This window comes from Homarus americanus, unplaced genomic scaffold (genome assembly GCF_018991925.1).
Source record: "Homarus americanus isolate GMGI-L3 unplaced genomic scaffold, GMGI_Hamer_2.0 scaffold24694, whole genome shotgun sequence".
In the NCBI taxonomy this organism is placed as follows: domain Eukaryota; kingdom Metazoa; phylum Arthropoda; class Malacostraca; order Decapoda; family Nephropidae; genus Homarus; species Homarus americanus.
In genome coordinates, this window is record NW_024732780.1 from 5,868,461 (window position 1) to 6,012,639 (window position 144,179).

Genomic DNA, 144,179 nt, shown 5'->3' on the forward strand with positions numbered 1-144,179 from the left:
GAGGTGTGTGATGGTGGTTTGGAGGTATGTGATGGTGTTCGAGGTGTGTGATGGTGGTGTTGGAGGTGTGTGTTGGTGGTGTTGGAGGGTGTGTGGTGGTGTTGGAGGGTGTGTGATGGTGGTGTTGGAGGGTGTGTGTGATGGTGGTGTTGGAGGGTGTGTGTTTGGTGGTGTTGGAGGTGTGTGAGTGGTGGTGGTGGGGTGTGTGATGGGGTGTTGGAGGGTGTGTGTTGGGTGGTGTTGGAGGGTGTGTGGTGTTGGTGTGTGATGGTGGTGTTGGAGGGTGTGTGTTGGTGGTGTTGGAGGGTGTGTGATGGTGGTGGTGGAGGGTGTGTGATGGTGGTGTTGGAGGTGTGTGTTGGTGGTGTTGGAGGTGTGTGATGGTGGTGTTGGAGGTGTGTGGTGGGTGGTGTTGGAGGGTGTGTGATGGTGGTGGTGGAGGGTGTGTGATGGTGGTGTTGGAGGGTGTGTGGTGGTGGGAGGGTTGTGTGGTGGTGTTGGAGGGTGTGTGTGATGGTGGTGTTGGAGGGTGTGTGTTGTGGTGCTGGAGGTGTGTGATGGTGGTGTTGGAGGTGTGTGATGGTGGTGTTGGAGGTGTGTGTTGTGGTGCTTGAGGGTGTGTGATGGTGGTGTTGGAGGGTGTGTGATGGTGGTGTTGGAGGGTGTGTGTTGGTGGTGTTGAGGTGTGTGTTGGTGGTGTGGAGGGGTGTGTGATGGTGGTGTTGAGGGGTGTGATGGTGGTGTTGGAGGGTGTGTGTTGGTGGTGTTGGAGGGTGTGTGATGGTGGTGTTGGAGGTGTTGGTGGTGTTGGAGGTGTTGGGGGTGTGTGATGGTGGTTTTGGAGGGTATGTGATGGTGTTCGAGGGTGTGTGATGGTGGTGTTGGAGGGTGTGTTGGTGGTGTTGGAGGGTGTGTGATGGTGTGTTGGAGGTGTGATGGTGGTGTTGGAGGGTGTGTGATGGTGGTGTGTTGAGGGGTGTGTGTGATGGTGGTGTTGGAGGTGGTGTTGGTGGTGTTGGAGGTGTGTGATGGTGGTGTTGGAGGGGTGTGATGGTGGTGTTGGAGGGTGTGTGTGTTGGTGGTGTTGAGGGTGTGTGATGGTGGTGGTGGTAGGTTGGAGGGTGTGATGTTGGTGTTGGGTTGAGGGTGTGATGGTGGTGTTGGAGGGTGTGTTGGTGGTGTTGAGGGTGTGATGTTGGTGTTGGTCGTGTTGGAGGGTGTGGATGGTGGTGTTGGAGGGTGTGTGTTGGTGGTGTTGGAGGGTGTGTGATGGTGGTGGTGGTAGTGTTGGAGGGTGTGATGTTGGTGTTGGTCGTGTTGGAGGGTGTGTGTGGTGGTGTTGAGGGTGTGTGTTGGTGGTGTTGGAGGGGTGTGTGATGGTGGTGGTGGTAGTGTTGGAGGGTGTGATGTTGGTGTTGGTCGGTTGGAGGGTGTGTGATGGTGGTGTTGGAGGGTGTGTGATGGTGGTGTTGGAGGGTGCGTGATGGTGGTGTTGGAGGGTGTGTGATGGTGGTGTTGGAGGGTGCGTGATGGTGGTGTTGGAGGTAGCAGTGAACAACACACGCAGCGGCGGTAGGACACAGACTGAGCAGATATATACAAACCAGATACGCCAAGCCTCGCGTGGCATGTTTGGCGTGGGATTTAGCAGAATCACGCTCGATTTAGTGAAATAGTTTAGTAAATCAAGCGAACATAACGGAAAGCTTGATTTAGCAGAAATTTTTATTTAACGAAGAGGGATGGCTCGAACTATTCTGTTAAATCGAGAAAATACTGTACTCATACGTGTCTCTTGTTGTTTTCTTTAAAGTTTATAATTTTCCAATTGTCAAAACAACCTTTGCAATGAGTCAGTGAGTTCAAATCAAATTACCTTATTTACCGGCGTATAAGACGCATTTTTTTTTTTTTTTTTTAAATGTATCCCAAATTACCCTGCATCTAATGTGCCCGTGTTACGGATGGGAGGCCAAGCGCCATAGGCAGAGGTGCCTAGCTAGGTAGCCTGGGACGAGCATTAGTCCACTGAGCACAAAATTGTGTTACTAATAATAAAATACTGAAAAACAAGCCAAATTATCACATTCTATTATCACAAACTTACGACAAATTTGCAGAAGACATAAATAATGGCTTACATTGGCCTAACGACAGAGGGAAGCTCACAACATCTCACTGTAGGTCCTTCCCCAGCATACGTAACCCACACCAGATACATGTCTTACATTATTTAATGATTGTATTACCTTTAAGAAACATTTGTATATTATAATATGAAAAATGTGCCCCTAGAAAGATTAAAGAAATTTTAGCAGATCGTTCAGCCGCCAGTCAGCCTTTTGCAATGAGTCGATGATGCCAAAACAATAGTGATGGTGTTACACCCTGGTGGCCGATCGCGGCAACACAAAACATCACAGCTAAATACACGCGTTTCGCATCCTGTCGGTAATTCTTATGACAAAAATATAAACAAGCCACACAACTGCTCTAATCAGAGGTAAAGTTGGGTTAGTGCGTATAATGTTACTACAGGTTGTACCTCTCTAGTCCGGCATTCTGTGGTCCGGTACGATTTTAGTTTGTCCAATAGGTAGATAGGCAGCTTTTTTTTTTTTACTTATCTGAATTATTATTATTATTTTTATTTTTATTATTATTATTATTATTATTATTATTATTATTATTATTATTATTACAGGAGTATTACATTTTCGCCCCTCAGGCTCCAATTTGGGTCAGTGACCTGTGCCCGGGTGGGCTAATCCCCGTAAAAAAGAAACGACAAAGCCTCGGGAAATTAAGGTTTGTTTACATCCGGCAGTTCGGCTCTGTCTCTCTGTTTGTCTATACAGTACAGAGTACAACATTAACCATTCAATATATATTAACAGTAAATAAGTGTTGCTTTCATATTCTTATGTAGAGTAATGGCGATATGCTTTCACATGTGCGCACTTACATACGCGCAGTCTCACTTTTTTCTTTAACATTAATGGTTAGCTACTTATATTGTTCCATTTATTAACATTAAATAACATTACTTCAAACAACCATATTAATTTTTACATTAATTTTACTACAGCTACAACCAGGGTCTTATTTTCTTCAGTTTTATATGTAGAACCAGTCAGTCACTGGTTTTGTAATCAATGAAAACAATGCTGTCTCATTTCCTCGTGTGTTTTAATATTCTACGTATTATTAATGAATTGTATTGCTCATTTTGCACACATAAACATTAATTCAATAAAAAAGACATTCAGTGATAAACAATAATGAATCTTTTGTACATAAGAGATATGACGCTGTTTACACGATTGTGCACGTCGTCTGAACATTGGCGGGCAGTTCAAACCTGTCAAAATTCGAGTTTCCGCTGTCAAAACTTTAAATTGTGTATTTTTTTTTCCAAATAAAAAAACATTGAATTAAAAACTCACAAAATTTGAGAAGCTACTGTACGACATTTAACCCTTCAATATGTCTTCAAAGAGACCACGAAGCAGTGAAAGTGGTGCTAACGTAAGCGCAAGTCATTATCTGTCCAGGAAAAGGGTGAATTTCCATGGTCTGGAAATTTCCATAGTCTGGCACCAGTCAGGTCCCGAGGTTGCTGGACTAGAGAGGTACAACCTGTACAAGTACAGTATATATGATTTCCTACTTGATTCCAGTATATATTGTATTTACATGCACAAAATTATATGTTTTCCCCTACAAAACCACTTTAAAATCACTTTCAATAATTGTATGACAAAACATACAGTCGGCCCTTAACATACGCGGGGGTTACGTAACAGAGATACCCGTGGATGTTAAAAATCCGCGTATATGTGCTGCCCCCCCCCCCCAAAAACAAACCTGGCCCCCCCCATGTCCTTATTTACCGTATATACCTGTGTGTAGTTCAAGTTTTTAAGACCAAATTATTTGGCAAAAAATTGGGGGTCGACCTCTAAACGGGTAATAGTTTCGTTAGGTTGAAAAATATTTACCAGTAATTACCAGTAAACAATGGAAACGATGCACCAACGCACCACCAGCTGTGAGTGTCGGTACAGTTGCCAGGGCAGATCTCTTGCATCATCATAGCAAGCCTAAAGTAGTCAAATCCATGGTATGGTAGCACAGGACGATGTAAAACAAAGTATTCATTTTTTAAAGTCTGTTTATAGATACTGTACATAAATTTTTTTTCATTACATTTGAAACATCAATCTTTGTTAATTAAATTTGAAACAAAAGAAAACTACGATACCGTATTTTCATTAAAATATTACATCACAAGTACAGTAATACCCCGCTTAACACGGTTTCGCTTAGCGCGATTTCACGTATACGCGGTGCCTCGCCAGAGCTGAACTTTCACTTAACGCGGGTTTTTTCCACGTATACGCGCAGAGTGTCCGGCTCAGAGCTATTTTTAGATTCGCCCCACCTGCCACCCTGCCTGACTGCCTGCCTGCCTGTTTTAGCTCATAAAATTCATACAAATTACCCGGCCAGAATATAATTTACATTGCTGGAATTCTTACAATATGATGATCATTTTGAATATAAACATCATAGATTTTGCATTAGACATACAAATTTTAGATATAATGTTTACTCTGAGTAAATATGTTATTATTTGTGCAAAATATATGACATTTGTATTCAAAATATTCCTGGTCTTACAAGGAATCCAGCAATGTCAATTATATTATCCTAACTTTAGTTTGAGGTATTATTTATTACTAAAAAGGTAAATATTCTGGTTTTCCCACATCTGGTAGGGAGGGTTGGTGGGGGGAGGGAGGGACCGACCGACCGTCTGTTACCGTGTGAAGAATATTTTTTATTTTTTTTTATTTACTGAAGATATTTGTTTTAGCTCATAAAATTCATACAAATTACCCGGTCAGAATATAATTTACATTGCTGGAATTCTTATAATTTGATGATCATTTTGAATATAAACATCATAGATTTTGCATTAGACATACAAAATATATGACATTTATATTCAAAATATTCCTGGTCTTACAAGGAATCCAGCAATGTCAATTATATTATCCTAACTTTAATCTGAGGTATTATTTAATACTAAATGTTAACATTTAGTTTTTTCACCCAACATCTCTTGAAGGGAGGATTGGTGGGGGGTCGGGGGGAGGGTTGGGACAGACTCATGCGGTTGGAAGAGGGGGGGAGGCAAGGTGGGGTACTTTGATTGACAGATAGTGTCGTGAAAAATATTTTTTTTTTATTAACTGAAGATATTTGTTTTAGCTCATAAAATTCATACAAATTACCTGGCCAGAATATAATTTACATTGCTGGAATTCTTACAATTTGGTGATCATTTTGAATATAAACATCATAGATTTTGCATTAGACATACAAATTTTATATATAATGTTTACTCTGAGTAAATATGTTATCTTTTGTGCAAAATATATGACATTTATATTCAAAATATTCCTGGTCTTACAAGGAATCCAGCAATGTCAATTGTATTATCCTAACTTTAGTTTGAGGTATTATTTATTAAAATTTAGTGGTTTTCCCCCAAAAATTTCTCAGAGAGGGAAGAGCCAGCAGTGTAGTGTGAGAAGAGGGGGAGGGACTTGAGTCCATTATTTGAATGGACATTAACTTGGCGACTGTATTTCTCTATTTCTCTTAAGTATTAATTGTGTGCATGTACCATCATAAAATTAAGATGTTATTTTTACTAGAACATAGGTATTGTGTCGGAAAAAGTGGAGTTTGGGGGTTGGGCTAGTTTCTATTGGAATTAATCCCATATGTTCTGTTGTTCACTTAGCGCGGTTTTCACTAAACACGGTACCCTGTGGGTTTTATTGACCGCGTTAAGCGGGGTACTACTGTATATTTTACCTTAACTGTGACTGAGTGAATATACGTATTCTCAGAAATAAATATGGAAATATAATATTTTTGCTGGAATGACGTACATATTACAGTGGAAAGAGGGATAAAATCATGATGAAAACAATGACTTTCGCTTTCTTTCGTTGTTCAAAAGATTTTACTGTAATCGCTTTTCGAATGGTTTTCAGTTAAAAAACTATTTTACTTGTACTGTATTACAATAATATTCTACCCTATTATAAGCCTTATAATCCCACAGCTGAAAACCATTCAAAAAGCGATTACGGCAACATCTTTTGAACGAAAGAAAGAGAGTCATTGCTTTCGTCACAATTTTATCCTACTTTCCACTGTAATACGTACACCATTTCAGCAAAAATATTACATTTCCATGTTCTCAGAAATAAATGGTAGCTTTGTTGAAACGTAATGTACAGTATTTAATAGTAAAATGCAAAAATAGCTATAAAAACAATTAATACACCCGAAATGTACTGGCTGGCATCTCCACTCGTCCCTGCTCCCGCGTCCAAGGTCACCACTCCTCCCAACTCGCTCCCTCCGCTCCCTCCTCCGCCTCCTCCACCTCCTCACCGTCACTACTGCCGACAACAAACACAAATGTTTTGTGAATAACTGCACCTCCACTTCCTATGTACAGTACAGTGACCCCTCGTTTAACGAACTCAATCCGTTCCAGAAGGTCGTTCGTTAACCGAAAAGTTCGTTAACCGAAACCATTGTTTCAATGGGTTTTTGGGTAATTGGTTCCAGCTCACCGAAAATTTCTTAAATTCAACAAAAATGGTAGAAAAGTTCACTTACTTTGAGGTGTGTATGTAGAAGGCTCCTGGATAATGATGATGATGATGATGATGATGGGAATTAGAATGGTGGTGGAGGAGATGGGAGAAGAGAAGGCATTGGGGTGGAAGAGAAGTCACCCCATGGCGCCATTTCACCCATAAAATTTTAGTTCTCTTTGTGTAATTCAAGATTATTTTCTTTAAATCAACACTGCACTGCATTATATATTGTCAATATGTAAAATAAATTTCAAAATGACCAATAATTTGCTTGGAAACACAGAAAAAAAGCATTTAGTTGAAGAGAGCCTCAAGCAAGATGTTACCTCCAGTGAAAACAGAGATACTAACGCCTGTTTGCTGTGTTAAGAGGCTGGATGCCGCACATTAAACTAGTCACTTTACCTTCAATTATGTTCAATAATTGTTAAAATGACTAAAAAATTGAATATTAAACTTAAAATTATTGAATATTATAAACTTCTTGATATTTACTAAAATAGTAAGGAAGTTAAGCCCTAAAACCGATTAATGTATTGGCTGACTGATACTAAAGCTGGTTGCCCGGTCAGTGCAAGCGAAAACATGTTGAGGTCGGTTCGTAAGAAATTCGTTAACCGAATTGAAGATCCTTATGGAAGGCAGTTCGTTAACCGAAATTTCGTTAACCGAGGCGTTCGTTAAACGAGGGGTCACTGTACTGAACTGGACTGTGCTGTGCATTTTTACAAACAATAAACATGTTAAGAAAAGCTATTAAAAAAAAAGAGATAAAAATTTCACTTTACTGTACAGTACCTATCCTCGGCAACAGGACGGGGGTCATCGGGCTCATCGTCACTGAATTCCATAACGGGTGGTGAAGTGGGGGCGACGGTGGATTCAGCTGCTTCCTCACTGCCGCCAGTGATTGATGGTGTTAAATCTCTCCTTCGGTGATCAAAGAACATGGTGATGGGGAGTTGTTGTCTCTTTCTTTCATTTCTTCCATGATGTTTTTGTATGGAGCAAAAACGTCATCCATCCCTCGCATGAATTTCAGGGCACGCACCATGGAGGGGTCCATACTATAGGCCAGGTTTTTCAGTGCCTCAATATTCCAGGTCATCTCCCCCAACTTCTCCAACGTTATTTCTTGGTGCTCTTCCTCTTCCTCATCCTCTTTCCCTTTTGCTTCCTCTTCCTTGCCTGAGTCTACTAACTCCTGTAGATCCTCCTCGGTCAGCTCAGTGTCGTGCTCTTCAATTAGCTCCCTAATCTCGTCCTCTGCCATGTCCTGGAAGCCTTTAGCAGCCACTTCCATCAAAATCATTTTCCTTGTCATCGTCTTAAGCACCAAACAGCTCCTCCCAGTCTTCTCCTTGAACAGGGCTAGAGGGTACGTGTTTTTCGAATCGTTTTCAATTAAAAAAATGTTACATCACATGTATATTTTACCTAAACTGTGCCTGAATGAATATATTCTCAGAAATAAATAGTAGTTTTGCTGAAACGTGATGTATTTCAATGTAAAATAGGATAAAATACATGACGAAAACAAAAGACTTTACCTAACCTTCGAATGTTCAAGAGATGTTACTCGTTTTTTTAATAGTTTTCGGTTAAAATACTGATATACAGACAGACCCCGACTTACGACTGCTTCGACTTACGACCGTCGGGACTTACGACCGCCTCGGATTTTTTATTATTATTATTTTTTATTTTATTTTATTTTATTTTTATTTTTTTTCAAATGACACGCATTTTCTATACCGAAACGTTTCCGGTTAATGTAGTCTCCATGTATAATAAGAAAATTATGGGGGCCCCATGTGCATTCAGCTGACTACATTAAAGGTAAGTGCTCAGTCACACTGTAACCATTCCTTATTATTTATTACTTTCACTGTACTGTATCCATTCCTCATTATTCATTACTTTTTCTGTATTGTATTTCATTGTAGATTATTTATTTAAAAAAAAAAAATTTTTTTTTTTTTTTATCTATGTCGGACTTACGACCATGTCAGACTTATGACCTGGATTTGGGTCCCTAACCCCGCCGTAAGTCGGGGTCTATCTGTATTACAATGATATTCTATTCATACTGTGCTTGATATACTACATTCACGGAAATGTAATATTTTTGCTGAACTGATGTACGTATTACAGTGGAAAGTGGGATAAAATCGTGACGAAAACAATGACTTTCGCTTTCTTTCGTTCAAAAGATGTTACCGTAATCGGTTTTCGAATGGTTTTCAGTTAAAAAAACTGTTGCATCACAAGTGAATTAGGATAGAATATTATTGTAATACAACAGTTTTTTAACTGAAAACCATTCGAAAAGCGATTACGGTAACATCTTTTGAACGAAAGAAAGCGAGTCATTGCTTTCGTCACTTTCCACTGTAATACGTACGTCATTTCAGCAAAATATTACATTTCCATATTCTCAGAAATAAATAGTAGTTTTGCTGAAACGTAATGCATTTCAATGTAAATTAGGATAAACTACATGAAAACAAATGACTTTACCTAACCTTCCGATGTTCAAGATATGTTACTCGTTTTTTTTAGTAGTTTTCGGTTAAAATTCTCTTATATTAGTGATATTCTACTCATACTGTGCTTGATATAATACAGTCACAGAAATGTAATATTTTTGCAACTACAATGCTGATGTCAACACAAGCGTGGTTACAGCGAGACTGACTGAGTGAGGGAGAGCTATGTGTGTGTGTGAGGTTGCAGGAGCGGGCGGTGTCCCGTGTGAGGTGCCGCGCGCGAGTTGAATGGCGCGCGATTTGAATGTACTTCAGTGTACAGAATATTCCTCCGGCGGGGCAATCCGCGTATTTGCAAATCCGTGTATTATAAACCCGCGTACATTAAGGGCCGACTGTACTAAAAAAAAATATTCCCTCAAAATATCCTTGTTAAACAGGGGTGCTTCTTATGCGGCGGTGCATCTTATATGCCTGCAAGTGCTGTATGTTCTTTAATTTGAAGTGGGAAGTTTTCACATAACAATATATTAAGAACCTTAATTAATACTTATGTTACAGGAAGACTTATGCTGTTAAGTAATGTTTCTTAAGTTTAATCTGAAACTTTGCTCATTCAGTTTGCCTCTTGGCATTGTACACTTTGTGTAACTTCTGCTAAAAAAATTATATTATGTTTCCCTTCACAAACATATCTGTGTCAATCTGTAATTATTATTTTTTTTTATTTACTAAATTCCAGTTGAAAGGTGGAAATTTTTGTTCAGTTTTAATTTGAAGTGAAAAAGTAGAGACTATTGACTTTGATGTGAATTCTTCCAAGTACCTTTGTGTATATTTTTTTTTATTTCTTGTTGATATGTGAAGTAATTTCTTCTTTGCAGAAGACCAAGCTGGAAAAAGACGAGCATCAAATATTTACAAGGATGACGAAGATTGTGTTGTCCGCCAGAGGGTGCAGACTGTTGAGTAGATGGATTGATAACTGCTAAGAATACGTATTTAGGTTTGAAAGTCAGAAACATACCAAAGTCTAGTACTGTACAGTATTGAATAATAGACATTCCATAAATTATCTTTATAGGAAGGTGCTTTTATCTTATCTGTTAAATTGACATGTTTACTATAAATGTATTTATATAAGTTAAAATACTTTAAGCATCTTCAGTAAATATAAAACAAACTATGGCATCAGGGTTAAGGAAGTGTGGATATAGTACTGTATATTATAATAGTGTTTGTTCAAGAGGTTCACTGTGTATGTTTGTATCATAGTACAGTACTACAAGTAGCCAATGTATCAGTCTGTTGATGTGCTTAGTTTGGATGTGAAATTGTGATGAATTTGAGAACGTGTTTATAGTATGCATGTACAGCTTTAACATGTTGCATACTGTGTTTATTTTCACATCACTGTAAGTTTGACCAGTCAAGTGATGATACTGTGTGGATATTGGTCTGGAAGATAATGTTTAAGAGCTCATATCTAAACAGGTAACCAGTGCAGTGATTATATTTTATCAATGTCTTTTCTCTGTTTTAATGGAATGTGAATGGAAGTAACAGTTTAAGTCAGCAAATATGAGCACTTTATATAACTCTTGATTGTTTAAACCAAAATTTTTTACAGTAAAATCTTGTTACAATTTGCTCAGGTTGAATGTGTGGTGCTAGTTCGTCTTGGCCATAATTTTGTTGGCTGTCATTTTAATGTACTGTACATTACCCACTGGACCTATTTTTAAACTTTTAACTGTGTTCAAAATTCTTTTAAACAGTTATATTTTGTAAACAACCAAAATATATTGACTAATAGGTGAGATAAGAGTAAGGAAAATACAGTATAGACTGAAGTATAATAAGTATGAGTGGTAATGGCAGTAGAATTAAGAATAAATAAAACTTCTTTTTTTATTTAGTTCTACTTTTCTTTGACACTGATTGGCCTGTTGTAGATACACTACCAATGATGAGAAGAGCAAGATCATTCAAGTATTGGGTTAAAGGAATTTCAGGAACATTCCCTCATGGGTACTGTATGTGTTATGAATACAGAAATGGCCTTTGCCCTTTACAGGAAGCCACCAAGTTGTTTGATCTCTACAGAACCTCTTTAGATACTAAAGGTATGGTGAATCTATTTCTATTTATCGAAATTAGTGGTACTGTAATGGTTGGTTTCTGTAAATTAATTATTTTCTCGTACAAGAAAATTTAGTTTCTGTAAACTATACATTTGCATATACTGGCATATACTGTACAGTACTGTATAAGTAATAGCAGTACAGTATTTAGTTGCTATAAACCTATATAATTATTCATACTCGCATGGTACAGAGGCAGTGGATATTTGTACATTCATTTAGTACAAACAACCTTTCCAAGTAAACGTATGCTAAGATAGTTTGGGCACATGGAGAGAATGGAGAAAATAAATTGGGTCAAGAGGTGCATCAACCTAACTGTGGAGGGGAAGAGAGCCTGGGGTAGGCCATGAATGTCATGGGGAGAGGTTGTAAGAAATGACCTCAATATAAGAGTTTGAAAGAGAGGTTGCAAAAGACACCTGCAGCATGGAGAGCTGCCATCAAGTAATCATGCTAACCATCACAAGAGTGAAATATGGGTGTAAAACAATGATCATGAGAATTGTAAAATGATGATTTACAAAGTAGTTATGAAGAAAATTACAGGCTTGTTATTCAGGAATATTTTAGAGATGTTGAGAATATGATCAAGTGAGTGAATGAGAAAAAATAAAGGTAAATTAAAAAGACAGAGACTGTAATGCATTTACACATAAGGAGCAGTATTTTTCTCCCAGTTTAAATCTACTGCATGATAGAATGTGTTGGGTTGTCTGTTTTTAGGCAAATCGTGTTTGTTTGGTCATCTTCTTTTATTAATATTTTAATGAAATTTGATAAGTATATGCTCTTTTAGGTAACAATTCTGGTTGGACTTTATTTGAATAACCAGTGGTATATGGCTTGTGTCTGGTGACTATAACATTGAAAATATTATGATAGTTATGAGGGCCACTACTGCCACCATTTATGAGGGCCTCCGTGTGCTAGTAACAATTCCTTTTACTCTCATACTTATTACCATTGGTAGCGTGACGAGAGGAGGCTCATGGGTAGATGTAATGATAGTATCAAGCAATAGGGAAGAAATAACGGTAGATACTGTAGGTAAATAATAGACACAATATACAAATACAAAATTTATTTAAACATTAATATGAAATTAGGAGAAAGAATTTATTTGTACCAACAGACGAAATCTAGTACTAGGCCCTCAGGCTCAACATACTCACACCACTACTGGGTGGACATACTCAATAACACTTCCAACCCTACTGGGTGGACATACTCAATAACACTTCCAACGCTACTGGGTGGACATACTCAATAACACACAACTCTTATAGTCACTTAGCACCATAAAGACCAGGGACAACTGCCACTACCACCTTCAGTCGTCAGGAGTGATACTCAAGCAACAGCCATGGGGTCCAGCCACCATGGAGTACTTTCCGACGAACTCTGAAGATCCCAGTGGATTAATTCCACCACACAAATAGCCCTACTGAGTTAGACACTCATCCACCAATGATGGGGGCTGGTAGTGGTGTGTGGCTTGGTGATCCGGGGTCACCTCGCAGGCCGAGCGTTAGGGCCAGACGAGCCAGCTATGGGGGCTATAGGTAGTCTGAAGTGTCTGACGGCCGGGTCTCACGAAGGTAACTGATCCTACTGGACCTCGGACATCTCCCCAGACATAGTGGATACAACATCCACGCCACAGACACGGCCTAGGCTGCGTTAGGGACCTGTATGGATGAAGGGACGGGCACTCACTAACTGTGACAACAACATCACGTTTCAGGGGACGTTAAAGACATAAATATGACTTCACTCAGAGCATATCAACTACGTTACTGTAACACTTGCACAATCAACTATTAATTGGGTCAAATCACTTAAAGAAGGGTGAATTACAACACAGAGTGGAATGGCATACCTGTATGGGTGAAGGGACGGGCACTCACTAACAGTAGAAATGCCCGCGGTGCCCTCACCCAAAATAGGCCAGGGAGTCCACCTACTTCTATTCCGATGAATTAATTTACTGTACACTCTGACGTTGAAACTGAGACTATAAACTCAGTTTCATTCCCTACTATTATCTTCACTAACAATGCTCTGACTCAGCTATCAAAAGCAAAATTAAATTGATTACAAAGGGTTGGATGGCAACAGGTCCCAACATACAGCGTCTGCTACGAAATCCGTGGATTATGTTCAAAGTTCCCTACAAACAAAGACGGGGAAACAGAGAAAACGGGGGACGTTTCCACTGTGGGACTCGGAAGGTTTTGTGGACGTTTGAGCGGAATATGAATCCTTAAGGTTTTCAGGTTAGCCGTTATCACGATCATGACATAGTAACATTAAAATGATAAAATTATTTCTTTTGGTGTTTGTAACAAGTTTATAAGTGAAGCTAATGAGCTGATCGTTGGTGAAGAGGATAAAAGAGATGGACACCCAGAAAGATGAAGAGTAAATGAATGATCGGAGAGCATAACATATGGTTGATGGGGCTGTTGCTGTGAATGGATGAGATGGAATGAAAGGAGATTCCATGTTTGGTCTTGGTTCTGGCTGTGTGGAAAGGCTCACAAATAAAGGGGGGGGGGAGGGGAAGGAAGAAATGTTTTACCCTTAACTAGTGGCTAGTGATTCCCTACTCAACCCTCTTATGCACAATAATGGAATGCTAGGAACATGAAATGTCCTCTGATGATACTCCAATAGCTATCTTCCACTGATGATGGCTGGCATTTAAAGGTTGAAGATGTGTTGAGACTTGTTTGAAAGATTTTTCATATCATAGTCCATGTCATTGATTGATGAAAACTGTATGGGTTAAGAGATGACTTATTAACTGTAGTCTAGAGATAAATGTACTCAACTGTACTGCCCTGCATTGTATGTTGAGGTTTGCAGTTTTGCACATAATATTCTATTTCAGATGTAAATTGTGAATTGTTCTTCTATGTCATGACTTAATAAGAAATCTCTTCATTTTATTGACCTGATGAATGAGATAAGGAAGTTCCTCGATTGTCTACCATTACAAGATAAGTTTTTTATCTCACTTGACCAGATGCTGTAGAGTATAGTACAGGTTGACAACCCTTTATCCGAAATTCCAAAAACCGAAAAGCTCTAAAAACCTTAATTTCTATTTTGTGGGCATTTTTTTTTTTTTTTTTAAACAGGGATTAGCCCACCCAGGCATAGATCACTGACCCACATTGGGGCCTGGGGAGCAAAAATGTAATAGTAATAATAATTATAATAATTATTCATAGTAAATAAAAATTTTACTAAAAAATACACCAAAATAATAATAATAATAATAATAATAATAATAATAATAAAGAAATACAAGAATGAAAAAAAGATCAAAAGTGACACACATGACCTAGACCAATGAATTATTATTATTATTTTTATTATATTTCCGCCACCCAGGCCCCAATGTGGGTCAGTAATTTGTGCCCGGGTAGGCTAAAAAAAAAAAAATTCTGAAAACCGAAAAATTCCGAAATGCCTCTGGCCCCAAGGATTTCGGACAATGGATTGTCAACCTGTATACTGTATAAGTTGTTAATAAAAGTGGAATAACTTAATTTTCTTTACTGACCATAAAAGTTACAAATACTGCTTAAGAACACATTTTCAATAAAACCTTCAGTACTGTATAACAAAAGTATTTTCAGTAACATTCAAAGACTTGTGACATTAATTTTAATTATGCACATGTTGGCATTGACTTAAATGTCAGAAAACTAGCAAGAGACCTCTAGGGACAGTGATAAGGAGAGCTAAATGTTCGTCACATTCTTTTACAAGCAGTGAGGACAGTGATGAATGATGTTAGACTTCTTTTAGACAACATTAATGAGTCACCATCTTGTAGACCACAGGTGACATCCATCATCTTGTAGACCACAGGAGACATTCATCATCTTGTAGACCACAGGAGACATTCATCATCTTGTAGACCACAGGAGACATCCATCATCTTGTAGACCACAGGAGACATTCATCATCTTGTAGACCACAGGAGACATTCATCATCTTGTAGACCACAGGAGACATCCATCATCTTGTAGACCACAGGAGACATTCATCATCTTGTAGACCACAGGAGACATCCATCATCTTGTAGACCACAGGAGACATTCATTATCTTGTAGATCACAAAGGAAGGTAATAGGTGGGAACATAAAGCAAACCGGTTCAGGATCACCGAAGATAAAGATAGATGGATGGAATGTGAACTTCTTGGGGCGTACGGAAGAATGTGATGGAGGAGTTTAGGCGGCTGGAATAAGAGCAAGACTATGTCAGACATTTTAGTGACTTAATATATTTATATAATAATTTTTTTTGCTTTACATGTAGAATCTCCAGCACTCTTCAACATTTTAGTGACTGTCTCTTTATGGTTATATAGATGGTTTTGTACCCTTGTGAGCAAGTACAATATAAAATATCATTTCTAAGATTGCCTCAGCTCTGTAACACACACGTTAGCACAAAAGATTATTTCAATATTACACACGTTAGAATGGACTTGTATCATTCACACCGAATTTAAATGATGCAGGAGCTGGAGCACCTGGTGGAGGGGCAGCAGTGGTGTGTAGGGCAGCCAAGGCTTTAATGTCCTCAGGTGAAGGTATGAATGCCTTTGCAGCTGCTGGGATGAAGGCATTCACAGCTGTGTTAGGATGAAACACTGTCAGAAACACGAATAAAAGAGGATACCGACCAGATCTATCTATAAAGCAGTCCATCAGGACAAAAGAAGACAAACTTGAAGAGGAATACCTACCTGAAGAAAGTTACCTTATAACTGAGATAAAGAAGGACTTACCCAGAGGAAGAGGCCGAAGTAAGATGTAAAACCCGATTTGAATGAAGATAGAAGTAAAGGATGAGGACCTACTGAGAGACAGATTTTATGTAGGATTAAAACAATGTGATTCATTGAAGGGGAAAGACTAGTAAGGAGAAATAGGCTTGTTAATATAGGAATGAAGGACCTCCTTAAGGAATAGAAGAGAAGGTAACCCATAATGGAACATCTCCAAGGAACAAAATCCTGTGCTAAGTTTTACCTGGAGGAATGCCCCCAGCAGCTCCTGGGGCAGCAGGGGCAGCAGCAGCAACAGCCACAACCAGCAAAAATACCAGCATAGAGGAATGCATCTTGGATTGCTGTAAGTGTAAGAAGAGCTTTTGTGTTATTAAGATCTTGTCACAATCAGGGTTTTTTACACTCACATTTCCATATCCCCAAAAAAAATAATAATAAATTCCGGGACAAGATAAGAAATCTTAAAGGTGAAAGATGAAAATAAAGGTTTGAAATTCTACTTCATATGTACACCAGCCTGTGACTGATCACAGCCTACCTACCTGTTTACAGTGGCAAGAGAGGACTCCAACTGAAGTACACCTGTTCTGTCCCAGCCTTTTATACTGTGTGTTTGGGAGCTGCTGCTCTCAAACCCTCGTGATGATGAAACCCTCGTGATAATGACAAACATAAGTGGTGGGGATTACAATATTCTAGTCATCACTATAATCCCAACCACCCTTTTGTTTCCCATGATCTACGTATCATTGCTGATGCTTCAGGACACCAGACACATGATATTTCTGCTGAGTGTGGGATGAGTGGTGAACCTGGCTGGTGTTATGTCAAGGCACAGTTCAGTGGTTCTTAAGTAAAACTGTATATGTTAGTGGTTTAGCTTGGTGTGGCCCCACTCGAACCACCAAACCACTCACCGATGCAACTGATCCTTACACTGGGCATTTACCTCGAATAGGTTTCATTCTTTCCTTCAATGTTTCATTTAGTACATTCCGTAGATTTTATTACAATCCTACTAAATGTTTATGGGCTGCAACTCCAAATTATTGGGAATTGCTAATTTATTCACTAGTAAATTATCTTTATTTACGTTTCAGAAATTCACTCTTTGATTTATGAAAAGTGTTTCTGGAATACCCTGTATATATATATATATACAGTACAGTATGTATATTAGGCAGCCTGATGATCTGTTAATTTTTCCTGATGCTACATGCAACGTTGAACATTGACTCAGTGAGAGGGTTAAAACTCGCAGTCTTCTTACAAAAATATAATATTGGTGAACTAGTAGCAACAACAAATTACAGAAATTAGAATTAATAATGTCATATATTGCAGAGCTGATAATAAAAAAACTTGCACCTCTAGGCCGGTCAACTGCCCCTCCTAGGCTATGAACCTGACAACGGACCTGGTTGTGATGTGTTGATTAGACTGTGTTCAGTCAGGTGTGGGATGATGGTGTCCCTCAGTATTTTCTCAGAAAGTTTATATGTATGGGATGTAAGACTGATCTGCCTGTAGTTTTATGCTGCACTTTTCCTACCCTTCTTGTCTACTGCAGTAACGGCTCATTTCCAGGTTGTTGACACTTTTCCTTGATCTAATGATTTCCTGAATAAGAGTCTTACGCCCGTAGTATTAAACAACATCTTCCCTTGAAGAGGGTCGTCGTGTTTCAACCCGAGTTTTAAACTAAATGAGTCATGAGGAACGCCGCAGTAAAGTACTTAACGGGGTGGTGTGGCGGTAAAATTAACTAATTCCAATATTATAAATGAATTGGATTGGAATTAGTTAATTTTACCTCCACACCACCCCGTTAAGTACAGTACTGCAGTGTCCCTCAGGACTCATTTAGTTTAAAACTCGAGTTAAAACACGACGACCCTCTTCAAAGGAAGATGTTGTTTAATAATACGGGCGTTAGTGGGGTTCAAATCTCATTTGCCACCTCCTTTATCACTTTGGTCTGTGCTTCGTCCACTCCAAGGGCTTTGAATTCTTTCAAGCTGGCTACTTTCCTTTTGATGATTTGTCTGTAATTGCTCTCTTAATTAATTTACCACCCCTGGGGAATCCATTCTCCATGGTTCTGGCATGTTATCCATCATCTCGTGTAAATACTGATGTACAGTCATCCTTTAGGGCATTTGCTATTTGTCTGTCATTCTCCAAGGCCAATTTAATTTCATTCTTTAAATAGCCAGCAGTATCCTTGGTTTTTATTGTGCTCCTGTTATATGCATAAAAAGACTTGGGATCTTTCTAAATATTATAACTAATTTCATCTCAAAGGGCTTTTTGGCTGATATACCAGGTAATTTTGTAGTTGGCCACATTTAAGGGTCTTTTGCTTACAGTACTACATAATTTGCATCATTTCTTATGCTCCAATATTTCCTCCACAGCTAGCATTTAGTTTAGCAACCTTTCCTAGATCTGTCATTCAACCAGTCTTATTCCCTTTCTTCCTTGTTTTTGGGGGTATACATTTCTCAACTGTTATTTCAATGATTTCCATAAAGTCTTGCAATGATTCTTCTTTGTCTGTCTCCTCTTTAACTATATCTTCCCAGTTATTTTCTGTTGTTTGTTTCATGAGCTGATAACCTCCATACCTCCATGGTTGAAGTCATAGTATTCCTCCTCAACACTTGCCCAACTTTCAGAGATTGTATTCCATCTTAGTATGTAGTGGTTGCTGGCCGGAGTTAGGTTTCCCAGTGTGAACCTCGTCCACCATAGCCTCCTCAGTCATCAAGACCAAATCTAGAATGATGTCTCCCCTCGTGGGTTCCGACATGTGTTGTGTGAGGAATAAATCTTGAATGAGATAAAGAAATTCTTCTCCCTTGGCATGAGTGGTAAGATTCACCCAGTCTAATGTCTCCTGATTAAAGTCACCCATGATGAGGGCATGTGCTCTGGATGCTACCTAGATGATTCTTTGAAGGTCTACTATTTCCTTCCCCGAGTTGAGTCTTCCCGATAGCAAACACACACTGCCAGCTTCCTTTTGTTTTGAGCTATTAAATCACACCAAATTGATTCGGATGATCCTATTTCATTTAGCTCATGATTAATGGTTGCTGTCAGGTGCTCCTTGACATACAGGAGTACATGTACACCACCACTTGTATCCCTGTCCTTTCTGAATGATAGGTGATGTATTGATCACAATCATACAAATCAGTTAACTTAATGTCATATAGCCCATAAACCAAGTAGCAATAACATGTTATTACAGATCTAAATAAGGTTGGGAGAATACTGATCAGTAATAAAATTACTTTAATGCATTTATTATTAAAAGAGCTCTAGATAGGCTTCAAAATGTCAATTGTTGTTTATTGTGAAGGAGAAAACCCAGAGTGAAAAAGACACTTAAAACAAATCAATATAGTATTTACAAGGAAACTCTCATTACGAACATTACGAGGCAAAACAGAATGGTAACTTAATTTAAATTCCTATTAAACATCCTAAATATTATACCTACAATAATAACAAGAATAACTTATCTGTCGAGTTGAATACAAACCAGCCACATAAGTAAAGAAAATAAATACCCAGACAACACCATGAGAATTGGGGAAGCAACTCCGACACACAGCAGTCAGTATCAGGAGAAAAAACGACTCAACTGGCTTTTTCCAACCTGACAGGTGGACAGCAGGAATTAAAGGACCTCTCGAGAAGAAATGGGAGGTTATTCGGCATGCAAAAAACTTAGCAAGGAGCGAGGCATTTCGGAATGTATACATTCACCGAGATCGCACGGTAATGCAGAGGGAACAGCACAACAAGCTCCTGCAGGCCTTGAAGCAGAGGAGTCAAGGAGGAACGAGGACGGGTGTACCTGGGTTATATCCACGGGGAGGGTAGTGGAAGCAAGAGCGCCAACACAGAGCCAGGGGGCAGCGGCACCCGCTCTACCTGCTATCCAGGAGGACGCACCAGCTCTACCTCCCACCCAGGAGGAGGGCACCAGCTCTACCTCCCACCCAAGAGGAGGCAAGCGCCGTGTAAACAGTGACATTTCTAACCACACCCTGCAAAATACAGTGTACTAAGCAAATGCTTAGTACCAAGAACAAACTCCGGCTTGAATGTCATGTACACTAATACTGACACGTTCCTTGATAAGAGAGAGGAGTTTGAAAAACTACTGAAGGTACACCAACCCGATATAGTAGGAGTTGTAGAACTGTTGTACAAGAACAGGAGAATTGACCCATAGGAATGTGAGTTCAGTATTGCTGGATATGACTCATTTATGAACCTTTCTCAAGAAACTTGCAACAGGGGTGTGGTTATCTATGCTAGGCAAGACCTTAGAGCCAGCCAAGCGAGGGTACAGGGAGAGGATGTTTTTGAAGAATCCAAGTGGTGTACGATTAAATCAAAGGGAGGAGTCTCACTTATTGTCGGGTGTATCTACAGAGCCCCAAACTGTAGCTTACTAAATCAAAGGAACTTAAGAGCCTTAATAGACAATGCAGCGATGCTCAACCCTAGCCACCTCCTTATCATGGAGGACTTTAATTATGATGACATTGACTGGAAAAACGAGTTAACGCCAAATGACTAAAATAACCCAGCTACTCTTTTTAAAAACCCGACACATTCAAGAGGGGAGCAAATACCCAAGCCACTGGACCTCATCACAATAAACGAGGAGGGTATGGTGGCCAAACTGGAACAACTAGCCCCAGTTAGCACCAGCCACCATGTAATGTTGTCATTCAGATTTAACTGTTACCTAGTTCATGACAAAGCGAGGCCAAGGTGCAAATATTACATGGGATTTTACGACGGGATGAGTGAGGAGATGAGGGGTATCCACTGGCCTGACTCACTAAGGTATAAGAACACAGACACAATGCTGAATATCATAGCTAGTAAAGTGAACCATTTGATCGATAAATACACACCTAAGACCAAACCTAGTGCCTCTAGGAATAAGAGGGGATCCCCTACACATGAACCATGCGGCGGTCGACCAAGTTAAGAAAAAAAACGAGAAATTCAAGGTGTGGATTAGATCAAATGATGAGCAGGACAAGAGGTTGTATGCAAGAGCCAGGAACCAAGCAAAGTCAGATTGTAGAATGGCTGAAAAGGCATTCCAGAGGCTGGTTGCAAGCTAGGTCAAACCCAAAGGCGTTTTACCGCTATGCAAAGTCAAAATTACAAACGTGAATAGGATTATCAGACCTGAAGTTTGAAGATGGTAGTTATGCATATTCTGACCAGGACAAAGCTGAGGCAGTGAACAGCTTCTTTTCTTCATTGTTCACAAGAGAGGATGCGATTAACCTTCCTGCATTTGAGGACAGATGGTTTGATACAGCACTGACCCACATTGTGTTCACAGAAGAAGTTATAAGAAATAAAGTGTCAAAGTTAAAGGTTCATCAGAGACCCGGCCCTGACATGGTGCATCTCGGAGTGCTAAGAGAGTTGTGCAACAAGCTTGCTGAGCCCCTGAAGATCCTGTTTTGTAAATACCTGGATGAACAAAAGGTCCCCAGTGATTGGAAAATGGCTTATGTGAGACCTATCTTCAAAAAGGGCGATCGTCACTCCATGAACAACTATAGAACGGTGAGCCTGACCAACATAGTATGTAAAGTACTTGAGAGCATAATAAGAGATGCCAAGATGGAACATCTAGCACGAAACAACCTTGTAAAGCATTGCCAACATGGTTTTATGCCGAGGCACTCCTGCTTAACACAATTATTCAAGGTTCTGGATATTTGGACCCATATTCTGGAACGTGGTGGTAATATCGACAATCCAGTATAGTCTCGATTTACGCGGATTTGGTTTACACGTTTGGTCACTTACGCAGCACCTTGCCAGACCAACAATTTTTATTTACACGGTTCATTCCATCATTTACGCAGGAAGCGGCGTGGGCAGGGTGCCCACAAGGTCGCCCAGTCATCAAAACATTACCGAGTTCTTCACCCACCACCCACCACAGCCGGCCCAAGTCAGTGATAGTGAGGATATGGACTTTGAGGGGTTTGACAAAGAGGCCCTGCAAGCCTCTGTGGTGGATAGTGATACAATTGATGCAAGTGATACAGGTGAGGGTCAATTATCTGCCCTCTGCCTTGGAACCAACCCCCCTATCCCCATGTGCCCAGCCATCTTTTCTACTAACGTAAGTGTTAAAAACCTAATATTATTGATATTTCTCTTAAATATTAATTGTTGTGCATACCATCATAAAATTAAGATGTTATTTTTACTACAACGTAGGTATTGTGTCGGAAAAAGTGTATTTTGGGGGTCGGCCCAGTCTCTATTTCAATTAATCCCATATGTTCTGTTATTTCAGTTACACGTTTCTCGTTTTACGCGGACCTCCATGGGTTCAATTGACTGCGTAAATGAAGACTATACTGTATATACAGTTAACCCTCACTTTACGCGGTTAATGTAACCCGGAGGGTACCGCGGAAAGTGAGGAACGCGTAAAGTGAATAACATAACATATGGGATTAATTGAAATGGAGTCCGGGCCGATCCCCAAACTCCACTTTTTGACGACACACAACTATGTTGTAGTAAAAATTTTATCTTAACTTTATGATGGTATGAAAAAACAAGTAATATAGAAGAGGTTAGGTTAGGAAAGATAAAGGTTAACATAGGAAAAATAAAGGTAAGGTTAGAAAACTAAAAATTAGGTGTAACACTTACGGTAGTAGAAGAGATGGGTCGGCATACGGGGATGGAGGCTGGTTCCGAGGCAGAGGGCAGATTACTGGCCCTCAGGTGAATCACCATTACTAGGTGAATCATCATCACTGTCACTTACAGTTGTCAGGGCTTCCCTGACAAATCCCTCAAAGTCACCTTCACTGTCACTATCACTGGCTTGGGCTGGCTGTGGTGGGTTGCGGGTGAAGAAATCTGTTATGCTTTGCTGACGGCTGGCGTTGATGTTGTCGTGATACACCTTGATGTACGGCTCCATAGCCTGCACCAGCCGGGTATGGAAGACTTCATAGCGGTCATCGTCATTGTCGCGGGAAAGGAAGGACTTCATCTTCTCTGCACACTCCATGGCACCCTTAATATCACTATGACTTAAATTGTGTTCTTCGGAGACTGACGCACCTTCTTCCTCCTCTTCACTGACGTGTTCTTCTTCCAACATCTCGTCGGCAGTCACTTCAGGATCTCTGATCACCTCCAGGATGTCGTCGTTGGTGGTCTCGGAGAAGCCTGGAACTGTAACAGTCTGCGCAGCTTCTCTGGCAAGGTCCACTGCTACTGCAACATTCTGAACCTCACCAGTCACAGATTGACTCCTCCTCTCACCTGGTATTCCATGCAACACATGTCTCCATGCGTGACGAATTGTAGCAATAGACAGCTGATCCCATGACTCCACCAAGAAGTCCACAGCTTTCTTGATGTTAAATACTCTCCAGAATTGTTTGAAGAGTATTTTTTGCTGTTCTAACTGTTGATCCTCATCTTCTTCGCTCTTGCTATCGGTGGTGGTGTCACTCAGGTTACGCAACTCTTCCCTGGTGTTGGTGTAGTCGTTCAGGAGCTGGAATTTTTTTGTTGAGAATGCAGCTTTCACACTGCAAATCAACTCCTGGTCCATGGGCTGGATTAAAGACGTAGTGTTGGGAGGAAGGAAGACCACTTTTACGTTGGGGTGACGATCTAACAGTAGGGGCGAGTGTCCTGGTGCGTTGTCCAGCAGCAACAAAATATTAAATGGGACATTCTGTCGCTCACAGAATTTCTTTACATCGGGAACAAAACAGTTATCAAACCAGGAGAGGGACAGTGTAGAGAACATCCATGCCTTACGTGCGGTCAGCCAGTGGATATTTAGCTTGGTCATGTCCATGGTTTTGTAGGCGTGCGGCTTGCGGGCTGTGTGGATCAACGATAACTTGAGCTTACAGGTACCGGAGGCATTGGTGGTAAACAGGACGGTGATGCGTTCCTTCTGCATTTTCCGGCCCCGAATCCTTCTGGCATTCTTCACAACGAAGGACTTGGAAGGTAGCTTTTTCCAGAAAAGACCAGATTCGTCCATGTTAAACACCTGGTCGTCACTGTACTGTCCTTCCTCCATAATCTCACGTAAAAACGGAGGAAATTCCTGAGCCGCAGCACGATCAGCACTTGCTTCTTCACCACCAATGTTTATATTGGTGATCTTGTTCCGGATCTTAAACCTCTGTAACCACCCAGAGGAAGCATTAAAGGGTTTGGGCTCTGAAGTTCCCATCTTTCGTGCCACTGCCATGTACAGTTCACGTGCGTAGTCCTTAACAGAGTGCGTGTCGACCGCCATGTTCCGTCGCACCTGACGCACCAAGTACCTCACAAGTAATTTTTCTGTCTTGAGAAGCACCTGGTTGTGAAAATACTTGATCATAGAAGCACCTGTAGACTTTGTGATCTTCATGTGCTCCTTTATCTTGGCTGAATCCTTCTTTATAGTCCGGATCGTAGATTCGTTCACGCCATGCTGGCGCGCCAAATCAACCTGCCTTGTTCCTTTCTCCAACTCTTGGATGATGCTATACTTCACCTCGTAGCTTAAGGAACGTCGTGTCTTCTTTGGTTTAGTGCCGCTGGGTCCAGGTAAGGAAAGGTTTCTCTCTGGGGGTGGTGGTCCGGCGGAAGCCATTTTACGGAACAATGGATGCGCGTTTACACGGAGTGGCCTTGAGGGATGAAACTGCCGCGGCTAGGTCAAGCGTCGTCTTTCCTCCCTCCCTCCCTCCCCCGGGTGGACACGTCATAATACTTTAAGCCAATTACAGCTAGCAGCAGAGGGGGGGTAGGGATGCATGGCCAATCACAGGTCTGATACGTCATATGACGTCAGTGATAACGCAACAAAGACACACACTGCGCAACCTTACCGCGCCGCTTGCCCAAGCGGAGGGAGGAGGAGGGAGAGGCAGGCGGGCGGGTGGCGGGTGGGGCGAATCTAAAAATAGCGTCGCCCCGGACACTCTCCGCGTAATGGGGTTCACGTACCGCGTAATGTGAGCACGTGAGGTTCTGGCAAGGCACCGCGTTAACGTGGAAACGCGGAATGCGGGACCGCGTAAAGTGAGGGTTAACTGTACATAGATTTTGCCAAGGCTTTCGACAGTGTACCCCATGAAAGGCTGTAAATTAAACTGGAAGGGTATGGAATTTGGGGAAATGTCCTAGCTTGGATAGAAGACTTTCAATATGACAGCAAGCAGTATGCGGTGATTAATGGCGCGAAATCATCATGTGTACCCGTCACAAGCGGGGTACCACAGGCCAGTGTATTGGGCATGCTGTTGTTTGTTTGCTTCATAAATGACGTGCCTGACGCTGTACATTCCTCCATACAAATATTTGTGGATGACGCTAAGTTATTTTGGGAAATTAAGAACCAAGCGGACTGTGAAGAGCTGCAGAAGGATCTCTGTGAGCTCCAAGAATGGTCGAAGAAATGGCTGCTAAGATTCAATGTCATGGAGTGTAAGAAGATGTACCTGGGGCATACCAACAGCAAGGAGGCGTATCATTTGTCCCAATGGGATAATGAAACTGCACTATTTGAGACTGAATATGAGAAGGACCTAGGTGTGTATGTTGATAATGAGCTGAAGTTCTCGGGCCATTATGAGAAGAAGGTAAATCAGGTAAATAAATTATTAGGTCTTATAAGAAGGTCGTAACGACCTTCATGAGTGAAGTGCTTCCCTATCTGGAGTACTGTCACCCCACCTGGTCCCCGAGATATGCTAGGGACTGTCAGTTGATTGATAATGTCCAAAGGAGGGACACCAGACTGGTGCCTGCACTACGGCACCTCAGCTACCCTGAAAGATTGGAGCGCCTGAACTTGCCTAACTTACACTACAGATGGGCAAGGGGGGAACTAATTAAAGTGTATAAGCATTGAGTGTCCTTACCTGGAGCTGGCAAATGCTTGACACACTGGGGGTCACAGCTTAAGGTTGAAGAAGTCACAAGCCGAAAAAACTGTGAGGGGTAACTTTTTTGGAGTGAAAGTTGTGAACTCTTGGAGCAATCTGCCAGAGAGTGTTGTGATGGCACCGAGTGTGAACTCTTTCAAGACCAGACTTGACCAACACTGGAACAGGTTCAGGTACATTCAGGATCCAGTGCATGACCAGTACTTGCCAACAGTGCATAATAGAGACGAGACCGATCACCCAAGCAGCTAACGAGCCGATCAGTGGTGAAGAGTATAAAAGTAAAAAGTAAAGTAATCACAAGAACCACAGTTACTAGTCTAATAGCTGATATGCTGAAATTAGGTAATTAGAATAAATCAACTAAATAAATTTATTTTACATATCATATTACTACAAAACAGTCCAAACAATTTAATCAGAATATAATATATACAATACACCTCCAATGAAATCACCAATACCCAATTCACTGGAACTCTCCTTAACCCCAATTCATCTCGACTAAGGATTCATGACACCTCCCCCTTTAAGACAAAATTTATACAAGGATAAATCTTGAAAATGAAATAAGCATAAGGGACAGTGTGTCTGCAATTCCAATTATCTTTTCCTTTTATATGTTTAATAACAAGCTTGTAAGGCAAGGGACCATCTTACTAGTCTTTGGTTACTATTTTTCAATTTATCTAAAAGAACATAGCGGATTATGATCACTGTAAACTGTATGATATTGACACAAAGTAGTACCTTAAGCTGTGTATTATTATATTACTCTTATATTACTCCATTAATTATGTATAGTAAAGTATTACAGAACATATATTAATTCTATGTAATATTCCCATTTATTGTGTACCATATTATGTATATAAATTATCATATTTATACTTTATGTATTCAGCTTGTGAATGCTGGCATCTGTACATCCCAGAGCGCAGTAATACATAGAGAGAGAGAGAAGACAGAGTCTTCGTGGTGTGGAAACGCGAGCTCCTGGGTCCTACTGTATATATATCTCCCGTACGAGAATAGAACCTACTTTTAAGGCAACAAGTGCTTGTGTATACCCTCAGTAGTATAGAACATTTTGTGGGTATCCAAGACACACGTCAGATAAACAACAAGTTTTTCATAAAAATTAGGCAACTGCAATACTGGAGCACTAATTAGACAAGCACAGATATTTTCATAAGCAGCTTGGCATTCAGTGGTTCACAGAAACAACTTCTTTGGGCTTAGCAGATAAGTGAGAGGGACTGCAATATAACCAAAATCAGAACAGAAACGTCTGTAACATCCAGTCATGTCCAAGAACCTCATAACGGCTTTGCGATCCCAAGGAATCTGGAGGTTACAGATGGCTTCAACCTTTGCTGACACTGGAGTGATGCGTACTTGTCCAATCTCATGCTCCAAGAAAATAACATATGCTTTGCCCAACTCACTTTCACCAGATTAACAGTCAATCCAGCACCAGTCAGGTGGGTAAACAAGTCTCAAATTCTGAAAATGTGCTCCTCTTAGGTTGTGCTGTGAACCACCAGGCCACCCAAATATGCTTGAATGCCCGACAACCCATGGATCACTCTGTAGCTGGTGCATTTTCATTCGAAAAGGAAGGATTTTATAGTTGTATAGCCCGTCTGGTGTTGTAAAGGCAGATATCCTCTTTGCTTTGTCAGTAAGTCGTGTCTGGTAATAACCTTTCAGTAAATCAAGCTTGGTCACATACTCGGCATTCCCTTTGGTGTCGATGAGGCCATTAATATGTGGCAGTGGGTAACATTCTCCCTGGGTCACTTTATTGATCTTCCAATAGTCTGTGCACATTCACCATGACCCATCTGGCTTTGGTACCTACAGACACAGAGAAGACCCTTCACTGTCACCAAGTTCAAGTTGTGCTGCAGTAGAAAGTCAACCTCCTTCTTCAGACTTACTTTCTTGCTGGGACTCATTCGATAAGGAGTTTGTTTGGTGGGTGCCGGATCTCCCACCTGGACGACATTAAGTTCCACCAGACTGCAAGGTTGTGGAACATCACTGAACAGGTGTTGATAGTCCCCAAGTAGCTGCTCCATCTCTTCAATCTGGACCAGTCACAAAGGCTGCAATTTTATGTGGATATTAGCCAAAATACTTGAGTCAATCATCTTTGCTTTGGTTGTTCTAGAATGTCATTACAGTCTTCCTCACTGGGTTCCATAAAGCAAACAAGGTTAACAACAGTGATAATGTTACCTCTAATTCATAACCTTTAAGTAAGTTCACATGAACAAGTCTCTCAGGTTTGCTGCATCCTGGTGTCTTAAGATTTTTTACATCATTAACCTTGAATAAAACTTTGTATGGTCCATGAAACTTTGACTCTAATGCATGTTTATGAATTGGCAAAAAAAAAACAAGATCACCAGGCATAAATTCTCTAACTTGAATCTGTAAGTCATATGTGTCTTTCATTCTTTTCTGAGCTTCCTTCAAATTCTCCCTTGGCAACTCACAAGCTGAGTGAAGTCTCTCTGAGTAAGTTCAGTGTCAATCCATGAATATTTTAAGACCTTAAGAGTTCCCCTGACTTGGTGTCCATACACAAGTTGGGGTGAAGCCACGGACTCTTGTTTTCTATCTGATTGTAAATAATAAAATTTGGATTCCCTCTTCCTAGTCTCTATCATTCTCGATATACAATATTTCATTATCGTGGTTTTTGGAAATGTTCGGGGTACTTGGTTCTAACTACAGGAGCGAACATAAACACCTGTAGAGTTCTGTAGGTTCTATTCAACGGAAATATACAAGGGTACATTTACAAGCACAGGTAGTCCTTACACTCCTATATGGGTCAACTGACCTCTCTCTGACCTCTCAGGCGACATGTGGTAAGTGGTACATTAGCAGCTTCCAGATGTCACCAGGCACATTTATCTAGGCGTGTGGTGACATGAAACAGGGGCATTGCCACACGCTACTGACTAGAGAAGTAATGTATATATATATAGAGTACAGTTAACCCTCACTTTACGCGGTTAATGTAACCCGGAGGGTCCCGCGTAAAGTGAGAAACGCGTAAAGTGAATAACATAACATATGGGATTAATTGAAATGGAGTCTGGGCCGATCCCCAAACTCCACTTTTTGACGACACACAACTATGTTGTAGTAAAAATATTATCTTAACTTTATGATGGTATGCACACACTTAATAATTAAGAGAAATATCAATAATATTAGGTTTTTTAACACTTACATTAGTAGAAAAAATGGCTGGGCACACGGGGATGGGCGGTTGGTTCCGAGGCAGAGGGCAGATTATTGGCCCTCACCTGTGTCACTTGTATCAATTGTATCACTATCCACCACAGAGGCTTGCAAGGCCTCTTTGTCAAACTCCCCAAAGTCCATATAAGTCCATATCCTCACCATAATTATCACTATCACTGACTTGGGCCGGCTGTGGTGGGTGGCGGGTGAAGAACTGGTAATGTTTTGATGACTGGGCGACCTTGTTCGCGCAGCTTACACAACATGGCGGATGGCGGGAGGTTTGGACCCAAAAATGGCGCGGCTCGCCAGCCGCTCTCCGCGTAAAGGGGTACACGCACCGCGGAATGTGAGCATCCTGGGTTCCGGCAGGGCACCGCGTAAACGTGGAAACGCGGAATGTGGGACCGCGTAAAGTGAGGGTTAACTGTACATACATGGTATACATACAGCTTTTAGAGTCTGGTGAAACCTCTCAAATGCCCCTTGAGACTCCGGATAATATGCCATTGCTAGGTACTGATGAACTCCCATCTTCTTCATTACTTGCTTGAATAGCCCTGAGGTGAAATTTGAACCCTGGTCACACTGGACTACCTTTGGAACTCCATATTGGATGAAAAATGTAATCAGTGCATTCAAAACTTTCTTTGCACTGTAGTTATGCATTGTCATGCATCGTAAAGGAATAACTTGAGGATACCAAGTAGTGCTACACATCATTGTGAAAAGAAATTGGTTACCTTTTTAAGTTGTAGGAAGGGTCCCTACTGGAATTGGCTTTAATGGTGCAGGCTTAATGGTCTGATTTGGTTTTCCTGCTAGTTGACATTCATGACAAGTTCTACAATATTTACCTACATCACGTTGTACCTTTGGCCAGTAGAAATGTTGAAGGATTTTGTGAAAGGTCTTATTTACTCCAAGATATCCACCACTATAGTCATGTGCAAGGGCTAATATAGTTGATATAAGTTTAGTAGGAACGAAAATCTGATGTGTCTCTGACCAAACTTCATTGGCAGGAACATGAGGAGGTCTGTACTTGTGCATTAGAATATCTGACTTGAGGTAATGTCAAGTAGGGAGTTTAGACATGTCCGATTCGTCTACAGACTTGTTGTAGAATGTGCGGAACTCAATGTCCTCCATTTGAGCTTTCATCAGTGCATCAGTAGTGATTGGAACATTATTATGTGTTTCTAAACTTGTAGGCTCTGTAGATTGATCACTGTCATCTTTAGCAATGTACAAATCATTAACATGTAAATCATCAAAACCATCAAGGGAATAAGCTTTGATTTTGTTCATGCTTATGGTGACTGCACAGGTAGGAAATAAATTAGGAAGTTTCTCTTCTAACTGCTGTGGGATTATGAGGCAAAGAAATAGGAGACACACCTGGTTATGGTACCACTTTAGAACCAGCAAGGTCATTTCCTAACAAAAATGTAACTCCCAGAACTGGGAGAAAGTATTTTACTTCAACAATGACATAGCCTGAAACCAAATCTGACCTTAAAAAATCTTAATAAGGGAAATGTCTGTAGCAGAAATTCCACCCACACCCTCAGCGAGTACACTTTGACCAGTAAGGACATCATCCAAACAAGGAACTGACCCTCTCACAATGCTAACAGAAGCTGTAGTGTCTAAGAATTTTAACAAGGTTCTGAGCAGAAGATTCATTAGAAGAAATAGACCCCTTAAAAATAAATAGTTTAAAAGTATCATCTTTCCTAGCTTTGTAAGACTTACTTTTTACTTTTATCCTCTTCACCAAATGATCGGCTCGTTAGCCGCTTGGGCGATCGGTCACGTCTCTGATACGCACTGTTGGCAAGTACTGAGCATGCACCAGCTCCTGAATGTACCTGAACCTGCTCCAGTGTTGGTCAAGTCTTGTCTTGAAAGAGCTCACACTCGGTGCTGTCAAAACACTTTCTGGCAGACTGTTCCAAGAGTTCACAATTCTAACTCCGAAAAAGTTTGCCCTCACAGTTTTCTGGACTTGCGGCTTCTTCAATCTTTAGCGAGCGTCCGCCAGCTCCAAGTAAGAACACTCGACAGACCCTTGAGATGTGTATACACCTCAATTAGGTCACCCCTTGCCTGTCTGTAGTATAAGCTTGGCAAGTTCAGGTGCTCCAATCTCTCAGGGTAGCTGAGGTGCGGAAGTGCAGGCACCAGTCTGGTGGCCCTCCTTTGAATATTTTCAGCCAACTGACAGTCCCTAGCATATCTCGGGGACAAGACGGGGTGACAGTCCTCCAGATGGGCAAGCACTTCATTCTTGAAGATCGTTACGAGAGACGGACCATCTAGATATCTGAACGACCTTCTTATAAGACCCAAAAATTTATTTGCCTGATTTACCTACTACTCGCAATGGCCCGAGAACTTCAGCTCATTGTCAACATACACACCTAGGTCTTTCTCACATTCAGTCTCAAATAGTGCAGTTTCTTCATCCTATTGGGACATATGATACGCATCCTTAACATTGGTACGTCCCAGGTACATCCTCTTACACTTCGTGACATTGAATCTCAGCAGCCATTTCTTCGACCATTCTTGGAGCCCACAGAGGTCCTTCTGCAGCTCTTCACAGTCCGCTTGGTTCTTGATTTCCCGAAATAACTTGGCATCATCGGCAAACATTTGTATGGAGGAGTGTACAACGTCAGGCATGACATTTATGAAACAAACAAACAACAGCAGGCCCAATACACTGGCCTGTGGTACCCCGCTTGTGACAGGTACGGATGATGATTTCGTGCCATTAATCACCACACACAGTTTGCGGTCATGTAGAAAGTCTTCTATCCACGCTAGGACATTTCTCCGAATTCCGTACCCTTCCAGTTTGATTTTCAGCCTTTCGTGGGGTGCACTGTCAAAAACCTTGGCAAAATCTAGGTAAATATTGTCGATATTACCACCCCGTTCCAGAATATGGGTCCAGATATCCTATACCTTGAGCAATTGTGTTAAGCAGGAGCGCCCTGCCATAAAACCGTGTTGGCAATCCTTTACAAGATTGTTTCGTATTAGATGTTCCATTGCGGCATCTCTGATAATACTCTCAAGTACTTTACATATTATTACAGTTGTACCCCTCTTAACACGGTCAATTGAACCCACAGGGTACCGCGTTAAGTGAAAACTGCGTTAAGTGAACAACAGAACATATGGGATTAATTCCAATAGAGACTGGCCCGACCCCCAAACTTCACTTTTTGACGTCACACAACTATGTTGTAGTAAAAATATTATCTTAACTTTATGATGGTATGCACACACAATTAATAATTAAGAGAAATATCAATAATATTAGGTTTTTTAACACTTACATTTGTAGAAAAGATGGCTGGGCACACGGGGATGGGGGGTTGGTTCCGAGGCAGAGGGCAGATTATTGGCCCTCACCTGTATCACTTGTATCAATTGTATCACTTACCACAGAGGCTTGCAGGGCCTCTTTGTCAAACCCCTCAAAGTCCATATAAGTCCATATCCTCACTATAATTATCACTATCACTGACTTGGGCCGGTTGTGGTGGGTGGCGGGTGAAGAACTCGGTTAATGTTTGGATGACTGGGCGACCTTGTGCGCATCGTGCCCGCGCCGCTTCCCGCGTATATGAGTAGATGAACCGCGTAAAGTGAAAGTCCGGTTCTGGCGAGGCACCGCGTATATGAGAAATCGCGTTAAGTGAAACCGCGTTAAGCGGGGTACAACTGTGTATACCGTATATCACGGCCTATAAGACGAAATTTGAACATTAAAAAAATCTGCCCAAAGTTAGGGGGTCGTCTAAACCACCAAGTTTAAAATTCTTACCTCTTAAATATTGTGGTTTAGTGTGTCAAGAGTGGTGATGAAAACATCGTAAGCCACTCACAAGGTCTTACCACTAATTATTTTATACTGAAACTTACGTTTGGCAAGCTGGATTCAAATTAAGATTACCGGTATATTAAAATAATAAAAATGTATTATAAACCTGTCTAACATACCGTAAAAGAGATTTATACCCCTATAATAAACACAGCTATCATCACACACCCCTCCCCACGCCCCCCCCCCCATTTGCCAGTGAGGAGCCGTGGAGGTGGTCAGTAATGCATACCGGTATCGGTATATTTACTCATAATAATATTTATCTCCTATAAATAATTGATTTAAATTTTATTTTTTTCCAAAGAATATTCAGTAAATGAGTGCATTAATTCTTGAAACTATCGACGGTTAATTACAGACGCTCAAGTGACGTCACTAGTGTTTACACTACACCAGCTGGTAATATTTGATGCCATTACTTGAAGTGAATTGGCCTTATTTTAAGTAACTAACTATAAATAAATACAAAAATTAAAAAAAAAGATCAAAACTGAGAAATAATATACTGTATGTATGTTGTGTTGTCAAAGTAAGAGGAACAATTGTGTAAGTACGTAATATTTTTTCACTCAAATCCTAATGAAACACTACTGGAGAACATTCCTTTGTCGCAAAACAGTTTATAAATTAAAGAAAATAATTACAGTGTGTTTAATATATTACAGTATATTATAAATAAATAAATAAAACAAATAATTCGGTAAATCTATTTAAAGTAAATGGAAAATAAGCAAACATGTTATTTACCAAGACCCTTCCGTCTGGCTCAGGGTGAGATGTAGGGGAGATAAAGAAGGCTATTTATAGCCCATCAGAAGTGACCAGTACCCTAATGCACCATAAATAATTCATTGAACATTCATTTTTTGTACATAGTATATTCAGTATATATATATATATATATATATATATATATATATATATATATATATATATATATATATATATATATATATATATATATATATATATATATATATATATATATATATATATGTAAATGAGTTATGTAAACGCGTTTTTGACAACCGAATGTGTGTGTGTGTGTGTATATATATATATATATATATATATATATATATATATATATATATATATATATATATATATATATATATCTATATATTTATGTGGTACAGTGGGGTATGCTATAACGAATCTAATTGGTTCTAGAACCTTGTTTGTTATAGCATTCGTTCGTTATAGGATTAATCCGTTCCAGGCCCCCAAATACAACCACTTAACATTGAAAAATATAATATAAAATTGTAAAAATTGTAAAAAAGTGCATAAATATGCATCTAAACCCCTGAAATAAAGAATATCATTAATATTTGTAATAAAAAACAATAAATTATAAAAAAAAAAAATTAATTAATGTTCGTTGTAGGAGTTTCGTTCGTTATAGCATTCTCAATTTTATAGGTAAAACCGTTCGTTATAGGAATATTCGTAGTAGGATCCGTTCATTATAGCATACCCCACTGTATATATATATATATATACATACACACACAGTAGTACCCCGATTTACGCGGTCAATTGAACCCACAGGGTACCGCGTTAAGTGAAATCCGCATAAATGGAACAACAGAACATATGGGATTAATTCCAATAGAGACTGGCCCGACCCCCAAACTCTACTTTTTGACGACACACAACTATGTTCTAGTAAAAATAACATCATAATTTTATGATGGTACATGCACACAATTAATACTTAAGAGAAATAGAGAAATACAGTCGCCAAGTTAATGTCCATTCAAATAATGGACTCGACTCCCTCCCCCTCTTCTCACACTACACTGCTGGCTCTTCCCTCTCTGAGAAATTTTTGGGGGAAAACCACTAGATTTTAATAAATAATACCTCAAACTAAAGTTAGGATAATATAATTGACATTGCTGGATTCCTTGTAAGACCAGGAATATTTTAATATAAATGTCATATATTTTGCACAAAAGATAACATATTTACTCAGAGTAAACATTATATCTAAAATTTGTATGTCTAATGCAAAATCTATGATGTTTATATTCAAATTGATCATCATATTGTAAGAATTCCAGCAATGTAAATTATATTCTGGCCGGGTAATTTGTATGAATTTTATGAGCTAAATAAAAAAATATTATACTTCACCGCGTATATGAGTAGATGACCCGCGTTAAGTGAAAGTTCGGTTCTGGCGAGGCACCGCGTATATGAGAAATTGCGTTAAGTGAAACCGCGTTAAGCAGGGGAAACGAATGTAAACATAGAACCAATTACAGCTCCTCCCCGACTTACGACCTACTCGACTTACGACCACCCGCACTTACGACCTGCCTCAGTCGTACCAAAATTTGGTCAAATTACGTATTTTCGAGTCCCAATGTCAGTACACAGACAAAATTTTCGTTTGTAATTCACTTTAAAATGGCTGGCAAGCTTAAAAGTGAGTATTTTGTGGTGCTGAGAAGAAAAAGAAACACCCATTTTAGATTTTCTATGTACTGTATTCACATTATTTTATAATCGCAGTCATGTACTGAATATTCTATGTAAAAAATATAAATTTTAAATGAATTATTTATAGTGCGGTCACTTCCTACACAAAGACAGGCTATAAATAGCCTTCTTATCTCCCCTCCATCTCTTACCCTCTGTTCTCAGAGAGAAGGTCTTGGTAAATAACTTTTGTTTGTTTATTTTCATTGTTTGTCTAATTTATCATGTTGTATCAAAGTAATATTACTAAAATTTTTAGGCAGCTACCAAACAGGGAGATACTACCGCCTGGGAAGATATTGGAAGCATAATGTTCATTATTGTCTAATGGTAGATCCTACTTCCATATGGCATCACGAAAATTGTGACCAAGTCTTAGGTTGCTGATCTATCTTTCTGCCTCATTTACACACAATTGCAGAGTTTCAATTGTTTCTCTTCCTTTGACAACACAACATACATACAATATAATGTTTCTCACCTTTGATCTTTTTCCTTTTTGCATTTATTTATGGTTGGTTATTTAAAATAAAGGCCAATTCACTTAAAGTATTGGCATCAAATTTTACCGGCTGGTGTACACTAGTGACTCACTTAAGCGTCAGTTATTTAACTGGAACTAATGTCGGTGTGAGTAAAATATTTCCATTTACTTGAAATAGATTTCCCAATTTATTTGTTTATTTATTTATTTATAATATACTGTAATATATAAAACACACTGCAAGTATTTTCTTTAATTATATACTTGTTTTGCGAAAAAGGGAGGCTACCATTATACCTGGAAGGTGAAGTTGACCAGACATTTATGGTGATCATTAAGGACCAAACTTCGAATCCATGACGTGACTTCTGTTCATCGTTTATATCCTAAATTTACCACTGTCGGTAGTTTCAAGAATTAACGCAGTCATTTACTGAATATTCTATGTAAAAAAATAAATTTTAAATGAATTATTTATAGGAGATTAGTATTATGATCAGTAAATATACAGATATGCATTACTGAGCACCTCCGAACACAAGGACGGCTAAAAATAGCCACAGGCAGTCACAGTCAAGGTCACTTTCCCTTTCTTGTCACTGGCAAATGGGGGGGGGGGTGATAATAGCAGCTGTGTTTATTACCGGTGTATATTGTTCTTTTACGGTATGTTAGACAGGTTTATAATACATTTTTATTATTTTAATATACCAGTAATCTTCATTTTAATCCAGCTTCCCAAACGTAAGTTTCAGTATAAAATAATAAGTGGTAGGACCTTGTGAGTGGTTTACGATGTTTCCATCACCACTCTTGACACGCAAAACCGCAATATTTAGGAGGTAAGAATTTTATCTCTGGTGCTTAAGACGACCCCCTAACTTTGGGCTCATTTTTTTATGGTTCAAATTCCGTCTTGTAGGCCGAGATATACAGTACTTTTTCTGTGAATTGGAACCAATTATCCAATATCCCATTGAAATAATAGATTCGGTTAACAAAATTTTCGGTTAACGAACGACTCTGTGGAACGAATTGTGTTCGTTAACCGAGGGACCACTGTACTAATAATCTTAACATTCCAATATTTATCCTGTTTGTCATTTAATTTTAGATTTTATATTATCTTCTTATGCTAACATTACTTACCCTATTAATCAATGTTCTCCCACACATATTTCTCAATAAATACATTCCCACTGCATTTATTCGGCTTTCATCCTAATATCATAAATTAAGTATATACCCGGGTTTATGGAATTTATATTCATTATTTTTATCCCTAATTTACAGATGGCGAAGCGAGGCCCAATGGACATGTTTATCAAGCCGAGACATCCAGCTGCTGAACACACAAGTAATTCTGAATCGGATGACGGCGATGTAAATGAAACCAAAGTATTGCCGGCAAAACAAATTCGTACTAGCTTTACTCGGAAATATGACTCCTCGTACATTCAATTCGGTTTTGTAGCCACGATTGATGGGGGAGTGCCAAAACCGCAATCTGTTATTTGTGGAGATGTGTTGGCTAATGACTCAATGAAGCCGTCAAACCTTAAGAGGCATTTAATTACAAAACATAAAGAAATGATTTCAAAGTCGAAAGAGTTCTTTGAAAGAAGGCATGTTGATTTAAAAGGCCGTCAGAAACAGATCTTTGAAGTGCACACATAAATACTTGTGCTTTGCGGGCTTCTTATAAATTAGCACTTCCAGTTGTTAAGGCTAAAAAGCCATACACAATCGGTGAGATGCAAGTGATAGGCTGTATTAAAAATGTCTGCATGGAAATGCTGGGTAAGCCGGCGGCAAGGAAAGTGACTCAGGTGCCACTTTCAAATGACACTATAGGTCGACGAATTCACAATGTGGCTCACGATATGGAAGATCAGCCCATAGGACAAAGTATTTTTCTTTGCAGCTTGATGAATGTACAGACGTTGCTAATATGGCAATTCTGCTGGTGTAAGTGCGCTTTGAACATGAGGGTGATTTGAAGGAAGAGATTTTTTTCTCTACTTCACTACCAACAAAAACAACTAGTTCTGAAGTGTTCAAGACTGTGAGCGACTACATCGTTAACAAATGTGGGTTGTATTTCAAGTTTTGTGTAGGCATATGTTCTGATGGCGCTGCCGCAATGATAGGACGGCATTCGGGAGTGGTTACCCAGATCAAGGCGCTTGCCCCAGAATGCAAGTCGACGCGCTGCTTCCTTCACCGAGAAAGTCTTGCAACAAAAAAAAATGTCAACAGAATTAAACAGTGCGCTCAGTGAGGTTGTAAAAATTGTGAAGCATGTAAAGGCAAATTCTTTAAATTCGAGACTATTCACTGCATTATGTGATGATATGGGAGCTGATCATAAACAGCTCCTATTGCATGCCGATGTACGTTGGTTATAGAGGGGAAAAGTCCTGTCGAGTATTTGAGCTACGAAACGAGCTTCCCGAGTTTCTTCAGTACAAAAAACCAAATTGGTCACAATTGTTCCGAGATGTGGATTGGCTAGCCAAGCTGGCTTATTTGGCTGATATCTTTGCCATCTTTAATGACCTCAACACCTCCATGCAGGGAAGGATGGCTTCGTGTTTTACAATGGCAGACAAGATCGACGGACAAAAACGAAAGCTAGAAGCATGGAAGAGTCGAGTGTCAAGAGATTGTTATGACATGTTTCACCAATTAGCGGCAGTCATCGCCGATGCAGGCGAAGACCTTTTTTTTTTTTACGGGAATTAGCCCACCCGGGCACAGGTCAAACGACCCACAACGGAGCCTGGGGGGCGAAAAAAAAAGAACGGAAGGAAATTGAAAATATAGAAAAAAAGGATATACTGTATTAATCTACACCACGAAGATGCCGGAAAACCAGCTTTTTAAAGTGAGACAGATTGTAAGAGCATGGAAACACAGAAGAAGGCAGAGCATTCCACAGTTTGGCTGTGTGAGGAAAGAAGGAGGTACTATAATGGGTTATTCTCGTGTGACCGACATCCACAGAGAAATGGTGGGCACCTCGGGCAAGACGTGTGTTACGAACCCACGGCCTTGCCGGCGGTACACAGGATGCCAAATCCACTGAACATTGCCCGTTAAAGTACCTATAAAAGAGAGAGAGTGAAGCAACATTGCGGCGAAGAGAAAGGGGAGAGAGATTGTCGACTAAAGAAGGAGAGTTAATAAGACGAAATGCCTTTGATTCCACCCTATCTAATAGATGGACAGAAGAAGAGCCACCCCAGATATGAGAGCAGTACTCCAAGTTAGGACGAATGAATCCCTTATAGACTTGGAGCAACTGCTCAGGAGTGAAGTAGCTGCGGCATCTGTACAGCATTCCCAACTTTCGGGAGGCAGCTTTAGTTATACTAAGGATGTGTGATTTCCAGGACATATTGGAGGAAATGGTGAGGCCTAACATATTTATTTCAGAATTTGGGAGGATGATAGCGTCCTGAAATGTAATTGGTGGGAGATCATCTACTTTACAAAGTGTAATTGGTAAATATTGAGTTTTGTTACTGTTGAACTTAACCAAGTTTGTATCTCCCCATTCAGAGATGCTGCACAGATCCACGTTGATAGAAGTAATGATATCAGTTCTAGAAACAGATCTAGTTTGAGAGTTAGGAGGAAGGGGAAAATGTGAGGAAGAGTGAAGAGTAGAATCATCGGCGTAAGAATGGATAGAATTAGTTGTAGTGTGAAGTAAATCATTGATAAAAAGAAAGAGAGTTGGTGAAAGAACAGAACCCTGTGGGACGCCACTATTGGTAGAGAAAGAACGAGAGATCGATCCCTCGACAACAACTGCCATGGATCGATTCTCAAGGAAGCTAGAGATGAGAGAACAAAGTGGGGGAGAGAAACCAAAAGCGGGAAGTTTAGATAGCAAAGACTTGTGCCATACCCTGTCAAATGCTTTGGAGATGTCGAGGGCCACGACAAAAGTTTCCCCATAATCCCTAAGAGAGGATGGCCAAAGATGGGTGCAATAGGAGAGCAGATCACCAGTAGATCTCGCCTGGCGAAAGCCATACTGGTGATCAGACAAAAGAGAAAGGCGTTCAAGGTGACGGAGAAAATGGGAGTTCAAGATAGTTTCGAAAAACTTAGAGAGGGATGAAGTTAGGGCAATGGGGCGATAGTTAGAGGGATTAGAATGGTCACCCTTCTTCGGGATGGGCTGAACCAAGGCATGCTTCCAAGAAGAAGGAAAAGTTTTGGTTTTGAGGCAAAGGCGAAAGAGGCGAGCAAGCACAGGGGCCAGGGCTTCAGCACACTCCCTCAGAACACGAGGGGGTATTCCGTCCGGTCCATGTGCCTTACTCACATCCAACCTGGATAACACACCGGCAACCCTGCGAGTGGAGATTATAGGAAAGTGCATAGGTTCAGTAGGAGGTGCAGGGGTAGGAGGGGTAGAGTGGGAATCGTCTAAGGTGGAATTAGAGGAGAATAATGTGCCAAAGAGATTGACTTTCTCAGGGGGAGAGTTGGCTATAGAATCATTGGGACGGAAGAGGGGAGGAAAAGAAGGCGTGCAGAAGTTGTTACAGATGTTTTTAGCTAAGGACCAGAAGGATTTACTAGAGGAAGAATTAGTCAGGACAGCAGTCTTTCTTTTAATAAAATTCCACTTGGCCCTACGAAGAATAGCCTTACAACGATTCCTAGAAGTAATGAAAGAGGTGTGGGTAATAGGAGAAGGAGATAGTTTCATAGCTCGATATGCCCTATCTCTACGAATTGTCATCAGAGAACACTTGACGAATTTGGCAGAACGTTTTCAGCATTACTTTCCAGCAAAAGAAGATCCACGTAGAGGGAATGGACGGATCCGAAATCCATTTATGGCATTGAGAGATGACTTAAGTATCACTAAGGAGGATAAATTGTTGGAGCTGGCTGCTGACGAAGGATTGAAGATGAGTTTTGAAACACATCATCACTCGGTTCCTTTTGGATAAAAGTGAAAGCAGAATATCCTGAGCTTACTGAAATTGCTCTGAAAACTCTTCTCCCATTTCCTTCAACATACCTCTGCGAGGCTGGCTTCTCAACCATGAGTGTCATTAAGAAAAGTATAGAAATAGTATGGATATTCATTCTCCATTGCGCGTGGCTCTGTCCTCAATTGAACTACGATTGGATAAGCTGACAAAGAAGAAGCAGCTCACCTTTCACATAAGTAAAGGTTGAGGTTTTAACATACCTATTATTGTGTTTATAAAATAGTCATCAATTTCATATTTTAGTATTACGACATATTTTAAAAATTGTTATGTCTTCAATTTAATGTTGCCTATTCCTTTCAATCTTTGTTTAAACGTCTTTATGCATTGGGGTTTAAAATAACTAAAATATATAATTTTTCATTTTATTATTAGTATATATATATATATATATATATATATATATATATATATATATATATATATATATATATATATATATATATATATATATATATATATATATATATATATATATATATATATATATATATATATATATATATATATATATATATATATATATATATATATATATATATATATATATATATATATATATATACATATATATACATGCTGATAACCACAAGGAAGGAAGAAAACACGAAGTTCCCAAGCGCTTTCGTGTAATTCACATCTTCAGGGGTGAGTACAGACTAAAGAGAAATACAAACCAAGGTGTATATATACAGAGGAGGGTGAGACCAGGTCCACAATGGTCAGGTATTAGGTAATGACCCTACTAATCTTTAAACAGCACACAACGGTTGGTGGTCAGGTCATATGGTAAGGTGACCCAACCTTCTCACCTGGTTACAAATCTTCTTAATTACAAAATTGTCCAGCTTGTACATGCCATAACTCAAATTCATGTTGAATGCTTCGGTATGTTTAATAAGACTAGATTCTATGATGTTCCTACTATCAATTGAATTACAAGGTAATATTGAGGAGGCATTATCCCAGTCAATGCAATGCTTGTTATCCCTTAAATGAACAAACAGAGCATTGGATTCCTGGCCTGTCCTAACACTGTATTTGTGTTGTTTAATTCTAGTTGCAAAATCTTTACCTGTCTGGCCTAAGTAAAACATATTACATTCCTTGCAAGGAACTTTATAAATGCAACCAATTGTGTTGTTGGGGGAGTTCTTGATTAACATTTGTTTAACAGTGCATGAGTTTTTAAATGCCACATTGACGTTCCAGGTTTTTAGCTGTGCAGGAATGTGTGAGAAATTTTTGTGAAATGGTAATATTAAGATATTCTTATGGTCATGGGTGGGCTTGGGATCAGTTCTATAAAAAGTTTTCTTAGTAATGTTTAAGCATTTGTCTATGAAAGATCTAGGGTATTTAAGGTTTGAGCCAATATTATATATATATTTGTATTCCTCATCGATGAATTCCGGACTGCAAATTCTCAAGGCACGTAAAAACATTGTTGAAAATACTGACTGTTTGACTTTATTATGGTGGGCAGAATAATAATGAATGTATGAACACACACATATATATATATATATATATATATATATATATATATATATATATATATATATATATATTATATATATATATATATATATATATATATATATATATATAATATATATATATATACAGGTTGTACCTCTCTAGTCCGGCAACCTCGGGTCCTGACCGCTGCCGGACCATGGAAATTCACCCTTTTCCTGGATAGATAGTGACTTGTGCTTATGCTTGGAAGCACTAGCACCACTTTCTCTGCTTCATGGTCTCTTTGAAGACATATTGAAGGGTTAAATGGCGTATAGTAGGTTCTCAAATTTCGCGAGTTTTTAATTCTTAAAGTATTTTATTGGAACACATAAAAAAATAAATAAATAAAAATTTTGACGGCGGAAACTTGAATTTCGACGGGTTTGAACGGCCCGCCAATGTGCAGATGACGTGCATAATCGTGTAAACAGCGTCATTTCTCTTATGTACAAAAGATTCATTATTGTTTATTACTGAATGTCTTTTTTATTGAATTAATGTTTATGTGTGCAAAATGAGCAATACAATTCATTAATAATACGTAGAATATTAAAACACACAAGGAAATGACACAGCATTGTTTTCGTTGATTACAAAACAAGTGACTGACTGGTTCTACATATAAAACTGAAGAAAATAAGACCTTGGTTGTAGCTGTACTGTAGTAAAATTAATATGGTTGTTTTAAGTAATGTTATTTAATGTTAATAAATGGAACAATAGAAGTAGCTAACGATAATGGTAAAGAAAAAGAGAGATCGCGTATGTAAGTGCGCACACGTGAAAACATATCGTCATTACTTTACATAAGAATATGAAAGCAACACTTATTTACTGTTCATATATATTTTAATTAATGTTTATGAATTTGTTTTTATTGAATTAATGTTTGTGTGTGCAAAATTAACAATACAATTTATTAATAATACGTGGAATATTAGAGGAGACGAGACAGCTGCCGGCATTGTTATGTTAAAGCTTACAAAACCAGTGACTGATTGGTTCTACATATAAAACTGAAGAAAATAAGACCCTGAGTTTAGCTGTAGTAAAATTAATGCAAAAAAATTAATATGGTTGTTTGAAGTACCTTTAATGTTATTTAATGTTAATAAATGGAACAATATAAGTAGCTAACCATTAATGATAAAAAAAGGTGAGACTGATCGTATGTAAGTGCGCACATGTGAAAATATATCGTCATTACTCTACATAAGAATATGAAAGCAACACTTATTTACTGCTCATATATATTGAAGGATTAAATGTTGTACTCTGTATAGACAAGCAGAGAGAGAGAGAGAGCTGCCGGATGTAAACAAACCTTAATTTCCAGCGGCTTTTTTTTTTTTTACTGGGATTAGCCCACCCGGGCTTAGGTCACTGACCCACATTGGGGCCTGAGGGGCAAAAATTTAATACTCCTGTAATAATAATAATAATTCAGATGCTGCCTATCTACCTATTGGACAAACTAAAATCGTTTCGGACCACGGGAGTTTCCGGACCACAGATTGCCGGACTAGAGAGGTACAACCTGTATTACTTGTTTACAAAATAAATAAAAAATAAAAAAAATGTATCAACTTTTATTATACTGTATTCCCTATATTTATCAGGTATAAATTAATATTACTACGAATGTTCAAATAATATTTTCTCAGATCGTAAACAAATAGGGGTACGGTAATAATATGAGACAAATATGGTACCAGTCCCTGGCACATTGGAAAAAAAACCCTACCTCTCTGCCACATCAGACAGTTTGAGAAGCACTGATATAGTGTACACTCACAAGGGTACTGAAGTACTGCCTGAGAAGCCAAGCTTCATGTTAAAATAATTTGGTGCTACATCAGAAACCTGGATGAGGCCACATACCTTCTACTGGGTCATTTGACTTGGTAGTAAACGTTTCAAGAGGAATATGTACTCCTCAGCTTTGGTCTTCAACTGCTCCTGCAGCATATTAATTGTGTATGTTTGCATGTCTCTTTCCTTGATAATGTTAATTAATTGTGCTTCTACATCTTTCCTTTTCTGTATTTCATTGTCAAGTTCACGAGTCTTTAGCTTCAAATTCTCCTCCAGTTCTTGCTTATATTTCTTTTGTTTCTGTCGATACTCAAATTGATTGATGGCATTTACTCTTCGCTGTTCTTCTTCTTTATCTTCATATGGGTCTTTAATTTCATGCAGTTTTATCTTTTTGTTGGGTTTATCACAAGTACTGCTATAATCTCTTTTACTGCAACTCGGTTGTGGCTCTTTTGGTACAAGTGAGTTTCCACCAACCTTCTCTTGTGACCCAAGAGTCAACGAGTCAGGTACAACTTCAATCCTCTTCTGCTCACCTTGCAAGGTATATGTCACTATTGCTCTTGGTGATGACACACCTCCTTCTGGAAAAGAAAGACACAATATTTAGTACTGTACAGTACAATGAATAATAGGGGTTACACCGTAAAACAGGTCTGAGTTACCGTATGCGTCAGGCCATGTACTGTATACGAGAGCAATGTGATAGTTATTGAATACCACAGAGAAAATTTGGTAAAATTTACAGGGTTTAACAAGAAACTAGGTAAGAGGCACAGTAAATCAGTCAGTAGATGGGGGAATGGAATCTAGGCATAGTACATGTACTGAGTAATCTACACTCACTGAAGGTCATGTCTGACTCTGCCTAAAGTCTAAGAGTTGAAAAGGGGTTGTAATTTGTTATGATAAATATTATAAATTTGTGACCAGACCATACTCACATGTGCTGCCACCTCCAAACTAATGAAACCGTAAGTTACTTCTGTACAATATTTAGTTCAGTCCTTGCCAAAGTTATATTATATTGTACAAAGATCACTCAAGAAATTACCATACTATAACCACATAATTTAGGCAATTTGACCAATAGCAAACAAAGCCATAAGATGCTTATTTCCAAAAGGGTCCTTCAGTCACGATCAAAAGCAATCATCCACCCTTCCTACTACCACACCCGCGAGCTCAAGGGCTTTCTACACGACAGGTCACAAGAGAGAGGGGGAGGCATTGATGGGGGATGAGTCCAAGAGCTAGGGTTGGCAGACCCAGGTAAGGTAGGAGGGAGTGAGTCAAGGGCCACATACATAGTGAGAGTGTATGTGGTATTATAATTATCCTTAATGGCTTAAGAAGGTGTTAAGGTTGGTGGATGTAGCTTGATGTTGACGGCCTTAATGATCCTGGCAGTTCAAAGGCCTAAAGCCCAAACAAACAACCAACCAACCAACCAGGAGGGCAGGTGTCTGGAGAAGTGTCAGATTTACCTAACTTTCCCTTAATTATTTATGCCTTTACTTGAGATTCTAGGGAGGAATGCCAGTGAGCTTTTGGCAGCTAATGTGTCATTAGGGAAACCAGTTGATAAGGTACAGTGGGGTATGCTATAACGAACGGATCCTACTACGAATATTCCTATTACGAACGGTTTTACCTATAAAATTGAGAATGCTATAACGAACGAAACTCCTACAACGAACATAATTTAAATTTTTTTTTTTCTAATTTATTGTTTTATTATTACAAATATTAATGATATTCTTTATTTCAGGGGTTTAGATGCATATTTATGCACCTTTTTACAATTTTTACAATTTTATATTATATTTTTCAGTGTTAAGCGGTTGTATTTGGGGGCCTGGAACGGATTAATCCTATAACAAACGAATGCTATAACGAACAAGGTTCTAGAACCAATTAGATTCGTTATAGCATACCCCACTGTATCTGGTTTTTGTGAGGGAAAGCCCCTCATATAACAACATAGGAGGGGAGGGGACGTGGCTTGCTCACCACCAGTAACACTAAATGAGGCTGTTACTTGATCACTTCCACCTCTCACCATTACCATTCTTGGAAAAAATCAATACTAAATGATAAAAAAAAATTGAGAATTAATTGTTGGATAGTATATGTCTTGTCCACCCTGTAATATGTTTATTACAGTTGTGAAAATCAATGCAAGGTGATGAGGTGGTAGTGGCAACGGTGTTTGGCCATTGCTCCACACCCAGGTGAATTACACCTAGTGAACTTAAAATTTTATGGGTGAAATGACGGCATGAAGCATGGGGTGATTTCTCTTCCACCCCCACTTCCTTCTCTTCTCCCTTCTCCTCCACCCCCACTTCTAATTCCCATCATCATCATCAACCAGGAGCCTTCTACATACACACCTCAAAGTAAATGTACTTTACTGCATTTATTTTTACTTTGTACGTAATTTTAATATAAAAAATGCAAAAATATTAAAGAGCACAACATTCTTGATATTTACTCCACTGGAAACGAATGTAAACATAGAACAGATTACTGAATTGGCAGACTAGCTGATCAGCTGATGCTCACAACAAAACGTGTTTTTCGTAGGGATTTCGTTAATCGAAGTTTTGTTCGTTAACCGAATTGAAGATCCTTATGGGAGGTAATTCGTTAACCGAAATTTAATTAATCGAACAGTTCGTTAACCTACGGACCACTGTATTATTATATTTACCTCGTCCCCCATCTCCATTCTTATAGTTGGGATCCACATAGGCCTTGGTCTTCCTCTTCTTCTTGTTCTGTCCACTCTCCACTCGACTGCCTCTCTCAATACTCTATCCGGACGCACACGCAGAACGTGCCCCAGCCACCTCCTTCGATTCTTCATCAGCCATTCATTGATATTGGGAACATTTGTGACTTCTCTTATCGTCTCGATTCTAATACGATCACGCTATGTTATGTTCAAGATTCTTGTCAATGCCTTACTCTCGAAAGTTCGGAATCTTCTGGATAAAGTGTCATTATCATACCAAGATTCACTTCCGTATACCAAAACGGGTCTTACCAGTGAAGTATATAATCTCAGTTTGGTATGGACTAGTCTATGTGACTTCCACACTTGGCCCAGTATACCCATACCTTGATGACCTCTTCTAATGCCGTCCTGAAACTCATCTGCAAGTGATCCACCGTTTTTGACGAGTGTCCCCAAATACTTGAAAACAGGAACTTCTCCCATAATTTGGTCCTGCACCTGAATGTTCCCTTCAAATTCTTGGTCTGCTTTCAGAACCTCTGTTTTTCTAACATTAATCGTTAATCCAGCCCTTTTTCCCTTTTCCTCCAGTCTGCTAACAATAGTTTGCAAATTCTGAATGGATCTGCTCATCAGTACTACATCATCTGCATAATCCAAGTCTGCGAGGTATTTATTGTTGACCCATTTGATCCCTTCTCTCTTATCACCCAAATCACAAGTCACAAATCTCACCATTTGTTGTTTACGTCTCGCGGAGAAGCTCTGACCCTCCCCCCCAGCCAGTACTTCGTTACCTCCGTGTTGGCTTTTTAAGCATCTACAGCGCATGTGCAGAGGGTGGTGTGAGAGTTCCTTATTGGCTATAGCGAGAGGAGACTTATTATTGGGCTAGAGTTTATTGTCTTAGCCAATGAACAATGCGTGGGTGGGTCGGGAGTGGAGATTTGAATTTTCAGCACCAGATATGACTAAACAGGTTGAAGAGCTGTGCTGACATTGTGATAAAGATTATTTTACGTCAATTACCGAGTTTCATCAGAAAAATAGTGAGGCTATTTCATTTTTTTTTTAGAAAACACGGTATGTTACCGAACAAAGTTACGTGTCCAATGTGTATAATCAGTGTACACTGAGTGAAGAAAAGCACATTTGGCGGTGTCACCAATTTTCTTCAGCCAAACAGTAAGAAACGGAAGAGGTGCAACTTTTTCGTCAGGTCAGGTTAGGTGGTAAACTTTTACTTTAGGACACGAGTCCCTAGGGGTTGACCAATATATATTTCCAGTGTATTTTGGTGTGTTTTAAGCGAATCTGACCTTCATTTTTGTCAGAAATAGATAGTTTGCGGGCACTCAACAGACACAGGGCGAACACCGTGATTACGTAAGAATTGGACAGAATGATCGTCTTTCTCGAAAAACTCAGCAATAAACCTAAAATAAACCTAGGAGCACGATTGACACCCAACCTCCACCACGGCCATTGTCAGACTGGTCATTGCATTTCAAATCTGTAACCAAGCTGCTTTGAAAAATTCAAATGTGATTGGTAAAAAAAATCACGGTATGATATCACTACATCATTGGTCATGACTGGATGACGTCACTCAATATTGCACATGCGTGATCCATAATTAACTGTGATTTACGCAGATAACATCTCTTCATAGACGAAGACTGAAAAATACGTAAAATCAATTCAATTCAATTGTGTCGCTATTTTCCATTTCGAATGGTATAAATGGGATTAAAAAAGCTCAGAATAGGAAGACCTAAATGTTTCAGTAGTTTATAACTTAAGGCGTGCTATGTCCTAAAGTAAAATAATACTGGTTCAGTTAGGTTAAGTTGGCTGGTTGGTTTTTATGTTTTTTACACAGAAAAAAGGGGTAAATTAAGTTAGGTTACATTTCTTTCTGCACTAGAAATATGTTTTTTCCTATGGTTTTTGATGAGTTTTGAACGATTTTTGGTAAAGGTGTAGAAGAGGGTGACCACCAGAAGGAATTGTCCGAATTGATTGCGATTTTTTCATGATATTAAACGCAAATATGGAAACGTCAATGCATAGAACCTAACAGAACCTGACATAACATACCCAACCTATAGGTATGTTAGGTCAGGTTCTATTAGGTTCTATGCATTATCGTTCCATTTTTGTGTTTAGTATGTTATTAGCACTATATACAAAAATAAATACAAAATAATGCATAGCACCTAATAAAACCTGACCTAACATACCCAACCTATGGGTATGTTAGGTCAGGTTATATACATTATCGTTTCCATTTTTGTATTTGGTATCATGATATTAGTATGTAGAAAAAATAGCAACCAATTCGGACAATTCCTTCTGTTGCTCACCCTCTTCTACACCTTTCCCGATTTTTGCCTTGTTCTCCCCGGTCCGACTAATTACCCAAATGTACCCAAATGTAGCCGCAATGAAGTCAAATAATGGTCCTACATGAATAAATCGGACTGCTAATCACTTCTCAACTAGTATTTGGTGTCAGAAAGTCACAAAAGACTGGAAAACTTACTTTAATCTGAGTTAATAGATCGCGTGCATGTACCGATGAAGCGAGGAATTACCCAAATGTAGCCGCAATGAAGTCAAATGATGGTCGTACAAGCGTAATTCGGGCTGTGAATCACTTCTCGATTATTATTTGGTGTCATTAAGTAAAAAAAAATTGGTAAACTTAATTTAATCTGAGTTGTGTTGTGTTAAGTTAAGTTAGGTTAGGTTAGGTTAGGTACATGCACTTGATTTATTAACTCAGATTAAATTAAGTTTACCAATTTTTTGTGACTTCGTGACGCCAAATACTAGTCGAGGTTAGGTTAGGTTAGGTTAGATTAGGTTAGGTTAAGTACATGCACTTGATTTATTAACTCAGATTAAATTAAGTTTACCAATTTTTTGTGACTGTGACACCAAATACTAGTCGAGAAGTGATTGGCAGTCCGATTTATTCATCTAGGACCATTATTTGACATCATTCCGGCTATATTTGGGTACATTTGGGTAATTAGTCGGACCCGTTCTCCGTTTCTGTGATTTACCCAACAAAAAAATCCAATTTTCCAACATCTTCCCTTAAGATTGTTGGGGGTGTATCTAAAAAACGAGTGATTTCCGGCTGATATGAACATCAAATTCGTTCAAAACTCATCAAAAAATAAAGTAAAAACACATTTGTAATATCCAAAGAAAGAACGGTGCACTTCTATAAATTTACCCTTTTTTGTTCATTTTTTTACAATGTTCTAATCATTATAAAACAGGGAACATTTACTAAAAACCTAATAGACAGTGACCTAAACAACCAAAGAAACTTACCTAACTCCAGTCAGAGTTCACTCGCAGTAAAGTAGCGTTAGTAGGAACTTAGCTGGTCACGGTAAAATATCCACTACAATAAATAATTACCGTTAATACATACCTTGTGAGATCTTGTGTAGGGTCTTGCCAGCACCAGACAAATGTGGCTGAGTTATAGTTGTATATGAAATCTGATTGCTAGCCACCAACTGCGAAGAATCCTGGCATGGGGTCTGACTAAAGGCCTCGAAGTCCTTTTGTCCTAGGGTGTGATTGATGGCCGAGACATGAGACACACTATTACTGCAGCGAATAAGGTGGTTGACTTCATTATGCACAGGTTCGTCGAATGAATCCAAGTACTGGATAACTTCCTTTTCAGGATTCTGGTCTTCATCCTTTGTGCAGCACTCCTCAAGGTTTGCTAACAATTCATTAACTTTCCTCAAGTATTCATCACTCTCGGCAGAGCCTGGACTTGCCATACTGTTGGTTTACTTACTTTTACTTATCCTCTCTCCAATAGCCAGTCGGTCAGTTCTGTTGCACACTGTACATGTACAGTACTTTTTTAAGGATATTCCCTTCGCCACTGATCGACTCGTTGGTAAGTACTGGGCATGAACTGGCTCCTGAATATATCGGAACCTGCTCCAGTGTTGGTCAAGTCTGGTCTTGAACCTGTTCACACTCGGTGCTGTTAGCCTGTCACAACACTGGCAGATTGGTCCAAGAGTTCACAATTCTCACTCAGAAAAAGTTTGCCCTCTCTGTTTCCTGGACTTGAGGCTTCTTCAACAGTACAACCTTGAGCTGTGACCCTTTGAGGGGCGGGCGTCCGCCAGCTCCAGGTATGTAATTCGACAGAATAGAGAGGGCTCTTTAATATAAGTTGCTTATTATACTTATAAACCTCTAATAGATCAGACGAATCATCTTAAGTTGTATTGTATTGTATGACTATCGTTACCAAACACGGTTCTGGTGGTCTGGTCTCCCAGATTTTCGTGACAAATCTTTTATCATCCTTTACGTATTGTACATTTCCGTTGAGTCATCAGCTGCCAGTGGTGTTGACTAACGTGGCGCAAGTTAGCAGCCCTCAGTCCCTTGTAGCGTACTGTACGTGGCCAGTTGTCAATTCTCTTTAGTTGTTTATTTTCTCTTTGTATGGACACACAAACGTACGTACATGTAGATACCTTCACTCAGGAATGAGGTTGGATAGAAACTCACAATGCCCTTCCTGTATATATATTGTTGTACAGCGCAGTGCTTAGGAGTGACTAGGTGAGGAGTAGCTTGCTCAGAGGTCCTGTAGGGCGAGGAGGTTTCTGAGGAAGCTGGGTGGTGAGGAGCTGTTGAGAGATGTTGCTGGTCCGGTAGCCGAGTGTAGAATGAGCTCCCCGGTTGTTGTTGTTGTTGTTGAGATTGTTGGACCGTAGGCCGACACGGGCCTTTGCCTATAGGCGGCCCCGTTTGGTGGTTCCGGCTGGAGCTCCTGGAGCAGCCAGACCGGATTGGGATTGGAGGTGGTCCTACCTGCAGATTTGGAAGGATATTGCAGGTTGCAAGTGTGAGCGGATCCCCGATCAGTGGACGCTTACCACCAACCCCCACTCTTGGACGTGGTCAGTTTTGGAGTGGCGCGCCCCCCCGAACTGGGGTCCGCACTTGCTGGGAGAGGATACTTTCTAAGCTATCTGGGTGGTGGGTATCGTGTGATGACCCGGAGAAGGTGGTGAATGTGGTTTGTTTGGGCCTTTCGGGTTAGAGTGGCCGCTGGTGTTGTGTGTGCTTCTTGGAAGTTTTGAGTTCTGTTTCGGAGACTTTGTGTGACTTCGCAGTCGAGGAGATAGTGTTCAAGTGGGTTGGCTGCTGGCTCCTGACAGTAGGTGCATTCCATGACGTCATTTCCGATCATCTGCCAGGAGCACTTGTGCCCTAGTCGTAGTCGATGAAGGCTGACTTGGGTTTGTCTTGGTGTTTTCTTGCCCGCGAAAGGTGGTTCCCCTTTTGTAGCCGCCAGGTACCATTTGGCTGATTGGGAACCAGCGTTGAATGCGTGAAGGAAGCTCTTTTTGATGTGGAGCTTGCTAGTATTTCTGAGGTGATTCTTGATCTGTTGCACGCTTGCTGGAACTTGAATGTGTACGCTACTAGAACGTGTAGCTGCCTTGGCTGCTTCGTCTGCCACGTCGTTTCCTCCGATCCCTACATGACTGGGAATCCAGTGTAAGACGACTGGGCGGTTTTGTCTTTGGAATTCCTGTAGCTGTGCGAGGATCGAGGTTATGATGTGGACGTTGTCTCTTGGTTGACTGTGTTGCAGCGCCTGCATGGCTGAATTCGAGTCCGTGTGAATTATGATGGACTTGTTGTGTTGTGTTGCAGCGTGTTGTAGGGCTTTTGAGATTGCTACCAGCTCTGTAGGGTGGAGCAGTCATTAGAAAGTCTCCATCGGAGGGTCTGACCTTGGGTGTAGAAGGCCACTCCGGATGTATGATGTTTTGGATCCACCGAGCCGTCTGTGAAGTATGATGCTGCATCAGCCGGTGTCTCGGTGGCTATGGCTTCTAGAGTTATTTTTTTGAGGTCCTCCTTCTGGAGGTTGGCTTTGCTATCACCTAGGTCGGTAATTTTGAATGTGGCTGGTGGAGGGCTCCATGGTGGAGGAACTACGTAACCATTGTCTCGTGTGTCTTGGTTGTTCTTGACGAGTGTTTCTGCTTGCAGGTGTCGGATGACCTCGCTTGCCTCGTGCGACCAGGTGGCCCCTCGCTCTCTGTGGTCGAGGTGGAGGGAGGCACTGATTCGCGTTTTGGCAGCTGTGGGCTTATCTGACCTACAGATCTTGGCAAGGAGACCGGCTGTCACCTGCTTGACTCGTACTGCCAGGGGTGGTAGTTCAGTTTCCATTTGCAAATTGCAAATTCTGGTCCACATGGGTGCTCCGAGCATGGTCCTGAGAGCATTATTTTGGATGACTTCTAGCTTAGCTATTTGGTCTTCTCTCAGTCCAATGAGTGCTGGAGCACTGTAATCTACCAGCGATCTGATGGCGGCCGTGTAGTAGGCTTTGAGCACATGAAGGTTTGCTCCTGCGGTTGTGCTGGTGAGCGACCTTATTATATTGTGTCTGCTCTTCGTCCTGTGCCTGAGATACTCGAGTTGCGGCTTGAAAGTGAGTTTCTGGTCAAACCAGATTCCAAGACACTGGTGGGTGTTGGTCCAGACTACCGGCGTGTTTTGTATGGAGAGCATCTTGTCTGGTGTGTCTGTGCAGATAGCCATCGCTTTCGACTTGGCTGGATTTATCTTGAGTCCAAATCTGTTGCACTCCTCTTCTATAAGTTGTAGTGCGTGTTGCATGTTGGCTAGTCTGTTTGATCCTCTTACTATAAGCTGTATGTCGTCTGCATAGCATAGGAGCTTGGCTGTTTGTCTGAAAGGAAGTTTGACAAGATTTTCCATCAGGACATTGAACAGCATTGGACTGAGGATGCCTCCTTGTGGGGTTCCGTTTTCATGGACCCTGTAGCTTGAGGTTGCTCCCTGAAAGCGTACTCGTGCTTCTCTCTGTGTTAGGTAGTTCTGGATCCACCCCTGCAACCTTCCTTTGACGCCTTTTTCAGCGAGCGTCGTTGTAATGGCCAGTGGATTTGCTAGTTCGAAGGCCTTCTCCAGATCGAGGAAGACCACCAGAGCTGGTTTGTAGTCCACTGTGCTGAGTATCTCGGCGATGTTGTTGCCTGTGCCGGTGTTCACGGTGTAAGCAAAAATGTGAGGGTGTGGGCTGCCTACTTTCCACTTGAGTCGGTTGAGAGCCATTCTTTCTCCCGTCTTCGCTATACAGCTGAGAAGGGAGATGGGCCTCGGTTTGTTTGGTTCTCTGGGCTTCGGAGTGGGCTGTATATCTGCCTTCTCCCATTCCGGTGGGAGTCTTTGTGCTGTCCACGAAGCATTGATGACTTGTAGGAAAGCCTCGTGTCCGGCTTTACAGGCATGGGAAAGCATGGAGTAGGTTATCCTGTCGGCCCCTGGTGCTGTGTCCTTGCTTCGTTTTAGCAACTTCTGGATATCTTGCTGGTTGAAAGGTCTGTCAGTGTCATCTTCACTGTTGCAGGCCTCTTCGATCATCTGGAGTCTGGTCTGTCGCAGACGCCGTTGTGTCTCCTCCGCATGTCTCGGGAGGTTTTTCGTTGCTGCTCGGTCAGAGAACAGCTTCCTCTTCTGGGTTGGGATGGGTTGGTGGTGGTGGTGTTGCCTTCCCAGATGCCCTTCGGATCTGGGCCCACATTTTGCCGAGGGAGGTGTGCTCGTTCAGTTTGTAGCACCGCTTGAGCCAGCTTACGCTTTTGATTTCTTCCTTCCCTTCCCTGGTATCCTTAACTATGACTTGCAGGAGATGTCTGTTTGTTTCCGCGGGATGTCTCCTGTAGTTTCTTGGGGCCATGTTCACTCTGATCTAAGAGGCCTGCAACAGTGAAGTTCCCCGGTCAGCCGGGGCCGTATTTATGTGATTTAGGAATCTCAGGATATGAGGTGCTCGTAGCGCGAGGGCCAATCACAGGAGCAGGAGCGTAAGGTGTGAAAGGCTCTGATCCTGAGCTTTAAGTTCAAGGTCGAGACTAGGTCGGTACCCCTACGTCCACTGCATAGACCTAGTCTCTCGGCCTCCATGGTGACATTGTGGGGTACGTTATGTTTGGGTTCACACTCAGGATGGGATGGAGAAAGGAAACTCACAATGTGCTCTCTGTATACATGTTGTATTGGATGTACAATGCAGCTTGGTGCTGGGAAGTGGCAGCGTGGTTACAAGCGTGATGTAGAGAGAGCTGGTTGGTGAGGGTGCTCTGAGGACAGCTTGTGGGTCGCCATGATCGCCAGCGGGAGCGAGGGCCGCCAGGCAGCGGCGGAGGAGGTGGTGTTGCTTGCTGCGGCTGTAGCTAGAAGAAGAGAGAGGTCACCACGAGGTCAGGTCTTTTATAGCGGAGGTAGGCGTGGGTAGATAGTTGAACCCCGCTCCGTGGGCGGCGCTGGTTGACCTAGACCCCGAGGCATACACTGTGGAATTCGCGGGGTCAGCTACTCAGCGACAAACAGCGTTTGTAGGGGAGAAATCCACTACAATACTCGCTCCTTCCCTCCAGGCAGTGTAGGAGACTTGTTGTCTGCAGGGGTGCATGGCACATGTGAGGCAGAATTGGCGGTGCATGCCACATGTGAGCCATAACGGCGATGGCGTGGATGAGCCGGCCACTAGAGGAGACAACTGTCTAGATACACAATATCTGTGGGAGTAGAGAGGGAGAAAAAGGGTGTGTGGAGGCGATGAATGTTGTGCTTCCCTCACGGCAGGCACAGAGTCGTCAGATGCGCCTGCTGGGGTGTGTGGGCCTGGGTCAGGAGCAGGGGCTTCGTCAGCAGAAGTGGATGAGGGCTCGTGACAGCAGCTGGGTCCACGACAGCAACAGGGTGCAGGACAGTAGCAGGGAGTACCTGAGGGAGAAAAGAGGGGTGTGTTTGGTCTGCACTCAGGCGCATGGGCCGCGTCGGGAGCAGGGGCTGCATCAGGAGGAGCGGCAGGGGGTACTGCTGGGCCGGGGACGGCATCTGAGGCAAGACAGGTGTGCTGGGGTCGGTAGGACGTGGTGCTTGGGGCAAGAAGAGGAGCTGGTGTCTGCTTAGAGAAGCAGTGCTGCTCTAGGGTGTCGCACCTGTGGTGTAGAGACAGTAGCTGTAGAGCTGATGAGAGCTGCTTCTGGGTGGATAAGCCAGTCCTCCATGTTCTTGAAGACTGGGAGCGTGATCTGTTTCTCCTCCATCCTGTGTGAGTGCTAATCTCCGGGGGTCACCATTTGTGGGATATGGGATGTTTGGGTTCACACTCAGGATGGGATGGAGAAAGGAAACTCACAATGTGCTCTCTGTATACATGTTGTATTGGATGTACAATGCAGCTTGGTGCTGGGAAGTGGCAGCATGGTTACAAACGTGATGTAGAGAGAGCTGGTTGGTGAGGATGCTCAGAGGAGGACAGCTTGTGGGTCGCCATGCTCGCCGGCGGGAGCGAGGGCCGCCAGGCAGCGGCGGAGGAGGTGGTGTTGCTTGCTGCGGCTGTAGCTAGAAGAAGAGAGAGGTCACCACGAGGTCAGGTCTTTTATAGCGGAGGTAGGCGTGGGTAGATAGTTGAACCCCGCTCCGTGGGCGGCGCTGGTTGACCTAGACCACGAGGCATCCACTGTGGAATTCGCGGGGTCGGCTACTCAGAGACAAACAGCGTTTGTAGGGGAGAAATCCACTACAACATCTCACTCTCTAACCCTCTCTCACTATGAACGGTTACGAGTTTGATAACGTGGCACGGATACGTCCGGATACGCCGACCTGCCCCAAGAAATTAAACCTCCTAGTTCTCAAGAAGTTCTTTGAAACTAATGAGATCGTGGGGGTCACCAAGGTGGAACGACTGAAGCTCCCTGGTGACATCAAGATCACCTTCGCCGAGAAGGGTATGCCCGTACAGCTCGCGGAGATTCCAGACATCAACGACATTCCATTTAAAATGAATGCCTACAAGTGGGACAACCTGAAGCTGGGAGTAATCTCCCACGCCGAAATTGCCCACGTGGACCAAGCAGAGCTGAGTGAGCTCCTCAAGGGGCAACTCCAAGTTGTGAAGAAGCTGTCCGACACCACTGCCCTCATCGGACACCATACAACCTTACCCAAGGAGGCTCAACTGGCGTGGGTAACTGTGCCAGTCAAGCCCTACTGCAGACCGAAACGCTGTTACAAATGCCAGCACTACGGACACACTGTCAACAAGTGTGAGGCGCAGGAGGACACCTGCTCCCTGTGCGGCAGCCCCGGACACCGCTACACGGTCTGCCCCAACACAGTAAAAAAATGCGCTGCCTGTGGCGGCCCACATTCCTCCGCCGATCGGACCTGCCCGAAATGGAAGGAGGAATGCAGGATAGCCAAGGCTCGACTCGACAAGAAACTTAGCTACAAAGAGGCCCTCCTTGCTGTACGCTCCCAAGATAAGAAAAAAACAGTAGAAAAGAAAAACCAAGAAAAGAAAACCCAAGAAAAGAAAACTCAAGAAAAGACACCCGCCACACAGAAACAAGAACACCACAAGGACCGTGGAGCTGAAGCCCACGTGGTCAACCTCACCGTCTCCGACTTCTTCCACACCTATGAGGACATAAGAAACGAGGAAGACGAACAACAAGACCCAAACACGAATGAATGGACACTTCAAGAGAGCAAGAAGAGGAGGAGCGTTAGAAGAAAATCAACTTCAAGCTAAGAAGAATACCAAGACAGAAGACCAAGACATTTCCTCCAAACAAGAAAACAACACACACAATCAAGCCGACCAAGCACTGAGAAACCATGGCCCAACCCAACACGCACCTGACGCTTGACCTGACGACGTGACTTCGTGTTCATGATTCTCATCCTAAATTTACCACTGTTGGTAGTTTCAAGAATTAACGCAGTCATTTACTGAATATTCTTTGTAAAAAAATAAATTTTAAATGAATTATTTATAGGAGATAAGTATTATGATCAGTAAATATACAGATATGCATTACTGACCACCACTGGCAAATGGGGGGGGGTAATGATAGCAGCTGTGTTTATTACTGGGGTATATTGTTTATTGTTCCTTTATGGTATGTTAGACAGGTTTATAATACATTTTTATTATTTTAATATACCAGTAATCTTAATTTTAATCCAGCTTCCCAAACGTAAGTTTCAGTATAAAATAATTAGTGGTAGGACCTTGTGAGTGATTTACCATGTTTCCATCACCACTCTTGACACGCTAAACCGCAATATTTAAGAGGTAAGAATTTTATATCTGGTGCTTAAGACGACCCCCTAACTTTGGGCTGATTTTTTTATGGTTCAAATTCCGTCTTATAGGCCGAGATATATGGTATATGTAATTTTCTTCATTTTATTTTATTCTTTTACATGCGCACACAATTGTCCATACAGAATGCACAAAGAAAATAAAAAATAATAATTATCATAAGGTCAAAAACATAGAGGGAATAAACAGTTCTTACACGGTCAGCAGTTAACCAACAGAGCAGGGATGGAGTGAGGAGCGGCGTGGGGGATCTTTCAGCTATTATGTCTCATGTCCAATGAAATGATTGCCAAATACCAATGCATTACAGTACAGTACAGTAGACCCTTGCCATTCACGGGTTTGCGATTCACGATTTCGACGATTCGCGGTAAGCAGATGGTGGCTAGCTTGTGAGCCTTTTCCCGCAGCACAACGAGTCACCCCACATGCCCGCAGCATCTCTCCCTCTGTTCGCGCTCAACCATTGCCTGGGATGCAACATCTCATGTTGTACTCTTAAAAGTTTAGTGTTTCTGTGTGAAATGGCCCCTAAAAGACTGCCTAGTGTCAGTGCTAGTGATGCTAATGGATTGAAATGTAAAAGGCAGAAGTCAGTGATGACCATGACAAAGAAAGTTGACTTATTAGAAAAGTCAAAAGAGGGGATAAGTGCTGCCGCGGCTGGTCGGTTGTTTGGTATAAGTATACAGTAGTGCACTCAGGTAGGGGTACACCACCGATTTTACGGCACCCTTGGTTCCAAAGCCTTTCTGGATTATCCGTTTTGCCGGACCAACCGAAGTCAGGTTTTTTTTTTTTTTTACAGGAATTAGCCAACCCGGGCACAGGTCAAACGACCCACAATGGAGCCTGGGGGGCGAAAAAAATGAACGGAAAGAAACTGAAAATATAGAAAAAAAGGTTATACAATACTGTATTAATCTACACCATGAAGATGCCGGAAAACCTGCTTTTTAAAATGAGACAGATTGTAAGAGCATGGAAACACAGAAGAAGGCAAAGCATTCCACAGTTTGGCTGTGTGAGGAAAGAAGGAGGTACTATAACGGGTTATTCTCGTGTGACCGATATCCACAGAGAAATGGTGGGCACCGTGGGCAAGATGTATGTTACGAGCCCACGGCCTTGCCGGCGGTACACAGGATGCCAAATACGCCGAACATTGCCCGTTAAAGTACCTGTAAAAGAGAGAGAGTGAAGCAACATTGCGGCGAAGAGAAAGGGAAGAGAGATTATCGACTAAAAGAGGAGAGTTAATAATACGAAATGCCTTTGATTCCACCCTATCTAACAGTTGGACAGAAGAAGAGCCACCCCAGATATGAGAGCAATACTCCAAGTTAGGACGAATGAATCCCTTTTATACTTGGAGCAACTGCTCAGGAGTGAGGTAGCTACGGCATCTGTACAGCATTCCCAACTTAGGGAGGCAGCTTTAGCTATACTAAAGATGTGTGATTTGCAAGACATATTGGAGGAAATCGTGAGGCCTAGCATATTCATTTCAGAATTTGGCAGAAAGACAGCATCCTGAAATGTAATTGGTGGGACATCATCTAATTTAGAAAGTGTAACTGGTAAATACTGAGTTTCATTACTATTGAATTTAACCAAGTTTATACCTCCCCATTCAGAGATGCTGCACAGATCCACATTGATAGAAGTAATGATATCAGCTCTAAAAACAGATCTAGTTTGAGAGTTAGGAGGAAGGGTAAAATGTGAAGAAGAGTGAAGAGTAAAATCATCAGCTTAAGAATGGATAGAATTAGTTGTAATGTGAAGTAAATCATTGATAAAAAGAAGGAAGAGAGTAGGTGAAAGAACAGAACCCTGTGGGACACCACTATTGGTAGAGAAAGAGCGAGAGATCGAACCCTCGACAACATCTGCCATGGATCGGTTCTCAAGGAAGCTAGAGATTAGAAAACAAAGTGGGGGATAGAAACCAAAAGAGGGAAGTTTAGAAAGCAAAGACTTGTGCTATACCCTGTCATATGCTTTGAAAATGTCGAGGGCCACGACGAAAGTTTCCCCATAATCCCTAAGAGAGGATGACCAAAGATGGGTGCAATAAGAGAGCAGATCACCAGTAGATCTCACCTGGCGAAAGCCATACTGGTGATCTGACAAAAGAGAATGGCATTCAAGGTGACGGAGAAAATGGGAGTTCAAGATAGTGTCGAAAATCTTAGAGAAGGATGAAGTTAGGGCAATGGGGTGATAATTAGAGGGATTGGAATGGTCACCCTTCTTCGGGATGGGCTGAACCAAGGCATGCTTCCAAGAAGAAGGAAAAGTTTGGGTTTTGAGGCAGAGGCAAAAAAGGGGAGCAAGCACAGGGGCCAGGGTTTCAGCACACTCCCTCAGAACATGAGGGGGTATTCCGTCTGGTCCACGCGCCTTACTCACATCCAACCTGGATAACACACCGGCAACCCTGGGAGTGGAGATTATAGGAAAGTGCATAGGTTCAGTAGAAGGTGCAGGGGTAGGAGGGGTAGAGTGGGAATCGTCTAAGGTGGAATTAGAGGAGAATAATGTGCCAAAGAGATTGACTTTGTCAGGGGGAGAGTTGCCTATAGAGTTATCAGGTCGGAAGAGAGGAGGAAAAGAGGGAGTGCAGAAGTTGTTACAGATGTTTTTGGTTCAGGACCAGAAGGATTTACTAGAGGAAGAATTAGTTAGGTCAGTGGTCTTTCTTTTTATAAAATTCTGTTTGGCCCTATGAAAAGAATAGCCTTACAACGATTCCTAGAAGTAATGAAAGAGGAGTGGGTAATAGGAGATAGAGATAGTTTCATAGCTTAATATGCCCTATCTCTCACCCTGCCTGCAAGAGAGCAGGAGTGATCAAACCATGATTGTAATGTGAAAGTTTTAGTAGATGTGATAAATGCACTCATACTACCCTGTATAACCCCAGCAATGCTGTCAGCACTTACCGAGGTGTCCCAAGTCGAAAAGCAACATTCATCCCAAGGAAAGTCGGTGAAGAATTCTCGCAAGGATTGCCAGTTTGCCCTCCGATAGTGCCATAGTTGACGTTTAGAGTGGGGTGGGGGAGGTGGTCGTGCCCAGTTTGATTTAATAGAAATAAGATTGTGATCAGAAGACCCTAAGGGGGCAGAAATTAAGTATGAATAGTGTGAGGGGATAGAGGTAAAACAAAGATTAAGAATGTTAGCAAGTTGATCGTGTCGATCAGGAACGCCTGTAAGGTGTTAGATTATTTGTTCCAAATCATTAAGTAGGGAAAAAGAGAGTGACTCAGCTCCACCTCGGTTGTCCCTTGCAGAGCCAAGCCACTCTCTGTGATGTACAATACAGCTCCTCTCCGACTTACAACGGGGTTAGGGACCCAAATCGAGGTCGTAAGTCGAAATGGTCGTCAGTCGAAATGGCCGTAAGTCGAAAATGCTTAAATAATACATAGAAAATCTAAAATGGGTGTCTCTTTTTCTTCTTAGCACCACAAAATTCTCACTTTTAAGCTGGCCAGCCATTTTAAAGTGAATTACAAACGAAAATTTTCTCTGTGTACTGAAGTTGGGACTCAAAAATACACAATTTGACAAAATTTTGGTACGACTGAGGCAGGTCATAAATGCGGGTGGTCATAAGTCGAGTAGGTCATAAGTCGGGGAGGAGTTGTACATTGAAATCCCCTTGGTAGAGTATCTCGGTGTTGGGGTGTGTGGATAGCAACGACTCAAGGCAAGAAGTGAGATAGTCAAAGAGTTCGAAATAGCTGGTAGAGTTGGTAGAACAGTATAGGAAACAAAGAAAAATAGTCACAGTAGGTAGAGATATTTTGAGCCAGATGACATCATAAAGGGGAGATTCAAGATCCGTGAGTCGAGCTATAGGTGTACGTGTGTTGCAGTAAGTGCATACACCTCCTTTAGAACGGAAGGAGGTATAAAGGTTGTAGTTGGAGACTTGAAAAGGTTTGGGTGAAGCTGCTTTGGACAGTTTAAGTTCGGAAAGTAGTAAGAGGTCAGGGGAAGAAGTTAATAGATGGTGCTCCACAGAAGGAAAGTTGGAAAGTTGTGTTGTCAATAGTAAGAGAAACAATTGAAACCCTGCAATTGTGTGTAAATGAGGCAGAAAGTCAGATAAGCAACCTGGGACTTTACTTTTTCCAATCACCAGTGGCTTACATCTGTGTGTGCCTGCTGCATTTGAGAACCCTAGGAAGGTAACTCTATCCTTAGATTGTCTGAATCCTGTGGGCCCTTTTTTGTCCTCTGTTGTTAATGTCCTTCTAGGTGAGCATCGCCAATATAATGCAGTTTCATCTGTATTATACACCTGCTGAGGACAATGGTGCTCATCAACTACAAGCTTCAAATTCGTCCACATACTCGGCAGCCCTTTCGTGCTTTGCGGACCGTTTTTCTCCACACATGGAAATTCCAGTACAGTAGAGTATTTTCTTTATTTCAAAGCCACATTAAAGTATTGTAATGATGAGCAGTTGGAGCACAGAATCCCCAGGTATTCCGACTTACCTCCTAAATTTTTCCCAGTGAGTCGAAGATCACTAACCTGAAAAGGGCAAAATGTTAAACAACAAGGGGTGTTAAAAATTTTATTTTGCTAAACTGAAATATCACTAAGTAAACAAACACTAAATGATGGATACCTGTACATTCCTAACAACATTATTTGTTACCTTTGAGTGATATATGCTGGCTTGATTTGGCTACTTTTATAAAAAGACAACTGATTAATAAATAAACCAGGTTATATTATGCAGGCACATAATACACTACTGTACATGGCGAGGGATGGCGCAGACAATAAGCTGTTTGCTCTATGTAACCAAACCGCTGGGAATTTATTATGAGTGTGGGATTTTTATTTTTATTTTTATTTATTATTTAATGATAATGTTTTATTAACCTGGCACCAAATGACCTTAAATAATATGAGAAATATGGTAAAATTGCATACTGTCATTATAAAGGGATCCCTGCTGACAAGTGCAGGAGGTAGAGTTGTCCTGTCAGTCCAGCCAGCACTCCGTCCTCTGCCAGCCACCACCAACTCTCCTCGGCTACACACTGAGACAGTTTTTTTTTTAACTCCATTTCTTTACATGCAAACCCTCCATTGTATAAGAACTACATAAAGTTTTCTAAACTTAAATTTTTTGGTGTTTGAACACTTTTGTGATTTAAATGTCCACGGTGATGTATACGGTATGTACAGGGGGTCCTCGGGTTATGGACGAGTTGTGTTCCCAAGGACATTCTTAAATCGGAAATGTATGTAAGTAGGAAAACATACCCTATGTGCACTATATCATAGCCTAAGTCCTTTCATACATGAATCTTCGATAATTGCGGGACCCGATAATCGCTGATCTGCCTTATCACAGTATCCTCAATTGTGACAGTGTGTACACTTATCACTGATTGATCTGGATTATCGCGGAATTATCACAGGACAGCGGCGGGTCTGCGAGAGCCAGTGGTAGCAGTGACTGCCAAGAGATGGCAGCACGGCTCATGGCGCCAGCTTCCAGTGACAGCATTTGTTTCCCCGCTCTGTTTTGGTTGGTGTTTGAAGACTGTTTCTTGCTCCATGTTTGTTTTTGGTGTAACTTTTACTTACCCCCCACCATGGCTCCTGTGAACAGTGTTCAGGTTCCTGATCCAGCCAAGAGACGAAGACGTGTGTGTTCTCTGGTTGAATGTTCCCATGTTCCCAACAAGGATAAGCATGCGCTTGGTAATACGCTCATTGCGTTTTACCACTTCCTTCCACTCCACCTATCTAATCAGCCCCGCTTTTCTGCTTCTTCACTCAATAATATAAAATTTATTCAACATAATGTGGAAGGAATACAACATTGCTCATTTATACTTACACTCACTTTTGTGGGTAGACATCAGCTGCTCAGTTGTGTCTGGCAGTGCTGCAGCCAGTGTTACCAAACAAACTAATTGACGCATCATCTCCTCACCACTTACCACAATCTTCCCCTCCACCACCAGCTCCATGATCACTACCTCTGTTATCACCACCACTACCTCTATTATCACCACCACTACCTCTATTATCACCACCACTACCTCTATTATCACCACCACTACCTCTATTATCACCACCACTACCTCTATTATCACCACCACTACCTCTATTATCACCACCTCTACCTCTATTATCACCACCACTACCTCTATTATCACCACCACTACCTCTATTATCACCACCACTACCTCTATTATCACCACCACTACCTCTATTATCACCACCACTACCTCTATTATCATCACCACCACTACCTCTATTATCACCACCACTACCTCTATTATCACCACCACTACCTCTATTATCACCACCACTATTATCACCACCTACCTATTATCACCACCACTACTATTATCACCACCACTACTCTATTATCACCACCACTACCTCTATTATCACCACCTACCCTCTACCTCTATTATCACCACCACTACCTCTACCTCTACCTCTATTATCACCACCTCTACCTCTATTATCACCACCACTACCTCTATTATCACCACCACTACCTCTATTATCACCACCACTACCTCTATTATCACCACCACTACCTCTATTATCACCACCACTACCACTATATTATCACCACCTCTACCTCTATTATCACCACCTCTATTATCACCACCACTACCTGTATTATCACCACCACTACTATTACCACCACCACTACTCTATTATCACCACCACCTCCACTACCTCTATTATCACCACCACCTCTATTATCACCACCACTACCTCTATTATCACCACCACTACCTCTATTATCACCACCACTACCTCTATTATCACCACCACTACCTCTATTATCACCACCACTACCTCTATTATCACCACCACTACCTCTATTATCACCATCTAAATCATAATTTCAGTGATGGATTTGCTTTAGCCAGGCCAGATTAGCACGATGTCCACTGTGCGATATCCCACCCATTTCCCACCTTCCCACCTCCCTCCCACCCACTGTATCTCACCGACACTCTGCCTCTCATTCTACTATGACTGTCATTCATGATATACAGTCAACCCTCACTTTACGCGGTCCCACATTCCGCGTTTCCACGTTTACGCGGTGCCCTGCCAGAACCCAGGATGCTCACATTCCGCGGTGGGTGTACCCCTTTACACAGTGAAGTATAATTTTTTTATTTAGCTCATAAAATTCATACAAATTATCCGGCCAGAATATAATTTACATTGCTGGAATTCTTACAATTTGATGATCATTTTGAATATAAACATCATAGATTTTGCATTAGACATACAAATTTTAGATATAATGTTTACTCTTGAGTAAATATGTTATCTTTTGTGCAAAATATATGATATTTATATTCAAAATATTCCTGGTCTTACAAGGAATCCAGCAATGTCAATTATATTATCCTAACTTTAGTCTGATTTATTATTTATTACTAAAAAGGTAAACAGTCTGGTATTCCCACACATTTATCTAGTAGGGACGTTGGTGGGGGGTGGGGGGGGGAGGGAGGGACCGGCGACCGACCATCTGTTACCGTGTGAAGAATATTTTTTTTTTTATTAACTGAAGATTTTTATTTTAGCTCATAAAATTCATACAAATTACCCGGCCAGAATATAATTTACATTGCTGGAATTCTTACAATTTGATGATCATTTTGAATATAAACATCATATATTTTGCATTAGACATAAAATTTTTAGATAAAATGTTCACTCTGAGTAAGTATGTTATCTTTTGTGCAAAATATATGACGTTTATATTCAAAATATTCCTGGTCTTACAAGGAATCCAGCAATGTCAATTATATTATCCTAACTTTAATCTGAGGTATTATTTAATACAAAATGTTAAAATTTATTTTTTTCACCCAACCTTTCTCTTGAAGGGAGGATTGGTGGGGGGTGGGGGGGAGGGTTGGGACTGACCGCGCGGTTGGAAGAGGGGGGAGGCAAGGTGGGGTACTTTGATTGACAGATAGTGTCGTGAAGAATATTTTTTTTTTTATTAACTGAAGATATTTGTTTTAGCTCATAAAATTCATACAAATTACCCTGCCAGAATATAATTTACATTGCTGGAATTCTTACAGTTTGGTGATCATTTTGAATATAAACATCATATATTTTGCATTAGACATACAAATTTTAGATAAAATGTTTAATCTGAGTAAATATGTTATCTTTTGTGAAAAATATATGACTTTTATATTCAAAATATTCCTGGTCTTACAAGGAATCCAGCAATGTCAATTATATTATCCTAACTTTAGTTTGAGGTATTATTTATTACTATACCTGGTTTTCCCCCCAAAATTTCTCAGAGGGAAGAGCCAGCAGTGTTGTGTGAGAAGAGGGGGAGGGAGTCGTGTCCATTATTTGAATGGACATTAACTTGGCGACTGTATTTCTCTATTTCTCTTAAGTATTAATTGTGTGCATGTACCATCATAAAATTAAGATGTTATTTTTACTAGAACATAGGTATTGTGTTGGAAAAAGTGGAGTTTGGGGGTCAGCTGGTCTCTATTTCATTTAATCCCATATGTTGTTATTCACTTTACGCGTTTCTCACTTTCCGCGGTACCCTGTGGGTTACATTAACCGCGTAAAGTGAGGGTTGACTGTATACAATATTATACAGTAATGTAAATTGTTTATTTGTTATTCATTAATTAGTAAAGATTTGTTACTAGTACAGGTATTATATCTTTTAGAGTACCTACACATTTTTCGGGGTATATTTTAGAGGGATGGCCACACGTATCATGGTATTCATTATTTGCATGTGTATAATTGGGACAAAGAAATTTTGTTTTGTTTTTATACAGTATATATATCTATACCGTATTTGCATGCATATAAGATGCACCACCGCATAACATGCACCGCTATTTTACACGGATATTTTGTGGATTTTTTTATTTTAGTAAGTTTATCATACAATTACAGTCGGCCCTTAACATACGCAGGGGTTAGGTAACAGAGACACCCGTGAATGTTAAAAATCCGTGTACTTTTGCTGCCCCCCCCCCAAAGAACCCCTGGCCCCCCATGTCCTTATCTACCGTATATACCTGTGTATAGTTCGAGCAAGCCCAAAGTAGCCAAATGCATGGTATGGTATGCACAGGACGATGTAAAACATAAAGTATTCATTTTTTAAAGTTTATTTATAGATACTGTACATAAATTTTTGTTCATTACATTTGAAACATCAATCTTTGTTAATTAAATTTGAAACAAAAGAAAACTACGATACCGTATTTTCATTAAAATATTACATCACAAGTATATTTTACCTTAACTGTGACTGAATGAATATATTCTCAGAAATAAATATGGAAATGTAATATTTTGGCTGAAATGACGTACATATTACAGTGGAAAGTGGGATAAAATCATGACGAAAACAATGACTTTCGCTTTCTTTTCTTGTTCAAAATATTTTACCGTAATCGCTTTTAGAATAGTTTTCAGTTAAAAAACTGTTGTACCGTACTGTATTACAATAATATTCTATCCTATCATTAGCCTCATAATCCCACAACTGAAAACCATTCGAAAAGCGATTACGGTAACATCTTTTGAACGAAAGAAAGTGAAAGTCAATGCTTTCGTCACAATTTTATCCCACTTTCCACTTTAATACGTACGTCATTTCAGCAAAAATATTACATTTCCATATTCTCAGAAATAAATAGTAGTTTTGTTGAAACGTAATGTACAGTATTTAATATAAAAATGCAAAAAGAGCTATAAAAACAATTAATACTGTACACCCGTAATGTACTGGCTGGCATCTCCACTCGTCCCCGTCTCAGCTCCCGCCTCCAGCGTCACCACTCCTACCCGCTCTATCCCTCCGCCTCCACATCGTCACTACTGCTGACAACAAACACAAATGTTTTGTGAATAACTGCACCCCCATTTCCTATGTACAGTACTGAACTGTACTGTGCTGTGCATTTTTACAAACAATAAACATGGCAAGAAAAGCTATTAAAAAAAAAAGAGATAAAAATTTCACTTTACTGTAACGTACCTATCCTCGGCGACAGGAGGGGGGGTCATCGGGCTCATCGTCACTCAATTCCATAATGGGTGGTGAAGTGGAGGCGACGGTGGATTCAGCTGCTTCCTCACTGCCGCCAGTGACTGATGGTGTTAAATCTCTCCTTCGGTGATCAAAGAACATGGTGATGGGGAGTTGTCGTCTCTTTCTTTTCATTTCTTCCATGATGTTTTTGTATGGAGCAAAAACGTCATCCACCCCTCACATGAATTTCAGGGCACGCACCATGGAGGGGTCCATACTATAGGCCATGTTTTTCAGTGCCTCAATATTCCTGGTCATCTCCCCCAACTTCTCCAACGTTATTTCTTGGTGCTCTTCCTCATCCTCTTTCCCTTGCGCTTCCTCTTCCTCTTCCTTGCCTGAGTCTACTAACTCCTGTAGATCCTCCTCGGTCAGCTCAGTGTCGTGCTCTTCAATTAGCTCCCTAATCTCGTCCTCTACCATGTCCTGGAAGCCTTCAGCAGGCACTTTCCTTGACAGTGCCAGGGTCTTTCTCACCGCCTCTGCGATGGCTTCGTCAGAAGAAAATCAAGTGAAATCTTTCACACATTCAGGCCACAGTGATTTCCAGCAAGCATTCACTGTCTCAGGCTTCACATCCTTGAACGATTCAGCCACCACAGATACGCAGTTGGCAATGTTGAAGCTCTTCCAGTACTGAATCACATCCAGGTTTTGGTCATGGTCTAAGGCTGAGTGCAGTCTGGCCATCACACGTTTACTGTAGCTAGCATTGAACGTCTTGATAACTCCCTGGTCCATTGGCTGGATGAGTGCAGTGGTGTTGAGTGGAAGGAACAACACCTGTACCTTTTCATGCAGCACCTCCACTGACTGTGGATGACCGGGAGCATTGTCGAGGATTAGCAGGATCTTGAACTCAAATCCTTTCTGGTGCAGGTAACGTTCAACCTCTGGCAAGAAACAATGGTGGAACCAGTTGAGAAACAGGTCGCTTGTTGTCCAGGCCTTCTTATTGTGCATCCAGAAAACAGGCAGCATGCTCATGTCGCGGCGTTGGAATGCACGCGGTTTCTTAGACTTGTATATGAAGCCTGGGCGAATGAGGTGACCCGCAGCATTGCCACAAAATAGCACGGTGCACCTGTCCTTGGCTGCCTTGAATCCTGGTGCACGGCGTTCTTCTTGGGCGATGAAAGTGTGCTGTGGCATCTTTTTCCAGAACAAACCTGTTGGAAAAGAAAATAGTACACCCTGTACTATTATACATATACGGTATCAAAATTGGTATAAAAATATTACAGCACACTGTATGGTAAATCACTACGGAATAAAAATATAAAAGTTACTGTATAAAAATCAGACGCATTTATCCCGTTTTCTCTTACAACACAATACAGTACGTACAGTACAACAGGTATTTGAGCATTTTTAAGGTTAAATGTACAGTAGTAATTTATTGTCTTACCTGTTTCATCCATATTCCAAACTTGCTCTGGCTTGTATCCCTGCTCCTCGAGTATTACTTTCAACTCTGCTGGGAAAGCTTTCGCGGCCATGGTGTCTGCTGACGCAGCCTCCCCAGTCATCTTCACATTCTTCAGGCCGAATCGATGCTTGAAATTGTCAAACCACCCCTTGCTGGCTTGGAAAGGTGTCGGAGGTGTCTCAGGTGTAGGTGTAGCAGCACTGGTACTGGGTACGGGTTCCTCAGCTGCAGGCGTGAATCATGTGTGTAGAAACTTAGCTTTCTCCTGGATAAGGATAGAGTCCACTGCTACACCTTTCCGGTGCTGGTCCTCTATCCACAGAAACAAGGCATTCTCCATCTTCACCATTGCCTTCTCCCTCACTTGGCTGACATGCTTAGCACTGCGTGGAGCACTGGCACTTACAGCATCACAGATATCTTTTTCCCATTTCTTGATGGTAAGTACGGTGCTTTCATTCAAATTGTACAGTCGCCCCACAGCAGCGAACGACATTCCCTCCCTTAACTTATTCAACAACTCCACCTTCTCCTGCAGAGTCATCACATTCTTCTGGCACTTAGGGGTGACTCCAGCTGGTGTCTTTGATGCTCCTTTAGGGGCCATGGTAAATGTGGGTAGCAAGGGTAGCAACTACATTTCTGATGTTAACAGAAGCGTGGTTACAGCGAGACTGACTGAGTGACGGAGCGCGGAGTGGCGGGGTGGGGTGACGACGCGCTATGTGTGTGTGTGTGTGTGTGTGTGTGCTGTGAGTGCAGGAAGCGGGCGTGTCCCGTGTTACAGGTGCTTTCTCGTCTGAAGTTGTTAGATAGCCTTGAATGTACTTCAATTACTTCAACAATTACTTCAATGTACAGAATATTCCCCCAGCGGGGCAATCCGCGTATTTGCAAATCCGTGTATGCTAAACCCGCGTATGTTAAGGCCACAGTATTGACAGTGATTTTAAAATGGTTTTGTAAGAGAAAACATATGATTTTTGTGCATGTAAATGCAATATACAATGGAATCAAGTAATTAATCATATTACTATTAAAATAAAGCAATGATAATGAGATGCATTCCCAAGTGTGACCTTTTCGTAACTTTTGTTTGGCTTTTTACCCTCTTTTTCCCCCCAAAACAATGCAATTAATAAAAATTGCAAACTACTGTATATTCTTTAAATAATGTTTCTGAATGCACCTTATACAATATAAATGAATAATAATATGTTCACACAAGAGGAGATGGGACGCCATATTTTTTCGTTTGTGTTTACAGCCGGGAGTCCGGGACGATGGTTGTACACGAGAAAATTAAGAAAATAAGACCCTGGTTGTAACTGTAGTAAAATTAATGTAAACAAATGAATATATATGTTTTAAGTAATGTTATTTAATGTTAATAAATGGAACAATAGAAGTAGCTAACCACTAATGACAAAGAATAAAAAAGAGATGGATTGGGAGCGCCAACATATACATGCGAGCATATACCACATCATTGATCTTTTAAGAATACAGCATAGTCTGTTTACGTGGTCGAATTAAACCCATGGAGGTCGTATAACAGGCTCATCAAACGAAATAACAGAACATATGGAGTTAAATGAAATAGAGACTGGAATGACCCCCAAACTACCCTTTTTCCGACTAATACGTGCGTTGTAGTAAAAATAACATCTTAATTTTTGTGATGAGCCACACACAATTAATATATAAAGAGAGAAATATCAATACAGTAATATTAGGTTTTTTAACACTTCGTTAGTAGAGAAGAGATGGCTGGGCACGGGGATGGGGGTTGGTTCGAGGCAGAGGGCAGATTATTGGCCCCACCTGTATCACTATCCACACAGAGGAGGCTAGCAGGGGCCTCGACATCAAACCCCTCAAAGTCCATATCCTCACTATCACTGACTTGGGCTGTTTGGCTGTAGTGGGTTGCGGGTGAAACTCAGTAATGTTTTTCGTTGACGGCTAGCATTGATGTGAGAGTAGGTATTGATACATCTGGACATACGGCTCCATAGATTTCAACAGAGGTTACTTGACACTTCATAGCGATGATTGACTGGGTCTTTAGCAGGGACGGAAACTTGATTTTCTCAGCAAACTCGATGACCTCCTTCACATCTACATGTCAGTTTCTGTTCCTGTAACACCTGGCTGTTCACTGACGTCATCATCTTCTAACATCTCCTCTGCAGTCCTCAGGTTGCCTTATGCCTCAGGATGTATGCGTCGTTGGTGGTCTCTGGAACAGCCTGCAACTCCCTAACACTGTGCAGCCTCTCTTGCAATATCAATACCACAGCAACAGACTGAGCCTCCTGTGCAGCTGACTCTGTCTCCTACTGGGATACCCTCCAACACATGCCTGCAGCGTGATGAATCGTTACCACAGACAGCTGCCCCCATGCCTCCACCAAAGAAATCAACTTAGCTTTCTTGGCGTTAAACAGTTCCAGAACTGCTTGACTACGCACTTGTGAATCCGCCAACTCTTGTTCTGGATCACCGATCCTCGCTATCGTGCCACTCACAAGGTTCTGTAATTCATCCTTGGTGTTGGTGAAGTCGTTCAGGAGCGAAACTTCTTTGAGGGAGAAAGCAGCCTTGATGTTGCATATCAACTCCTGGTCCATGGGCTGGATTAACGACGTAGTGTTAGGGGAAAGGAAGACCACTTTTACATTGGGGTGTGATCCAGCAATAGGAGTGAGTGTCCTGGTGCTGTCAAGGAGCAACAAAAGGATTGAATGGGTGATATGTTGCTACATGAAATTTCTTCCGTCAGGGAACGAAGCAGTTGTCAAACCAGGAGAGGACAGACCAATGAACATCACGCGCCTTCCCTGAGGTTTACCAATGGATTTAACTTTGTATGTCAGATTTACACAGCAGGCATCGCGGCTTGCAGGCTTTGTGGATCTGAACAACTGGTGAACAGGGCCGGTGATCGCTCCTTCTACAACTAAAACTACGCCTTGTAGACTTGGCAGCGAAAGGTCTTGGATGGCAATTTCTTCCAGCGCCAGTTCATCCATGTTGAACCTTGGTCGTTGGTGTACTGTCCTTCCTCTCCTGTAATTTCTCGTAGAATGGAGGAAAAATTCATGTACGTGCAGTCCCTTTTGCTCCTTCACCAACAATTTCAAGTTAAGTGATCTTTTTTACGGTGTTTGAAACCTTGCAGCCACCCAGCGGAAGCAGTGAAGTTTGGGCTCTGGAACTCCCATTTTCTCACCACTAATAGGTACAGTTCTCTCGCTTAGTCCTGCACTGCCTGCGTGTCGACCGCCCGCGTTCCTTCTTGACTGTGAATCAAGTACCTGACCAATAAACCTTCAGTCTTGAGCAGCACCTTATTGTGGCAATATTTTCACCATCAGCGGACCTGCAGACTTGTGATGCTCATGTGTTCTTTGATCTTGCGGCATCCTTCTTGATGGTCTTGCGTGTCATTCGATTCATTAACTTGCCCTTCATATTGTTGGGCGAGATCCTGTCTTGTGCCTTTCTCTAACTCCTGGACGATTTTGTACTTCACTTCATAGCTTAAGAGCGCATCGTACCTGCTTGGGCTTTGGGCCAGAGTAGTTCAAGGTTTCTCGGGGTGGTGGGGGTCCAGCGGAAGCCATTGTTGAGCAGATTAGCAGACACGAAGGCACTGTCTGTGAGAGAGCGAAGGACAATGAGACTGGCGCTTCTAAGGTCAGCGACTTATTCCATATAGACAGAGCCGCCAAGTTAAATTAGACCAATCACAGCTCGGCGGCGGAGGGATGCGTGGGTGAAATGGGTTGCATGGCCCAATCACAGTCTGAAACGTCATCTGGCGTCCATGATGGCGTAAGGACCTAAGCGTGCAGCTTGTCAGCGCCGCTTCGCGTAAATTCAGGAAAGTCCGTGTAATTAATAATTGGCGCGTCTGGACAGGTGCCGCGTAAATGACCAATCGCGTAAGGAAAATCTGCGTAAACCGAGACTATACTGTATGTACGAAGGATTCATTGTTGTTTATTACTGAATATGTATTTGATTAAATTAATCTTTATATATGCGAAATGGACAATATAATTTATTATGTCGTAGACTATTAAAACACACAAGAGGATAAGAGCGGCGTGTTGTCCAGTGCTTCCACCATAATTGTCAGTTATCAGCCTGAAACTGAAATAAGACCCTGGTTGTTATTGTACAGTATAGTCTGCATTACTGGCGTTTGGTCATTTCTGGCGATTGCCTTCAGAATAAAATGCTAATTACGCGGTAAATTTGGTCATTTGTGTGGCAAGCAGCTGGAGAGGTCAGACCATCGCGCCATTTTACCACGCGGTCCATTCTTAGGCCCTCTTTAACAGGAAAACCTGGCGTGGTGAGTGGTGCATTAGGCGCTCTTCGTTATCGCTGATGTCTCATATGGCCGTGTCGGACTGAAGTGCGCCGCGCACTTACCTCCCTCCGCCGCTAGCTGTAGTGGTCTAATGTAACGCGGCGTGCCCTGCCACCAGAGGGTAAAAGTCACTGACCTTGCGGGCCTATCATTGTTCTCAATCCACGGCGTGCTCTGGTTCTCTCTTGTGCCTGCTATTCCCCTCACAACCCACAATGGCTTCCGGGTTCCCCGACCAGAAAAGCATTGAATTACACTGAGACCAAGCCATGATAATGTGAAGGAAATCATCAGTTAAGAGGAGAAAAATCAAGCTAGATCCTTGACAAAGACCCAGACAAGCATTGGTGGAGTGTCTAAACCAACCATCTGAGGAAAGTTATGGAGCCGTATATCCAGATCTATCTCGACAACATCAATGCTAATTAAGTCAACGTAGTGATGAGGACTTCCTCGCCGCAGCCCACCACAACCACAGCCAGCCCAAGTCAGTGATAGTGATATTGACGGTGAGGATATGGACTTTGAGGAGTTTGTCTGGGAGGCCCTGCAAACCTCTTGAGTAGTGAAAATGAAAGTGATTCACTAATCCTGCCCTCTCTGCCTCGAGCAGCCACCATCCATGTGTGCCGACCCAGCTTTTTCTACTAGCGTGAAAGTGTTAAAAACCCTAATATTATTGATATTTCTCTTACTTATTAATTATTGTGCATACCATCTAAAATTAAGATGTTATTTTTTACTTCTAGCATTATGTATTGTATCGGAAAAAAGAGTGGGTTTGGGGTTGGCCCAGTCTCTATTTCAATTAATCCCATATGTTCTGTTATTTCATTCTGGCGTTCCTTGTTTTTCGGCGGGCCTCCGCAGGTTCAATTGACTGCATAAAAACAGACTATGCTGTAGTTAAATTAATGTAAAAAAAATATGTATGTTTTAATTAATGTTATTTAATGTACAGCAGAAGTAACCACTGATAATAAAAAATTAAAGAGACCTTGATTGGCAAACCAATGTATACGATGCAGCGCACTCAAGAAACATAGTCATTTATCTTTTAGTATATGTACAAAATATTCATTATTGTTTATTACTGAATATGTATTTGATTGAATTAATGATTATATATGTAAAGAATGAACAATGCAATTCGTATGTCGTAGAATATTAAGACACACACGAAATGACAAGGCGAGCATTGTTTTCATAGTGTGATGGTTCTACATAGAAACTGAAGAAAATAAGACCCTGGTTGTAGCTAGTGAATTTAAATAAAAAATTAATACCTGTATGTATGCTTTAAGTAATGTTATTTAATGTTAATAAATGGAACACTAGTAGCCTAACCACTAATGGTAAAGAAATAAAAGAGAGCGATTGGGAAAGCTAGCGTATGTAACACAGTAAGTGCATACATGTGAAAACATATAGTCATTTCTCTAAATATGAAACCAACACTTATTTACTGTTCATATATGTTTTAAATATTATTTACAAATGTAAAAACAAAAATTCTACTCTGTGTTGGTAGGTCAATAAGACATAAGGACAGCCAATGAATATTGTGCGAGTTTTACTCAGAAAGGCGAAGACATCAGGTTCAATTCTGGCTGAAGCTGTAGCTTTCCCACATAAAGCTGTTGCTGAAATTGTTGTGAACCTGAAGTTGATGCTGAAGCTGCTGTATGATGCTTAATTTGATAGTGTAGCTAAGTTGATGGTTTTAGGCCTTCAAATAATAAGCTGTCAAAAAGACCTTACTGCTTCTTTCTTTTCTCATTATTCATCCTTTATGTAGAGTAATTTGCATTTATTAAATTTTAATGCTTTGTTCTGTTAATGGATTCACTTCAGAAATATGTTCATTGCTTGCTGCATATAACATCCACAGACCTCTCATTTTTTCATGTGGATTTTAACACATCTAGTTTTCTCAAACAACTTATACACTTTCTATTAACACTAACCTTACTACTAGGGGATGCAAAATACTATGCAGAAACCTGAAAAAGTTTTTCTCCTGTTCCAGAAGTGTGAAAACAAAAGGCCCGCCAAGCTCCGACTGTTGTTTACCGCTCATTAGCAGGGCAGCTTCTTTGCGCAAGGCACTCTTCATTTTTTTACAGTATTTTTTTTTTATAATACATATCGGGATTTAGTTATTATTTATATGAAAATGTACCGGGTAATTTTATTTTATTTTTATTATATGTTGGTCGTAAATACGAATGAAATAAGGACGTACAGTAAATTGAATTGGGTCCTAAATTAACTAAGGTCTTAAATATGAAAAGTTGTTGTTGGTTGAACCTTTGTTATCGGAGGCTTTACTGTATAGTAACATTATACTAACCCAACTCTACCTCTGATCAGAGAAGCTGTGTGGCTTGTTTATATTTTGGTCAAGAGAATTACCGACAGGATGGGAAACTCTTATTTTTGGCCGTGATGTTTTGTGTTGCCGCGATCGGCCACCAGGGTGTAGCACCATCGCTATTGTTATGGCGTCATCGACTCATTGCAAATGGTGACTGGTGGCTGAACTTTCTATTAACATTTCTTTAATCTTTCTAGGGGCACATTTTTCATTTAGATAATAAACAAATGTTTCTTAAAGGTAATACAATCATTAAATAATGTAAGACATGTATCTGGTGTGGGTTACGTATGCTGGGGAAGGAGCTACAGTGAGATGTTGTGAGCTTCCCTCTGTCGTTAGGCCAATGTAAGCCATTATTTACGTCTTCTGCAAATTTGCCGTACGTTTGTGATTGTGATAATTTGGCTTGTTCTCCAGTATTTTATTATGAGTAATATTATCAGTAAAAATTTTTGTGCTTAGTGGACTACTGCTCGTCCCAAGACTCCCTAGCTAGGCACCTCCGCCTATAACGCTTGGCCTCCCATCCGTAATATGGGAACATTAGTTGCAGGGTAATTTGTGATACATTTAAAAAAGAAAAAGAAATGCGTCTTATACGCCGGCAAATACTGTATATATTCTTTCAGTGAAAATGAGCCCGGAAGGGTATAAAACAACATCATTCACTAAGTGACTTGAAAGCAGAGGAAATTAGTCACTAAAGATCGACTGTCTTCCTAGAGATAGATGAGCCGTGGTCGCCATGCTTGACCAGACCGTATAAAAAATTTCCCCAAACACAATATCTGAGAGACAATCAAAATAAAAGTCACTCGATTTCCTCACCGTGCTAAGATGTATAAATACCAAAAATAAAATCCTCATGGCACATAATATTTCAGCTATTACAACACAAATTAGCAGAGCTTTGTTGCGTGTATTTACAGCTGATTCGCCAGGCAAGAAGATGACAGTAGCAATTGGAGGGTGTGGGAGGGGGTTTTGAGAATTGCAATTAAATGCCAGGTGGCGACGTGTCCTCCTAAAATTACGTATTTAAGTAATTATTAGATGTTTTAATTGCCTGTATGTTGGCCTGGCGAGTTAATGCTAGGCATTTACATACCTAGGTATAAAGCTCGATGTCGCATTCTGGATTGAACAAAAATAGAGTTATGAAGCAAAAACAATACTTTATACTTGATCACACACGTTAATGAGGTGAGGGTAAGGCATACTGACGCTCCCTCAAGGCCTGTGGCTGGGTGATGCATTACTCCCCACCCACTGTTCCGCCTCACCGCTCCGATGCATACTAGTTCTCATACATTAATACTGTACAGTACTACGGACTGGTTGTACCTATGTTGGATTCTTAAAATAATTGACCTATGGTACCTGGTTCGTATAGACAGGTGTTTGTAAGTAGGACATTCGTAACTCAGGGACCCCTTCTACAGTGCAGTAGTCCCTCAGTTAACAAGCACAATCCGTTCTAGAAGGTTGCTCGTTAACCGAAAAACTATTTAACCAAAACCATTGTTTCAATGGGTTTTTGGGTAATTGGTTCCAGCTCACCGAAAATTGCCTAAATTCAACAAAAAAGGTAGAAAAGTACACTTACTTTGAGGTGTGTATGTAGAAGGCTCCTGGATGATGATGATGATGGGAATTAGAATAGGGGTGGAGGAGAAGGGAGAAGAGAAGGCATTAGGGTGGAAGAGAAGTCACCCCATGGAGCCATTTCACCCATAAAATTTTAGCTCTCTTGGTGTAATTCAAGATTATTTTCTTTAAATCAACACTGCACTGCATTATATATTGTTCAATATGTAAAATATATTTCAAAATGACCAATAATTTGCTTGCAAACACAGAAAAAAGCGTTTAGTTGAAAAGTCTCAAGCAAGATGTTACCTCCACTGAAAAGACAGAGAGACTGGCACCTGTTTGGCATGTCGACACCTTCAATTATGTTCAATAATTGTTAAAATGACAAAAAAATTTAATATTAAACTTTTAAAATTATTGAATAGTATAATCTTCTTGATATTTACTAAAATAGTAAGGAATATAAGCCATAGAACCGATTACTGTACAGTAGTACCCCGATTTACGCGGTCAATTGAACCCATAGGGTACCGCGGAAAGTGAAATCCGCGTAAATGGAACAACAGAACATATGGGATTAATTCCAATAGAGACTGGCCCGACCCCCAAACTCCACTTTTTTCGACACAATACCTATGTTGTAGTAAAAATAACATCTAAATTTTATGATGGTATGCTCACACAATTAATATTTAAGAGAAATACAGTCGCCAGGTTAATGTCCATTCAAATAATAGACTCAAATCCCCCCCCCTTCTTCCCAGCTCACTGGCCCCTACCTCTCTGAGAAATGATTGTGTGAAACACAAGATTTTAACGTTTAGTAATAAATAATACCTCAGACTAAAGTTAGGATAATATAATTGACATTTCTGGATTCCTTGCAGGTCAGGGAATATTTTGAATGTAAACTTCATATATTTTGCACAAAAGATAAAATACTTGCTTTGTGTAAACCAAATTATTACATTAGATCTAAAATTTGTATGTCTAATGCAAAATCCACGATGTTTATATTCAAAATGATCATCATATTGTAAGAATTCCAGCAATGTAAATTATATTCTGGTCCAGTAATTTGTATGAATTTTATGAGCTAAAATAAATATCTTCAGTTAATAAAAAAAAAAATATTCTTCACGACACTATCTGTCAATCAAAGTACCCCAACTTGCCTCCCCCCCTCTTCTAACCGCGCCAGATGGTCGGTCGGACCCAACCATCCCCCCCACCCCCCACTTCCCTCCCTACCAGAGAAATGTTTCGTGAAAAAACTAATTTTAACTTTTGGTAACAAATAACACCTCAGACTAAAGTTAGGATAATATAATTGACATTGCTGGATTCCTTGTAAGACCAGGAACATTTTGAATATAAATGTCATATATTTTGCACAAAAGATAACATATTTACTCAGAGTAAACATTACATCTAAAATTTGTATGTCTAATGCAAAATCTATGATGTTTATATTCAAAATGATCAACAAATTGTAAGAATTCCAACAATGTAAATTATATTCTGGCCGGGTAATTTGTATGAATTTTATGAGCTAAAACAAATATCTTCAGTTAATAAAAAAAAAAATATTCTTCACACCGTGCCAGATGGTCGGTCCCTCCCTCCCCCCCACCCCCCACCAACCCTCCCTACCAGATAAATGTGTGGGAAAACCAGAATATTTACCTTTTTAGTAATAAATAATACCTCAGACTAAAGTTAGGATAATATAATTGACATTGCTGGATTCTTTGTAAGACCAGGAATATTTTGAATATAAATGTCATATATTTTGCACAAAAGATAACATATTTACTCAGAGTAAACATTACATCTAAAATTTGTATGTCTAATGCAAAATCTATGATGTTTATATTCAAAATGATCATCAAATTGTAAGAATTCCAGCAATGTAAATTATATTCTGACCGGGTAATTTGTATGAATTTTATGAGCTAAATAAAAAATATATATATACTTCACGCGTATATGGGTAGATGAACCGCGGAAAGTGAAAATGGGTTCTGGCGAGGCACCGCGTATATGAGAAATCGTGTAAAGTGAAACCTGCGTAAAGCGGGGTAATACTGTATTGGCGGACTAATACTGCAGCTGGTGGACTGCCAAATGCAAGTGAAAACATGTTGAGGTCGGCTCGTAAGAAACTTGTTAATCGAGGGATTGCTCATTAACCTAAGTTAAGAATCTGATGGAAGGTAACTCGTTAACCGAAATCTCGTTAACCGAGGGAACACAGTAGTCCGGTGAGTCATGGTGTGTTGCCATACCGTCTGCTACTCTCAGATGCCCACCATCTCCCACACAGAATATACCCTTACTCACCTAATTTTTATATTACAGTACTGTACAGTATAGCTGTATGGTACTCTTTTATTCATAAGGCACACTAGCATTTTGAGATGAGTTTTTCTGCAAATTCTGTGGCTATTTTTTTTTTTTTACAGGCATTAGCCCACCTGAGCACAGGTCACTGATCCACATCAGAACCTAGGTAACATTGCTGACATGGCATTCCAGCTGGAACAAAAATAATAATAATAATAATACAGGTAATAAAAATAATAATAATAATAATAATAATAATGTAATAATAATAATAATAATAATAATAATAATATTATTATTATTAAATATAAATACTGTATTAAAAAAAAATTATAAAATAAAAAGATCAAGAGTGAGAAACGATATATGTATGTTGTGTTGTCAAAGTAAGAGAAACAATAGAAACCCTGCAATTGTGTGTAAATGAGGCAGAAAGTCAGATGAGCAACCTGGGACTTGGCCACAATTTTCGTGATGCCATATGGCAGCAGGATCTACCGTTAGACAACACATTATGCTTCCAATATCTTCCCAGGTGGTAGTACCTTCCTGTTTGATAGCTGCCTACTAACAATAGCATAACGCTAGGTCGTGTGAGAGGTGACAGATGTATTTTGGTGTGGTAGAAACTTAACACTTGTAGGGCACTTTTATTACTTATTACAGTTATTTTTACATTATGTTAGATGTTTCTAACAATATTTATGTGTCATATTAGGATACACACAGAGTTGGTATAAAACAGTGGATAATGCAGATGATGTAAATGTGATAAACATGACATATAATAAAAATTACTTCCAATATTTGTTAGTGAAGTATATGTGAAATGACGTATTTCAGTACAAGGTATAACAAGGTCCCTCTGTACATGTATGCGTCTTTATTATTGTACTACACTATACAGTACATAAATATATCTTTATTACTGATACTACAATAAAAAAAATAATTGCTGTACTGTACTGCACTAGTCATTATAGTCAAGTGATATCATCACACTTAGGATCAAAATAATATACTGATGTGTTTCACCGCCTGATTTTCTAAGACAAAAATATGTATAAACTATTATTTCCCCTGTGATTTACATTAAATATCAAATATTTTTTTTTCAAAATCCCTGTTATCACATGTATTGTACAGTCAGCAAAAAAAGTTTCTGAACCCCTCGGTCTGACTGGCTTTGAAATGACGATCACTGAGGCCATATTTATTTGGTAAGGTTGGTACTTCTGATAGTGTGATGCATTGTGTAACCAATATGATGTATTCTGTATATCACATATAATTAATACAGAGAAATTAGCAGGATTACATATAAAATCTGTGTTGTTCAGAATTCTTGGTCCAGTGTGTCATATTATACAGTATTACCCCGCCTAACGCGGTTTCACTTAGCGCGTTTTACCGTATACGCGGTGCCTCGCCAGAGCTGAACTTTCACTTAACGCGGGTTTTTTCCACATATACGCGGTGAGTGTCCGGCTCGAGACGCTATTTTTAGATTTGCCCCACCCGCTACCCTGCCTGACTGCCTGTTTTAGCTCATAAAATTCATACAAATTACCCGGCCAGAATATAATTTACATTGCTGGAATTCTTACAATATGATGATCATTTTGAATATAAACATCATAGATTTTGCATTAGACATACAAATTTTAGATAAAATGTTTACTCTGAGTAAATATGTTATTTTTTGTGCAAAATATATGACATTTGTATTCAAAATATTCCTGGTCTTACAAGGAATCCAGCAATGTCAATTATATTATCCTAACTTTAGTTTGAGGTATTATTTATTACTAAAAAGTTAAATATTCTGGTTTTCCCACACATCTCCTTGGGACGGTTGGTGGGGGGTGGGGGGGAGGGAGGGACCGACCGACCATCTGTTACCCTGTGAAGAATATTTTTTTTTTTATTAACTGAAGATATTTGTTTTAGCTCATAAAATTCATACAAATTACCCGGTCAGAATATAATTTACATTGCTGGAATTCTTATAATTTGATGATCATTTTGAATATAAACATAATAGATTTTGCATTAGACATACAAATTTTAGATAAAATGTTTACTCTGAGTAAATATGTTCTCTTTTGTGCAAAATATATGACATTTATATTCAAAATATTCCTGGTCTTACAAGGACTCCAGCAATGTCAATTATATTATCCTAACTTTAATCTGAGGTATTATTTAATACAAAATGTTAAAATTTAGTTTTTTCACCCAACCTTTCTCTTGAAGGGAGGATTGGTGGGGGTGGGGGGAAGGTTGGGACTGACCGCGCGGTTGGAAGAGGGGGGGAGGCAAGGTGGGGTACTTTGATTGACAGATAGTGTCGTGAAGAATATATTTTTTTTTTATTAACTGAAGATATTTGTTTTAGCTCATAAAATTCATACAAATTACCCGGCCAGAATATAATTTACATTGCTGGAATTCTTACAATTTGGTGATCATTTTGAATATAAACATCATATATTTTGCATTAGACATACAAATTTTAGATAAAATGTTTACTCTGAGTAAATATGTTATCTTTTGTGCAAAATATATGACATTTATATTCAAAATATTCCTGGTCTTACAAGGAATCCAGCAATGTCAATTGTATTATCCTAACTTTAGTTTGAGGTATTATTTATTAAAATTTAGTGGTTTTCCCCCAAAAATTTCTCAGAGAGGGAAGAGCCAGCAGTGTAGTGTGAGAAGAGGGGGAGGGAGTTGAGTCCATTATTTGAATGGACATTAACTTGGCAACTGTATTTCTCTATTTCTCTTAAGTATTAATTGTGTGCATGTACCATCATAAAATTAAGATGTTATTTTTACTACAACATAGTTATGTGTCGTCAAAAAGTGGAGTTTGGGGGTCGGGCCGGTTTCTATTGGAATTAATCCCATATGTTCTGTTGTTCACTTAACGCGGTTTTCACTTAACACGGTACCCTCTGGGTTTTATTGACCGCGTTAAGTGGGGTACGTACCGGTAACACTGTAAAACTGCAGAAATTTTTTCGTTGACTATAACTAAACCAAATTTTTATTCATTCAGTTCCGAGTAACTCCAAGTAACAATAGTCAGTGACTATTTAAAAAGTCAAGTGATTGACTTCAGAACCTGACTTATATGTCTTAATTTTTATTTAAAAATAAACTACATAAGACTGCCCTTAAAAACAATGATGATCCTTAGCTGAGTTCTTTGTAGTATTTTCATTCTATATCAAAACTAACACTAGATAAAAGTAGAAACACCTGACACTGGTAAGGCAGTTCAAGATAACAAGTGAGAGCAAGTGAATGAACAGCCAGTATTTTGTTGATTCTGGCCATCAAGTGTCACAGTGGGAGAGGAAGAGAAGACAATAACTTAAGTACAATCAAAGTCAGAATATGATCACACTCCTACAGTGTACAGTGACCCCTCCGTTAACGAACTCAATCCGTTCCAGAAGGTCGTTCGTTTACCCTAAAGTTCGTTAACCGAAACCATTGTTTCAATGGGTTTTTGGGTAATTGGTTCCAGCTCACCGAAAATTTCCTAAATTCAACAAAAATGGTAGAAAAGTTCACTTACTTTGAGGTGTGTATGTAGAAGGCTCCTGGATGATGATGATGATGATGGGATTTAGAATGGGGTTGGAGGAGAAGGAAGAAGAGAAGGCATTGGGGTGGAAGAGAAGTCACCCCATGGCGCCATTTCACCCATAAAATTTTAGCTCTCTTGGTGTAATTCAAGATTATTTCCTTTAAATCAACACTGCACTGCATTAATATTGTCAATATGTAAAATATATTTCAAAATGACCAATAATTTGCTTGGAAACACAGAAAAAAAGCGTTTAGTTGAAGAGAGTCTCAAGCAAGATGTTACCTACAGTGAAAACAGAGAGAGACTAACTCCTGTTTGCTGTGTTAAGAGGCTGGATGCCGCGCATTAAACTAGTCACTTTACCTTCAATTATGTTCAATAATTGTTAAAATGACTAAAAAATTGAATATTAAACTTTTAAAATTATTGAATAGTATAAACTTCTTGATATTTACTAAAATAGTAAGGAATTTAAGCCCTAGAACCGATTAATGTATTGGCGGACTGATACTAAAGCTGGTTGCCCGGTCAGTGCAAGCGAAAACATGTTGAGGTCGGTTCGTAAGAACTTCGTTAACCGAATTTTTTTTCGTTAACCGAATTGAAGATCCTTATGGAAGGCAGTTCGTTAATCGAAATTACGTTAACCGAGGTGTTCGTTAAACGAGGAGTCACTGTACTCCATAAGTCAAGTAATGTACCCAAAGGTAGGAACTGAGTCAGCACATTCGAAGTGTAGTGTGTTGCTGTGGTGTGGCAATTTACCATAAACAAATTAACTATTCAATTCAATTCAATATTTTATTCTTTAATAGAGGAACCAGGATCCTAGTGCTGTCACTAGGTACCCCTGTACAATAACACCAGAAGCATCTGGCAAGTGTCACAAGTATATATAAATACTATAAAGGGGCTTACTAAAGCCTAAGGGAGGAAGGATATTCCTTCAACACATCATCAATATTATTTCCATAATATCTGGCCAGTATGGGGAGGATCATCGTGTCTCCGTCAGGGGGTCGTGGAGTGGTGGTCCAACAGGCGTCACGGAAGCGTTGTGTGTGGGGACATCTTAGGAGGTAGTGGATAAGGGTGCGGCTGTCGGGTCATCTGCATAATGCACTAGAGCGTTGCTCAGGGGAGGCGGGGTTTACCAATCTCCCAAGCAAAGTCATACCCAATGATGATACTGGCAGCAATCGTGTCCTTTTTCCAATACCCTTTCCCATAAACACACGAGAGGTCAGGGAGTTTACGGAGGACATCGTACCAGGTGGGCGGGGAGTCCAGGGGGATGGCTGCTTCCCGAGCTTCTCTCGGTTTGCGGCGAATTTGGGTCTTAAGCTGTAAAAGTGTTCGAGGAACAACGTAGTCAGGTGTGGCTTTGTTGCAGCCAGTCTTGGCAAGGCCATCTGTTGCCTCATTCCCCAAGATACCGACATGACTGGGTATCCATAGGAATGTCACAGGACGGCCTGCATCCTGAAGTGTGAATGCTAACCCTCGTATTCAGAGGATGAGGTCCTTATTTTCCCCTGACCCAAATGCGATCCCGCCAAGAGCAGATCTGGAATGGCAGCAGACAAGCAAGGGGCAGAAACCATCTGCTTCTTCCTCAGCGAGAAGGGCAGCAAGGAGGGCTATCAGTTCAGCTTGAGTGGAGGAAGCCCCGTCAGAAACTCTGAGAGAGAGTTTGATAGGCTCAGGGGCATCAGGACGGGAGATGTAGACACCAGCCCCGGCCCGACCTGTAGCGGGGTCAACAGAGCCATCAGTGTAGAAGACAACCCTACCTGGGGACCAGTGGGCGATCCTGGAGAGGTGGTATTTGCAGAGAATTACAGGGTTCACGTGGGATTTCAGGATCGGTCCACCGAGGGCAATCACTTCAGGCTGAAAATCCAGCCAGGGAGAAGGAGAAGAGCCAACAGCAGGGGTGACAACAATATCAGGCAGGAGGTCGTGTTCCTGAAGGGCTCGGATGGGTGACCCTCACCACTGTCTTCTAGATGGAGGTCAACCTCGGACAGCAGGAGTCAAGTTGGCTTGGAAATAGTTGCCTCGAGGATCCCGGAGAATGGAAACAGTAGTTTTCAGGTAAAACTCCTGGACACAATCCTGTAAGGGGGAAAGACCAAGTTCGATATACAGGCAGTCCCCGACTTACGACGGGGTTAGGGACCCAAATCCAGGTCGTAAGTCGAAAATGCAAAAAATAATACATAGAAAATCTAAAATGAAATACAGTACAGTAAAAGTAATCAATAATGAAGAATGGATACAGTGTTACTGTGCATTTACCTTTAATGTAGTCAGCTGAATGCACATGGGACCCCAATAATTTTTAAATTAATCATGGAGACTACGTTAATTGGATGAAGCAGAGGAGGAGACAGGGCTGGGTGGGTCATCAATGTCGCTTTCTTCAGACAGGTTAACATACAGGGTATACTTGCTTGTTGAAGGTATTGGATCATCTTTAGAGAGTGAAGAGGCAGCACTGGTGGGGCGTGAGGAGACAGCAATGGGGGATTTCTTAAAATATATGTCCAATTTAGACAGCACAGTTTGCCTTTTCTTTTCATTGTAAATCTCCCTGTAACAAGCAAGTGCATCTTGGATCATTCTGTCAACTTTTGTAAAACGCTCAACATTTTGATCCATTTCGTCAAACATCTGCATCCCCTTATTAATAGTAGCAAATGCCTCTACCATTTGTTTCACTGAAAATTTTTTGGGTGGTGCAGGTTGTTCTTCTACAATTTGACTCTCTTCTTCCTCTGCAATTTTCTGTGTATCCAGTTCAATGAGATCCTCATTACTTAGCTCTTCTGCTACACTTTCCACCAACTGCTAAACATCTTCATTATCAGTTTCTAACTCCAGCTGTTTACCCAACTCCACTATCTTGTTACTAATCTCAGAAATTGCTTCATTTTCATTAAATCCTTTGAAACTGTTCACATATCTTTTCAGGACTTTCTTCCATATTCCACTCATGCACTGACCTGTAACCTCATCCCATGCTGCAATAATGTTCTTTATACATTTCAAAATGTTGTAGTCCTTCCCAAACTCTCTGAGCGTTTTCTCACCTTCAGTAGCAGCAACAGCCTAAGCGAAGGTCGTACGTAAATAATACGCTTTAAATGCAGCAATAGCAGCTTGATCCATGGGTTGGATGATAGGGGTGTTAGGTGGAAGTTATACTACCTTAACATCAGGGTGCAGGTCATCCAGGTGTGGTGGGTGTCCCGGAGCATTATCTAAAATTAATAAAATCTCGAACGCAACCCCTTGTTGCAGACAATACTCCTTGGCTCGTGGAATGAAACAACTCAGGTACCAATCCTCAAACAGTACCAGGGTCACCCATGCTTTCTTATTACTGCGATAAAACACTGGCAGTGTGTGCTTGCTGACAAGTTTAAAAGCCCTTGGGTTCTCTGAATGATATATCATGAAGGGCTTTATCTTGAAACCAGCTACATTCCCCCCCAACAGAAGTGTGATTCGGTCCTTGAATGCCTTGAATCCTGGCATGCTTTTCTCCTGTTTCTGGATGTACTGTATATGTCCGTTCTGGCATGTGCTTCCAAATAATCCAGTTTCATCCACATTAAATATTTGCTCAGGCACATAATTTCCCTCCACGATGACACGATCTAGCTCCTCCGTAAAAGCTTCAGCAGCACCTACATCAGCACTTGCTACCTCTCCTTCAAAATTGTCGATATCGTCGAGTGAGAGAAGCCTAGGTCGCATGAAATGGTTGCTTCCGTTTTTCCATTTTCATATTGCATTATTATTTTCATTTTCATCTCAAAAGTAATTGACTCTCCTTTTCTTCTGAGCACCACCAGAACTCTCACTTTTACACTTTCCAGTCATTCTAAAGGGAATTAGAAAAGAAAATATTGTCAGTACACAGCGCGATCACTACCAACAACAACGACAGGCAAACACCAACTGAGCGCGCTACGGCGTGGACGCTGAACACACGCGGAGACCCAGCCCACACGATGCTTTCGTAGAGGACGAAAATGTTTTTGTCCTAGAAAATATGTACGGAGTTTGAAAATTTTTTGGTACGACTGAGAGGCAGTCGTATGTCTGGATGGTCGTATGTCGAGTAGGTCGTAAGTCGAGGACTACCTGTATAGAGAAGTAGAGCGTGTCCACTGAGGGGCCCCAAGCTTTCCTCTGGATAACTTCGAGACGGTTGACAGCAGTCCGACTAATGATGACGAGGGCAGAGGCGGCATAGTCGACACAAGAGCGGACAAAGGAATTGTACATGGTGAGAAGTACAGGGATGGTGGCACCAAGGGAACCCCTGCACATGGTAGAGAGGGGAGCGAGACGCCGAAAGCATATGTCTCGAAGATAGCTGACTTCAGGGATCTGAGAACGTGTGCGAGTTACATACACACCCAGGTATTTTGTCTCATTAACCCAGTCCAAGGGCGTTCCTGATAAGAGAAGGGGTGGAGGTACAACACGACCGTGCCACATGGCTTTTGTTTTTGCAGTTGAAAGAAGGAAACCAAGTGAATCACACTCTCTGGAGACCAGTTCAAGGGCTTCCTGCATGCTGAGGTAGTCAGGGGCTTGGAGGAGGACATCGTCGGCATATCCTGAGTGGACAACTTCTGTCGGCCACGGGAGAGATGCAATGGCGTGCAAGAGTGTGTTAAACAAGGTGGGACCCAGGACTCCACCTTGGAGGTTGCCGAGGTTCATTTCTTGAACAGGAGATATAGAGCCTTCAACGCGAACCCGGGCTTGACGTCCAGTGAGGTAAGCAGCGATCCATTGAAGAAGTTTCCCCTTAACCCCTAACAGCGCCAGTTCAGCTAAAATGAGGGCAGGCTGAGCCGTATCAAAGGCTCCCTTGATATCAAGGAAGACGGAGACGCGGGCAGTCTGATTGCAATAAAAGGAAGCAATGGAGTGTGCTGTGCTGCGATGTTGTATGAAACCATTGAGGGAGTTGTGGAAGCTGCCTATGGTGTGAAGAAGGCGACGATGGAGTATCCTCTCCATCATCTTGCAAACACAGGAGGTAAAACTAATGAGTCGATATTTCCCAGGATCTCCCGCTTAGGGATGGGGATAATAGTGGCATTTTTCCAGTTAGACGGGAGAACCACATATTCATAAGACATATTGTAGAGAGCGAGCAAGGGGCCGTTAGGAATATTAGTACAGGCGTTGAGGATGGAGTAGGTTATCTGATCATCCCCAGGAGAGGTGTCTTTTCCAGAGCGACGAGCACTGTCAAGCTCGAACTGTGTGATGGGATGATCAGTGGGGGCAGGGGAGGTAAGAGCAGCACGAACAACAGGCTCAGACGCATCGATGCGAGCCTGCACTGCCTCCTGCATCAGATCTGGAAGTACCTCAGGTGAGGAAGCTCATGCCCAGTCCTCCAATAAAGAGCAGGCAAGGGAGGCGGGGTCAGGGTGGGGAGGAGGCCTCCGTCAAGTACCCTGTACAGTATAGCATTAATCCGATTCCATACATAGGAGGGTGATGAGTGAAACGATAGACACCCCGTGAAGGATAGCCAGTCCGCCTCACGAATCCGACGACGCTCCTGAGTTGCAAAGGAGTTTTTGTTCTGAATTTTCGATTTGCATTCCACTGAGGACCTGCACAGAAACCGCAGGCGACCATCCTCGTTCACTCCCAGGTGTGGTGTTTCCACGATTGGCAACGACCACAGATTTTCGGGGTTCCGATAAATTGGTCAAGAGGACAGTTGTGAATAGATCCTACATTCACCTTCGGAGGGAGGGGGCCCACTCACCAGCCGATGAGTTCATTGGATGGACGTTTGGAGACCTGATTGATGCGGCGTTCCATGTCAAGTAGCTGTGGGAGAAGAGGGCGAAGATCGTCGATAGGGATGTCCCAGGGTACGTGGCGAACCATTACCTTGGTAAGACGAGTTTCTGGGGTGATGGTGGCGAACTTCAGCATCACCTCCCCCTGGGGAGCAGGAAAGCCCACTTGAGTGAGCAGGTGTACTGTCTCGTCCATTTGTGTGGTGACTATCACGGCTGTGGGACCTCGGCGGAGGCGAAGTGTTGAGTCCTGAAGTGAAGAGCAGTGACCGAAGAACCAGGTCGTCCGTGTGTTCAGATGCAAGTCCCGAGGAAAGGCGAGACCACGAAGGCGCGACGGGACAGGGAGACGAAGGGAATCCCCTCCTTCGTCGGCGGAGGGTCGGTCATTGAGCCACATGTAAGCTCACTTGGGGACCCCGACGGCAGAAGGAGGCCACCCTCTACAGCCCCAGACAGGGTGCGAGGGGGAGCCGTCGCCCCGGCTGGAGAGCCTGACTTCTGAGGTTTCTGCTTCTTAGACTTGTCTTCAAGATGAAAGTCGTCAGCATCACTGTCACCTACTGCCGCCATCTCCAACGAACGGGAGCGTTTAACGGCAGGCATAGGGCATGTTGACAACACTGCAGTCAGGTGGATAGTTCGGCTTGTTTGAGGTGGAGTGGTAAAGATGTCACTGCTATGTCACACTTTACATTGTGGATGCGCAAACTTGAAAATCTTCGACCAGAGGGACCGTGTGGTAGGACCATATGTTTTTATCAAACAAAAATGACAAAAGTCCAAAACTTAGAAAAAAAATAGATGCCACTGTGCTGATAACTGGATCTTACTATAGTTCTCTTTACAAACTGGGATTAGTAGACTCGCTGAATTCGTCAAAAATACGACTTTTATGGAGCAGTCGCTTACAGCCTTTGTTGCCACCCACGGTACGCATACGCGTTGAATTAACCATTACAAAAAAGTATGAATGACAAAATTGAGTACATAACCTCTGGGTATAGTGTCACCAGAGTGCACTACAGTAGTACTATACAGTATAATAAATTGGTTGGGTGTAAGATAAAATACTATTGATTTGTATGACATGAAGCCCACATTGTAAAGATAAAGAGTTGGAGCTGTACCAATGGGGCAGATCTAGCTAATTAGCAAGTATTATAAAGAGGGGCATCAGCCTTTATATACTGACACTTCCAGATTGTCACTTTCTTGTGTCATAGTGAGGCAGTACAGAGGGTCCATGGGATACGAACGGGTTCCATTCCTGAGGATGATCTGAAGTCAGATTTGTACATAAGTCGGAACACATGCTATTTGCAAACCGTAGTTACAAAACAATGTTTAAAATCCCACTATATCATAGCCTAAGTCCTTATAAACATCTAAAATCACTTAATTTAAGAGAAAAGAAGAAATTGAATGACGAAATACAGTAAATGAAAGTTAAAAATGAGTCATCAGGTAAATAAAATACTGTAAATTTCAAGTTTAATCCCGTCTGAATCTGCGGGTGTTTGTCAGTCAGGGACCCCCTGTATAGTTTCGATACTGGAACATAATTTCTAAGAATAAAATAAGGGGAACCCACTGCCCCCCCCCCTACAAAGCTTTTTCTAATAATAGACACTAAAGGTTCAGTGATAAAGAGCTAACCTATTTGTTTCAATGAACCTCAAATACTCACCATAAATGATGGTTGCACTATCAACATGGACAAAATACAGTGATATCTCCGTTGCCGTAACAATTGGTGTAGAGCATTTCCGGGAATGAGAGATGTCAGTGTAACGAGATGACTCTCAAACCAGGAAAAATCCCCATCCCCGATAATTCGGTTTGGCAATTTAAAATTTTTAACAGCCTTTGTTGTTAATCGATCTCCAATTGTTCTGTTTAGTGATCTTAAGCTCCTGGGAAAAATTCATGAGAGAAGTAAAAAAAACTGGGGATTATGTGCTCTAAGTGGGCATCTGTACAGTACTATCACTTAATACTGTACTGTACAAGGTTTAGAGCCTAGATTAACTTCTGCTAAGGTAAGGGACACACATGTTTAGGATGTACTGTATAGTAATATTGTACCTTCATTAGCCCGAATCCGTCTTAACTGGAACTCTCTGATTGCTGGAATTGAAAATTTCTCAAAATTTCCCAGAAAATTCCGAGTTTGTGAAATATTTTCCGAGTGGCGCATTTTCTGGAAAATTCCGGACAAATTTTCCCTGTACTGTACCTGGGAAATTGCCAGGTTTGAGATGAAAATCAGGTGCATTTTCTGGAAACTTTGAGAAAAATGTTCAGGTACCTGGAAAATTCTAGGGATGGGGGACATTTTTCCAGCTTTAAGAGTCGTCTTGTTCCCAGGAAAACTCTCATTCCAGGATGTGTTCTGGCAAATCGAAATTTCACTATGTCCTTGAAATTTGTTTATTGCCTGCTAATCTTGTAAATAGTGTAAATATATGTAATTTGTCATTATTTTAGGGTTCACTATCAGCACAGTATTGTGTAGTGGCAGGATTGTGACAGCGCATATGTGGTAAAACTGTACAGTTTAATTTGTGCCCTACCTGAAAGCATATCTCAAGTGCTGACTCCTAAATGTTGCCTCAGTGAATAATATCGACATATTTGAGTAAAATAAATAATAAAATAGGTGTAGAATTATGTAAAAAAATAAATAAATAATATCTAAATGATGTCTGAGACTCACCACAGTATGTTTCCTATGCAGCAGAGGCCTGTGAGTTACATTCCATTTAAAATTGCCACATGAAAAAATAATAATTATGTTTGAATTCCATTTCTTATTCACCTACCTATCCAGTATTATATAATCATGAGTCTAATAAAAAAAGGTGGAAATAATGAAATAAAATGGTGTAAAATAAATGCAGATTGTTATGTGTCTCCTGGCATGCTCGAAAATCATGGCAATGGTGAATTTTCAACGAAGGAGGGAGTGAGGACAACTCATCACCTCCTACCCGGCAGCCAGCGATCCTTATAACAACAGTACTACAGAAGGTCCCTGACTTACAAACGTCCGACTTATGAACGCCCGCAGATACAAACGGGGTTAAACTTGAAATTTACATTATTTTCTTTCCCTGATGAACTATTTTTTTTACTTTCATTTTCTGTATTTTGTCATTCAATTTCTTCTTTTCTCCTAAATTAAGTGATTTTTAGATGCCTATAAGGACTTAGGCTATGATACAGTGGGATTTTAAACATTGTTTTGTAACTACGGTTTGCATATAGCATGTGTTCCAACTTATGTGCAAATCTGACTTCAGATCGTCCTCAGGAATGGAACCCGTTCATAACCCGGTGACCCCCTACGTATATGCAATTCACCATAATTCCCATATTATTTAGTTTCCTTTGGTGCTGGGTTAATAAAACATTGTCGAAAATACAGGGGGTTAATTTGGACCAGAAAAAACGCCTCTGATAACGAATCCACTTAAAGCGCGGAATCAATCCCCTAAGAAATAATGGAAATACAGTGGTCCCTCGGTTAACGAACACAATTCGTTCCAGAAGGTCGTTCGTTAACCGAAAATTTCGTTAACCAAATCCATTGTTTCAATGGGATTTTGGGTAATTGGTTCCAGCTCACCAAAAAGTACATACAAAGTAAAAAAATGCAGTAAAGTACACTTACTTTGAGGTGTGTATGTAGAAGGCTCTTGGTTGATGATGATGATGGGAATTAGAAGTGGGGGTGGAGGAGAAAGCACCTTTCAGGGGACCCATGCTGGATCCAGTATTTTCATCAATAAAATTTTAAGTTTACTTGGTGTAATTCAAGATTATTTTATTTAAATCAACACTGCACTATGCTGTATATTATCAATATGTTAACTAAAGTTCAGAATGACCAATAATTTCAATGAAAAATGCAAAAATATTCAAGACACCAACAAAATAGATGCTCTCTCGACAGTAAACAAAGCCAGACTGAGCCTGTACTGCATATATTATCAGTATGTTGAATAAATGTTAAAATGACTAATAAATTTAATACCCCGTATAAAACATTAAAAAATATTAAATAGCACAACTTTATTGATATTTACTCCATTGGAAACAAATGTAAACATAGAACTGATTACTGAATTGGCAGACCAGTCCATTTGCTGACCAGCTGATGCTCACAACAAAACGTGATTTTCGTAAGGATTTCGTTAATCGAATTGAAGATTTGTATGGAAGGTAATTCGTTAACCGAAATTTCGTTAACCGAAGCGTTCGTTAACCGAGGGACCACTGTAGGTCAAATTGGGACCATGACATTGTACACGACGCTAAAATAAAATAATTATATTATACAGGTGCACCACCGATTATCCGGGAACTGGTGGTCTGGCACCTCCTTTAGTCCGGAAAAAATTACGAGAAGGCACTTACCGGTAACTTCCCTCCCTCCCTCCCAGCCAGGGTGAAGGCAGTTTTACGCTTAAAATTTTTATCTTATAAAATGTAGCTGACTAGACTTAGCAGAATATAAATTGCACTGCTGGAATCCTTTTAATATAATAATTAATTTGAGTACAAACATCGCATAGTTTGCACAAGAGATAAAATCTTAGTCTAGTGTAGTACATTTATGTACAAGTTTTTTAACTCATATTTTCGAGAAGATATATGTAACTTTCTTCATTTATTTTTACTCATTTACCTGCACACACCATCTTAAATATATATTGTGAAAAAGGTAAAAGAAATAATTGTCCTAAGGGCAAATCTGTAATAAGTTAATTACTAAAAATGTTATGTCTAGTGCAAACTATGCGATGTTTATACTTAAATTAATCACTATCTTAAAGAATTACAGAAAGCAAGTTATATACTGCCAAGTCAATTCAGTGACTTTTATAAGGACAAAACTAAAACTCCTTCTGTTTGATAACTACACACTTTGTTATCTCCCCTCCCTGACAGCTGTCAACACCCTCCCCTTCTTCACAGCCAGGGTGAAGGCAGTTTAGGCTTTAAGTTTTTATTTTATAAAATGTCACAGACTAGACTTAGCAGAATATAAATTACATTGCTGGAATCCTTGTAATATACTTGTAGTGATTAATTTGAATACAGCTAGATCCCGACTTATGACGGGGTTAGGGACCCAAATCCAGGTCGTAAGTCCGACATGGTCGTAAGTCCGACATGGTCGTAAGTCCGACATATATATAAAAAAAAAAAATTATTATTATTTTTTTTTAAATAAATAATCTACAATGAAATACAGTACAATAAAAGTAATAAATAATGAGGAATGGATACAGTATAGTGAAAGTAATAAATAATGAGGAATGGATACAGTGTGACTGAGCACTTACCTTTAATGTAGTCAGCTGAATGCACATGGGGCCCCCATAATTTTCTAATTATACATGGAGACTACATTAACTGGAAACGTTTCGGTATAGAAAATGCGTGTGTCATTTGAAGAAAGAAAGAAAAAAAAAAAGGTCACAACTGCGGCGGTCGTAAGTCCCGACGGTCGTAAGTCGAAGCAGTCGGAAGTCGGGGTCTAGCTGTATAAACATCACATAGTTTGCACAAGAGAAAAAATTTCAGTCTAGTGTAGTACAGTACATTTGAGTACAAAGTGTATACAGTAATGTTGCTCAAAATTATGGCTTTTTCACATTTAATATTTGTTTAATTTAAGTTTCTAGCAGTCCATGGTGCTTTAGAGACACAAGAGGTGTATAATTAGTGGGTCAGAGGTGTAGTACTGTATTTTATTTACCTTAGAAACATTTGTTAAACTTTTGATAACACATTATTTTAATAAACTGTTTAACTTTATAAGTTATCTAAGGTCCTTAAAGTTCATTGGGGTCAGTGTGTTGAGGCCATGTAGGTTGTGCCAGTAGCCCGGTGGTCCGCAGCAACCGTTGCTGGTGCACACTCACTCCAGTGGTTCACTGAGACAAAATACTTATAATAATGTTTTAAAAATAAATAATTTTAACATAATAAAATATTTTTATTAACTTAGCTTTAAAGGTAGAGATGTTTGGCTTGATGGAGGTGGGTGTTGGGGGATGAAAAACAAAAACAAAACAGGACTTGGTGGATTGTCCACTCCACTTTTCTTTCACCTAATCATTTCTAATTTTACATCTATACTATAGTTAGTGAGCTTCCTTTTGAGTGCTGCACCACCCTGTATGGGTTGGCAACTCATGGCTACAAAAATTCACCACAACATGCATGAAAAGACACAACAAAGGCAGGAGTAAACACAACACAGCACTGGTCTGGACAAAACAAAACAGGAGACTGGCGCGGGACACGTGTGTGCATACATGACACCAGGAATAGGATGAAATTTCAAACACTTCAGCTAAAAATACGTAATTGTATCTGGAGTTTAAACTCCGTAGATTTTATCTCAGTTTTCAGAGTTTTTGAGTGGAATCCACTTAAATTCAGGCATTTTTAACGTGGATGGTCACAAAAAGTTTACCACTTAACTGCCAAACTTCAGATAGTGAATACTTTCATAACGAGGACCTCCTGTAATTAATTTTCCCACCAAAAAATCCCACACTCAATCCCAGATGAGCTATTGTGTCATAGTATATTCTCAGTCTCTTGTTTACAGAGTGGGAACAGCTGACATCGCTCTCACTAATAATGTTGCCAGTACTGTACTCCCAAGCACTGTTTTTGTCACTGCTCAAGAGGGTTGGTGCTTACCACAGATCTGTCTTGAGCATTTAGTAAATAATATTGTCGCATATTTATCAGAACTTAATGAATATTATTGTAGTGTATAATGGATCTCCATATGCCCTGGCTTATTCACTGATCAGTTGTCTAAGTGCAAAAGTAGCCAAATTGAGTCATCATGTATCAATTAATTTTAAAATAGAAATTATAAAGTAAAATGTTATAAGACATTAGTTTAGTAGTGCTGTTAATGTGTGTGCTGTGTAGGTGCCGCATCACTACTTTATTACATTACTGTATGTACATTTAGAAAATATTTTTGTTTGCACAGGAATTATAAATAGATTATTTTATGTAGCAGTCGAAGCAAAGTGCAAAAACTGAACAGAAAATGTACGAATAATCGAACACAGATCAGCTGGGCAGTCACCAGCTGACTCAGAGACGTGTGTCTCGAGGCGCAGTTGTTTATTCCATATAAATATCAACACCATCTTTTAAACATTTATCATGTCAGGAAAGCGTACTGCTGTTTTGCCTTTCTCATCGGGGAAGGCCAAGATCACCCGCTAGTCCATGAGCTTAGAGGTGAAGCTTGACATTATAGGGCATCACGAGAGTGGTGAGGGTCCAAATTTCATTGCAATAGTACTTGGCCTTCTGACTCTGAGTGAGCAAGGGGCCTAGCAACAGTAGTCCTCCAGCCTCAGAGAGGACACATGATGACTTTGCTTCTAACGTGGACTTAGTGAGTGTTACTTCACTGTACAGTAGTTTATTATTATAGCAAATTCTACGTCTTTCCCCCCATTTCACCAATTGGCAATCTTTTCACTCCACACAGGACATGAGATGGCAAACAGCTGGGAGAACCCCACACTGCTCTTCGCTCTCCCTCCTCAGCTCTGTCGGCTAACAGCAACCTCATGATAATTATTTTTTTTCACATTCTGTACGAATGATTGTGTGTGTATGTAACAGAGTAAAAGAAAACGAAGAAAATTGCATATATCTACCCAAAATTACGAGTTGAAGAATAACATAGCCCACAGCTCAGCTTCACCCACAGTGAGTGCAACTGGGAGGCGAGTCGGCCAGTCGGCGACTCCACTACACAATTACGTGCCATCTCCACGGATATTATTCCTCGTTATCCCTTGTTTAAGATATTATTTCTCATTTCTGTCACTCAGCGATCAATTCACTTAGCTATCCGTTTTGCAGGAACACATCCCGATCGCTAAACGACGGATACGTGTAAAAGGTAATACTCCCATTCACACTCTTATTTATATTATCAGATGTTGAAACTTACTGGAACTACAAATAATCTAGAATTGGCCAAAAAGAAAACAAAAAGTAATTCATTATACATTTGGATATTAATTATGGCACAGGTGTGTATCAAACCAGTGGAAACAATTTCATCATAAATACAATTTTATGCTGTAAACACATTTTCAAAATTTTTGAATAGAACATTTCCAAATATTATAAAAGTTTAAAATAACAGTACGAGGTTTTCATGTAAAATAGCAAAAAATCTCTACAATATTAAAAATGTATACAGCAAAAATTACTGATCCAATCATAGCCTTTGAGTGACAATATATTGGTTATGTTATTCTGAGGACATCTTTTTATTTATAAAAATAGCAGAACAGATACATACATCAATAATATATAAAAGAGAAGATGTCTGTTTTGCTGAGTTTTGTTACATAAGCTCATGACAGACATCAATGATAGGAGGTCATGTATGAAAAATATAATAATAATAATAATAATAATAATAATAATAATAATAATAAAACCTAAGTACACACTAAAGGACAATGACTGGTGGCTGACGAGGCTACATCCCCCCTCCCCCCACACACACACTACCGGTCACCACTCTCAAATATTTATACATAATTACAAGGGTTGAGATGCATCGAGTTACAGTACTGTACAGTAGTCTTAGTACAATTTTGCCTCCATCCCTGGAGCTGAAGTGAGCCAATTAAATGCATTCTCACATCTCAATTTGGAAAAGTTTAATGTACAAACTATTGAGAGTCTAGGCGCAGTTCATCAACCTTGTGTAGCTTACATTCGGCCTGCCAGCATTAACAGCGCAATAATAATTCCAGCAAATTCAAAGTCGACTGGAATATTCATTTCTAATGTGCCCGGCTGGTAAGCGTATCAACGAGTGCTATGAGAGCTTTTTTAACCATATCCACAGGATAGTTGGTGACGTACCAACATCTACAATCACAAGTTATGGTATCACTAATTTCTACATTTATATGCAGTAACAGCATCAAATATAATTACTTGTGTGTTTAACAACATCAACCCAGAATTCTGATATTTTCTGCAGCTTTTTTTTACATTTCCCATTTTCAAATACCGTACTCTGTACCTGTGTACAGTATTTAAAAAGTCAACCAACACATAAATAAAATGTGAGATCAAATAATCTGTAGACTTCCAGGATCATTTGGACAGTCAAATTTCATGGTGTTTCCATAAAAAGTGCATCAGTACTATACAGTACCATGGTTATGTCATACCCCTACCACTTCCATGAATATCACTTTGATTCATCTTAACATTGACCCCAGGAAATGATTTGGCTCAATTTATTCATTACCAGTTAAATAAAAGCAAAATTTACAGATATATGACTTCAATGTACACTTGCTCCAAAACGTATCTTTACGAATCTGTGTTCGACAATGACACAAAGGACAAAGGATTTTGACATCCCTACTGAGACAACAAAAGTCGCTGTGTTTAATTTTTAAATTCATCAGATCCATCTGTAAATATACTTTTTGAAGTGTGTGTACAGTACAATACATACAGTCACCCAGCCCCCGCATAATGGAATAACAACTAAGTATCCCTGATACATTCTGTTGATATAACATTTCTGTTTTCCAACTCCCAAAAATTAAGGTAGTAGTGTACTGTAATATCTCCATTAGCTGGATCCCTCAAACCCGGAACTCTCCGATAGCTGGAATTGAAATTTACTTGGAAAGTCTTTCTCAAATCTGGAATTTTCCAGAAAATTCTGGCTTTTGCACCAATTTTCCGAGGGGCACATTTTCCAGAAAATTCTGAGAAAATTTTCCTGATACCCGGAAAATTCCGGGGATGGGGGATAATTTTCCAGGTTCGAGAGATGATGTAATAGGCAGTTTCTGGAACTTTCAAGAAAATTTTTCCGTTACACGGAAAATTCCAGGGGTGAGGAATTTTTTCCGGTTTTGAGAGTCATCTCCTTACCCGGAAATCTCTCATTCCCGAAAGTGTTCTGCACCAATTGTTCCGGCTAACAGAGATATCACTCTGTGACATCCCGTTAGTCGGAACAATTGATGCAGAGCACTTCCGGGGATGAGAGATTTCCGGGTAACAAGACGACTTTCTCAAACTTGGAAGTATTCTTAATTCTCGGAACCTTTTCTGGTTACTGGGAAAAGTTTCCGAGTGTCTAAACTAGACATCTTGCACAGACAGACACAAACTCCCGTATTATTAAACAACATCTTCCCTTGAAGAGGGTCGTCGTGTTTCAACCCGAGTTTTAAACTAAATGAGTCCTGAGGGACACCGCAGTACAGTATTTAACGGGGAAGTGTGGAGGTAAAATGAACTAATTCCAATACTATAAATTAATTTTATTGGAATTAGTTAAATTTACCGCCACACCTCCCCGTTAAATACTGTACTGTGGTGACCCTCAGGACTCATTTAGTTTAAAACTCGGGTTGAAACACGACGACCCTCTTCAAGGGAAGATGTTGTTTAATAATACGGGCATAACTCACTTCCCCAGAATGTTTCTGGGTACTGGAGATGTTTTCCTCGAGTCTAAACTACTGGAATCCACAAATACAGTTCTAATTAAGTTAGAAACTTCATTTCTTTACTGTAATACAGTAATCCAAAATAGTTTATCTGAAGGTTTGGTTAAATAAATATAGAGTATTTAAAAATTAAAAATCTATATGATATGGGCATGTGTGTGTTACAGCAAAGAATGTTATTTTCCACTCCCATGGAGCTGTGAGGGATTAGTGGGTCTCATGTAACTGACCTGACCTGATACCATGTCATGTGGGGGATTAGTGGTTTCATATTACTGACCTTCTTGGGTGGAGGATTAGTGGGTCTCATGATCAGAAGATGTCTTGAATAAACACAAAACCTATAGTATTTTTAGAGAGATTTGTAAGTACTGCACAGATATAAGTATAAATGAGCAAAGTTGTATCTCTTCAACATTATATTACATTACATTTTAAAATATGGAGTGAGAAAGCAGAAAGGTGTGGGTAATTAAAGAGATGGAGTGGAAATGAGTGTTGCCAAGCGCTCCTCAACAGCTGATATTTAACGGGCTACAGTGCAGTCACACACGCAGATGTGTCATACAATAAGACCTTCACTCTATGCTTGCTGTCTGAATTCCCTTGCTGGGGGTGAGTGAGTGGTGTTGGAATGTGTGTGTCTGTTGGGATGTGTGTGTGTCTGTTGGGATGTGTGTGTGGTTGTTGGAGGGTGTGTGTGTGGGTGGTTGTTGGAGGGTGTGTTTGTGTGTGATGCAGGGGTGTATGTGTGATGTGTGGGTGGTGTGTGTTGACGGAAGCGAACCTTTTTGGGGGTAGAGTCGCGTGGTCAGCCCCCCCCCCCACCACTCACTCAAGCGTGGCTAATTGTCATAGGGAGATGAATTTGATACCATAATGATTCTTCATAAATTCTAAACAAAAAATTTCCAATAAGATATCCTTAAACGAAATATAGTGATGGGAATTCCATTCTTTTATAAAAAAATTAAGAAACGTTAATACCGGAGTCAGTAAAATCAGTTCTAATTTTGCTAGACAACATTTTATCAAAATAACCCAGAATACTTTATTTTAAAAGTTTGGTTAAATAAATATATGATACGGGCATGAATAGAGCTGTGTTACTTTTATCCTCTTCACCATTGATCGGTTCGTTAGTCGGTTGGTCGATCGTTCACGTCTCTGTTACTCACTGTTGGCAAGTGTTCTTGTGTACTGTATATATTGTACTCCAGCAGATTCTGTCATCTTTAGCCTAGAATAGGCAGACACTTCACTCAATTGACTGTAATACATAACTAATCATGTCTAAGCACTTGTTTTGTTTTATACTCTTCACCACTGATCGGCTCGTTAGCCGCTTGGGCGATCGGTCACGTCTCTGTTACGCACTGTTGGCAAGTACTGGGCATGCACCGGCTCCTGAATGTACCTGAATCTGCTCCAGTGTTGGTCAAGTCTTGTCTTGAAAGAGCTCACACTCGGTGCCGTCACAACACGTTCTGGTAGATTATTCCAAGAGTTCACAACTCTCACTCCAAAAAAGTTTGCCCTTACAGTTTATTACTGGAATTCTTGTAAGATGGCAATTAATTTGAGTATACACATCCCTTAAGTTTGCACCACACATAATAATTTTAGTAATTAATTTAGTATATTTGAGTACAGGTTTTGATAATTTATGCGGTTGCTCAGCAGTTGTGGTTGCAGTTTCGAAGCTTCGTGACATCACTAGAGTACAGTGGGGTATGCTATAACGAACGGATTCTACTACGAATATTCCTATAACGAATGGTTTAACCTATAAAATTGAGAATGCGATAACGAACAAAACTCCTACAACGAACGCGGATGAATACGGGACTATTTCTTCCTGCGCATGAATATTGTTGTACCGCGGCGCATAGCAAGAGCGTCAGGCGCCATATTGGTTCATTGTGTAGTCAATGCACCACTGAACTTGTTGAAATTTCGTCTTTTGATGTGGAAATTCGTGTTATTTTTATAACTATTTTGTTATACAAGTGTACAATTGTAACAATGAATCGTCAAAAGCGAGTGAGAAAGCTAATAGCCCTTGAAACTAAGAAAGAAATTATAAATAAACAGACAAAGTGCCTGTAAGACAGTCACCAAAGAGGGCTAGGAAGGATGACTCCTCTCCTTCCACCTCTTCTCCATAATGCTCTCCTCCCCCCTCCTCCTCTGCCTCCTGTCCTGCATACTAACAACACTAAGGTAAGATAAAGTACCGTATTTTTTACAATTTCCACAAATTTTTCAGTGTTAAGTGGTTGTATTTGGGGGCCTGGAACAGATTAATCCTATAACGAACGAATGCTATAACGAACGATGTTCTAGAACCAATTAGATTCATTATAGCATACCCCACATAATAAGTCTCCATATGCCCTGGTTTATTCATTGATCAGTTGTCTAAGTGCAAATGTAGCCCAGTCGAGCCATCATGTATCAATTAATTTTAAAATAGAAATTATAGAGTAAAATGTTATAAGACAATAGTTTAGTAGTGCTGTTAATGTGTGTGCTGTGTAAGTGTCTTGCCATGTCACCTTACCTCCCGAGTCCTGAACAAACTATTCATCAACTTCTTCAAATCCTACGGTTTGCTTGGCAAGCTCAAAAAACACACACACACACACACACACAAAAGAATTAAGACAACTAGCATCCAGTGAAGGTCTTGTGTGGCTGCATGGAGGCAAATTAAAAGATCAGCAGTTGAGGAGCTTATCGCTTGGCAATACTGGTGCATGTTATCACCTAATCACCCACACCTTTCTGCTTTCTCACTAAACATTTCAAAATGTTATGTAATGTAATGTTGAAGGGATACAACTTTGCTCATTTATACTTATACTTATCACAATCTCCCTAAAAATACCTCAGCTTTCGTGTTTATTCAAGACAACTTCAGGCCATGAGACCCACTAATTCCCTACCCAAGAAAGGGTGACTTGACATTCCATCAGAAAGTCAATACAGTAATGTGAGATCACTAATTCCCCACCCAACCTCCACCTGACATTGAGTCAGGTCAGATCTCCCCAAAAGTACTTAACTTTCATCTTTATTCAAAACAATTTCAGAAAATTCTCTCGATTTTCAACCTCGGAAAATTTGTTCCTAAAGCCGAAAATTTGTGGAAAATTCCAGCTTTGTGAATGATTTTTTGAGCAAATTTCAATTCCGCCTATCGGAGATTTCCGGGTTTGAGAGATTCCAGCTAACGGAGATATTACATTACTGTACTTAGTTTCAGCTCGTCTGGCTAAGATACATTCCTCAGCAGCTAATATTTGTGAATCTTAAGGATAATTCTGGGTGACAATAAACTAGTGAAACCATTTCTAAAAAAGTAATAACAAAAATCAGCCTGAGGGGGATCTTGAACTATGGCAAACAAATTACAAAAAAATCACCAGTTAAAAAGTATTCAAAAAATTATATTACATATCCATCCAGTGTTCCTGAGCTGCTGAAGGTCAACACTCGGGGGCCATCACAAAATAACATTAATAAATAATACCTGTACAAGATTTGCCAGTTAACAAACATTTGAGTTACATTTAAGATATTTTAAATCAATGTTCCTGGACCCACTTGCTGCTGCTGGTTGACTTAGGTACCCTCAATAATACATGAATGACACATTAAAAGGCAGGACTGTTGGAAACACAATCCAAACATGATTTACATACTAGGCATGTATGTGGACCACCACCACTGCCGCAATAGAGGTGTTGACGGCTACAGACTCTGCCCACACTACACACATTCATAATGTCATATCTATTACAGAAGTTCTGTTAAGTAAGGAAAATATAACAACAAATTTGAGGCAGACATTCAACATAATTAGGATTATCCTCAGATGGCATTTGTTGATATAAAAACAATAAACAGATTATACAAATTTTAAAAGAAAAGAAGTTATTTTTATTTACAAAATAAATTAGGAGGCATGTACTACTGTAATGTAAAGTGTATATATATATGTATGTATGTATGTGTACATATATATGTATGTATGTGTATATATATATGTATATATGTGTATATATATATGTATATATGTGTATATATATATGTATATATGTGTATATATATATGTATATATATATATATATATATATATATATATATATATATATATATATATATATATATATATATATATATATATATATATATATATATATATATATATATATATATGCAAGTAAATCACTGTGGGTGCGCGTGATCCAGGTATATGCTGATAACCACAAGGAAAGAAGAAAACACGAAGTTCCCAAGCGCTTTCGTGTAATTCACATCTTCAGGGGTGAGTACAGACTAAGGAGAAGTACAAAACAAGGTGTATATATACAGAGGAGGGTGAGATCAGGTCCACAATGGTCAGGTATTAGGTAATGACCCTACTAATCTTTAAATAGCACAGCAGCAGTCGGTATTCAGGTCAGAGGGTAAGCTGACCCAACCTTCTCACCTGGTTACAAATCTTCTTAATTACGAAATTATCCAGTTTGTACATACCATTACTCAAATTCCTGTTGACGGATTCGGTGTGTTTAATGAGACTAGATTCTATAATGTTCCTACTGTCAATTGAATTACAAGGTAATATTGAGGAGGTATTATCCCAGTCAATGCAATGCATATTATCCCTCAAATGAACAGAGCATTGGATTCAATTGACAGTAGGAACATTATGGAATCTAGTCTCATTAAACATACCGAATCTGTCAACAGGAATTTGAGTAATGGTATGTACAAACTGGATAATTTCGTAATTAAGAAGGTTTGTAACCAGGTGAGAAGGTTGGGTCAGCTTACCCTCTGACCTGAATACCGACTGCTGCTGTGCTATTTAAAGATTAGTAGGGTCATTACCTAATACCTGACCATTGTGGACTTGATCTCACCCTCCTCTGTATATATACACCTTGTTTTGTACTTCTCCTTAGTCTGTACTCACCCCTGAAGATGTGAATTGCACTTAAAGCTAATCCTCAGAGCTTTTCTTCCTTGTATCAGCATATATATATATATATATATATATATATATATATATATATATATATATATATATATATATATATATATATATATATATATATATATATATATATATATATATATATATATATATATATATATATATATATATATATATATATATATTATATATATATATATATATATGCTGGATAACCAGCTATGAAGAAGAAAACACGAAGTTCCTAAGCGCTGTAATTCACATCTTCAGGTGAGTACAGACTAGAGAGAGTAATACAAATCAAGGTAAAGATCTTGCAACTAGAATTAAACACAAATACAGTGTTAGACAGGCCAGGAATCCAATGCTCTGTTTGTTCATTTGAGGGATAACAAGCATTGCATTGACTGGGATAATGCCTCCTCAATATTACCATGTAAGTCAATTGACAGTAGGAACATCATAGAATCTAGTCTTATTAAACATACCGAAGCATTCAACATGAATTTGAGTAACGGCATGTACAAGCTGGACAATTTTGTAATTAAGAAGATTTGTGATCAGGTGAGAAGGCCGGGTCACTTGACCATCTGACCTGACCACCAACCGTTGTGTGCTATTTAAAGATTAGTAGGGTCATTACCTAATACCTGACCATTGTGGACCTGGTCTCACCCTCCTCTGTATATATACACCTTGATTTGTATTACTCTCTCTAGTCTGTACTCACCCCTGAAGATGTGAATTACACGAAAGCGCTTGGGAACTTCGTGTTTTCTTCTTTCCTTGTGGTTATCAGCATATACCTAGATCACGCGACCTACAGTGATTTACTTGTATATATATATATATATATATATATATATATATATATATATATATATATATATATATATATATATATATATATATATATATATATATATATATATATATATATTACAGTGAGTTCTGCTATAACGCGTGTTTTGATAACGCGAATTTGCTCTACGCGATTTATGAATTAGGAACGATATTTGTATAACGCGAACGCTTGTTTGCTATAACGCGATTTTTGCTTACTATTTCTCCAATTTTGTGGTATTAATTGTGAATATGGTAAAGAAGAATATCTCCAAGAAGCGTTCTGGTGATAGAATTCCCGGTGATGATCGTAAAAGAAAGGATATAACACTTGAAGAGAAGCTCGATGTTATCAACCTCAAAATCACCCTTCTCCCCCATCAAGTTACATTCATATTTTTTCAAGGTAAAGTGTTACATTTACTGTATGATTTCATTATTAGATATGAATGTAACATTTATTTAGACTGTGCTATCCTTTGTGTTAGGCTAACTACTAAATTTTTTCGATTTGGAGTAATCTGCACCTAACCCTATTTTCTCCATAAGCCCTGTTATTTCTATTACGCGATTTTCTATAACACGATATTTTACAAGAACACAATTATCGCGTTATAGCAGAACTACATGTATATATATATATATATATATATATATATATATATATATATATATATAAGGTTTCTTTAGATGCATTTCTTGGTTATCTCAAGGACAAAGTTCAACTTTGTTTATTTTTGTTCCTCCTAGTTATTATGCCTCCTTGAAACTCATCAACTCAGAGCCATTAATATATGGAGCAAACAGCATAATACTGTACAGTACAGTACTGTACTATGCTATACAGTCAAATTAAGCCATGATCCAACTTTTAGGGGAACCTCTGTAGTATATCAGTGCTGCTCCCACTGTCTCACCAACTGAACACAAGCACTTTTGTCATAGGTGACCAGTCAAGTGAGCCTCAGTCCAAATAGGGTCTCAACTTAAACTAATCACTAGCATCAGGATCAAGCCTGATGGGGTTAGTCCTCAGGGATTTCAATGGCTGGTTAGGTTGAGGCTCAGTAGGACTGTTTTATTTAACTTGCAACACCATCACATGGCTCGGTATAAAACGTGAGGTTTATTTTAGATATGAACTACTGGTGAAAATATTCTACTCTATTTTAAGTCATATTTACCAGGAAAAGAATGTCACTGTAAATCAACAATAGAATATATGATTTTTGTTTTTAGAAAAAGGGAGTAAAAACATAGAAATAAAACAAAAGGCTTGGATGACAGAGTTAGGCAATATAATACCACCCCAGATATAAGCACTATGAGGGGTTGTGTGTGCTGGCATGAAAAAACTTAAAGGTTATATAAATGACGTGGCTCACACCTCCTGGCCCACCCACCACACCGGCAGATGAACACAATAAAACACCAATTCTTATTCAATGTTACTGCTAAAATATATCACCATCACTAAGTAAAGAATAGTGCTTTGTTATTAACATATACCTCTACATTTACACCATATAACTTGCAGTAAAAAAGGTACACCGGCATATTTTCCTTGTCCAAATTTACATAGATATACAAAACTGGCAGTAAGAATCAATTTTGCTTATAACTAAGATATATATATAAATATATATATATATATATATATATATATATATATATATATATATATATATATATATATATATATATATATATATATATATATATATATATATATATATATATATATATATATATATATATGCACGCATGGCTTATACTCTCCCCAGATATATAGTAAAGTACACTTTCCACACTCCAGTACTCTCAGTTACGTCACAGCTGACTTTATTGGCAAGTTTCACATGGTAATAATATTAATACTCTATTCTTTGTCCATCTCAATGATTACCTCTTTGTTTGATGAACATTACACAGCATTTATTAATTATACATTTATACCTCAATAAGATAAATAAACACTAATATTTAGTCCTGATTAACTGTTATTGCCATCAAAGTGAGAAGTGACACTTGATTATTTGCAGTACACAGGATTGACAGTTAGTGCCCAGTTAATTGAACATGGAATCTTCTACTAAGGTACTGCCAGGTGAGTCACTGTTATCTCACTATAAGAGTCACGACAAATTACCTTGACTGAGCACAACTGATCTTGTTTGTTCAACTCACTTTGATGGCTATGTAGTAGTGTGAACATCATCTTAACTTCAGGACACTGATCAGAGCCTTGAACTAATAATGCAGCAATCCATAAAACATTAAAGATGCAGTGATTTGTAAATCATAATGTGGAATTAGATTTAAAATGAAGGAAAGTTAACCATATTAAAAACCAGGAAGCACAAAAAATTTTAGCCGAGAATAATACATTTATCAATGTGGACTTATCCTTAACCTCAAGGTGCAATAATTTATATATAATACAGTCAACTTGGCTCTTCTATCAAGCTGAAACCAGGTGATGTAGGTTATACTTCATCAATATATCCTGCAACTTTTCATTGAAATCCATTTAAATAGGTAAGTAAAAATGTCCCAGGAAAATAGTTAACTACTGTACATCTTTCTTGGAATAATTTATATTTCTTCATGTTAAACACTGATGAAAAAAAACAAACCCTCACAACGCCCTGTACCACCTTTCCCAGCATTCATAAACCAACCCACCTGCCTTTCTTATATTATTTAGCAATTGTGCTGCTTCAAGCAACATTTGTATATTGTACTATCAAGATGAAAAAATGAAGCTAAAATCATTAAGGAAAAGTTAAAGGAAAGTTTAACGCATGCCAATTCCATAGATGCAGAGTGTAACTAAAACAATACATTCGGAGCTAGTACACCTGATCAGGTAAACTGGAGTGGCATTCTGCTTATTCCTTTTTGTTTTTATGCTTAAATTTACGTTACTCCAAGGCTCAATAGCAGCAAAGACACTATTACAATATGAAGTGCAAGTTTGATGATTTTTCAGTCTTTGAGGATGAAGATTTTCCAGGTTTGAGTATGATGAATAAAACTTTAAGCTATTTTATTTTTTTAACTTTTTGCTCTTTCCTATATATAGTATTAAAAAATTAAATTGTAAGCATATACAGTACAGTACTCAGCAATAATGAAGGCATGTAAATAGATAAAGTAATATCCCCATTAGCTGGAAATATTGGTGCAGAGCATTTCCGGGTAACCAGACGACTTTTTCAAACTCGGAAAAATCCCTTATCCTCGGAATTTTTTCCAGTTACTGGGAAAAGTTTCCAAATGTTTAAACTATGCACCTTGCATAAACAGACGCTAGCCCACATCTCCAGAATGTTTCTGGGTGCTGGGGAAAATTTTCCGAGTCTAAACTACTGGAGTCTGTAAAGACAGGTTTAGTTAAGTGATAAACTCCATTTGTTTACTAGACTAATCCTGAATAGTTTATCTAAGAGTTTGGTTAAATGAATATACAGTATTTAATAATCTAAAAATCTACAGTATATAATGCAGGCATGAATGAAGCTGCGTATTACGCCGAAGACTGGTATATTTCACTCCCACGGAGCTGTGGGGGATTAGTAGGTCTCATGTAACTGACCTGACCTGACCTGACCTGACCTGATGCAATGTCAGGTCACCCATTGTTGGGTGTTTTTTAGGCTTCTCCAAAAAGTGTCTCAACTTTTATTCACAACATCTGCTCTGATTGTGTTAGAGAAATTAATTTTGTATCATTGCATATATGGAGATGTGTCCCTGATGACCTTATTGTTTACTTATGAGATATACAGGGGGTCTCCGAGTTACACCTTTATTGATCTGTGTATATCTTCTCTTGTCCAAAAATTTGATGTACCCCTGTACTACTACTGCTTTGCTGTCACTCGGAATCGAGTATGTACTTGTGTTCTGTGAAACCAAACTCACTAATGATATTGAACATTTGGATAACATCCCTAATTATACTAGACACAGCGTCAATACGTCACGACACAGTGGTGGTGTCGCACTTGATGTTGATATTCAGTATTACGCTTCTTTAAGAGATATAAAGGTACAGGAGGAGTTCATGAAGTGTTTACACTGAATTACGTAACAACACACGAAATATCCTAGTAGGAGTAATCTACAGAAGACCCCACACTAGTGTAAGGAACTTTCTTGATAAATTATTAGAACTTATCTATATCATAAGTTCAGAGAGGAAACTTTGCTACATTACAGGAGCTTTCAACCTTGATCTGTTAAAATCAGAGACAGACACCTCAGTAATAGACCTTCTTGCTACTTGTCATTCTAAGCTCTTCTTTAACACAATAACCAAACCCACTAGAGTAACTGCCACCTCTGCCACTGTGATAGATCATATCTGGACTAACAACACTCCTAACAATCTTGCAAGTGGAATTATTTATAACAATATTATCTCAGATCACTTCCCAATTTTTGCCACATATAAAACAACCACAAGATCTGAAAGGTCTAGTAAAGTCTCAATAAAATACAGACACTACTGCACCGACAATATGCTCCTGTTTGAAAATAACTTAATGAATACTTAGTGGGATCTTGTCTATCACTCTGACAACCCTTACGTGATCTGCTGCAACTTCTCTTCCATCTTCAATGCTTGCTTTGATAAATGCTTCCCCCTCAAGACTAAGTTAGTAAAACCTGTATCTATCTCCAAACTCTCTAATACAAGTGAAATGACGACAACGATAAAGGAAAAACACGAACTCCAAAGAAAATTTGCAAAAAGACCCATAACTTTAGGTGATACTTACCAAAGTATCAGAAATAGAGTAACTCAAGCAGTTAGAAATGCCAGACGTACAGTAGCTAATAACAAATAAGCTCCAGTCAGTTTTGGGCAACAGGAAGAAAACTTGGAGTATCATCAATTCTATTCAGAACAGAAACATTCAACCTATGGCCCCCCACTCAACTTTTATGATAAATAATACAGTTGTAACGTAACCCTCCCTTATTACCAACCACTCCAATGATTATTTTATCAGTGTTGGCAGAGATCTTGCAGACAACATCCCAGATCACCATGAGGAATTTAGAATCTACCTGCAAAACAGACAGCAAAATGAGCTGTTCTTATCCCCTGTCACGACAGATGAATTACTGGCCATCTTAAAGATGTCCAAAGATGCAGCAGCAGGCAACGACAATATACCAATGAGCATCATTAATAAAGTAGCCCACTTATTACTATTTACTACCTGTTCTCCTACACATTTGTAACTCCTCCTTCACTAGTGGTGTCTTTCCAGATAAACTGAAAACTGCCAAAGTTCACCAAGCATATAAAAAATCTGGTGATAAAGGTCTTTTCAAAAATTACCGCCCCATATCAGTCCTCCCAGCCTTAAGTAAGATACTGGAGAAGCTAGCATGTAGTAGACTAAATTCCTTCTGCAGTGTCAATAACATCCTTACAGATTCTCAGTTTAGATTTAGAGCTCGAAAGTCAACTGAAAGTGCTCTGCTATCCATTTCTAATGACATCCTGAGCTCCTTTGATGACAGTCCATTCACAGTTGCTATATTCCTAGACCTCTCTAAAGCCTTTGATACTGTCGACCATACCATTCTCCTGTCAAAGCTTGAACATTACGGCATTAAGGGCTTATCCCACAATTAGTTTACCCATATCTGTCTAACAGTATGTCTGCTATAATAATCATCAATCTGACCCCTCACCTATTTTGTATGGCATCCCTCAAGGTTCCATTCTCGGTTCTATACAGTTCTTGCTCTACACAAACGATATAGTCCACTCTAGCACACTCGTCAAATACAACTTATTTGCAGACGATAGTAATATCTACTGACTACGACAGTCACTCAAATCTCCATTCCTTGATGATAACTATGAACAATGAATTGACTAAAATCAAGACCTGGGTAATATGGAATAAACTGACATTAAACCTGCAAAAATGAAAAAAAAACACCTACACAATCTTTCTCAGTAAGAAAAACTTGCCTCCAGATTTGGACCCCCTGTACCTTGGTAATACAGTCCTCAAAATACTAAATCCCTTGGGGTTGTTGTTGATGATAAACTGAACTGAAGAAACCACATACAAGCCATACACAGTAAAGTCAATAAAGAGTGAGGTATCCTGTATCACACTCGTCAGTCACTCACTCTCACAGCAATGAAAGAAATATATTACAGTGACCCCTCGTTTAACGAACGCCTCGGTTAACGAAATTTCGGTTAACGAACTGCCCTCCATAAGGATCTTCAATTCGGTTAACGAACAAAAATTCGGTTAACGAATTTCTTACGAACCGACCTCAACATGTTTTCGCTTGAACTGACCGGGCAACCAGCTTTAGTATCAGTCCGCCAATACATAAATCGGTTCTAGGGCTTAAATTCCTTACTATTTTAGAAAATATCAAGAAGTTTATACTATTCAATAATTTTAAAAGTTTAATATTCAATTTGTTAGTCATTTTAACAATTATTGAACATAATTGAAGGTAAAGTGACTAGTTTAATGCGCGGCATACAGCCTCTTAACACAGCAAACAGGCGTTAGTCTCACTCTGTTTTCACTGGAGGTAACATCTTGCTTGAGACTCTCTTCAACTAAACGCTTTTTACTGTGTTTCCAAGCAAATTATTGGTCATTTTGAAATATATTTTACATATTGACAATATATAATGCAGTGCAGTGTTGATTTAAAGAAAATAATCTTGAATTACACTAAGAGAGCTAAAATTTTATGGGTGAAATGGCGCCATGGGTGACTTCTCTTCCACCCCAATGCCTTCTCTTCTTCCTTCTCCTCCACCCCCATTCTAAATCCCATCATCATCATCATCATCCAGGAGCCTTCTACATACACACCTCAAAGTAAGTGAACTTTTCTACCATTTTTGTTGAATTTAGGAAATTTTCGGTGAGCTGGAACCAATTACCCAAAAACCCATTGAAACAATGGTTTCGGTTAACGAACGACCTTCTGGAACGGATTGAGTTCGTTAACCGAGGGGTCACTGTATAATCTTATTTACCAACACCTGATACACTGTCACACACTATGGGGGGCCTCTGGCTATACAAAAACACATCCCCTGATTACTGCACAGAAGAGAGTTGTGTGGACAATGACCTAATTGAAAAACTGATCACACTAACGAACAATTTGCTATATTGAAAATGTTAAAATTCGAGGATAGTAACACTTCCTGCTGCTCTCTATTTATTTATAAATCTGTCAATCACTTGATTGACAATAATTATTTCCAGTTCCGGAATAATCAGCGATACAACTTAATACACCCAGAGTTACTTAGACCACCCCCCATGCGCTCCTCTCAGTCCCAGACCTCCATAAAATATCACGGTGTGAAGGTGTGGAACAACTTACCCCACCCATCCGAGCTAAGACTACGCTCCCTTCCTTTAAATCATCTCTTAAAAAATATATATTTTCTAAGTACTACCTGTTTTAATATTTTTGTAACACTTACTTTATACTCTTAACTTTATTATACCACCAAGCCATTATATCAAATATTATCACGTAGATAGATAGAAATGACCATTGCAATAATTATATATTTGCCGTCAAGACATGGCCCTGACTGCCTGTCCTCTTGTTTCACCTTAATACAACTTATGTTGCATTGCTTCCCTCACTTATCAGATTAATGTAGTACAGGTATATCAACTCCACTTTAAAATATTTATACACTTTAATAAAAATGTAAAAATTAAATAAAAAAACAATAATAATTAAGTGATAATCGTGGTAACATTCTCATTCGTTCGTACTAACACCATGTTATGTGTACTATTCCAGATGACACCAAATGTTACATAATACTTACTTGAAATAAATGTATAGTATATATCAGGTGCCTAAAAGAGAGCTCAGGCTCTCAACTGGCTCAGCCATGTTAACATTGTTATTATTATCCACCCTGTATCTATATTTTTCTGGCTAAATAAACTGTTTCAATATCAATATCAAGGCATTTGGTTTTCTAAATGTTATCATAAAATCTTCCCTTATGCCAAGGATCAGTACAGTGTGAACCTTAAACCACAAGACTGAACTGTTAATCATATAGTGATATCCCTGTTAGCCGGAACATTTGGTGCAGAGCTCTTCCGGGGATGAGAGATTTCTGGGTAACGAATAATGAGACAAATCTCTCAAACACGGAAAAATCCCACATCCTTGGAAATTTTCAGGGTACTGTATTGGAAAAAGTGTCCAAGAGTCTTAACTATGCATCTTACACATCACCAGAATGTTTCTGGGTGTTGGGGAAAGTTTTCCAAGTGTCTAAACTACCTGTATGTCTCTCATCTTGACACTAAACTATGCATCTCATCTCGCACAGAGAACCACTCTCCCATTACATCTAGAATGCAAGCATAAGCAAAAATATTTATGGCTAGCAAAAAACTGTATAAACTTTTATTTACAGCATCTGTTTTAAAAGTTTTAGAAGAGATAAATTTGATGCCATAATAATTCTGAATAAATTCTCCACAAGACTATTCCTATAAGAGTTCCTTAATCCCTAAGCTTTAGGTCATATCATATGACATGTGTCTGTAGAGCTTCGGGTCAAGTCATATGACATGTAGGTATTTACCTTTCATTCACTCACACGAGACCCTCCCAGTCTCTTCTCAGCTTTTGTGATGTAGGCATCTCACTCTTAGTCTTGACTCACTTCACCATGTGTTTGTACCCTCCCAGCTCCCAAGCATAAGTCTAGCATCGTGATCAATTACTGGAGCAGTAATAATGATTATTAATAATGTAAATAGTCATGATATAGTAAACAAGGTGTCCTGTACCTCATACTGCCTACAAATTAATGTTGTTTACCTTGTTCCTACTGCATCACACACACGCCACTTAACAAACATTCTGGACTCTTCCTAGCCCTGGTGTTGCTAACCTGTGGTAAGAACATGTATTTATTTCCTGTTTATATCATGCACGGCCAGCTTGTAAGACTAGATTGCTTTTTAATTATTTTTTAAACGTTCCCAAATATACCCGCATGGGGCGGGAGGAGAGGGGGGGGGGGTGGCTATATCCCAAAGCCCAGGGATTAAACAAAATCTGTTGTCATGAAACAATGATGGGAGACTCCATTCCTTTATGGGGGAAAAAGAGAAAAAAAGAGTAAAAAAACGTTGATACCGGAGTCTGTAACAGTACTTCTAATTAATTTAATAACTCCATTTTTTTACTAGAATATTCTTAAATAGTTTACCTAAGAGTTTGTGTCACAGCCAAGACTGGTATTTTCCACTCCCATGGAGCTGTGGTGTAATGATTATTGGGTTCTCATGTTACAGACCTGACCTAATCAGTGTCAGGGGGAGGTAGGGTGGGAGATTAGTGGTCTCATATTACTGAACTTCTGATGCAATGTCAGGTCACTCATTGTTGGGTGGGGGATTAGTGGGTCTCATGACCTGAAGATGTTTTGAATAAATATGAACGCTGAGGTATTTTTGAAGCACGAGGCTGCTGGAAAAAAAGTGTATTTTATTCACAACATCTGCTCTAATTGTGATTGATAAATATATGGAACTAATGAATAGACTAACAAAATTTACCTGTTCATCTCTTCTTTATTCCTCCTTAAATTTGAATTTTAAAAGTACTGCCCGAGAATCCGGAAAATCCGGAGAGTGGTCCCTCGGTTAACGAGCACAATTCGTTCCAGAAGGTTGCTCGTTAACCGAAACCATTGTTTCAATGGGTTTTTGGGTAACTGGTTCCAGCTCACCGAAAATTACATACAAACTAAAAATAAATGCAGTAAAGTACACTTACTTTGAGGTGTGCATGTAAAAGGCTCCTGGTTGATGATGATGATGGGAATTAGAATGGGGGTGGAGGAAAAGGGAGAAGAGAAGGCGCTGGGGTGGAAGAGAAGTCACCCCATGCCGCCATTTCACTCATAAAATTTTAGTTCACTTGGTGTAATTCAAGACTATTTTCTTTAAATCAACACTGCACTGCGCCATATATTATCAATATGTAAAATACATTTCAAAATGACCAATAATTTGACTGGAAACACAGAAAAAAAGCATTTATGTTGAAGAGTCTCAAACAAGATGTTCCTTCCTCTGAACCGGAAAACAAACTGACGCCAAGCTTGTTGAGTTGAGTGGCAGTTTGGCGCGCAAAAAACTAGTTTCCTGCACTTCAATTATGTTCAACAATTGTTAAAATGACTAAAAAATTTAATATAAAACTTTTAAAATTATTGAATAGTACAACCATCTTGATATTAACTAAAATGGTAAGGAATTTAAGCCCTAAAACCGATTACTGTATTGGCGGACTAATACTACAGCTGGTGAGCAGGCAAATACAGGCGAAAACATGTTGGGAAAAATTCGTAAGGAATTCGTTAACCGAAGTGAAGAATCTTATGGAAGGTAATTCGTTAACCGAGGTGCTCGTTAACCAAGGGATCGCTGTACCCTGTACATATAAGAAATATTTATATCAGAGTCAATACAATCAATTCTGATTATGTTAGATACATATTTGTTTTTACCCAAATAATCCTGAATAGTTTATCAAAAAGTTTGGTGAAATAAATATATTAAAAAAATATCTGTATGGTACAGGTATGTGAGGCATGAATCAAGCTGTATCACACCCAATACTGGAATTTTCCACTCTTCACTGGGGAAAATTTCCCAAGTCTAAACGATGCATATCGCAGGAACTATATTTATTTACGCAAACACCACTGTACAAGTACAATTTATTGTTAATACTGTAAACAAAATAATGCATACTTACCAGCAGGTGCTGTCATCTTGAGCCTACAGTAGGCAGACACTGTTCACTCTGGTGAATGAAATATGTAACTGCAATCATGTCTAAACACTAGCAATGGAGATCAGCGGGTCATGTTACTGACCTAACATGATGGAATGTCAAGTCACCTGAAGATGTCTTGAATAAAGAAGAAAGCTAAGGTTTTCCAGTGTTCCCACTTACTAAATGTACAGTGTAGTATATGTAACTGTAATCAATTTTTACGCTTTTAACGCTGCTTTAACACTGTATTCTTGGCTGATGTTGTTCTGGTATAGTGAGGGAACAACTTTCTACAATAGCAGTAGAATATGAACTACGGGATCCAAGCAGCTGGGCCACCCAGGAGCCTGGCACATGGTGATACATTGGAGCATGGTGCAATCTCTGGAGTGTGGGATTCTTTTTTCGGGAAAGTAAATTATTCAACGATAATATTATATGAACCCAGCACCAAATGAACCTAAATAATATGGGAATTATGGTGACCCTGCATGAAGACATGATAAAGAAGTCCTTGAGGAGGGAGCTATACACCTGCATTACCTGTTGTTCCCACATATAGTATAAACTCATTTCCCAGTTATTCTTTATTCATAAGGCACAAGAGCACATTGAAATGGCTTTTCTGCAAATTCTTTAGTTATCGATACTTACAAATAACACTTTACAGAACAAAATACTCGTCATCAACTAGATTTATGTCTGATTTTCTTGCCACAGTCCAGATAAGCAGAGTCATGCCCAGCACCCTCCTTCCCCCCAATTAGCTTTTTTTAATTTTTTTGCTTTTTCTGAACTGGGGTCTACTCCAATTACTGTGGTGTATTGAGATACTACTGTACTGTACAGTAAAAGTACATAAAACAATATTTAAGCTACACAAATTGATCTCTGTGTGATTTTTTTTTTAAATTTGTACAGGATAAGTTATTATTTTCTATAGAAAAAATAAAGAATAAAATTACCAATGTATATTAATAAAATATATTTTGCTTACATACAACTCCCTCACCTGTAAATCATGAGTCTACAATGGATTAGTGAATCATGGAAAGATTCTGGGTAGACGAAAACAAGAGATGAAAAAAGTGTGTGTGTGTGTTTATGTGTGCACTTGAAAAATGGCCTGGAGTGATATAGCCACACAAAACCATCATTTATTAATTTAATCTTTTGACTTTTCAGAAAATACAAGACAAAGCTAAATTAAAAACTACTCACATCCACAAGACTACTGGGATATCACGTAGCATATGAGGACAAGCTTACATCATCCTTTAAAAGATGATGTGAACATGAAAGTACATTCCTAGTAACTAACTATTTAATGTGTTTAGAAATATGGATGGCAGTGAACAACATCTCAATGGAGGGCAGAATGGTTTCTTGCCACAAAGAACAAGAAGCAACAGAAACCTTGTTAAGAAAGTTCATTTCTTAACCTTTGCAAGCCCCTTCCCACTTTGTCAAACAGTGATTTTCCATACAGTTTATAAATATCTACTTTCATTCTTAACTTTACTAAATAAATACTTAAGAGGGCTTTATGTCTCCATGTTTAACAATTATTGCAAGTGCCAATTTTTTTTTAAAGAAATCAAGTGCCTCAGTTGTTGTCCTACTGATCATTACACAGTTAAACTCTCACATCCTTGACCACCGAGGGGTCAAGACGTACCTGGCGCTCCTCTCGGAGCAGCCAGGTCAACTGTTATGTTGGCCCATACCAACCCCTTCCCCTGAACCCTCCTCCCCACCGGAATAACAAGAAGTTCTCGCCAGAAGTTACAATTTCATTTAGGAAAGGAATGGAACCAGTGTTAAACAGAGGTGAACAGTGGTGAACAGTGCTTAAGTCAGTGAGAACAACTCAACAGTAACAGTCGTACCCAAGTTAACCTTCACACAGTGAGGTCCCAGGTACCCAGTGATAATGGCCCATGATAACCAGCGATGTGTTAATCTGTCTACGATAGGAAGGCCTGGGACCAAACCTCACTCATATAACACCATCTGTGAGGGAATTACTACACCACATGTCCCTCATAACACCATATGTGAGGGAATTGCTACACCACGTCAAGTCCCTCATCACACCATCTGTGAGGGAATTACTACACCACGTGAGGACCCTCATAACACCATCTGTGAAGGAATTACTACACCACGTGAGGCCCCCTCATAACACCATCTGTGAGGGAATTACTACACCACGTCAGGTCCCTCATAACACCATCTGTGAGGGAATTACCACACCAAGTCAGGTCCCTAATAACACCATCTGTGAGGGAATTACTACACCATGTGAGGACCCTCATAACACCATCTGTGAGGTAATTACACCACGTGAGGTCCCCCATTACACCATCTGTGAGGGAATTACTACACCACGTGGTCCCTCATAACACCATCTGCGAGGGAATTACTACACCACGTCAGGTCCCTCATAACACCATCTGAGGGAACCACTACATCACGTGAGGTCCTTCCTAACACCATCTGGGAGGGAGTTACTACACTACGTGTTTGCTGTTCAACACGTACAATCCTACATTAATCTGTATGTTCACTGTATGTTCCTTTACCTTTCTCTAATGAAGGCTTTTGTTAAACCACCAATGTGTGTAATAAGTCATTTATGTCCAATGTATATTTTCAGCCTTCGGGCTGCAGAACTTTTTCAATAAACCGTTAATTATTATTATTATTATTATTATTATTATTATTATTATATAACAGCACAACATCTTTACCAGGGACTCTTGCCACAAGTAATCTTGATTTTATTTTCCCACTCAAATTACTTTCTTCTAATTCAATACACCAATCATCGGCATCTGTTTCCCTCTGCACAAAATCATCGGTGGTTTGTATAAATCATTGTCTGACATTGTCTTCTTGGCTCAACAAGACCATACACACAATTGTGTACTTTATACAAATTAGAATTTTGGCAAATATCCCTATGTCTATTGGAATTTTTATATATTTTTGGTAAAAACTCGCAGTAAGTGAAACATACATAAATGAGTTTGAGGCTGCATTAATTCTTCATGAAGCAAAAGTTGCCTCTGCTGAACACAACATGTCTAAACTTATAAAATATGTGCAATTTTGTGTCACATAGAGAAAGCGGATTATTTGTATTAAAAGAAGTTAAAAACACAATACACCAACTAAAAATCTTCTGTTAAAGATTTCCCATACAATGGTTCTCTAATGATTTTTCATTTTCAAAGAAACACCGGTGGCAAACCTTGTCCTTTGTAAGTTTTTGATCTGCTGTTTTCTAACTTGCCTAGATGTAAACTGTATTGGAAATCTCTATGTAACTTCAGAATTATGTTCAAAATGTAAATATTCTAGTCAATCTGTGTGAACCGCTTTACGCGGTTTCACTTTCCGCGATTTCTCATTTACGCGGTACCTCGCCAGAACCAGACTTTCACTTTCCGCGGTGCATCTACTCATATACGTGGGTGAAGTATAATTTTTTATTTAGCTCATAAAATTCATACAAATTACCCAGCCAGAATATAATTTACATTGCTGGAATTCTTACAATATAATGATCATTTTGAATATAAACATCATAGATTTTGCATTAGACATACAAATTTTAGATCTAGTGTAAAAATTTGGTTTATACACAGCAAATATTTTTTCGTTTGTGCAAAATATATGAAGTTTACATTCAAAATATTCCCTGACATGCAAGGAATCCAGAAATGCCAATTATATTATCCTAACTTTAGTCTGAGTTATTATTTATTACTAAAAATGTAAAGATACTGTTTTCTCCCAAACATTTCTCTGGTAGGGAGGGACCGACCCAGCTAGGGCGGAGTATTTTGATTGACAGATAGTGTCATTGAAGAATATTTCTTTGTTTATTTACTGAAGATATATGTTTTAGCTCATAAAATTCATACAAATTACCCGGCCAGAATATAATTTACATTGCTGGAATTCTTACAATATGATGATCATTTTGAATATAAACATCATGGATTTTGCATTAGACATACAAATTTTAGATCTAATGTAATAATTTGGTTTACACAAAGCAAATATTTTATCTTTTGTGCAAAATATATGAAGTTTACATTCAAAATATTCCCTGACCTGCAAGGAATCCAGAAATGTCAATTATATTATCCTAACTTTAGTCTGAGGTATTATTTATTACTAAACGTTAAAATCTAGTGTTTCACCCAATCATTTCTCAGAGAGGTAGGGGCCAGTGAGCTGGGAAGAGGAGGGGGGGGGGGATTTGAGTAAATTATATGAATGGACATTAACCTGGCGACTGTATTTCTCTTAAATAAACATATTTGCCAACTAGTCATAATCCTGACAGCTCTGCCCTCTTGTTCAACCTTATTACTGCACAACCCATATTGTACTGCTCCCCCATTATACTTATGTGTTTCAATTCAACTGTAATTTATGTATAAAAAAAATAAATAAATACAAAAATAAATAAATAAATAAATATTGAAGTGATAACCATGGTAACATTATGAGATGTACTTATTACCACCATGCTATTGTACTATTCCAGATGTTACTAAATGTTACATAATACTTCCTTGAGATAAATGTATAGTACTGTATAAATCAGGTGCCTAAAAGCGAGCTCAGGTTCTCAACTGGCTCAGCCATGTTAATATTGTTATTATTATCCACTCTGTATCTGTGTTTTTCTGGCTAAAAAAACTGTTTCAATTAAATTCAATTCAATTCACTTGGAATCGAGTATGACGATCATCCAGCTATGATAAAATGATATGAGTTATTAAGGATGTCACCTTCGTTGGTGAGCTCTGAGGTGACTAGAGAGGCCGCTACAGGACTGACAGGGTCGTCCAGAGATGTTGCACATGTGAAGGGATACATCTAGTGTGGTAGGAGTGGAGGCAGCGTCTTTTCAGCACTGGCGCTTGTCTGCCTCGGTATGCAGTCGGGCTAACTCAAAAGTATTGACACCTTCTCGTGTAGTGCTCCTCCAAGCGTTACAGTGTGGAGGAATCGTCTCCCAGGTGAGGGTCAATTTGGCACTTTTTTAGGTTTGTCTTAAGACTATCCATATACCTTTTCAGTTGCCTGCCAGCGTTATGTTTACTGTTTGTCCATGCGGGTAACATGGCCAGTCCAACATGTTTGTTCATGGATAATGGTAGCCTCAATGCTCCTATAGTTGGTGTCAGCGAGAATATACTGTACGTATGTATGTATATATATATATATATATATATATATATATATATATATATATATATATATATATATATATATATATATATATATATATATATATATATATATATATATATATATATATATATATACATACATACATACAGAGAGAGAGAGAGAGAGAGATATTCTTACCACTTAAACAGGGAAGTCAGACACATAACTCAAGTGTTATTCACAACACTTCCCTGAAGAGAATTCATAATTCATTCTCTCAGATCATATCTGTGGTTATATCTGCTTCTACAATAAACCCAAGAAAACAGCTATAAGTGTTTACATCAAACCCAGCCACTTAAGAGTTCCAGAACTTGATTAAAACAATTAATGTGATACCAGAACAGCTATCACAATGGAAGAAGCTTACACAATTGAAAATTCACAACTTCTTGAAGCCAAGGCCTAGTCAGAGATCAACACCCACATAATCAAGTGTAAGCATTCCCAGCACATCAAAGTCGGACACCAGTTTACCCGAACAACATCAATCGCAAGTCCGGGTGTTGTCTTCTTCAGACTCATAATAACTACAGCATTGTGCTGTTGTAAGTTCATTTGTTTATGACAGAGAAAGAAAGTGAGTGAGCGGGTGAGTGAGATAAAGACGACTGTACTGTACGTATTACAGTATACTGTATATTGTGCTGTACCTGTATTTATATATATTTGGACCCTGTTCTCTCATGTATGATCATTATCTAACTCAATTTTTTGTTTATGTTTATTTTGATATGTTTCTTTACTAATTTAGACATGCTGATTACAAATCTGCCATTGGTTTTGCCATGCTGTCAATATTTTTTGAAAAATTAACAATATCAAATTTTTTTTCAATTTTAATGTTATTTTGGGGGATTTCTGTTAAAAAGCACAGCATTTCAATGTACAAAATTCAATTTAATGCATATATACATACTGTACTGTACTGTATATATATATATATATATACATATCTATATATATATATATATATATATATATATATATATATATATATATATATATATATATATATATATATATATATATATATATATATATATATATATATATACAGTCAACCCTCACTTTACGCGGTTAATGTAACCCACAGGGTACCGCGGAAAGTGAGAAACGCGTAAAGTGAATAACATAACATATGGGATTAAATGAAATAGAGACCAGCTGACCCCCAAACTCCACTTTTTCCAACACAATACCTATGTTCTAGTAAAAATAACATCTTAATTTTATGATGGTACATGCACACAATTAATACTTAAGAGAAATAGAGAAATACAGTCGCCAAGCTAATGTCCATTCAAATAATGGACTCAACTCCCTCCCCCTCTTCTCACACTACACTCGCTGGCTCTTCCCTCTTGAGAAATTTTGGGGGGAAAACCAGGTATAGTAATAAATAATACCTCAAACTAAAGTTAGGATAATATAATTGACATTGTTGGATTCCTTGTAAGACCAGGAATATTTTGAATATAAATGTCATATATTTTTCACAAAAGATAACATATTTACTCAGAGTTAACATTACATCTAAAATTTGTATGTCTAATGCAAAATCTATGATGTTTATATTCAAAATGATCATCAAATTGTAAGAATTCCAGCAATGTAAATTATATTCTGGCCGGGTAATTTGTATGAATTTTATGAGCTAAAATAAAAATCTTCAGTTAATAAAAAAAAAAATATTCTTCACACATGCCAGGTGGTCGGTCGCCGGTCCCTACTAGATAAATGTGTGGGAATACCAGACTGTTTACCTTTTTAGTAATAAATAATAAATCAGACTAAAGTTAGGATAATATAATTGACATTGCTGGATTCCTTGTAAGACCAGGAATATTTTGAATATAAATGTCATATTTTGCACAAAAGATAACATATTTACTCATGAGTAAACATTTTATCTAAAATTTGTATGTCTAATGCAAAATCTATGATGTTTATATTCAAAATGATCATCAAATTGTAAGAATTCCAGCAATGTAAATTATATTCTGGCCGGATAATTTGTATGAATTTTATGAGCTAAATAAAAAAATTATACTTCACCCGTGTAAAGGGGTACACCCACCGCGGAATGTGAGCATCCTGGGTTCTGGCAGGGCACCGTGTAAACGTGGAAACGCGGAATGTGGGACCGCGTAAAGTGAGGGTTGACTGTATATATATATATACAGTGATCCCTCGGTTAACGAGATTTCGGTTGACGAGTTACCTCCCATAAGATTCTTAACTTCGGTTAACGAGATTCTTACGAGCCGACCTCAACAAGTTTTCGCTTGCACTTGGCGGTCAACCGGCTGTAGTATTAGTCCGCCAATACAGTAATCGGTTCTAGGGCTTAAATTCCTTACTATTTTAGTAAATATCAAGAAGTAACACTGTTAATTATTTTAGTCCTATAATGTTGATATTATGCTTATGACTGGGATAAATTACATGTTCTTCCCAGTCATAAGTTTGTTACTGTACAGAAGTACGCATGTGTCATTCACAGCGTTGCCTGTCAGGCGCGTGCATTCATGTGTTTTGCTGGTGCAGTGGTACTGGTACAGGCAGTGTGAGGCAGGCAGAAGACAACAGGTCCCCACTACAGTAATCCACTCAACTTTTTCCACATTTATTTGCTTCTCATTTAATTTATTTTTGATTAACACATAATACAACTGTATAAACTTTATACAGTTACTTTATACTATAAAGTAACTGTACATACCTGTGTAGTATTTAGAAGTCCTAAATAAAGTTTTTTCTAATTTTATTTATTTTTCCCAAATTTATGGTACACTATACAGTATTATTAAAGACAGGGTATTAAAGAATGTTATTTGCGAAATTCTACATTTGTGAGTGTCCCGGGAACCCATCCCTCACGAATGTTGAGGTATTAGTGTAACCATAACACCTTGGCCTGGTAGCAAGTGGGCTACGGGGATGTGTTCAAAGTAACGAGTCTAACGGCAACAATGCCTCAGTGGACAAGTGAATGAGAAAGAATCTGTTGTCGATAGTGTAGCAATACATGAGGAAGCACGTAGCATGTATGCTCATGTTGTGAAAACTGAGGGGCAGGGAGTGACGGTGCTTCTGTGACTGATTTCCCAGCAAGCAAAGGGTGGCTTGAAAAATTTAAACACTGTTTTGCTTTACATAATGTGAAGCTTCGGGGAGAGGCTGGATCAGCAGACAAAGAGGCTGCAGGGCACTTCAAGCTCATGCTGCTTCAATTGATCAAGGACAAAGGGTGTGACCTGGAGCAAGTGTTTAATGCTGACGAAACTGGCCTCTTTTATACAGTTGTACCCCACTTAACGCGGTCAATAGAACCCAGAGGGTCCCGCGTTAAGTGAAATCCGCGTTAAGTGAACAACAGAACATATGGGATTAATTCCAATAGAAACCGGCCCGACCCCCAAACTCCACTTTTTGAAGACACATAACTATGTTGTAGTAAAAATAACATCTTAATTTTATGATGGTACATGCACACAATTAATACTTAAGAGAAATAGAGAAATACAGTCGCCAAGTTAATGTCCATTCAAATAATGGACTCAACTCCCTCCCCCTCTTCTCACACTACACTGCTGGCTCTTCCCTCTCTGAGAAATTTTTGGGGAAAACCACTAAATTTTAATAAATAATACCTCAAACTAAAGTTAGGATAATATAATTGACATTGCTGGATTCCTTGTAAGACCAGGAATATTTTGAATATAAATGTCATATATTTTGCACAAAAGAGAACATATCTACTCAGAGAAAACATTTTATCTAAAATTTGTATGCCTAATGCAAAATATATGATGTTTATATTCAAAATGATCATCAAATTATAAGAATTCCAGCAATGTAAATTATATTCTGACCGGGTAATTTGTATGAATTTTATGAGCTAAAACAAATATCTTCAGTTAATAAAAAAAAAAAAATATTCTTCACAGGGTAACAGATGGTCGGTCGGTCCCTCCCTCCCCCCCACCCCCCACCAACCGTCCCAAGGAGATGTGTGGGATAACCAGAATATTTAACTTTTTAGTAATAAATAATACCTCAAACTAAAGTTAGGATAATATAATTGACATTGCTGGATTCCTTGTAAGACCAGGAATATTTTGAATATAAATGTCATATATTTTGCACAAAAGATAACATATTTACTCAGAGAAAACATTTTATCTAAAATTTGTATGCCTAATGCAAAATATATGATGTTTATATTCAAAATCATCACCAAATTATAAGAATTCCAGCAATGTAAATTATATTCTGGCCGGGTAATTTGTATGAATTTTATGAGCTAAAACAGGCAGTCAGGCAGGGTGGCGGGTGGGGCAAATCTAAAAATAGTGTCTCGAGCCGGACACTCACCGCGTATATGTGGAAAAAATCCGTGTTAAGTGAAAGTTCAGCTCTGGCGAGGCACCGCGTATATGAAAAAACGCGTTAAGTGAAACCGCGTTAGGCGGGGTAATACTGTATATGTATGGGTAACTGAACCTACATTACAATGACCCAAAGAGTTGCTCCAGGGTTTAAAGCTTTCTAAAACAGGCTGACATTGTTATTTTGTGGTAATGCAGCTGATGACTAAGTGCAAACCCATGCTTGTGTACAGTTCGGAAGATCCCGGGGTGTTAAAAGATAAAAATAAGCTCCACTTGCCTGGGCAGCTAGGGTGCTCTTTTTTTATTGGTTGCAGAATCATTTTGTTGCATGAGGTCAAGGAATATCTCACGAAGAAGAATTCTGACTCAAAGGTGTTGCTATTGCTGGACAATGCCCCAGGCCATGATGCGTAAATGCTTCAGTTCTCCCATCCCAATGTGGAAGTTATGTTCTTGCCCCCCCCAATACCACTTCAATTCTGCAACCAATGGATCAAGGTGTCATCAAGACATTTAAGTCATATTATATGAGAAATCTCTATAGGCGAGCAACTGAAGCAATGGATGCTGGTGCACATGAAACGCTGATGGAATTCTGGAAGGTATTTAACATCAAAGACTGCCTTGACATTCTAAAATTGTCTTGGGATGAAGTGAAGCCTTCCACCATGGACGCTTGCTGGCACCATCTTTGGCTTGAAATTTTTCACAATTTTAGGGAATTTCCGACGGCTGACAAAAAATTACAGAAATAGTGAAACAAGCAAAGGAAATTGGAGGTGAGGGTTTTGATGACATGCAGAAAGAGGAGGTGAATGAACTGTTGGACTCACATTTTCAAGAACCAACAAATGAGGAGCTTGAAGAGTTTATAGCAGATGACAGTAAAAGTGATGATGCTGATGCTGAAGAGGAGCCCGTAAGAAATAAATTAACAATTAAGGTGACCTCTGAATTCATCCTGAAAGCAAATGAACTTTGTAAGAAGTGTTTTGACATCGATCCAATAATGAAGAGAAGTTTAAATTTCAAAAGGGGCCTTGATGATCTTCGCATGGTATACAGCAAAATTTTTAAGGATTTGCAGAGAAAAATTAAACAGGATAAAATTACAGACTTTTTCTAAAACCCGCAGTCACCCCAACCATCATCATCTGCCGAGCCAGAAATCTGTGATCCCCAACCAACAGCATACGAGGTCTGTCCGGAAAGTATCCAGCCATTGTAAATATTGTGAGAACTGGTAGCGCGGCCTTGATGTAACTTTGCAGCCACTCAGAAAGGACCGTACTGCACATACATGAACAGCCACACTCCCATGGGACAACTCAGTTGACCGGCAGACGCCGTTGAGTGAGCATGGGTACTGTGTATTTACAATGACCAAACAATAACGAAGGAGTACTACATCGAAGTTCTTCGCCTGCTGAGGGATGCGGTAAGAAGAAAACGACCGCAGCTATGGGCAAGTGGTGACTGGCAGCATCATCATGACAATATGCCGGCCCATTCTTCACGTCTCATGCCGGGTTTTTTGGCAAAACATCGCATCACCCAGGTCTCTCAGCCCCCCTACAGCCCAGATTTGGCTCCCTACGACTTCTGGCTTTTCCCAAAGCTAATATCGTCGTTGAAAGGGAGGAGATTTCAGACCATGGACTAGATTAAGGAGAATGCGACGAGGCAGCTGATGAAGATCCCGAAAGAGGACTTTGCAGACTGTTTTGAAAAATGGAAAGGACGCTGGGAGAAGTGTGTGAGGTCCCAAGGGGAGAACTTTGAAGGGGACTAAGGCGCCATTGTCCTAGGTAAGCAATATTTTTTTTAATAGTAAATGGCTGGATATTATCTGGATAGACCTCGTAGTCTGCCAATCTTGAGCCCGAGGCTGATGATCCAACAGCTTAAGAAATAAAAATCATTCCAGTTTCATTATCATTTAAGTCTTCTTCATCAATCACCATCATCAGAAGGATTCACAACATCTACGATATCATCGTCATCATAAATACGCGACAATCATCTGACCATGGATCAGTGAGTACAGTAATATGGTTTTATAATGTTTAGCATTAATATTTTTTTTGTTTATGGTCTGTTACTTTTATTATTATCATATAAGTGCATTTTTAAATGTTTAAAAGTTAAGTATTTTGCATCATAAGAGTGCATACATGGCCACGATCCCACCACCCCATTTTTTCCCTAAGAAGCTAAGTTTGCCCAACACGCCATTTTTGCGGAACCTAACCCCAGTGTTGGATGAGGGATTACTGTACTCTGTACGTATATGAGAAAAATGGCGAGTTGCAAAGCAAGTTTGCAATTTTGGTAATTCAAAATGGGCTAAGCCCCCAGTGATAATGAATTAGTGAAGTTCCAGTGGACAGGCGTACATAAGCAGTCTCCGATTTATACAGATCTGGTTAGAAAAAGTAGGTCCCATGTTTTCATTTATATTACAGCTGGGGAAAGTTCCGAGTGCTATTCTCTCTCATAAATGTGAACCCCATCAGTGTGAGACCAGTGAATCACAAACCACCTGGTAGAGTCCATCACCTGCTAATAGTAGGTAGGGGGTTGTGTGGGAGGAGTGTTGTGCAGCATATAGTTGGCATGTTATTGATTTATGCTGGTTAATTATGGATGTAGATAGACATTTTGACTCAGAGATATGTGTTTACATATTCTGTAAATATATGAAAATATATATATAAGAAAGTAAGGGAGGAAAGGAGAACCTATGGTAACTTATTGAAGCTTTCCACACAGTGGTGACATTAACAATGTCAGTAGCCAATCACAATGCAGCCAAGGTATTGTCAGGATCACAGAAGTATTAACCCATTAAGTGTCCACCAGTTATGTTAAAAGTCACCCTGTCAGGTCCAAGAAATAACCTCTTTTTTTGTCTTTCTTTTTTGGGCTTAAAAGATGTATTTTGTTGTAAGAAAACAAAACATAATTTCCCACTCTGAACATTTAAACTTCCCACTACGCTTCAATATGTGTGCGTGAGTCAAAGGGAATTCCCCAGGATCTCTCAGGCAAGTGAGCTAAATAGGAATGTAAAAGATTTTTCTCGTTGTATTCATAAATATTTTATTCCTTTCCTCTCATTACTCACAAACTCATTTATTTTGCCATGACGAATGTTTTAATATAGAATAATAAGGACCGCGAGGCAGCAACAACATGCCTCAACTGTCTGGCCAGTCTGACTGAAAATAAACAATGCTAAATTTTTGTTTTATTTCAATAAATTGGATTTTATGTAATTTTCTATGTGCTTTCATAAATTTAATTTATTTCTATTGATTTATGTAACTTCTCAAGAAAATATAAGATAAATTATTTATGTAAGCACTGATCCAAAAATAACATGATAATGGCAACACCTCTAGCCTTACACATGGCACCACACTCCCTCACGCCACCAAAACAATACAACGTATTTTATAAGTTAGATATGAAAGAATTATGTCACAATGCAAAGGCACTTGAATAAAAGTTGTTACCTCTAAGCTATGTAGTGTGGCATGCTAGCGTGTCTATGTCAAGGACAGTGAACAAGGGAGGAGTAAATATGAGAGGGAGGCCAGGAACAATTCACTGGTAGGCTGGGTGAAAGGAGAATAACAGGCTGTGATGTGGCAGGCCTACACTCAGCTCTGTCCCTTTCACCCACCACAGACATCCAGGACAGTTATCATTAGTCCCCTTTTCACACTCCACCTCACATCATTAAAACAATACTGTACAATTTTACATGTAAGTTAGATTTGAAATAAATATGTTGTGTGGCATGCTACTATGTCTGAATCAAGGACACAGTGAACAAGGGTGGGATAAATATGGGATAAAGCAGGGAGGCAATCTTTGTCTCCCCCCCCCACAAAAAATAAAAAATAAAAAAAATAAAAAAATCCATCAGGGTGCCTGGGACAGTTGCCATTAGTCCCAGTTTCATTTATTTAGGCTGTAAGATGTCACTAATGAGCACTGAAGATTTGTAAATACAGCGGTGTCATTAAACGGCAGTGACGCTGTAGCGATGATGCCATTCTGCCATTTTAAAATGGCGGTGACACTTATGGATTAAAGCTTATTATCAGCTCAGACTTCTCACAATGAATAGGCAGGAGGGACAACTAGCTTTGTGAGGAAGGATTGTGGGCTTGAGGGAAAGTGACCTTTTCATCTGAGCCAATGACTATGAATTGGGCAACTCCACACACACCATGGCAAAGTAGATAAGCGGTGGGAAGAGAGCGGCAATTTAAGAGATAAGGGTATGCATTGTTTTGCCTACATCAAATAAAACCTGAAAAATATGTTATCATCCAGTTCGGCATGTTGATTCAGTGAACAACATCAAATTAATGACAACAGAGATATGGTACTTCTCTAAGTGTCTTCTATATTTTTCTCAGCAGGGCGACCCTGCTCAGCACAACCTTCACAAATGTGGTCGTCATCTGTAAAGATCTTGGGCTGGAAGTGACAGCCAGAATTGTTCACAATATACTGCACGAGGCGGGTATCCACCATCGCATTCCCGCCAAGAAGGAATGGTTGACTGAGGAGCATTGTGCTGGCAGATTAGCTTTCGCTGGTCTGGATGTGGAGGAGGCGTTGGACCTGTGGGACAGGGTTGTCTTCACACATGAGAAGACATTTTCCTCCACGAATCATGGCAGAATTCACTTGTGGAGAAGGAACAAGGTTTGGTTTAAAATGTCTTATATATCTAAAACCACTGCCATAAGTAATATATAATTACTAACTCTGCATATAAGACTGGCGATAAACTATAATATACAAGGCAGTTTAAAGTAGCGTTTAGTAGTTAAGAAATTATTATTTAACCCTTACGCCCAGGGTGACCTTCCAGAACGCGCGACCGGTGCGCCCCTGGTAACCTTCCAAAACTCGCACCTTTTTAAGCCATTGTTTAGATGCCCTTCATGGGTTATCAGGTTCCAGTGTGACCACTTGCCTGTCACGCCACACCTCGGCCACAGGGAAGCTTCCTGAACATAATTACCTACTTTTGTGTGTTTCATTTTCATTGTTTGTCCATTTTATCATGTTGTATCAAAGTAATATTGATAAAAGTAGTGTACAGTAATCCCGTTTTACTCTGTTTTTTTTAATCGAGGTTTTGACCGTTCGCGGTTTTTTTACTAATATATATATATATATATATATATATATATATATATATATATATATATATATATATATATATATATATATATATATATATATATATATATATATATATATATATATATATATATATATATATATATATATATATATATATATATATATATATATATATATATATATATATATATATATATATATATATATATATATATATATATATATATATATATATACAATACAGGTATTGAGGACAGGCCAGGAATCCAATGCTCTGTTTGTTCATTTGAGAGATAACAAGCATAGCATTGACGGGGATAATGCCTCCTCAATATTACCTTGTAATTCAATTGATAGTGGGAACATCACAGAATCTAGTCTCATTAAACATACCGAAGCATTCAACATGAATTTGAGTAATGGCATGTACAAACTGGACAATTTTGTAATTAAGAAGATTTGTAACCAGGTGAGAAGGTTGGGTCACCTTACCCTCTGACCTGACTACCGACCGTTGCGGTGCTATTTAAAGATTGGTAGGGTCATTACCTAATACCTGACCATTGTGGACCTGGTCTCACCCTCCTCTGTATATATACACCTTGTTTTGTACTTCTCTTTAGTCTGTCCTCACCCCTGAAGATGTGAAATACACGAAAGCGCTTGGGAACTTCGTGTTTTCTTCTTTCCTTGTGGTAATCAGCATATACCGTAAAAGTCCAAAAATCCGGATGCCAGAAATCCGGACCACCCGAGAATCCGGACTTTTGGAAAACTAATTATTATTATTATTATTATTATTATTATTATTATTTTTTTTTTTTTTTTAGCGGGCTTTTGTGTTTATGTGCGCATGCGTGAGCGCCACAGCTGCACAGCGACAACAAGCGACCACGTGGTCGCCACTTTAAAACGAGCAATCAAACTGTGACAACATACCGGATATACTCATCTATAACCCCCCCTCGTTTATCGGTCGACCCTGATTTTTTGACCAAGAAATCGTTAATTTATGATATTCCTCGTTTATAGTTCGACCCACGTTTTTGAGGGTAAGGGAACGACAAAACCTTCAGTAAAAACGCTCTACATCCTATAAACTGAAACACGAGTGCCGAAGGCAAATTGTTTACCATTTATTATTACGACACTTTACATTGAAACGCGGGTAGTTTCAACAAAAATATTGTATATTTCCATTCAAGTATTTATTCAAGTCAATTAGGAGGGAATATTATTGTAATACAACAGTTTTTTAACTAAACCATTCGAAAAGCGATTACGGTAACATCTTTTGAACGAAAGAAAGCGAAAGTCATTGTTTTCGTCACGATTTTATCCCACTTTCCACTGTAATACGTACGTCATTTCAGCACAAATATTATATTTCTGTGAATGTAGCATATCAAGCACAGTATGAATATAATATCATTGTAATATAACAGTATTTTAACCGAAAACTATTAAAAAAACGAGTAACATCTCTTGAACATTGGAAGGTTAGGTAAAGTCTTTTGTTTTCGTCATGTATTTTATCCTATTTTACATTGAAATACATCACGTTTCAGCAAAATACTATTTATTTTTTAGAATATATTCATTCAGGCACAGTTTAGGTAAAATATACATGTGCTGTAACATTTTTTTAATCGAAAACGATTCGAAAAACACGTACCCTCTCGCCCTGATCAAGGAGAATACTGGGAGGAGCTGTTTGGTGCTTAAGACGATGACAAGGAAAATGATTTTGATGGATTTTAATGAAAATATTCAGAAAGACCCTAGCACTGTCAAGGAAAGTGGCTGCTGAAGGCTTCCAGGACATGGCAGAGGACGAGATTAGGGAGCTAATTGAAGAGCACGACACTAAGCTGACCGAGGAGGATCTACAGGAGTTAGTAGACTCAGGCAAGGAAGAGGAAGCGAAAGGGAAAGAGGATGAGGAAGAGCACCAAGAAATAACGTTGGAGAAGTTGGGGGAGATGACCTGGAATATTGAGGCACTGAAAAACCTGGCCTATAGTATGGACCCCTCCATGGTGCGTGCCCTGAAATTCATGCGAGGGATGGATGATGTTTTTGCTCCATACAAAAACATCATGGAAGAAATGAAAGAAAGAGACGACAACTCCCCATCACCATGTTCTTTGATCACCGAAGGAGAGATTTAACACCATCAATCACTGGCGGCAGTGAGGAAGCAGCTGAATCCACCATCGCCCCCACTTCACCACCCGTTATGGAATTGAGTGACGATGAGCCCGATGACCCCCATCCTTTCGCCGAGGATAGGTATGGTACAGTAAAGTGAAATTTTTATCTCTTTTTTTTTAATAGCTTTTCTTGCCATGTTTATTGTTTGTAAAAATGCACAGCACAGTACAGTTCAGTACTGTACATAGGAAGTGGAGGTGCAGTTATTCACAAAACATTTGTGTTTGTTGTCGGCAGTAGTGACGGTGAGGAGGTGGAGGAGGTGGAGTAGGCGGAGGAGGGAGCGGAGGGAGCGAGTTGGGAGGAGTGGTGGCCTTGGACGCGGGAGCAGGGACGAGTGGAGATGCCAGCCAGCACATTTCGGGTGTATTAATTGTTTTTATAGCTATTTTTGCATTTTAATATTAAATACTGTACATTACGTTTCAACAAAACTACCATTTATTTCTGAGAACATGGAAATGTAATATTTTTGCTGAAATGATGTACGTATTACAGTGGAAAGTGGGATAAAATTGTGACGAAAGCAGTGACTCTCTTTCTTTCATTCAAAAGATGTTGCCGTAATCGCTTTTTGAATGGTTTTCAGTTGTGGGATTATAAGGCTAATGATAGGATAGAATATTATTGTAATACAGTACGAGTAAAATAGTTTTTTAACTGAAAACCATTCGAAAAGCGATTACAGTAAAATCTTTTGAACAACGAAAGAAAGCGAAAGTCATTGTTTTCGTCATGATTTTATCCCTCTTTCCAGTGTAATATGTAAGTCATTCCAGCAAAAATATTATATTTCCATAATTATTTCTGAGAATACGTGTATTCACTCAGTCACAGTTAAGGTAAAATATACTTGTGATGTAATATTTGTGATGTAATATTTTAATGAAAATACGGTATCGTAGTTTTCTTTTGTTTCAAATTTAATTAACAAAGATTGATGTTTCAAATGTAATGGAAAAAAATTTATGTACAGTATCTATAAATAAACTTTAATAAATGAATACTTTATGTTTTACATCGTCCTGTGCTACCATACCATGGATTTGGCTACTTTGGGCTTGCTATGATGACGCAAGAGATCTGCCCTGGTAAATGTACCGACACTCACAGCTGGTGGTGCGTTGGTGCATCGTTTCCATTGTTTACTGGTAGTTACTGGTAAATATTTTTCAACCTAACGAAACTATTACCCTTTTAGAGGTCGACCCCCAATTTTTTGCCAAATAATTTGGTTTTAAAAGCTCGAACTACACACAGGTATATACGGTAAATAAGGACATGGGGGGGGCCAGGGTTTTTTTTTTGGAGGGGGGGGGCAGCACATATACGCGGATTTTTAACATCCACGGGTATATCTGTTACGTAACCCACGCGTATGTTAAGGGCCGACTATACTGCCTCTAGGACGAATGGCTCCCTGTCCCAGCCGCGAAAATGCCGGCAACTTTAAAACTACCCAGAGACATTCTTGGGTACATCCAGGGTGTCATCCGCGAATAACCGAGAACTGCGAAGTAAAAATCAGCGAACTTGGGGGACATACTGTACTGTCATGTTTGTAATCAGTCTCTTTATATTACACTTCAAACATCTATTTGCCAAGTTTAAACTTTTCCTTCCCCCATCCACTAATTATTAGTACTGTAGTTATTTATTCCCTGTATCACAATGTGTATCAACGATTACATAAGTTATGGCTCTTTAAAGCTCAAAATGTGACCCTGTGCAGCTATTCTATTTTGCTGCTAGTTCTTTGTAAACTGAGAACATGGATGTAATTTCACATTTTAAGTCTTGATTATACCTAATGCTCTTATTACATCACTACTGTCTAAAATACCAATAAGTTTCAAAGAATTTCTTTTCCTCCCACTTAACTATGAAATGTTGATATTTGTGGTGTAGTGTGGTAGTGGCAATACTGATTGATAAGTTACTATTGTAATGAGGTTGACTGCAGTTGAGGGGAGGAGTGAGTATTTAGGGGGCATATGGGGGATGGGGGTTGAGGTGAGGAGTGGAGGCTATGGCAAACTGCCATCATATGAACCTTAAACACACTCTATTATGTTAATACCACTAACACTATTGACAGTAAAATATATAAGTGGTAACTATGGTACAGGTATACCACCGATTTTCTAGCACCCTTGGTTCCAAAGCCTTGCCGGATTATCCGTTTTGTCGGACCAACCAAGGTCAGGTAATAATAATTCAACAATACACCTCTAAAGCACCATGGACTGCTAGAAATTTAAATTAAACAAACATTAAATATAAATTAAATGTGAAAGCCATAATTTTAAGCAACATTACTGTGTACACTGTACTCAAATGTACTACACTAGACTAGAAATTTTATCTCTTGTGCAAACTATGTGATGATTATACTCAAATTAATTACTATCTTACAAGGATTCCAGCAATGCAATTTATATTCTGTTAAGTCTAGTCAGCTACATTTTATAAGATAAAAACTTTAAGCCTAAAACTACCTTCACCCTGGCTGGGAGGGAGGGAAGTTAAGTGCCCTCTCGTAATTTTGTCCGGACTAAAGGCGGTGCCGGACCATCAGTTCCCGGATAATTGGTGGTGTACCTGTATTAATTTTAATTTTGGCAGAAAATAAATCATGCATAAGAATCAAAAGACACATGCAAGCCACTCAGGCCAACCCAGGGTGAAGCTTGGTGTATATGTGAATTTATTCGATCACACACACTCAACAAGAGAAAAATTTAATATATGTTAAAGGTTAAGCACTAACCTAACCACCTCCTGTATATTGACAATAAGAGAAGTTTCTGGTTGCTAGTCAGGGTTAGTGCACCTGACATTTACATATTCCTACACTGCCTTGGAAATGGGACGTGATGTTGACCAATAGTGTTGCCTCGACCATTATGTGCCAATTCTGACACCGTCCTCTCTTGTTCTAGGAATATAACATTACTACAGGGTATTTTCATATTTCTGGGCACATTTGACAACATTTAACCTTTAGGCCCCGGGTGACGTTCCAGCACGCGCGCCTATTCCCGCCACTGTTTAAATGCCCAGTGCGGATTATCAGGTTCCAGTGTGACCACTTGCCTGTCACGCCACACCTCGGCCACAGGGAAGCTTCCTGAACATAATTACCTACTTTTGTGTGTTTCATTTTCATTGTTTGTCCATTTTATCATGTTGTATCAAAGTAATATTCATAAAAGTAGTGTAGTTGTATTGTAGTGTAGTATTACTGGAAAATAATGCTATGATTATGTTATAAATGTATTTATTTGTGGAATTATTATTATTTTATGCATTACTTGTTGATTGTTGCCAAGCACTTTTTTATGAAAAATAATGCAAATAAAATATTCAAAATTAATTATTTATAGCAAATAAGTATTAAGATCAGTAAATATATGCATTACTGGCCACCTCGGACACAAAGACGAGCTAAAAATAGCTGCTAAGTGCCGAGGGACCACGAGCGTTAGCCGAGGGACCACGAGCGTTAGCCGAGGGACCACGAGCGTCAGCTGTCAAACAAACACTGTCTTATCTCTCCCCCTCCTCCCTGGGAATGGGACAACTGGCCGCCGCCATCTGGCCGCCGCGGACTGGGGGTAAACTGCAAACGCCTAATTTTGCGCTCTCAAGGCAGGTTAGGTTAGGTTAGGTACTTCATGGGCTGCGGCCAGTTGTCCTAGACCCCTCCTCCCTCCCTCTGCACGGCCAGGGAAGTTTCTAGAGCAGTGGTTCTTAACCTGGCGGGGCGTCAGTATTTCCAGGGCGCAAGCCCTAGGGAAAAAGTAGGAATTTATCTATTTATAATTATAGTTTTTATTCTCTTAACAAGAGCGTGGGCTAATATTGAGAAGTTTATGAAAAAATGCAAAAGTATCGCCTTATAACTTTAGTTTTCTATAGGCTACTTTTTTTACTTAGGGCTTACCATTTTCTGTACTTATTGACCCCCCTCCCTATCCCTCGAAACCCATGGGGGGGGGGGGGTAACTCGTCCTGGACCTGTATACTGCTCGTTGGTGACTGGTGGGCCCCGTTCTCTCCCAGTCTTCTGCACACGTCCGTGGCAATAATTCCTCTTCTCTCACATTTATTCAGTTAAGGCTGTTGAGGTATTTGTCAGGCAACAGTGTAAAAGAGGAAATGGTGTTCTGTCACCCCATGGAAAGTTGTACAACAGCAGCAGCTATTTTTCATGATGTATCAAACTTCTTTCAGGAAAACCAACTTTCGTGGGACTCGCTGGTAGGGGTGTGCACTGATGGAGCTCCAGCCATGCTTGGTCTGCAGTCTGGATTCATTACAATGGTGAAAGAAAAAAATCCGTCTGTTGTAGGTACACACTGCATACTTCATCGTGAATCCTTAGTATCCAGAACTTTACCTGCTGAAATGAGGGATGTCCTGAACGTGGCTATCAAGGTAGTCAACTTTATCAAAGCTGGAGCCTTAAACAGTCGTCTCTTCAAACTGCTGTGTAAAGATATGGAATCTGAACATGAAACCTTGCTTTTTCACACGAACGTACGATGGCTATCAAAGGGGAACATACTTGGACAGCTTTATGAACTACGAGAAGAAGTAGCAATATTTCTTGATCAGAAGGCAGATCTCCATGACAAGTTCCAGTCTGAAGGCTTCTAGCAATCTCTAGCTTACCTGGTGGACATCTTCGAAGCGTTGAATGCTCTCAACCTTAAACTACAAGGGAAAAACATCAACATCATCATGCACCACGACATCATTCGAACCTTCATGGCCAAACTCGACCTCTGGAAGTGTCGAATTCGGCAGGGAAATACAACCAGTTTAGTAACTTGGATTCTGCTCTCATTCACGGTAACCTTGATTCTGAGTTAAAGAAACAAATAATCATTCATCTAACTGACTTGAAAACAGAATTCATCAGATACCTCCCAAAGATAGTTGAGAAGCGTGAGGCCTGGAAATTCATCAGGAACCCATTTCAATGTGAAGTAGCTGATGTTTCGGATGAAGTGCAAGAGGAGTTTCTTGAGTTGAAGTTCAACTCCACAGCTAAGGAAGACTTCAAAGAATTGGATCTTGAGACGTTCTGGGTCAAGTACCTTCCTGTTTACCCTCTGATCTCACATCAGGCTCTTCGGATTTAAACTATGTTCGGATCCACTATCTTTGTGAAGCTGCATTTTCCACGCTCGTTGCTCTCAAGACCAAGTACAGAAACAGGCTGAACGTTGAAGGGGATTTACGTTGTGCACTCACTGGCATTCAACCACGCATTCAAGATCTAGTAGCTAAGAAGCAGTGTCAAGTATCTCACTAATTTATACTCAATAAAAAGAATAAAAAGACAATATTTTTCATTTTTCTTTAAAATCTGGGAGGGAATTTTATGCATAGATGCAAGGGGGGCGTGGAGGGCAGGACCAATTCCTAGAGGGGGCGTGGTAGTAAAAAGGTTAAGAACCACTGTTCTAGAGGATCAATATATAGTTTTTCTTACTTATTTTTTATTGTTATATTATTTTAAAGGTTAAAAATTACTTTTGGAAAAGTAGATTTTTCCCGATTTACCCGGGCGCGGCGACGGCGGGCAAGGGGGGGGTTACTGCCACCAGGACCCTAACCCGGGGATTAAGGGTTAACCCATTATGAAGGTTGACTCTATACAAGAAGTTGCTAATTTTCTAGCCTATGCTCTTAATTCATAATAGGCTGCTTCTGCTTTCATCTATCCCTATTATACAGTACAGAAATAATACTTGGCAATTTCCTCCTACGCAAAACGCGGTGTTTACCACCATCTACCACCATCCGTAACTGCCCACCCCCCGTCCCCTTTCACAGTGTTATCAGAATAACAGAACTCTAACAGCTGCTTTGTGCTCATTGGTATCCTATTTGTAAGGTTCGAATTTGTGGGTTTGTGTAGCATTTGGAAATTTCCCCAGCTGTACATGTGGGGCTTTAAGCCTTTGTGTAGAGGGTCCCCCCCTCTGTGCTGAATAAAATCTCCTGGCATTACCCAAACAAAATTTCAAAAGTGGCATCCCTATAGTGAAGGGGGCAATAATCCTGGCTCACAGGATCACTAGGTGAAGCAGTAGCAAGACGCTGACTCAAGGTATTTTTAAACCGTAGGAACGCTGATGTGTTTGGCATCCCAGAGTTTGATCTCGTGCAAATTAAAAATATAACACTTTGAATTGATAAGTTTAGCATTTCTTTTTCAAATAAAACCATATTTAAAACCAAACTCAGCGAAAGGAAAACATCTCAAACCTGTATACGTACTGTATAGTGAAGTAGACTTCCTTTGGTGCATCACTAAAGATTAAAACCATATGTCTTGGCTGGGCCTCACAGTCTAGCACTGCATCACAACCAGTGAAACAGTTTCTCAGCAATTTTCAGGTCCTCCACTGCATGTACTTCACTTCTGTATACTAGTGGCACATAACATTTTAAGATGTTTTATGGATTTTTTTCGTAGGAATGTATCTCAGTCTTTATAACTGGAGTCTCTGGAAACTGTGACCCGATTTATGAAAGTGTTTTAGGAATGGAACCCTTTTGTAAATCAAGGAATGCCTATTATATCCAAGGTGCTCCAGACCACAACCTGCTAAGCACTAGTGGGGCCAAAAGGGAGTTATTTATACCCCTTTAGACTTCCCCCCCTCCCCTACACACTCTATCTAGAGAGATAATCCTGTATATTTCTTGTTATATTAGTATTGAGGTTTGGTTAGTAAAGTATGTTTTTTTTTTTTTTTTAGGCAATGTTGAGAAATTTTATCTGGAATTTTCTCCATTTGTAGTTTTGACGCTTAACAGCTTGTGGTCTGGAGCACTTAATATATCATACCACCTGTATCTTTCCTTGTGCACAAATAAAAAGCTAAAACAAGGGAAATCCAATAAGTCTCTTCACTATAAAAATGCAGTTAACCCCTTGTGTACTGGGTTGCCTCTGAGCCGAATAAAATCGTTGGGTGCGAGTCAAATAAATTATTGAAAGTGGCGTCCCCATAGTGAAGGGGTTAGGCGTAATTTCTTTCTGGTATAGAGTTTTTTACAAATGAATTAAAAGTAATTCAGCGACCTGAGGAGCACGTACAATGACTCCAAACTTACGTTCTGAGAAGAAATGAAATATCTCAGAAAAGTGAGCTGGATGTTCTACAGGTCCTGTATCACACGATGGATTTGGTGAGGAATCGTGACAGGTGATTAGCAAACAAACCCCAATCTCCCTATTAGGATTCGGCATGCATCCAAATGATTATGTTAGATTGGGGGCCTTTAATGAACTGGGGCCCGTTTGACCAGCATCCTCCTGACACATACATAGGGGTAAATGTGTCACCTACATATAACAGTACAGTAGTCAGTTCTGAGTAGTATTGAAAATAACACTGCCTTAGTAGTTCACAGTAATGGTGCTTTACACAAAGTATTGAAATAGTCATAATGAAAATAAACTCAATGTAGAATTTTGTACCACGTGCCATGAGGTTTGATACAGTTATGACATATGAATGGAAGGAAACAACAAACAAATTTGTATCAGTATATAACAGTGAAAAAATGGTGCACCTTGACTGTTAAGGAATAAGCTTACCACGTGTTGGCTATCCACAGTTGCTGATTATAATGCCATTTCACATAAAAATATGGAAGAGAACTAAAATAATTAAAAAAAAATATACATGTGAAAACTTGTGATTACTGCACACTGCCTGTCTCACTTAGTTAGGTTAAACAAAAATATCTAACAAAAGTCTAAATCTTTCATTCTTCACAGCATAAATTCACATCATGTTCACATTTCACAGGCATCTAACAACCCTAAAATCATCACCTTCAATTCATTTCCTCCAAAAAATTAGTAAATATACTTTTCAAGCAGCCAAAATCCAATGTCCAAGCCTCCCTAGTACTGTATCTATGTCTGCCAATAGTAGCTATGTCCTTCACCCATTTTAAGCCTTGTGTGCTAAACATCAATCAAATTCTAAGTATGTTTGGAGGCCTCTAGCTGACCTGTGGGAACTTGCAGAGAGAGGCGTTTGTTATTGGACGGTCTTAGCCGACGCATGGCGTGACGAGCAGTTGGAAAGCGCTGGTGGTACCGCTCATCTCTGAGGAACTTGACAGTGACCAAATTGCCTGTAATGTAAGAGGAAAACATTTTTATGCCAAATTAAATAATGAATCATACATCATTCCTTAACTATTTAGAATGTCCTATGGAAAATTTAGGTCATAATAAATAACCACAGTTTTCTATAAAATACTGTAGTCCACAAAACATGTAGCTATGCTTTTTTTATTTGGTCCCCCGTCATACGAGTCCATTTTCTCTCACATCAGGACGCCTGAGTCCTCCGTTTTCTCTCTTAATCTAAGAGTGCACCAGAAACTTTACTATTTTTAGTAATGCCACAGAATTTGAAATTGCAACCCCAATTGCAACTTGCAATTGTTGAGGCAACTAGATATGTCTGATTACAGGAAATGTGTTATTGTCAATTTGTAGGTGAAAGATTTTATCCTCAATAGATGTAGGTTAACATTTCACCTGTAGGCAAATGCTTAGAAAAGCCTAAGGAAGGAAGCATATTCCTTTAACACATAATATCTGACCAGTATGGGGAGGATCATCGTGTCTCCATCAGGGGGTCGTGGAGTGGTGGTCCAGCAGGCGTCATGTGTGTTTTTTTTTGGGGGGGGGGGACGTATATGCGATCGGACGTTGTTCGGTCGGATGTTAACCGGCGCATGACTGTACAGTGGTCCCTCGGTTAATGAACACAATTCGTTCCACAGAGTCGTTCGTTAACCGAAAATTTCGTTAACCGAATCCATTATTTCAATGGGATATTGGGTAATTGGTTCCAGCTCACAGAAAAGTACATACAAAGTAAAGCCAAAAATGCATAGTCAAAAAAATTCCTAAAATTCCCCTAAATCGCCCTTAAATCACTATACAGTCATGCGCCGGTTAACGTCCATCCGAACAACGTCCGATCGCATATATGTCCGTGGCCCATGAAAACATATTTGAAAAAAAAAAATAATAATAATTCAGATAACGGGACGTAGCGGATGCAAGTGGCCTTAGAGCGGGCACAGTCACGTATGCATCGCATGTTCTTATAGATTGTGCTGCCAGGCGTATAATGATACAGTACAGTAACTATATATCCATATGTTTTGATAGATACAAGAAATGCCTATGTTACTGTTTTATGTCTATTGTAGTGTACAGTACACACTTTTAATTTGATTTCCTTACTTACGAAATAAAAAGTTTACAAACTGTATAATAATTTATGCTTTGTTTTTGCTCTCGACAGCGCAAAAAACATCATCAGCGTCCATTCCTGATTACCTCCGCGTATCGTGAACGTTAATATTCCATTGTCTTTTCAGTTGATTTTATTAAAATCAATCCACCCTAAAGTTAATCATGGGTCCCAAACGCAGCTCAACCAGCCCTAGTGGTAGCAGCAGCAAGAAACAACGCAAGAGCATTGATTTGGAGGAGAAGC

At 39.6% G+C, this 144,179-nt stretch overlaps 4 protein-coding genes across 11 annotated transcripts in view; all 4 read right to left on the reverse strand.

Moving 5' to 3' along the window:
* Positions 1–14,874: 14,874 nt before the first annotated feature.
* On the reverse strand, positions 14,875–51,370 carry LOC121868996. Of its 6 annotated transcripts, none has more exons than XR_006089490.1 (6): positions 50,824–51,370; positions 44,693–45,213; positions 28,068–28,235; positions 16,380–16,479; positions 15,878–15,979; positions 14,875–15,580 (listed from the first exon to the last, which is right to left on the reverse strand). XR_006089490.1 is itself a non-coding variant. In XM_042370055.1 (6 exons), exons 3-6 carry the CDS (start codon positions 28,206–28,208, stop codon positions 15,573–15,575), a joined length of 381 nt encoding a protein of 126 aa, XP_042225989.1. In that variant the 5' UTR covers positions 28,209–28,235; positions 44,693–45,213; positions 50,824–51,362; the 3' UTR covers positions 14,875–15,572. The 6 variants fall into 6 exon arrangements, 2 of the variants coding, with proteins under 2 accessions (XP_042225989.1, XP_042225988.1); XR_006089488.1 differs by having other exon boundaries at positions 15,848–15,979; XM_042370055.1 differs by having other exon boundaries at positions 15,848–15,979; positions 50,824–51,362.
* A 17,865-nt stretch (positions 51,371–69,235) lies between these two features.
* On the reverse strand, positions 69,236–70,257 carry LOC121868954 (tigger transposable element-derived protein 1-like). The gene is made up of 2 exons (XM_042369987.1): positions 70,137–70,257; positions 69,236–69,897 (listed from the first exon to the last, which is right to left on the reverse strand). Exons 1-2 carry the CDS (start codon positions 70,255–70,257, stop codon positions 69,236–69,238), a joined length of 783 nt encoding a protein of 260 aa, XP_042225921.1.
* Positions 70,258–70,395: 138 nt separating this feature from the next.
* LOC121868955 (CENPB DNA-binding domain-containing protein 1-like) lies at positions 70,396–70,764 on the reverse strand. Its single transcript, XM_042369988.1, has one exon. The coding sequence runs from the start codon at positions 70,762–70,764 to the stop codon at positions 70,396–70,398; it is 369 nt and encodes a 122-aa protein (XP_042225922.1).
* A 15,658-nt stretch (positions 70,765–86,422) lies between these two features.
* The window catches only part of LOC121868997, a 192,695-nt gene continuing 134,938 nt past the window's right edge, over positions 86,423–144,179 (reverse strand). For 2 of the 3 annotated variants that reach the window (XM_042370056.1, XM_042370058.1), the window contains 2 exons: positions 142,669–142,794; positions 86,423–86,585 (listed from right to left, as the gene is read on the reverse strand). In XM_042370056.1, coding sequence (XP_042225990.1) covers positions 86,473–86,585; positions 142,669–142,794 — 239 coding nt within the window. In that variant the 3' untranslated portion in view covers positions 86,423–86,472. Of the gene's footprint in view, positions 86,586–142,182; positions 142,795–144,179 lie in introns of those variants that run through there. The other variant, XM_042370057.1, reaches the window with a different exon arrangement.

Coding starts and splice junctions, on each gene's coding strand:
- LOC121868996 (XM_042370054.1), bottom strand. CDS start 51,187: ATGGCAAGTCCAGGCTCTGCCGAGAGTGATGAATACTTGAGGAAAGTT. Junction 45,214..50,823: donor CCTACACAAGATCTCACAAG/GTATGTATTAAC, acceptor TTTCTTTTCCAG/AAGGAGGTGTGTCATCACCA.
- LOC121868954 (XM_042369987.1), bottom strand. CDS start 70,257: ATGACTGGGGAGGCTGCGTCAGCAGACACCATGGCCGCGAAAGCTTTC. Junction 69,898..70,136: donor TTGGAATATGGATGAAACAG/GTAAGACAATAA, acceptor CTTTTCCAACAG/GTTTGTTCTGGAAAAAGATG.
- LOC121868955 (XM_042369988.1), bottom strand. CDS start 70,764: ATGGCCCCTAAAGGAGCATCAAAGACACCAGCTGGAGTCACCCCTAAG.